General features: G+C 39.5%; 1 protein-coding gene and 1 pseudogene across 1 annotated transcript; both read left to right on the top strand.

Moving 5' to 3' along the window:
- The first annotated feature begins 36512 nt into the window (after nucleotides 1-36512).
- On the top strand, nucleotides 36513-137117 carry LOC109558301 (frizzled-3-like). Its single transcript, XM_070788570.1, has 8 exons — nucleotides 36513-36675; nucleotides 46821-47348; nucleotides 71662-72676; nucleotides 78757-78807; nucleotides 102144-102300; nucleotides 106164-106397; nucleotides 136231-136301; nucleotides 137035-137117. Exons 5-8 carry the CDS (start codon nucleotides 102194-102196, stop codon nucleotides 137115-137117), a joined length of 495 nt encoding a protein of 164 aa, XP_070644671.1. The 5' UTR covers nucleotides 36513-36675; nucleotides 46821-47348; nucleotides 71662-72676; nucleotides 78757-78807; nucleotides 102144-102193.
- On the top strand, nucleotides 100049-101201 carry LOC139182953 (tigger transposable element-derived protein 1-like; annotated as a pseudogene).
- Nucleotides 137118-144179: the final 7062 nt, after the last annotated feature.

Here is a 144179-nt window from a genome sequence, read left to right as displayed (position 1 = left end):
TCAGTCCTGGATGTTTATTGGAGGGACTGATGTTGAAGCTGAAACTCCATTACTTTGGCCACCTGATGCAAAGAGCTGACTCATTTGAAAAGACCCTGATGTTGGGAAAGATTAAAGGCAGGAAGAGAAGGGGACGACAGAGAATGAGATGGTTGGATGGCATCACTGACTCAATGGACATGAGTTTGGTAAACTCTGGGAGTTGGTGATGGACAGGGAGGCCTGGTGTGCTGTGATTCATGGGGTCACAAAGAGTTGGACACGACTGAGTGACTGAACTGAACTGAAGAATCTCTGGGAGTCTGCGTATGAAAGTTGTATGAAGGCTACAGAAACTCCAGTTGGTACATTGCTTATTTTTTTCATAATACGCTTCTGTTTTCCCTCTGTTCTTATGATTTAGCTAAATATATAAAGGGAACACAATGACTAATACTATATTCAGTTCAGTTCAGTTCGGTTCAGTCGCTCAGTCGTGTCCGACTCTTTGCGACCCCATGAATCGCAGCACGCCAGGCCTCCTTGTCCATCACCAACTCCCGGAGTTCGCTCAGACACATGCCCATCGAATCAGTGATGCCATCCAGCCATCTTATCCTCTGTCGTCCCCTTCTCCTCCTGCCCGCAGTCCCTCCCAGCATCAGAGTCTTTTCCAATGAGTCAACTCTTCGCATGAGGTTGGTGTGTTCTAAATAGCCTTTAAAATTCAATAGAGCATTAAGTATTTGTCCTGGGGACTTCCCTGGTGGTCTAGTGGCTAAGATTCTATGCTTTCAGTGCAGGGGGCAAGGGTTTGATCCCTGGTTAGGGAACTGGATTCCACATGCTGCAACTGACGCCTGGTGCAGCCAAATTAATAATTTTTTTTAAAGTATTCTGTACATTCCATTTTCATAGCATTATGGTCAATCCTACATATCCAGCAAATGGCGGAGGTGGCCCTATTATGTGTAGTAGTTTTTAAAATAATTTATTCCAGGTTTTAAATAAGTCTTAGTAGAAACTAGAATGAAGTCCATATATAAAGTTGACACTAGGCATTCCATGTCTCTTATCAAGAATTGCAGAGATGATAGCTAATTTTCACATTCATTTCATCCTTGGAAAACTGGCCTCTTTTTCAAGGTTAACTCAATAATAAATAATGTTTCAGTGCCCCCCAAAGGAGCAGAACACTCTGTAATGGAACTCGCTACCCATCCATCTGTTTATCTATCTGTCTCTCTTCCTCCCTCCTTCCATCCAATGTGTATGGAGTTTCTATTACGTTCAAGATTATTTTATGGGCTGAAGATAAGACATGTAGGGGAGAGGGAAGCAGAACGGGGCACAAGTAGGAGAAACAGTAGGTTCAGGATCTAGATGGAGGAAAAGGCTTAGAGGATCTGATACAACACTGCAGGCAGAAACAGAAATCACAACCACTTTGTGCAACCCTGAATGAAACTACACTGCTGTTAATCCTCATATGGTTCAGTTCAGTTCAGTCACTCAGTCGTGTCCGACTCTTTGCGACTCCATGAATCGCAGCACGCCAGGCCTCCCTGTCCATCACCAACTCCTGGAGTTCACTCAGACTCACGTCTATCGAGTCAGTGATGCCATCCAGCCATCTCATCCTCTGTCATCCCCTTCTCCTCCTGCCGCCAATCCCTCCCAGCATCAGAGTCTTTTCCAATGAGTCAACTCTTTGCATGAGGTGGCCAAAGTACTGGAGTTTTAGCTTTAGCATCACTCCTTCCAAAGAACACCCAGGACTGATCTCCTTTAGAATGGACTGGTTGGATCTCCTTGCAGTCCAAGGGACTCTCAAGAGTCTTCTGCAACACCACAGTTCAAAAACATCAATTCTTCGGTGCTCAGCATTCTTCACAGTCCAACTCTCACATCCATACATGACCACAGGAAAAACCATAGCCTTGACTAGACGGACCTTTGTTGGCAAAGTAATGTCTCTGCTTTTGAATATGCTATCTAGGTTGGTCATAACTTTCCTTCCAAGGAGTAAGCGTCTTTTAATTTCGTGGCTGCAGTCACCATCTGCAGTGACTTTGGAGCCCAGAAAAATAAAGTCTGACACTGTTTCCACTGTTTCCCCATCTATTTCCCATGAAGTGATGGGACTGGAGGCCATGATCTTTGTTTTCTGAATGTTGAGCTTTAAGCCAACTTTTTCACTCTCCACTTTCACTTTCATCAAGAGGCTTTTGAGTTCCTCTTCATTTTCTGCCATAAGGCTGGTGTCATCTGCATATCTGAGGTTATTGATATTTCTCCCGGCAATCTTGATTCCAGCTTGTGCTTCTTCCAGTCCAGCGTTTCTCATGATGTACTCTGCATAGAAGTTAAATAAGCAGGGTGACAATATACAGCCTTGATGTACTCCTTTTCCTATTTGGAACCAGTCTGTTGTTCCATGTCCAGTTCTAACTGTTGCTTCCTGACCTGTTAGTTAATTCAATCAAGATATGGAGTTTGGGAGGGAGGGGATGGGGAGACAGTTTTTCTCAATTGTCGCCCTTTTCTTCTTTTGACTTAGATCGGGTTTAGGCCTGGGTAGTTAAGTTGGGGTTTGCCCCCTGCACTGGGGATAGATAAAATTTTGCTTTGTTTTTTATTTTTGCTGCCTTTTGTTTGTTTAAAACTAAACAGGAATGAGGAAAGTTGAGGGTAGGTAAGCTCTTTCAAAACTGTAAGACAACCCCCACCACAATTTTAAACCACATTTTCAAAACTGTAAGACAACCCCCACCACATTTTGATGAGCTCAAAGCTCATCTTGGTGCAATGACTTTATTGTTTACTTTAAATCTAGCTGAAGAACAATTGCCTCACAGTCAGTTCTGGAAATAAAATATGATGCTGAAATCTACTAAGATTGACATATGGTACATATAGATGATAAGATTATCTATTTCATATCACATTTCCCTGGAATAATAACATTCTCACTGTGAAAATCATGGAAAATTCTGAGAAACCTGAAGAAAAACAATACCCAGAACACTGTCAATCAGAGATGACCAAACATTATCAACAAGCTGGTAGAGTTATTTTCCTTTCTGTTTTTCAGGTATATATGAAAGCAAAATTGGGAAACTGCATGCAATTTAAAATCATGCTTTCTTCATTTTACACATAATAAACATCTCTGTTTTTCCAAAACATGTTTTCTAATGACTGCCTAATAATTCATTATATGGCAGAATGATACTCTATTACTGGGCATTTAAAACACTATGTTTTTTTTTTTTTTTTTTAATTGTTTCAATTTCAGAATAATATATGTACATCAATACTAAATTCAAAGATACCAAGAGGCACACTGTAAAAAACATTAAAAAAAAAAATAAATAAAAGCCTCTCTCATCCTTGTCATCTAGCCACTCATTTCCCTCCCTGAATATAACCATTGTTACTGGCTTCTTGTGTGCCATTCCAGAAGGGCAACAAATATGGATACATTCTTTTATTCTTTCCAAAGCGGTAGTATAATTCTGCACCTTAGTTATTCTATTGATGATATATTGAGATAGTTGCAACCAGTCTGCTATTAGCAGACATTTCCATTGTTTCCAACATTTTGCTGCTACAAGCAATGATGAAATATTCTTATATAGATATAAATTTTGCATGTGTTGAAGTATACCCATAAGACAAATTCCAAGAAGTGGAACTACTGGCCAAAGGTAATCTTATTTTTTTTAATTAAAAAAATTTTTAAAGTTTTTAGCCATGTCTCATGGCATGCAGCATCTCATTTCCACGACCAGGGATCAAACTCACGCCCTTGGTAGTGAAAGCCACTGGATCACCAGGGAATGTCTAGGAATCTTTATTTAAAAATGGCTGCTGCTGCTGCTAAGTCGCTTCAGTTGTGTCCGACTCTGTGCGACCCCATAGACAGCAGCCCACCAGGCTCCCCCATCCCTGGGATTCTCCAGGCAAGAACACTGGAGTGGGTTGCCATTTCCTTCTCCAATGCATGAAAGTTAAAAGTGAAAGTGAAATCACTCAGTCGTGTCCGACTCTTAGCTACCCCATGGACTGCAGCCTACCAGGCTCCTCCGTCCATGGGATTTTCCAGGCAAAAGTACTGGAGTGGGGTGCCATTGCCTTCTCCAATTTAAAAATTGAGTACTACAAAATTGCTCTCCTTGGTGTTTGCGTCAATTTATCTATGAAGGTGCAACATATGAAGGTGCTTGTTTCCCCACACCCCAACAATATAAAGTGTTATCATTAAAAAAGAAACTAAAAAAAAAAAAAAGAAAGAAACTCAATCTATCTGAGTCACAAAATGGCATGAAAATGAGGCTAAGCATTTTATCTATTTTAGAAACATCTGCTTTTCTTTCTGTGAACTATTTGTTCACTTCCTTTGCTCATTTTTCTGCTAGGCTTTGCTTTTTTTTCTTCTTAATGTAGATTTATAGTCTTTCTTTAAAAAAATAAGAAAATCACCCCTTTGCTGGCAATATGTTTTTTCCCCCATTTATTTTAATTTTTTTGGCCACACTGCAGCAGCTTGTGGGTTCTTAGTCTCCAGGCCAGGGGTTGAACCTGAGCCCTCATCAGTGAAAGCACTGAGTCCTAACCACTACCAGGGAGTTCCCTCCTGTTTACTGTCTGTATTTATTTACAGTTTTCTTCTCTATGGAGAAAATTTTAATTTTTATAATCACAACTTAAAATCTTGCTTGCTTTATTTATAAAGCATATATAATATATATACAAATTATGTAAAATAAATAAAGCAAGATTTTAAGTTATACATTTTCTTTTGAGGCTCTGAATATTATAGATTACTCACAAAGTCTTCCTTCCCTAGATTTCCTTTAATTACATTTTTTTCCCCTTTAGTCATGCCTGATGGCTTACAGGATCTTAGTTCCCCAAACAGGGAATGAACTTCTGCCCTCAGCTGTGAAAGAACAGAGACTTAACTACTGGACCAGGGAATTCCCTCCTTTGAGTAGGGAATGGTTTCCCATAATTTCATATCAATGTTTTATCCTTCTAGAGTTTTTTTCCAGATACTGCCCGATTGTCCCAACACCAATTATTAAATATGTCATCTATCTTACTGCATTCATTTTCTTAATTTTTTTTTCATTTTCTTAATTTTAAAAACTAAAGTTACCATGTGAATGCACAGTAACAGGTAATTTCTGGTCTTTCTAGACTATGAAAAGAAATCTACAAAATGACTATCAATTTTATATCTTAAAAAATATACTTGAATACACCATGGAATTACTTGTAATAAAATAATGGTCAGATGCTTTTCCAACCTGTGAGCACACATTTGCCCACTCTGAACTCCTTTAGTCTCACATGCTTCTGTATTTATCACATTACCACCTTATTTCATGCTTTTCTATTTATGAATGGCCTGCACTCTACACTTTAAGTTTTACTATGGTCCTCTGCTGTGCAATATAAGACTATTCTGCTGATGAACCATTATATACGTGTGTATATATTTCCCCAAATGGCTAATGCTATTTTATGGACACTTAGTGATGGCTTACTTTTTCTCCCCTTTGAGCACTAAGTGTACAGCCAGACACAAAGAGATGGGGCCAATCCAAACTGTACAAATAAAACGTAGTGAGCATCTTGTCAGTGCTTGGTTTTGTATATGTGCTTTCCTTTTTTCCCTCAAGTTTCAGTGTTTTCTAGGCTGTCTTTACAAAACACCGAACGCTGCTTCTTTATCTGTACCTGTGCACAGTGACAAAGGCTTCGGGGGTCCAGGAAAGAAAAGATACATAAAGATAACACCTTTGGGAGCTTGGTAGTAAAATCTAGAGCTTCTGCTGGAATTTTCTCCTGAAGCTTTCGACAGAACTTTTGCTGTGACAGGGAGCAGTGTTCTAACAGGACTGTCAGGATTTTTCTCCTCTGAGTATCCATCCATTTGTCAAACTGGAAAAAAAAAAAAAAAAAGGCAAAGCAAAAAAAAAAAAAAGCTCCAGGTTTAGTCTGACACCAGAGACGCATTATGAAAGAGATAAAGAATTGCATAGAAAGTGTGTTTAGTAACTTATTCTTAACGAATTGCATGCATTTCTTTCCCTAACAAGTACACCCCATGTTTTGCCACCTACCTGTTCTTTCTCACATTTGTGTGTGTGAGCCAAGCAAGGCCAGTGTGGACATAGACGTGCACTTGACCTCAAAACGTGGAGTTACAGAAAAATGTGGGAGCTGGTCATAGTCATAAACTGAGACTATATACAGACTTGTAAAATATAGATCTTTAACTTCTGATGGGCCTATATACCAATTAATCCATCATATAGTTGAAAATATCATAAATTAAAAATGCACATAATACACTTAACCTACCAAACATCCTAGTTTAGCCCAGTCTACCTTAATGTGCTCAGAACGCTTACATGAACCTTGATGCTTATTGCTGTTGTTTAGTCGCTCAGTCATGTCCAACTGTTTTGCGACCCCATAGACTGTAGCTCAGCAGGCTCCTGTGTCCATGGGATTCTCCAGGCAAGAATACTGGAGTAGGTTGCCGTGCCCTCCTCCATGGGATCTTCCTGACCCAGGGATCAAACCTGGGTCTCCTGCATTGACAGGGGTATTCTTTATCACTGAGCCACCAGGGAAGGCCTCACATGAACTTACAGTTGGGCAAAATCATCTACCACAAAGCCTATTTTATAATAAAGTGTTGACTAGTTCATGTAATTTACTGACTACTACACCTGGAGAAGGGAATGGCAACCCACTCCAGTATTTTTGCCTGGAGAGTTCCATGGACAGAGGAGCCTGGTGGGCTACAGTCCATGGGGTTGCACAGAGTTGGACACGACTGACGCACCTTAGCATGTACACAAGCACACTGAACGTGAAACCAGAATGGCTGTCTGGGTACTAATGGTTTTAAGTGTATTTGGCCTGTACTCTTGTGACCGAGTGGCTGACTGGGAGCTGTGGCTTACTGGCTGCCCGGCACCATAAATGAGTATCCTACTGCACGTGGCTAGCCACTCCTCCCCAAAAAACCCAAATACAAAATTTTAAATATGGTGTCCACTGAACGTCTATCACTTTTGCATCACTGTAAAGCCAAAAAGTTGCTAAGCCAAAGCATCTTAAGCCACGGACTGTCTGTACAACCTTAAGAGAAGACACCTGGGCAGTCAGTCTCCCCCCACAGTTTCTACATCAGCTCATTAGTGATTAAAACTCCAGGACCAGAAACAAACCTTTGTGTTCACAATTAGAGACAAGGCAATACAAGCAAATATTTCTGAGAAGGGGGAATATGTAGGGTTAAAGTCCTGTGCGTGTGTGTATTCTCAGTCACTCACTTGTCTGACTCTTTGCTGAGCCCGCTAGGCTCCTCTGTCCATGGAATTTTCCAGGCAAGAGTACTGGGATGAGGTGTCATTTCCTATTCCAAGGGATCTTCCCGACCCAGGGATGAAACTTGTGTCTTTTGGGTCTCCTGCATTGGCAGGTGGATTCTTTACCACTAGCACCACCTGGGAAGCCCCAGTTAAAGTCCTGCTGCTGCTGGTGCTAAGTCTCTTCAGTCGTGTCCGACTCTGTGAGACCCCATAGATGGCAGCCCACCAGGCTCCCCCATCCCTGGGATTCTGCAGGCAAGAACACTGGAGTGGGTTGCCATTTCCTTCTCCAATGCATGAAGGTGAAAAGAGAAAGTGAAGTTGCTCAGTCATATCTGACTCTTAGTGACCCCATGGACTGCAGCCTACCAGGCTCTTTTACCAGGCTCTTTTTCCAGGTCCTCCTATCAACTTTTCCTTTCCAATCATATCAATCATTGGAAAGGAAAAGTTGATAGGAGGACCTGGAAAAAGAAAAAAAAAAAAGAGTGCCAGAGACAGAAAGTACATGCCAAAGCAATCTGGGGCATACCAAACAAACGCTTGGGTTACTTCACAATTTTCCCTAGTGATGACCCCAAACCAGTCCCAAGATTAGTGACTGATCAAAGAGGAGAGTGTGAGAGCTGGCCAAAATCAAAAGAAAGGTTCTTATGGGAACAGCTAGCAGCTGAAAAAGTTGTTATCAGAGTCTAAATCTCTGTTTTTCTTCTTTAGTCCATTAGAGAAGAGAAAACAGGAAAGTTTGGGGCTACTTGTATTTTATACACTATTGCATTTCACCAATAGATATTTTCTAGTTATTATAAAGTAATCAGAATTTCATAATACTTTAGTTTTAATCATAAAATACATTGACCACCTAAAAAGGCATATAAAATAAAAATGTATTGACAAGGCTTATGACAAGTCAACTTCTTTGTAATCATAGGATCTATTTTTTTAAATTAGTTGGAGTACTTCTTGATTAAAACCATTCACTGTGGGACTTCCTTGGACGTCCAGTGGTTAAGAATCTGCCAGTGCAGTGGACATGGGTTCCATCCCTGGTCTGGGATGATTCCACATGCTGCAAAGCAAGTAAGCCTGAGAGCCACAACCACTGAGCCCACACACCACAGCGACTGAAGCCCAAGCACCCTAGAGCCTGTGCTCTGCAACGAGAAGCCACTGCAGTAGGAAGACTGCGTACTGCAAGTAGGGAGGAGTGGTCCCATGCTCACGACAACTAGAGAAAGCCTGCACACAGCAACAAAGACCCAGCTCAGCCATAAACAAACAAATAAAAAGAATCTGCCTTCCAATGCAAGGGACTAGGGTTGATAACCTGCTCAGGGAACTAAGAGCCCACATGCCACAACTAGAGAAAGCCTGTGTGCTGCAACAAAGACCCAGAGCAGCCAAACCAAAGATTTTTAAATAAAACAAAAACTATTCACTGTTACCAGATCTTTTCAGTGCTCATCAATCTCACTTTGGACACTATCATTCATGGGGGAGGGGGGACTCTCAAATGAAAAAAAAAAAAAAAAGATCAGAAACCTTAACTTACAAATAAGTGAATAAAATCTATTCATGTATGAATGTTCCCAGATTTCCTCTCAGCCTGTTTCTGCACAGTCCATATTTCCAACTAACATGAGACTTCTTTCCTTTGGGGATGGGTTATTAGAATGATAGAGAAGCCAGACCAGAGTGGTGAGGGCCAGAGGAAGGACCAGCCCATGATGCTGCGGTGATCTATAAAACAAGGAGCCAGTGGGGGGCATATGGAGACAGGAGAGCTGCAGGGTTTTGGCTTGTAGGCAGTTTGTGGTGGTTCAGACTGTAACTGCTTTTCCAGCAGTTATACAGTGTGAGAGAACTGGGGAATGAAGAAAGGGGATCTGGTAAGTAGTGTTATGAGTACTGAATTGGATCCCTTGTGATTTTTCTTTGAGAGACAACATGAAAATTGGTATTCATCTTTAAAATTACTTTGGGCAGTGCTACGTGCTACTCGGTAGAAACTGAGCTATATGGGGATGCAGGATGATTAGGGAAGAAATTTTTATGGGATATAATTATCACTACAGTAAGCTGTGGTACATATACACAATGGAGTATTACTCAGCCATTAAAAAGAATACATTTTAATCAGTTCTAATGAGATGGATAAAACTGGAACCTATTATACAGAGTGAAGTAAGCCAGAAAGAAAAACACCAATACAGTATACTAACACATATATATGGAATTTAGAAAGATGGTAACAATAACCCTGTGTACGAGACAGCAAAAGAGACACTGATGTATAGATCAGTCTTGTGGACTCTGTGGGAGAGGGAGAGGGTGGGGAGATTTGGGAGAATGGCATTGAAACATGTATAATATCATGTATGAAACGAGTCACCAGTCCAGGTCCGATGCACGATACTGGATGCTTGGGGCTGGTGCACTGGGACGACCCAGAGGGATGGTATGGGGAGGGAGGAGGGAGGAGGGTTCAGGATGGGGAACACAGGTATACCTGTGGCGGATTCATTTCGATATTTGGCAAAACTAATACAATATTGTAAAGTTTAAAAATAAAATTAAATTAAAAAAATTTTCCAAGCAAAAAAAAAAAAACAACAAAAAAAACAGAAATAACCCCAAATGCCTCACAATAGTGAATCAGCTCAGCAACATGATAAGATAAAATATGACATTAAGGATGCATGGGGGCTTTGGGAGTGAGGCCATTCAGAGTCTCACTAAGAATCTCTTAATTTCTTCCTTTATACATTGATTGACTATATCTAAATTTAGAGTTACTGGGAAGATTAAATAAATGAAAATATGTATAAAATTTCTAAAAGAGTGTATGACTCATTGTACTCATGGTAGCTAATATTATAAACAGTAGTCCCCAAACTTTTTGGCACCAGGGACCAGTTTCATAGAAGAGAATTTTTCCACGGACTGGGGGAACAGGCAGGGAGGGATGGCTTTGGGGGTGATTCAAGTGCATTACATTTTGTGGTAGTTCAGTCGCTCAGTCATGTCCGACTCTGCAACTCCATGGGCTGCAGCATGCCAGACTTCCCTGTCCTTTGCCATCTCCTGGAGCTGGCTCAAACTCATCTCCATTGAGTCAGTGATGTTTTCCTACCATCTGGTCCTCTGTCGTCCTCTTCTCCTGCCTTTAATCTTTCTCAGCATCAGTCTTTTCTAATGAGTCGGCTCTTCGCATCCGGTGGCCAAAGTATGGAGTTTCAGCTTCAGCATCAGTCCTTCCAATGAATATTCAGGACTGACTTCCTTTAGAATTGACTGGCTTGATCTCCTTGCAGTTCAAGGGATTCTCAAGAGTCTTCTCCAACACCACAGTTCAGAAGCATCAATTCTTCATTGCTCAGCCTTCTTTATGGTTCAACTCTCACATTCATACATGACTACTGGAAAAACTACAGCATTACATTTATTGTGCACTTTATTTCTAATGTGATGCCACTGCTGATCTGATGTGAGGTACCAATGGGTCTGTGGCCCAGAGGTTGGGGACCCCTGTTATAAAATATCACAGTGATGTTAAAAATAATAAGCATGAGGGGTAAATCATTAGATATACAATAATTAAATTACAAAGCATAAAGTAACCATGTTTGTACATTAACAAGGACAGGAAGCACATTTGCAAGGATTGAGGTCAGCTCAATTATTTTCATGGATGCCCAGAAGAGAACAGGCTCAGATTGAAGAACAGTGATTTAGAATAAATATAAAAGAACATTAGGATTATAAAGTGCTGAAGAAATCTATAAAAGAAAACATTCAAACCTTTTCCTCTAGAGATAAAAAGATAATTACATTGGTTTCTCATTTATTTCCTTGATTATAACAGTCAAAGATAATTTATATTTGGCTTTGATAGGTTTCGGGAGTTTCTCCTTTCTAATTGTGTTTATCTAGGCTAATAGAAAATGAATTTGCATTCCTTGAACTTCTACCAGTTGAAGGTGGGTAGATGACTGAGAAGAATGCTTAACAGCTGGAGAAAATCCCCTTGGAATTTAAAAGGTGCTGGGAATAATCCAAAAAGTAGATAATCCATGGAAGAATTAACTGTACATGAATTTGGTAATCGCCCAGTATCTTTCTCTTTTTAAAATTTTTTTCTAAATTGAAGCATTGTTATTTTACAATGTTTTAGGTATCTAGCAAAGTGATTTACATATATATATATATACACACATACACACACACATATATATATACACATATACACACACACACATATATTGTTTTAGATTCTTTTCCACTGTATGTTATTATAAGATATTGGATATAGTTCCTTGTGCTATACAGTAGGTTCCTGGGTTGTTTTTTTTTTTTCAAATCTATTATATAGTAGTATATATATCTGTCCCACATCTCTTGCTTCAGCTCTTCAAAAAAAAAGAGCCATACCATCATAGCCAAGGATCTAATGTGTGAGACAGGGGAGCAGCTAGGACCATTTTCTTATCCTAGTACCATGTATGATACCTCATTTTACAATTAGTTCCTTTTTAATATTAATATCATATATAATTAGTATATGACATTGTGCTATATTATTTTATGCTATACTATCTTATATGACCATCACTGGTGACTCAGTGGAAAAGAATACGCCTGCCAAGCAGGAGACGTGGTCAATCCCTGGGTCAGGAAGATCCCTTGAAGAAGGAAATGGCAACTGGCTCCAGTATTCTTGCTTGGGAAATCACATGGACAGAGGAGCCTGTGAGTTTACAGTCCACGGAGTTGCAAAAGACTCAGACATGACTTAGTGACTAAACAGCAGCAATACTGTCTTATGTCATATCATAATTATATTTTATAGTTACTTTGGGATTTCTTGACAATAGGATTGTGAAAATCCCATTTTCAGAGTGATTGTTACAAGGATCTTGCTGCGCTTTCAAGATGTGAGGACCATTGCTAGGGCATCAGCGCCACTCATCTCACACCAAATGGCAAGGAAAGGAAAGTTCTCAGGCAGTGAGGTCAAAATGAAGGAAGAGGCTTGTTATTTTTTTGCTTTTTGGTTATATTAGCTTGGGCTTCACTGGTGGCTCAGCTGGTAAAGAATCTGTCTGCAATGCAGGAGACCTGGGTTTGATCCCTGGGTTGGGAAGACCCCCTGGAGAAGGAAATGGCAACCCACTCCAATATTCTTGCTTGGAAAATCCCATGGACAGCGGAACTTGGAGGGCTACAGTTCATGGGGTCGCAAAAGAGTCAGACACGACTGAGGATGCACACATGGCTAAATAGAAAATACTTTTTGGATTGTCTATCATTGAATAGGTTTCACATTACATTTTGCCCCTTACTATCCAGATTGTTTTTAGAAGTGACTTTACTTCTAATATGAGATTGAGCTTTAAAGCCAATACTTGACTCCTACAGTGAAAATCCCAAGTAATGCTAAGTTTAAAAATCAGTATCCTTGGGCTTCCCTGGTGGCTCAGTGGTAAAGAATCTACCTGCCAATGCAGGTAACATGGGTTTGATCCCTGATCTGGGAAGATCCTACATGCAATGGAGCAACTAAGCCCGTGAGCCACAACTACTGAGCCTATGTTGATCCCACATGCCACGACTTAAACAAGAAGGCTCTAGAGCCCAGTCTCTGCAACAAGAGAAGCCATGGCAATGAGAAGCTTGCACACCACAACTAGAGAAAAGCCTGTGCAGCGAGGAAGACTCAGCACAGCCATAAATAAAGGAAAAAAAAAAAAAAAAAACCTGTATGCTTACTTCTCTCCTTTCTTTTTTATTGAAAATGCATTCCTTATGCTATCCATCTGTTATGTTGTTCATAAAACACATGGACAAATAAAGCCTAAAACCTAAAATGGAGAGAGAAAACTGAATAAAAATAAACTGGAAATATCCCCTTCAGACTTAATTCCTGTGGCTTTCATGGAGGTATAAAGATTACCATATGATCTAGTGAATTTATGGAATAAGTTTGTTGGGCAAAAGAGAAAAACCAGTGAGTATCATTTATTCATTTAGAAAATATTTATTAAATGCCTGATAGCATCAAGCAATGTACAACAAGGAGCATGGTAAAACCATGCCTGATCCTGTAGTTTGGCTGATTGGAGGAGAGAGATAATTAGTGATCTTTGCAGATATCAGTGACCTTTGAAATCTATGCTTCTATTAGTTATGGTAAAAGAAAAGAATTAACAAGATCTTTTCAAAAGTTTGAAGACCTTGAATTTTATCCATGGTGATATTAAAAATGTTGGCAATGCTACCAACCAATCAAAATAGACAGAGGCTGGTCAGCCATACCAATGAATTCTGCCTGAACATTAGCCCTGGTAATATTAATTTAGGGATTTCCATTCATAGTAAGTAGAATGAAAATGCAAATATAGTCATTTTAAATATGTCCCTTTTTATTTTATCTATTTGCTTTTTTTATAAGTCTCTTTTTTAAGTTGTTGGTAACAAAGTTAGTTTAAAAACACAAATACAATATGAGAAAAACTTAGCTAGATTTTAAATTTCGGGTATTTCTCATTTTGCCATTTTTAGTGAATTTATTTTATAAAATTTTATTATTATTTTGAATAGATATTACCTTCACATGATTAAAAACATTCACATGATTAAAAATTCAAAAGACACAAAAGGCTCTCCAGGTAAGAGTCTCTTCCACCCTTTAGACAGTTTTCCTGTCTGAAGGAAATCAATATTGCCCCTTTTCTTGTAAAAGTAAAGTGAAGTTAATCAGTCATATCCAACTCTTTGTGACCCCATGGACTGTAACCTGCCAGGCTCCTCTGTCCATGGGGTTTTCCAGGCAAGAATACTGGAATGGGTTGCCATTTCTTTCTCCAGGGGATATGTAAAGTCTTCCAGAAACACTGTGTATATGACTTTTTCCCCCTTCCTTAGGTTAGTAAATATCTTTAGACTGGAGCTTGTAGACCAGCACAGAAAAGAAGTGGTGAGTAAATCAGACAAACAAGAACAGTAAGATACAGAGCTTTATGATGGATTGGATGTTTATGTCACCCCTAATTCCTAAATTGAAACCCTGACCCTGCGGTAATGACCCAGGGAGGTGGGTGGGGCCTTTGAGAGGATTAGGTCATGAGGGAGAGCATTCATATATGGGATTGCGAGCATCCATGCTCAGTCGCTCAGTTGTGTCTGACTCTTTGGGACCCCATGGATTGTAGCCCCCCAGGCTCCTCTGTTGATGGGATTTCCCAGGTAAGAATACTGGAGTGGGTTGCCACTTCCTACTCCAGGGGATCTTCCTGACCCAGAGTTTCCTGATTGGCAGGCGGATTCTTTACCACTGAGCCACCAGGGAAGCCCGCATGAATGGGTTTAATGTCCTTTATTAAAGAGACTACAGAGTGACCTGTTAGCCCTTTTGTCATGTAAAGACACATGGAGAGTTTCTGAGCCGGAAAGCAGGTTCCCACCAGACACTGAGTCTGCTAGCACCTTGATCTTGGACTTTCCAGCCTCTAGAACTATGAGAAATAAATTTTCTGCTGTTTATGAGCCCCCGCCCCCACCAGTGTTTTGTTATAGCACCTGAAATGGACTAAGACATACGGGAAAATGAATCCCAGTAACTCACAGGGTAGGATATTCTGTCTACTGCTATATTCTGGGGCAAAGATGCTCCCTTAAAAGGAAAGAAGGCTTTGACTGTATGCTTTAAACATGGACTATTTCAAGTTCATTATACACATCTAGAGTTAAAGAAATCCAAGTATAATTTTTTTTAAGGGATCCTGATTTGTTTTTTTAAATTAAGGTACAATTCATACACCACTGCTGCTGCTGCTAAGTCGCTTCAGTTGTGTCCGACCCTCAGCGACCCCATGGACTGCAGCCCACCAGGCTCCTCCATCCATAGGAGTTTTCAGGCAAGAGTACTGGAGTGGGGTGCCATTGCCTTCTCCATCATACACCACACCACCCAGCATTTTAGTATATTTACAAGGCTGTAAAGCCAGCACTATTGTCTAATTTCAGAACGTTTTCATTACCCTCCAAATAAATTCCATACTCATTACAGTCAGTCACTCCTCCCCTGCTCCCTGGCCCTTAGAAACCACTCATCTATTTTCTGTCTGTATGGATTTGTCTATTTTGAATATTTCATATAAATGGAATCATATACTAGATGGCTTTGGTGTTTGGTTTCTTTCACTCAGCATACTATGTTCAAAGTTTATCTATGTTGTAGCATATATCAGTACTTCGTTCTTTTTTCTTGCCCTTGTTTTTTAAAATTTAACCATTTTTAAGTGTACAGTTCAGTGACATGGTGCACACTCACACTGTTGTGCAACATCCCCACCATCCGTCTGCAGAACTGTTCTTAAAACTCAAGCTGAAGCTCTACCTGTTAAATAACGTCCCTATTTCTTCATAACCTCTATTTTACTTTCTTTCTCTGTGAATTTGCCTGTTCTAAGAACTTCATATAAGTGGAGTCAAACAATATTGGCCCTTTTGTGTCTGGTTTATTTCACGTAGCACAATGTCTTCAAAGTTCATTCATGAGTAGCTTGAAACAGAACTGCCTTTCATTTTAAGGCTGAATACTATTCTGTTGTTTGGCTAGACCCCATTTTGTTTATCCATTTCTCACCAAATGGACGTTTGGGTGTTTACATATTTGATGATTATGAATAATGCCACTGTGAACATTAGTGTACACATTTTTGTATGACCATGTTTCCAGTTCTCTTGGGTGGAAGAGACTCTCAGTGAGACTGTAGAGGAATTTGCTGAGTAATACAGATTAGCCAGAGATGGATAGAGTAAGTTCCCTCATACAAACATTTGAGTTTCGAACTTTCAAAGATGCGAATGTGTGTTCGCATGTTCAATCACATTAGTACATGTGTCTGGCGTGCACGGTCATGTGTGTCCATCCACTACAGGTGGCTGTGCTTTTGTGTACTTTACAGTACAGTAGAGCAGTTTTTTAATTTCAAGCCCAGGATGTCTGGAAGCAAGCTTACAAACAGCGGGGTGTAGCCAGTTATGTTAGTTGGGTTCCAAGGCTGACTTTGTTGGATTTACGATCAAATTGGACCTATGAATTCACTTTTAGAACAGAACTCATTAATACAGAGTGGACTTACGGTACTTTGGTCATGGACAATGGTCATTGAGACGGTGTTTCCTTTGAGGAAGTGTGAAAGTTACTTAGATATGGATATATAGATTTATATACATTCTTTTGTTAATGTTCTTTTTCATTACAGTTTATTCCAGGATACTAGATATAGTTCCTTGTGCTATACAGTAGGACCTCGTTGCTCAGCCATTCTAAATGTAATAGCTTGCATCAACCAGCCCCAAACTCCCGGTCCATCCTTCTCCCTCCTCTCCTCCTGCTTGGCAACCACAAGTCTGATCTCTACGTCTGTGAAACTGTTTCTGTTTTGAGGGTAGGTTCATTGGTGCCACAGTTTAGATTCCACATATAAGTGATATTCATATGGTGTTTGTCCTTCTCTTTCTGACTTAGAATCAAGTATACTTTAAATAGTTACCCATTTTCCAAGCAGAGCTCTTCTTTCTTAAAATACCTACAATCAAAAAAAAAAAAAAAAAGATGGAATGATTTAATATTTTGTGCTTCAAAATACCCATTAAGAAGACATCATTAGGACTTCCCTGATGGTCCAGTGGTTAAGTATCTGCCTGCCAATGCAGGGGACATGGACTCAATCCTTGGTTCCAAAAGATTCTACATGCCTTGGTACAACTAAGCACATGTGCTACAAGTACTGAAGCCTGCATGCCCTAGAGCCCTGCTCCCCAACAAGAGAAGCCACCATAATGAGAAGCCTGCTCACTGCAGCCAGAGAGTGGCCTCTGCTTGCCAAAACTAAAGAAAGCCCATGCACAGCAATGAAAACCCAGCACAGTCAAGAATAAAATAAATAAATTTTTAAAAAGACATCATTAAAGGATCAATCATTAAACATTGACAGTCTTTTCCATTTTATCAACTGAGTATAAAGAGACAGATTTTGTACCTGAAAGGGTAACTTTATTTATAACTTGGACAAACTTTCCTTTTTCTTAGTTTCTCCATGTGAGACAATTCATCCTAAAGAATAAATAAATCTTTTAAGGCAAGAAATAAGAAAAGAATGGAACTATAAAGTGAAATCATTTTTGGAATTTGAAAGGCGATGACAAAACTGACAAAGGAAAAATAGGAAAGCGGACAACCTCCCTCCAAATATTTCAGCATGACTAGTATTAGAACTTGTGAAATGTATGAGTGAGCAGCTCTGTTTTTTTATTTCATGAGTTCACATACCAGTGGGTGTACATTACATATATGTTTGCATATGTGCGCCTCTGGGCTTGTAGCTCAGTGTTATCTGTATAGGTTTGTTGTTATATACCATTGAGGACAGAAATTACGTCTTATTCACCTTGACTTCTCCACTGCAGAATGCTGTACGTGGCATATTACAGGTGCTCAAGCTTGCTGGAAGGAATGAATATGCTTGTGACAAATGAATATCCTTTGGATGTATCACTACCATGTGACTGTATTTACATATTAGTGGAGAGGTGTTTTCCTGAGCTTCAGTCATTTGTGTATCTATCTGAATGGGTGAAGAAGGGACAACTCGAGTGAGAAGGTTTGGCAGAGGAGGGCGAGCTGGAGCCAGGAAGCCAGAGACAGCAGGAGACAGGTGTGACTGTCTCTTGCCCACCCTGTGCTCTACCGGCTTTCAAAATTGGGCTCCACGTTTCCCCTTCCTCCTGGCACTTTCTAAATTCTCTTGCACTGTCAGAATGTTCTTATTTAGAAACTAGCTCAGGGCTATTTCTTCCCTTTTGTGGAGGAGGATGAGGAGCTGGTTTCATGCTTCCAACAGATCTGTTTTCCTTTCTTTTTTTGGACTCTCAAATTCTGCTTTCAAAGGGCAGGCAAAATGGAGACTGAAATAATTGATTCAACAACAACCTCAAGGCCTGTAAAATGCCATCTTTGCTACTTACCAGGGAATATCATATATCACAGGTAGACACTTTTTATACTTTAAAGAAGAAGGAAAAGAATACCATTTTCTCCTCCCTCCTAATTAACTGGCCCTGGGCTACTAGGACCCTCAAATAACAGTGACAGATGATCTCAGAATTTCTAGATAATAGTAGAGGGGATTTCCCGGGTGGTCCAGTGGTTAAGACTCTGTGTTTCCACTGCAGAAAGCAAGGGTTCAATCCCTGGTTGGGCAATTAAGGTCCCACAGGCCAATGGAGTGGTCAAAACAAGCAAACAAAGAAAAAGAAAATAGAAGAGAGCCTATAAAATTAAAAAAAAAAAAAAACCTATAAAATTTTTCAGAAGACTGAAAAATCAGGATTCAGGGCTTTCATGGTGGTCCAGGGGTTAAGAATCTGCCTGCCAATGCAGGACATACAGGTTCCATTCCTGGTCCGGGAAGATTCCACATGCCTTGGGGCAACTAAGCCAGTGATCCACAACTATTGATCCCGCACGTCCTAGAGTCCATGTACTGTAACTAGAGCGTAGCCCCCACTTGCTGCAATTGGAGAAAGCCCTCGTGCACCAATGAAGACTCAGTGCAGCCAAGAAAAAATAAAGAATAACAAAAAAAAAAAAGAGAAAAATTAGGATTCACACATTTCCTACACCCACAAGAGTGTCTAACAAAGTCCTATCAAGCATCTAATTCCCCTCCGAAGTCTCGGGCACCAGCAATTTTCTGGCACCCACTGGTCTCACTCTTCCCAACTCCTCCTCCACTTGCAGCCCATGCTCCACCTGGCCTTTCTAGGATTCACTACTGCCCGCCAGGTGATTCTGTTCATTTTCCCTTCCCAGGTAGATTACAGCCTCTTTCCCTTATATGATCCACAGGTTCCAGGGGAAGCTCCTAACAAAACACCTGCTGACTGAACAACAACAAGAGATTCAGATGTCATAGAATTTTAGGGCTAAAAGGAATCTTAGGATCTTTTTGTTCATTTTTTCTGTTTTAGAGAGGATAAGCAGAGGTCCAAAGGGTTACCTTTATAGATTTTAAAGAAAAATCATTGGTTGCAGACTGTATGTTCAGCTGAATAGTATACTTGGTTCCTCACTAGAAAGCCATGCGGTGCAAGTGTGCTTGCTGCTGCTAAGTCGCTTCAGTCGTGTCCAACTCTGTGTGACCCCACAGATGGCAGCCCACCAGGCTCCGCCGTCCCTGGGATTCTCCAGGCAAGAACACGTGCTTAGTCATGTCCAAGTTTTGGAGACCCCATGGACTGTAGCCCTCCAGGCTTCTCTGTCCATGGGATTTCCCAGGCAAGAATACTGGACTGGGTTGCCATTTCCTACTCTAGGGGAATCTTCCTGACCCAGGGATCAAACCCATGTCTCTTGCATATCCTGCACTGACAGGCAGATTCTTTATCACTATCACCTAGGAAACCCTGCTAGAACCATGGTCTTTCTATTCTGACCCCAACCTTGATCTTCCCTATTCTGACCTCAAGCCCTACATTCTCAATGAATTGCTGCCCATGGTTTGACCTGACAGAGGTTAAACACACACACACACACACACACACACACACACACACACACACAATTAGGTCCCAGGATGACAACCTCCTTTCAAAAGGAGGTTGGGAGGACCATCGTGGTGTCCAATGACAACAGAAGGCATCAGAAAGAAAGGGGCACTGACTTGAAGGGGTGTGGAGAGTCAGTAAGAAAGTGGCAGGGGGACTTTCCTGGTGGTCTAGTGGCTAAGACTCCAAACTCCCTATGTAGGGGCCCGAGTTCCATCTCTGGTCAGGGAACTAGATTCCACTTGCTGCAATGAAAAAGATTCCACACGCCGCATCTAGAGATCCTGCATGCCATAATGAAGATCCAGTGCAGTCAAACAAATAAATAAAATAAATATTTAAATAAATAAATAATAAATAAAGTCAGTCATTGATAATAAAATCAAATAAACAGGGTAGGAGATAGGGTCTTTAGAGGGCCAATGACCAAGTCTAAGGAGAGTCCAAGCAAATCCAGTTCTTCACCAAAAGGCAATTAGAGTCAGGTAGGAACTGATAGGCATGAGGGGCAGAAAGAGAAACACTAGACAAACTCAGATCTGCTTCTGACTCTATCCTTGACAAGAAGCATAATTTGGAACAAATTATTTAACTGTCAGGCCCGTAGGCAGACTCAGAATCTTATAGTCTCTGGTTGGGAGCACGTCTTCATTCCAAGGATTTGCAATCAGATTTTTGATCTTAAAAAGCTGGAAGAGGGTTGGAAGGATAAATCAGGAGTTTGGGATTAACACATACAAACTGCTATATATAAAATAAATAACCAAAAGGACCTACTTATAGTACATACACTACTCAATATTGTGTAATCACCCATGAGGGAAAGAATCTGAAAAAGAATAGATATGTATAACTGAATCCCTTTGCTGTACACTTGAAACTAATACAACATTGTAAATCAGCCATACTTCAGTTAAAATAAAAAAAGAGCCCAGAAACAGTATCAATTCAAGTGGAAAACATTAGAGAGAATCGTCTTTCCTTGCAGAATGCTGCAGTTTGTTTATATCACAGTTTACTTAGAGCCTGCTGTTAAGTCAAAATCCCATGGCTGTTATTTTAGTCTGTTGACAATGATTTCACCATGTGACACCATTACCATGGAGGTGTAAGACATTTGGGGGCTCCTAAATTATGACCGATGGATGGTGGTTAGATGCTTTTTCTCAGAACACCCTTTTAACTACATGTGTACTGTACTACATGTATGAACCATATTAAGAAAAAAAAGAAATGTTGATCACTTTCCATTAAAATACTAGATGGAAAAAAAAAAACCCTACACTACACAGCAAAGAAATACATACTTATAAAACATTCCTCCTCTCAACGTTTTCATAAGGCCTGAATTATCTTGTAATCTGATGATTTGAACTCAACCTCTCTGCTTAAAGGTTCTTGTGAAGTTAAACTCCTATGAGGTTTATTTTAGACTGAAACAGTTTCATATTTTTCATTTTACTACAGAATAGAAAAAAGGCAAAATTAAAACAAAAACCAGGGACTTCCCTAGTGGTACAGTGTTTAAGACTCCGCGCTTGCAATGCAGGGTGCCTGGGTTCTATCCCTAGCTAGCAAACTAAAATCCCATATGCTGTGCAGTGTGGCCAAAACAAAAAAAGTGGACCTCAAAATTACGCTGATCATTGGCAAATGCCCTGTTGTAGAAGTGTAGAAAAGCCCCTGAAGTTATCCTATGGACACCGTCTACCCAGCTGTAAACTTAGGTATCTATTTTTAACCCCTTTCACAGTGTCAGAATGTTAGACCTGGAAGGGACCTTTGAGGTCATCTGATCTAAGCCACTCAGTTTCCAAAGGCAGGTAGTAAAGATCAGAAGCAAAGGAGACTCGCTGAAGTCAAGCAGGAGATTATTTAGTATAGCTGATCTGGAACCTGTGTTTTTCAATTCTCAGCATTACTGTTCTTTGCTCGCTTTTACTTATATTTGTTTTTTAAATATCATTGCAGTGTATACGGTAAAAAACAAGAACTCTCTCCTAACAGACTTCCTTCCCACTCTTCCATGTCGTCCCAACTTTTTAGGGGAAACCACTATTGATAGTTGGGCTTCTCTGGTGGCTCAGCCAGTAAAGAACCCACCTGCCAATGCAGGAGACATAAAGAGACGTGGGTTTAATCCCTGGGATGGGAAGATTCTCTGGAGGAGGGAATGGCAACCCACTCTAATATTCTTGCCTGGAAAATTCCATGGACAGAGGAGCCTGGAGGGCTACAGTCTGTGGAGTTGCAAAGAGTTGGACAAGACTGAGCACATGTGCACACACTAACAGTTTGCTGTATACATATGCAAATTCCATGTGTGTGTCTAAGTATTGATACATTCATTCACATACATATGGGTATATACACGGGCCAAGATTTTTTTAATTTGTATTATGTTTAATTTTTATTGAATATGTATAATTGACATATAATATAATTATATGTATATTAAGTGACATATAATATAATTAGTTTCAGGTGTACAACATAGTGATTTGACAGTTTTTAAATTTTAATTATATTTTTATTGAAGGATTTTGCTTTACAGAATTTTGTTGTTTTCTGTCAAACCTCAACATGAATCAGCCATAGGTATGCATATATCCCCACCCTTTTGAACCTCCCTCCCCATCCCACCCCTCTATGTTGATACAGTGCCCCTGTGTGAGTTTCCTAAGCCATGAAGCAAATTCCCATTGCCTATCTATTTTACATATGGCAGGCTAAGATTTTTGAAAGTACTTTTACTCCAAACTAGAACCTAACTAAACCAAAATAAAAATGGGGGGGGGGGGGGGGGCGGATAAAATGGGAGTTCTGAACAACAAAATAAATATAATTTCTAATAGAAATTGTTATTTCTCTTATCATTGCTCATCTAGAAATAATCATGAAATTTTTAAACATTTTTATTTATTTGACTGCACTGGGTCTTAGTTGTGCCATGTGGGTTCTTTAGCTGCAGCATGCAAACTCTTGCAGCACGTGGGATCTAGTTTCCTGAACACAGATGGAACCCAGCCCCCTGCATTGGGAGCACAGACTCTGAGCCCCTGGGCCACCAGGGAATTCCCTAGAAATTCTCATAAAATTTGACAAAAGCTTTTCAGGCTTCCCAGGTGGAGCCAGTGTTAAAGAACTCACCTGCTGGGACTTCCCTGGTGGTCCAGGGGCTAAGACTCCATGCTCCCAATGCAGGGGGCCTGGGTTTGATTTCTGGTCAGGGAACTAGGTCCCACATGCTGCAACTAAGGGTTCACATGCTTCAACAAAAATTGCAACCATATAAATTAAAAAAAAAAAAAAAAAAAACTCACCTGCTAATGCAGGTGATATAAAGGACACTGGGTTCAATCCGTGGGTCATGAAGATCCCTTGGAGGAGGTCATGGCAACCTACTCCAGTATTCTTGCCCGGAGAATCCCACAGACAGAGGAGCCTGGCCAGCTATAGTCCATGGGGTCTCCAAGAGTCGGACATGACTCAGTGACTAACACACGTGAAGGGTCCTCAGTGCTATGCACGGGGGGTAGGGTCGAATTTATCCTTTGGAGCAGTCTGTTATCGGTTTTGCTGCATAGGATTAGTTTGGTATTTTAGAAAGATCGTTCTGAGGCCAGAATAGAGGATGGATTAGAGACAGTGAAACCAGCTGAGGGGTTACTGCAATGTGCCAGGCGAAGGAGGGTGCATGTGTGAACTGAGAACGTGGAGCTGGATGTGCACAAGTCAAAGGAGAAGAGGGGACTGGATGAAGAGACCTAGGAGGAAGACTCACAGAACCTGAAAAGCAGCTGGATATTGAGGTGAAGGGGAGCTGGTAGACACTCTGCTTTCTCATCTCCTAAATCTTTTTTAAAATGTGTATTAATTTATTTGGCTGTGTTGGGTTTTAGTTGCAGCACACAAGGTCGTTAGTTGCAGTATGTGGGACTGAATTCCCTGGCCAGTGATAGAACCTGGGCCCCAGCCCTGGGAGCAGAGAGTCTTAGCCACTGGACCACCAGGAAAGTCCCTTAGATCTTTCTTTCTAAGCAGGAACTCTGTATCTCTTGCCAACTCTGGCCATGTAACTGGGGCTCAATTAAAGTTTTCTTTCTTTTTGTTCTAAATTTATTTCAGTTTTTTTCAATTAAAAAATTTGAAGAAATCCTTCATTTTTTTTAATCCACTACACAATCCTAAGCAATTCCTGTTCATGTTTTGATTACCAAAATTTTAATGCTTTTTTCCCCTTTAAACATGATTTCAACTAATAAAATAGTTGTTATTACTCACCCGGTCATTCAAAAGCTGATGGTTTAGGGGTGTCGAGGTACTTATCTTTGTCTGCATTTTGGGACCATTTGTGTTTTTTGGAGGTGCAAATGCCATCATGAAATAACTGGATATTCTGCTGTAAGAAAAACTACTCCTGCAGAAGAAATGAATCATACAATCTTCAGAATACTAAAAATACTAATACCATATAATCTTTTTTAGTACACTGGGACAGGGACTAGGGGGAGAGTAACATTTGCTAGGAGCATTTTATATGTCAGGTACTTAACAGGTTTGCTCAATTAAAACCCATAAAAATATGGTAAGGTGGTGGGTTTTAGCTTATTTTACAGGTGAAGAAAATGAGGCTCACTGAAGTTACATGCTTTGCCCAGAGTTATACAGACAATAGGTGGTGAAACAGGGAATCAGATCCAGGTCTGTTTAACTCTGTTTGATTTTCATTGGACAAATGGGAAAAAATCAGAATCACTCTTAGCTAAGAACATACCATATTTGTCAGAAAGAAGTATTTATAAAGTCACCGTGCAATCTGAACTACTCCGTCTTTGTCCCTTGTGACCTCCTTCTTCCTCTGTTACCTTTCTGACATCTAGCTAACAAGGGCTCTAGCTTGCTACCATATTTAAGAAGTAGAATAGTACAATGGACAAGGCTAAGAATTTACATATGGACAGATTTGGGTTTATTGGGGAAAATACACTGGGGAAACACACTAAGCACGGGTGGCTGCGACCAGCGTACTAAGCGCGGCGGAGAGCAGCTACCCAATGTCCGAGGTCAGGAGCACAAGCTGGGAGGATCCCATGCCCGAAGAGCAGCGGCCAAGAGGAGTTACCCCACGTCTGAGGCCAGGGGTGGTGGCCGGGAGGAGCCACTCCACACTCAAGGCCAGGGGCAGCAGTCAGGAGGAGTAACCCCATGCCTGAGGCCAGGGGCAGCGGCGGGAGGACCAACCCCACGTCCAAGGAGCGGTAGCTATGCAGGCACAGGAGGGCCTAGAGGCGCTATCCCACGCTGAAGGTCAGGAAGGGCTGTGGTGAGGAGATACCCCTCATTCAAGGTAAGGAGCAGCAGCTGCGCTTTGCTGGAACAGCCATGAAGAGATACTCCATGCCCAAGGTAAGAGAAACCCAAGTAAGACGGTAGGTGTTGCAAGAGGGCATCAGAGGGCAGATACACTGAAACCATATTCATAGAAAACTAGTCAATCTAATCACACTAGGACCACAGCCTTGTCTAACTCAATGAAAGTAAGCCGTGCCTGTGGGGCAACCCAAGACAGGCGGGTCATGGTGGAGAGATCTGACAGAATGTGGTCCACTGGAGAAGGGAATGGCAAACCACTTCAGTATTCTTTACTTGAGAACCCCATGAACAGTATGAAAAGGCAAAATGATAGGGTACCGAAAGAGGAACTCCCCAGGTCAGTAGGTGCCCAATATGCTACTGGAAATCAGTGGAGAAATAATTCCAGAAAGAATGAAGGGATGAAGCCAAAGCAAAAACAGTACCCCACTGTGTATGTGACTGGTGATAGAAGCAAGGTCTGGTGCTGTAAAGAGCAATATTGCATAGGAACCTGGAATGTCAGGTCCATGAATCAAGGCAAATTGGAAGTGGTCAAACAGGAGATGGCAAGAGTGAACATCGACATTTTAGGAATCAGCGAACTAAAATGGACTGGAATGGGTGAATTTAACTCAGATGACCATTATATCTATTACTGCGGGCAGGAATCCCTCAGAAGAAATGGAGTAGCCATCATGGTCAGCAAAAGAGTCCGAAATGCAGTACTTGGATGCAATCTCAAAAACGACAGAATGGTCTATTCGTTTCCAAGGCAAGCCATTCAATATCACAGTAATCCAAGTCTATGCCCCAACCAGTAACGCTGAAGAAGCTGAAGTTGAACGGTTCTATGAAGACCTACAAGACCTTTTAGAACTAACACCAAAAACAGATGTCCTTTTCATCATAGGGGACTGGAATGCACAAGTAGGAAGTCAAGAAACACCTGGAGTAACAGGCAAATTTGGCCTTGGAATACGGAATGAAGCATGACAAAGACTAAGAGTTTTGCCAAGAAAATTCACTGGTCATAACAAACACTCTCTTCCAACAACACAAGAGAAGACTCTACACATGGACATCACCAGATGGTCAACACCAAAATCAGACTGATTATATTCTTTGCAGCCAAAGATGGAGAAGCTGTATACAGTCAACAAAAACAAGACCAGGAGCTGACTGTGGCTCAGATCATGAAGTCCTTATTTCCAAAATCAGACTGAAATTGAAGAAAGTAGGGAAAACCACTAGACCATTCAGGTATGACCTAAATCAAATCCCTTATGATTATACAGTGGAAGTGAGAAATAGATTTACGGGCTTAGATCTGATAGAGTGCCTGATGAACTATGGAATGAGGTTCATGACATTGTACAGGAGACAGGGATCAAGACCATTCCCATAGAAAAGAAATGCAAAAAAGCAAAATGGCTGTCTGGGGAGGCCTTACAAATAGCTGTGAAAAGAAGAGAAGTGAAAAGCAAAGAAGAAAAGGAAAGATATAAACATCTGAATGCAGAGTTCCAAAGAAAAGCAAGAAGAGATAAGTAAGCCCTCCTCAGTGATCAATGCAAAGAAATAGAGGAAAACAACAGAATGGGAAAGACTAGTGATCTCTTCAAGAAAATTAGAGATACCAAGGGAATATTTCATGCAAAGATGGGCTCGATAAAGGACAGAAATGGTATGGACCTAACAGAAGCAGAAGATATGAAGAAGAGGTGGCAAGAATACACAGAAGAACTGTACAAAAAAGATCTTCATGACCCAGATAATCACAATGGTGTGATCACTGATCTAGAGCCAGACATCCTGGAATGTGAAGTTAAGTGGGCCTTAGAAAGCATCACTACGAACAAAGCTAGTGGAAGTGATGGAATTCCAGTTGAGCTATTTCAAATCCTGAAAGACGATGCTGTGAAAGTGCTGCACTTAATATGCCAGCAAATTTGGAAAACTCAACAGTGGTCACAGGACTGGAAAAGGTCAGTTTTCATTCCAATCCCAAAGAAAGGCAATGCCAAAGAATGCCCAAACTACCGCACAATTGCACTCATCTCACATGCTAGTAAAGTAATACTCAAAATTCTCCAAGCCAGGCTTCAGCAATACGTGAACCATGAACTTCCTGATGTTCAAGCTGGTTTTAGAAAAGGCAGAGGAATCAGAGATCAAATTGCCAACATCCACTGGATCATGGAAAAAGCAGGAGAGTTCCAGAAAAACATGTATTTCTGCTTTATTGACCATGCCAAAGCCTTTGAATATGTGGATCACAATAAACTGTGGAAAATTCTGAAAGAAATGGGAATACCAGACCACCTCACCTGCCTCTTGAGAAATCTGTATGCAGGTCAGGAAGCAACAGTTACAACTGGACATGGAACAACAGACTGGTTCTAAATAGGAAAAGGAGTACGTCAAGGCTGTATATTGTCACCCTGCTTATTTAACTTCTATGCAGAGTACATCATGAGAAACGCTGGACTGGAAGAAGCACAAGCTGGAATCAAGATTGCTGAGAGAAATATCAATAACCTCAGATATGCAGATGACACCAGCCTTATGGCAGAAAGTGAAGAGGAACTATAAAGCCTCTTGATGAAAGTGAAAGAGGAGAGTGAAAAAGTTGGCTTAAAGCTCAACATCCAGAAAACGAAGATCATGGCATCTGGTCCCATCACTTCATGGGAAATAGATGGGGAACCAGTGGAAACAGTGTCAGACTTTATTTTTCTGGGCTCCAAAATCACTGCAGATGGTGACTGCAGCCATGAAATTAAAAGACGCTTACTCCTTGGAAGAAAAGTTATGTCCAACCTAGATAGCATATTCAAAAGCAGAGACATTACTTTGCCAACAAAGGTCCATCTAGTCAAGGCTATGGTTTTTCTGTGGTCATGTATGAATGTGTGAGTTGGACTGTGAAGAAGGCTGAGAGCCGAAGAATTGATGCTTTTGAACTGTGGTGTTGGAGAAGACTCTTGAGGGTCCCTTGGACTGCAAGGAGATCCAACCAGTCCATTCTGAAGGAGATCAGCCCTGGAATTTCTTTGGAGGGAATGATGCTGAAGCTGAAACTCCATTACTTTGGCCACCTCATGCAAAGGGTTGACTCACTGGAAAAGACTCTGATGCTGGGAGGGATTGGGGGCAGGAGGAGAAGGGGACGACAGAGGATGAGATGGCTGGATGGCATCACTGATTCGATGGATGTGAGTCTGAGTGAACTCCGGGAGTTGGTGATGGACAGGGAGGCCCGGTGTGCTGTGATTCATGGGGTCACAAAGAGTCGGACATAACTGAGCGACTGAACTGAACTGACACTGGGGAAAATATACCTTGCACCCAGTACTGTATATGTCTGCCTTCATTTTTGTGGCCTCACAGCATGTGGGAGGTCAGTTCTCCCCCTGGAGATGGAACTCACATCCCTTGTATGGAAACTTGAGTCTTAACCATGACTGCCGTTGTTCTGTCACTAAGTTGTGTCCAGCTCTTTGCAACTCCATGGACTGAAGTACATCAGCCTTCCCTGTCCTTCACTATCTCCCAGAGTTTGCTCAGACTCATGTCCATTGAGTTGGCGATGCCATCCAACCATCTCATCCTCTCTTGCCTTCCTTCTCATCCTGCCTTCAATCTTTCCCAGCATCAGGGTCTTTTCCAAGGAGTCGGCTTTTCATACCAGGTGGCCAAAGTTGTGGAGCTTCAGCTGTAGCATCAGTCCTTCCAATGAATATTCAGGGTTGATTTCCTTTAGAATTGACTCATTTGATCTCCTTGCTGTCCAAGGGAGTCTCAAAGGTCTTCTCCAGTACCACAATTAAAAAGCATCAATTTTTCAATGCTCAACCTTCTTTATGATCCAATTCTAACCATTGGACAGCCAGGGAAGTCCCTATGTCTGCCTTCATTGGTTTAAAGCACTCTAATTTCCATGAGGGATTACTTTTCCCTCAGTGTTTAGGGTCTTCTGGGTTGCTTAATCAAGGTGGCCTACCCCTGCCCAGTCTTGAGACTAAGCTAGGCCAGGTAACTGATGCTGGCTTATCCTTGCTTTACACCCAAGGTGATCATTCAAAGTACCGTAGATGCTCTGAGTAGACTGTTAAGCTGTTCTTAGAGTCTTCTTGTAGGGGCTTCCTAGGTGGTGCTAGTGGCAAAGAATCCGCCTGCCAATGCTGGAGACATAAGAGATGCAGGTTTGATCCCTGGCTCAGGAAGATCCTCTGGAGAAGGCCATGGCAGCCCACTCCAGTATTCTTGCCTGGAGAATCCCATGGACAGAGGAACCTGGTGGGCTACAGTCCATGGGGTTGCAAATATAAGCTGCAAATATATAAAGCACGGTCACTGAGTCTAGATCTGCTCAGTTAAAAATCACATATTTCCTTTTTTATTGCTATTTATTCATGTTTGATGTTTCTTCTATTTAAACTGATTGAAGTTTTTTGTGTGTGTGAGTGTGTGTTTTATTTTTTTTTAATCTGTTTAGGCCAAGCCACTCGGCTTGCAGAGTCTTAGTCCCCAACCAGGGACTGACCCTGGCCCTCAGCAATTAAAGTACAGAGTCCTAACCACTGGACCACCAGGGAATTCCTTAAACCAATTGTTTTTAATCTTTTATTTTTTTCAGGGCCATAAGACTCTTTGAGGATATGATGAAAACTATGAATCTTCTCCCTAGAAAAATGCATATTAACATTACATTTTGCTTATACCAGGTTAAAAACTTCTGTTGTAAGCTCAAAAACTCTCTTTTCCCAGTTTGAGTAGAAAACAATCTGACTGATTGTAAGCACGATTTCTGATTAGGACAAAGTAGCTTTTCCAGGGCCTCCCTAAGGTTTTGCATTGTTTTTTTTTTTTTTTTTTTTTCTTCCTGGTTCTTCAGAGCTAGAAATTATTTGAATTAGGTTTTTTTTTCAAATCAACTTGAATAAAGTTTGGTTTTCAGGAGATGGGCCTGGCTGAGAAAAAGAGCCCTCTTTGTAATAGTCTTACTGAAGCAGGCAAATGGAGGTATCCTGCCCTGGTTTTTGTCATTATCCTTTTACAATTTTTTCCTCTGTCCACTCTAGAAGATGGGCAGTGTGCATATCTGTATGCCCACACTGGTTCACAGTATAGACCACTCAGACACTTTCATACAACATACAAAAAAATTACAAGACAAAGCAAGTTGCCTTCCCTCCTTCTACATGCAAACCTTGCTGTTGTTTTTTCATGACCTCTTCCCCCCTTAATGGCTGTCCTTGCATGTTCCCCTTTAATTTTTCTTTGGATAAAGGGGAAGAAGAAGGGCTTATGGCCCTTACCCCCAGTGTGTGCTTCTAGTGTCATGCTTAAAGGCAAGGATAGGTCCTCTGGTAAAGTTCCAGTGTTTACATACCTCCAATCCCATCTTCAAAGCCATCCTTCATACTGTCACCATTGCACGACTTCACTAAAGACTTATTAGGTCTGTATTACAGGTATAAAGACAAGTTTTGACTATAATGGAGATTACAGTCTACTACAAGAGGGCTTTTTTTTTTTAACAAATAAAGATGTATATATTTAAGGTGATGTTTTAATATATGTACACACTGTGGAATGCTTACCACAATCAAACTATGTAACATATCCATCACCTCCCATAGTTACTGTGTGTGTGTGCACGTGTGGGTGTGTGTGCATGTGTGCACTTCTGTGTGTGTGATTACCCTTGAGATCTACTCTTCTAGCAAATTTCAAGTATATAATATATTCTTATTAACTATAATCGCCATGATCCCTGGGCAGGAAAATCCTCTGAAGAAGTAAATGGCAACCCACTCCAGTATTCTTGCCTGGAGAATCCCATGGGCAGAGGAACCTGGTGGGCTACAGTCCACGGGATTGCAAGAGTGGGACACAACTTAGCGACTAAACTACCACCACCATCACCACATAGTCACTCTGCTGTACATAAGGTCTCTAGAACTTATTCATTTTATAACTGAAGGTTTGTACCCTTTGATCAATATCTCCACATTTCCCTACTCCCCAACTTTGGCTAACCACTACTCTATTCAGGGAAGTATTTTTTAAAAGGTCTGTTAGTCATTTTTCAGCTCAAAAACCTTCAGAGACTCGATAATGGCTACAGAATCCTTAGCGTGCTAATCTAGGTACACCATGAGTTTACCTTTTTGGTTCATCCTCCTTCCTCTCCCTTCATGCACTATCTGTACAGACACACTGAACTTCAGATCAGAGAATGTGGTACAAAACTGGTGCTTCTCTGCTAATGTGGTTTTCTGAATGTGCTCACCTGAATCCTAAACTCAGTAGTACACAGTAGGTGCTCAATAAAACCTTGTCTCAATCAGCGGAATGAATGAACACAACAGTGGAGGTGAGTGGTTTAAGGATTAAAGCTAGTGGCAAAGAAGGTACAACTCAACATTAGGAACCAAGCATTGGGGTTAGACTCAGGATAATTGGGTTTTTATTTGGCGTTTACAGAGCAGAACACGGTTGAGTTTCTCCACTAATACACAGCTCACCCATTGTACACTGCAGTTTCATCAGAGAAGGAAATAGAGATTACCAGGAAATGATCAGGAAATAGGGTACTGCTGCTGCTGCTAAGTCGCTTCAGTCGTGTCCGACTCTGTGCGACCCGATGGACGGCAGCCCACCAGGCTCCCTTGTCCCTGGGATTCTCCAAGCAAGAATACTGGAGTGGGTTGCCATTTCCTTCTCTGAAATAGGGTATGGTTAGATTTAAATATGAGTTCATCTTACATTCAACTAGGTGGAAACAAAGAGAAACTATAAGACAATGCAAAGACCTAGTGCAAAGACCTAGTGCTTTGATACCCACTCCAGTGTTCTTGCCTGGAAAATCCCAGGGACGGGGGAGCCTGGTGGGCTGCCGTCTCTGGGGTTGCACAGAGTCAGACACGACTGAAGTGACTTAGCAGCAGCAGTGCTTTGATAAGCATAAAAGTAATTATTTGTTGGTTGTTAATTTCATATATATGATGCACCTGGTAATTTAACTGGTAACACAGAGCAAAAATGTAATTCCTGGGGTCACTGCCAAGGCTCGTGAGAAGCCCAGGAGGACCTGAGAGAAGAGCTCTCAAAAGAGTCTCCATCTTTTTCATGCAGTGATCACTGCTCTCACCACTTTAAATCTTTCTCTTCAAGCCTTTATCGCTGGAGTTGCCATAGCTCCTGTTTCTGTGACTCTGTCTAGCCCCCACCCCTTTCAGTAGGCCAATCACTACCTATAAATCTTTTCACTGGCATCCGGGGTCTCTTAGGCAACAATGCGTGGTCTCTTGATTGGCCGGGACATCCTAGAGGGCTGGCTTCAAAATTGGGAGCAGGGACAAAAAGGAAAATTGGGAGTGCCCAGAGGGTGGGAAAGACCACCATCTCTCAATATAATGCTAGGACGAAGATGCAGCCAGTCCTGAAACAAATAGCATGAAATGCCCCCATTCAAGCCGTAAGCATGTTTCAAATCAAGCCAACCTACTGAGCATGCCCACTTACTTCGTTCTGGTCACTCCGTTCTGGTCACTTCGTTCTGGTCACTCCAGGGTTCTGAAACATAAACTCCGTTTCTCCGGGTTTTTAGAGTGGCCAACAAGTTGCAGGAAAAACAATTCTGGAGAGGTTCAGTGAAAGAATAGCACCTGCACACACGAAGTGGAAGAACGTGGGAAAATTGCCCAACACACAAACTCAGCAATGCTTCAACATGAATTTTAATTTATTGGGTTAAGGAATTCAGGCCGACTAACAGATACACCAGGGAACCAGCAGATGGCATGCCTGAATAAGGATAACTCCAAATTTGGGAAATTTTATGATCTGGTCTAATTTAATTAATTAAATTTATGAAGCATCTACCATGTAATGAGAGGCAGAGTGAGAATGCAAGAATAAAAAAGAAATCTAATGAGGATGTGAAAATGCAATGTAGAAATAACTACTGTGATAGAACTATAAACTAATGCTGGAGAAAAACATTTCAGAAGGGACATCTGGGAAGTGTAAAACAGTTCTTATGGGCAGCAGCTAACCAAATTAAAAAAAGAAGACTTTTCTCATTATTTCACGTTCTCTAAAATACATAAAAATGTACTCTCTTCCAAGGTAAATAAATGTAAACCCTATGTTTATATTGTTTCATTGTTTTGAAATAGGCAGCATTCGTGTATCTCCCATTTAAAAAGAAAATGAAAAGTAAAGCGCATAGAGGTTGCTGCTTTCTTTAGAGTTGACAAAGGATCAAAGTGGTCAAATTGAAATTAGAACTTATGTTGTCTGAATTCCAGCCCAGTGGTTTTAAGTATGGCTGTATGTTTTATGATCAGGTTGTAAGTAAAATGAATAAACAAAGACTTTTGCAGGGGTGGAGGCCTGGGAGAGATAAGTAGATGCAATACTAAATTACCATGTATTACCAGTTAACATGGATGGTTTCAAAATGGGTTCATCCAGAAAAAGACCAGTTTTAACAACTCTCTTGGAGACTGTTGGGTCTCGGTGAAGTTCCTCCTCATTAAAGACTTTCTATTGGTGGTTATAACATTGAATGAAAGAAAGATGGGATTAAAGAGAGTCTGACACTTTATTCCTGCTAGATCTGAATATTTTTATCCCTGAAAATAAGGTCCCTTTCATTGATCCTCTCATCTAGCATCCTCTGGACCTCTCCTTGTTCAGCCCTTCATCAGTGTGACTACTGATCCCCCAATGAACACCACCATTCACATTGTGTTCGCGGTGAGCACATTGGCTCAATGTCCTTGAAAATTTAACATTACTTTCATTTAAAATTTTTAAAAATTCCTTTTAAAAATATTTATTTGGCTGCACTGGATCTTAGTTGCAGCACACAAGATATTTGATCTTTAGCTGAAGTTTGTGGGATCTAGTTCCCAGTTGTTCTTCAGTCGCTAAGTCATGTTTGACTCTGAAACCCTGCAGCACGCCAGGCTTCCCTGTCTTTCACTAGTTCCCAGACCAGGGATTAAACCTAGGTCCTCTGCATTGGGAGGGTGGAATGTTAGTTACTGGACTACCAGGGAAGCCCCTCAACATTATTTTTAAAGGAAACATTTCAACCATAAAGAAAAGTTTACAGACTTGCCTAAGAAACACCCTTTTCTCCCTGCAGAGATTTTTTTAACATGTTAACATTTTGTTTCCTGTGTGTGATTAACAGTTGAAGCCTCTTTTACATGCTGCCCAGATCTCATTTCCCACCCTGCCTGCCTAGAGGCATCCACTGTCATGAAATTAGTGTGCTGCCTACTTGTCCACTTTTTATGCTTATTATATATACATGCTTGGCCTTATAAACAGTGTGACTGTTTTAAAGAGCTATCATAATTTACGTACTTTGTAGTTTGCTTCTTTCACTCAGTGGTCTATTTCTGAGATGTGATCATGATGATACATTCAATGATAATTTCTACATCATTCCCACCTCCCACTAGGAGCCAAAATATGTTCTATGCCTGACAGTTTTCACAAGACCATGTGTAAATTGCATAAAAATGTGAGAGCAGCACATCTCTAGAGGGTCTGAAGGTACAAGGGATCTAGAAGTGCCTGAAGCAGGTCCACACTGATTTTCATAAATGCTCTTAGCTGCTTCACTCACCCTCAGTAGAGGCAGGGTTGGCTCCACAAGACACAATGACTTTATAAGAATCAGCCTAAGGATCAACCTTACTTTTTTTTTTTAAAAAAGTATTACTGCATTAGTATTTATCAATGAAATTGAAAATGTCATTTCAGATCCCTTTTATAATGCAATTCCCATAGCTCATCTTCTGATGTTAAACTATATTTATGACTGTCTAAGCTCAGTATTTATTATCATTTAGGGAGCACCTGTAAAAAAGATTGTTTCACTGGTGGCTCAAACAGTAAAGAATCTGGCTGCAATGCAGGAGATCTGGGTTCCACCCCAGGGTCGGGAAGATCCCCTGGAGAAGGGAATGGCAATCCACTCCAGTATTCTTGCCTGGAGAAGTCCATGGACAGAGGAGCCTGGTGGGCTACAGTCCATTGGATCACAAAGAGTCGGACACGACTGAGGGACTAACACTTCCACTTTTCTTTGTATAAAATAGCTGCCTATAATTAAAGATGCCACAGAGATGTGTCCCAAGGGTTTGGACAAACCACAGATTATATAGCTGTTTTTGGTCAGTCTCCTAACATGGGGTGGCAAAGATTCAGAAAGAAGATTATATTAAAATACACCATCTTAACCAAGTGTACAGTTGAATAACGTTAAGTACAGTCATACTATGCTACAAGATCAAAGTATTTCTTTAAGTCCTGTATGCTACCATAGAACAAAATGATGCCTGTGAAGTCTAGGCTGAAAAGGGAGGAAAAGGAAGAGAAAGGAAGGTAGGTAAAATGATGGAGGCAAAGGTAACAGCTTTGGCTTGGAATGAGTGAATCCAGACCCAGCTGTTAAAACGCTGCCTGGCTTTGGCTAAGTCTTTTTAACCTTTCTGGACAGTTCTTTTCCACGTCTGAATAATGAGAGGCTAGGTTTAGATGATTTCTAAGGAATATTTAAGTTCTGAAATAGCTTATGTAGAAAAAAAAATTACTTATGAAGAAAAAGAGAGAAGAAACATTTCCCAAAGAACAGAAGATGGGGAATGCCACCAATAACCTCAAGCCCCACCTGCTCACTAAAGTGGGTGTCGGTAAAGAGGGTATCTGCTCTGCTGCTTCACCCTGGAGCTCTGCAATATGAAAGCTGACTACCTCTATCTGCACCCAGTACCACTCTCAGCACCCGCCTCTTAACCAATTCCAATCCCCGGGTCCCCATGGGGCACGCTGGTTCTCGAAACAGGTTTTGGTGGTCTCGCAATAATAGCGTTCCAGGCTTGAGTGATGAGAGTCGCTGCACTGTCTCAGCAGGGAAGGGAGGGAGAGCTTTGCAAAGGGGACTGCCGGCATTTAAGAAAAGCTTCCAGAGCTTGGAACGATTCCGCCGGAGCAGGACAGGGCCAGGCATCAGCCTCGGGGCGAGGTAAAGAACAACGAAACCTGCAGACGGGTATCCAAAAGCTGGGCTCAAAATTGGAGCACTCTGTCGAGCGTGCGCAGCGCGCCTGCGCCGTACGTGCGTGCGCATGCTCCTCGCCCCCCGCGCCGGGCCGCGCGCCCCGGCGATCGCCAAAGATCGCTGTACCTCCGAGGCGCACGGCGGCGGTCCTCGCTGGCTCCCTTTACCTCATGGATCTGAGGCCGCCCCCGGCCGGCGCCTCAGCCCCCTGGGAGCCCGGCCCCGCGGTGTGAGGTGAGCCCCGGGTCGTGCAGGCCCCTTCCCGTCAGGCTCAGCGGGAAAAGGGCTCGGGAGTGGGGACTGAGGAGATGCCGCCGCGGCTGCCCGCTCCTCGGTCTAACCCTGTGCCAAAGAGCCACCAGCAGCCGCGGCACCTCCTCCTCAGGGATCGTTATTCTCGTCGCCGCCAAAACAAAAGCCTTGGGCGCCGCGCTGTGGAGGGGTGTCTCGGGGCTTTCTCGGGGTGGGCTGCGGGCCGGCGGGGGAGCCCGAGTTTGGGGCTGGGCGCTGAGGCGGACCGATGCGCGCGGACTGGATTAACCCTCTCGGTCCCGAGCCCGCGCCTGCGCTCTGCGCTAGGCGCAGCCCTGGGGCTCGGTCGGCGCCGCGGGGGCGTGTGGCGCTCCCGGGCCGCTGGGGGCTGTGGGTGGAGCACGCGACCGCTGGCCGGGAGGACAATGCACCGAGGGCTGGGTGCGGAGGCGCGGGGGGCGTCGGGGCTTCTGGACTGCTTCCCGTTTCTACTCCTGAAAATTGTCCCCTCTCCTCCCTCCCATCAGCTTTGCAAAGTCTGCATATTCCTCCTCGAGGCTTCCCCCTCTGCCCCCTTGGATGCTCCGTGTGTTTGCCCTGGGGTAACGTGGGGAGGTTCATCCATACCCTCTGAAATAAGGTGCTGTTAAACATTTCAAGACATTTTTAACATCTTCCTAGAGGCCTTTTTCAGAATTAGATGCCTTACTCAATAAGAGAAAAAGGGGTGTTTTTTTCTTTCTTTCTTAAAAGAACAAAAGCAAATGCCACTAATTTAGGCAGAGGAGTCAACTCGAAGTTGGAAAATATCTAGGAAGGACAAAATGTCTGGCTTTTGGCCCAGAATAAATGAAATTTTAAATTTTGGTTCCCTTCCGAGTGTAGGCAGACAGAGCAGCAGAGCAGACCAGCAGCTATAGAAATAAATGACTGCTCTATACGGTTGGTCAAACAAGATCTTATTTTATAGAAGTAGTTTGGAGAGACCTGTAATGTTTATGTACGGGAATTGGGTTACTTGGTAAAGTCAATACCGCAGGAGCAAGGAAACAAAGACTTGACAAGGGGGATGTTACCTCCCTCTTGAGCCGCCTTTTAGCTTTTAGTGGTGTGCTGAAAAGGGGTAGATAAATCCGTAGTTGGACTACAGCCTACCAGGCTTCTCCATCCATGGGATTTTCCAGGCAAGAATACTGGAGTGGGGTGCCATTGCCTTCTCCAAGTTCTGTTTTTAAGAACCATTTACTCCTCAAGATAATGCTTTCCATCCGTATTTTTAAGCAAATCAGTATCTTCTTTTTCCTCCATAAGAAGGAAAAAAAAAAAAAAAAGTGTTTGTTTCAAGTACCAAACCACAACATAGAGGTAATAAGATAGGAAAGTGATGTAAAAGCTTAAGTGGGCAAGCTTGCAAGGATAGAGCTGAGAATAAAAGATAATTGAGATTCTTCTTACAGTGTTGCCTTTTATTTAGTGAAATAACAGGTTCCTCCTCGACCCACCTCCCCCCAAATGCTTTGAAACTTTCAGGAAAATAAGGTAATTAGTTGTCAGGAAGCATTTAACTGGAGGCTTCCTGTGTACTGTTTTGGATCTGTCAGGAATTCGAGGAGAGGCAAGCCTCTCCTGGGGGCTGAGGAATCCAGGCATTTCCTTCATTAGTTTTTCTATACGGCTATAAGTACCCTCTTCCTTCTTGTGAACCATATGGTAAAAGTGATTGTTCACAACTCTCTCTCTCTTTAATATGGATCACCTATGTTTTGTAAGTCTGGAATTTTAATCTTTATCTTTGCTGAGAATAACTACCTTGTAAGACAATATGTATGCCAGCACCATGTTAATTAAAACACCTTTGCTCCATCAGAGCTCTGGTCCCCGTGTCTTTCTCTCTCTCTCTCTCAGGCTATTTCTTTGGATCACAGAAGCCCTCTGAGTTCACTTTCCTGCCCGGGCTTTTAAGACCCTCTCGAGAAGGCACTGTGCACCTTCACCCCATTGAGAGGGCTCCTGAGGCCTCCGTGAACATAGTGAGCCCCATGCCAGGGGCTTTATTGGCTTTCTGTGTAAACCAAGGACTGTCAGCCTCTTTCTCTCCTTTACTTTCTTATTGTCGACTCCAGACCACCACGTTCTGGTCCATTAAAGGACCTCAACAATTAGTAAAACCTGTCGTCTTACCTTCTCTTAACTCCTCCTCCGTTTTTTTTTTTTTTCTCATCCACTAATATTCCCTGGCTCTACATCTCTCCTAAATCTACCAGTGCCCTATTAATAGAGGAAGAAAGGACTATAGGTTCTTTCATCCCTTTTTTCATCTTAGGTACTGTATTCCTCTGAGCTTTATTTTGGCTTGAACATTTAGGTGGATTTTTCTAGAGAGATCCCCAGCCATGATTGAGATATTTGAAGTAGGGAGGCTTGAGGGGAAGGTAAATAGTAAAGTGCATGTTCTTTTTTTGTATAGCACAGTGTTGTGAGCACGTCATCATTGGGCAAAGAGGGGGGTTTTAAAATCACTGTAAGTCCTCTGTTGCCCACTTGACAGGCAAAAAATCTCTCTCCCCAACTTAAATTTCGTATGTGTTAGTAAAACTACGAGATTTCATACTGAAAATTTATTCTGAGCATGTTGGTTTGTTGATGTTAGACTGCTGTTGACTTTATTTTCTTCAGGAGACATGTGATAGGAAACAGTTCTTACTGCATCTTTACGTTCTTCCACAGTGAAGAGCAGTGTTAGCCTCAAGTTTTTTTTTATTTTTTAACTTTACAGTATTGTATTGGTTTTCCATCCCTCTGGGTCGTCCCAGTGCATCAGCCCCAAGCATCCAGTATCGTGCATCGAACCTGGACTGGTGACTCGTTTCATATTTGATATTATACATGTTTCAATGCCATTCTCCCAAATCGTCCCACCCTCTCCCTCTCCCACAGAGTCCAAAAGACTGTTCTATGTCTCTTTTGCTGTCTCATATACAGGGTTATTGTTACCATCTTTCTAAATTCCATATATATGCGTTAGTATACTATATTGGTGTTTTTCTTTCTGGCTTACTTCACTCTGTATAATAGGCTCCAGTTTCATCCACCTCATTAGAACTGATTCAAATGTATTCTTTTTAATGGCTGAGTAATACTCCATTGTGTATATGTACCAAAGCTTTCTTATCCATTTACCTGCTGATGGACATGTAGGTTGCTTCCATGTCCTGGCTATTATAAACCCCTAAATCTCTAGAATTAGAGACGTTTAAAGCTGCAGCTGCCCAAAAAAAGCAGTAGTGCAAATGAAAAGCAAGACTTTGAAATATGTATGAGAGGAATTGTTCAGTATAGATTTGGGAGAAGAAGGGTCACAGTATCTTGACGAAAGAAGTGAAGGTTTTTAGTAGTGGCATTTCCAGAAGGTTAGGAATGAATGTTTGAAGAGCAACAACTCCTCTTTGACTAGAAATTAGTTTTAACTGACTGTTGCATCAGAAATGATGAATCTATCTTTGAGTTACAATCTGTTATGCTGAGAACTAGCAACAGTTTTGGGGGATCCAAGGAATGTGCTGTGAATAAAGTTTAAGAAAAAACAACTAGGCTGCTGCTGCTGCTGCTAAGTTACTTCAGTCGTGTCCGACTCTGTGCGACCCCATGGACTACAGCCTACCAGGCTCCTCCACCCATGGGATTTTCCAGGCAAGAGTACTGGAGTGGGTTGCCATTGCCTTCTCCGATGAATTAAATATGGAGCTATATACACTTTAGCAACCAGAAAACAGTATCCTGAGAATGAATTTATTTTTTAAATAAGATATTGAAAACAAAAGGCCAAAACCCACATGAGTTTTAGGAAAAGGAATCTAGCACTTTGAGCAGTGATATGCTCTCAGTGTGTACTTTGCTGTCTAACAAGATGATAATTTCCTTGAGAGAAGAAGCTTCAGAGGTAGTGATTGCTAATTCTTATAATGCAGTCTTCGAAAACTCTGAAAGAAGACAAAAGAATATCCTCCTGTTCCCATTGTAGCCAGTGTGTTTGAGGCAACCTTTAATTTCTGAATTGGAAATGCAAAATGTTACGTACATGTATAGTGTGTCCAGATAAGTAAATCTAAGCTGAGAAAGATGAAAGGAATCACTTTCTGTACAGAAAGTGTGAATTGGAATAGAATTGCTAACATCTTTTGTTGCAGGGCTTTGCTGACAAGCCCCCAGGGCCCACTTTTGTCATTGTCTCTTCTGGGATTCTGCCTGCTTTCTTCCCTCTTCACAGTTGCCATCTCTTGCTTTTCCCACCTGAGTTCTTTGGGTCTGGCTTTTTAGCCAGCCTCTGAAGACAGTTCTCCAAGATTGCATCCCCTTTAGTGCTGTTCTTCAGGACAAATACTCAACTTATTTTAGGGGCTTTTACTTTTTAACATCAAAAGAGAACTGGTAAATTGGGGAATATCAGATTCCTGATGTTACACATTGATAAAAATTAAACAGAACTGGACATGGAACAACAGACTGGTTCCAAATAGGTAAAGGAGTACGTCATGGCTGTATATTGTCACCCTGCTTATTTAACTTACATGCAGAGTACATCATGAGAAACGCTGGGCTGGAAGAAGCACAAGCTGAAATCAAGATTGCAGGGACAATTATCAATAACCTCAGATATGCAGATGACACCACCCTTATGGCAGAAAGTGAAGAGGAACTCAAAAGCCTCTTGATGAAAGTGAAAGTGGAGAGTGAAAAAGTTGGCTTAAAGCTCAACATGCAGAAAACTAAGATCATGGCATCTGGTCCCATCACTTCATGGGAAATAGATGGGGAAACAGTGGAAACAGTGTCAGACTTTAATTTTCTGGGCTCCAAAATCACTGCAGATGGTGACTGCAGCCATGAAATTAAAAGACGCTTACTCCTTGGAAGGAAAGTTATGACCAATCTAGATAGCATATTCAAAAGCAGAGACATTACTTTGCCAATGAAGGTCCGTTTATTCAAGGCTATGGGTTTTTCCAGTGGTCATGTTTGGATGTGAGAGTTAGACTGTGAAGAAAGCTGAGCGCCGAAGAGTTGATGCTTTTGAACTGTAGTGTTGGAGAAGACTCTTGAGAGTCCCTTGGACTGCAAGGAGATCCAACCAGTCCATCCTAAAGGAGATCAGTCTTGGGTGTTCATTGGAAGGACTGATGCTGAAGCTGTAACTCCAATACTTTGGCTACCTCATGCGAAGAATTGACTAACTGGAAAAGACCCTGATTCTGGGAGGGATTGGGGGTAGGAGGAGGAGGGGACGACAGAGGATGAGATGGTTGGATGGCATCACCGACTCAATGGATATGAGTTTGGGTAAACTCTGGGAGTTGGTGATGGACAGGGAGGCCTGGCGTGCTGCGATTTATGGGGTTGCAAAGAGTCGGACATGACAGAGTGACTGAACTGAACTTTTTATCATCAAAAGAGAACTGGTAAATTGGGAAATATCAGATTCCTGATGTTACATATTGATAAAAATTAAAGTGTAGGGTTAAATGTATCCAGTCCTTTTTGTTTTCTGATGAAATAGTCATCAGGTCACTTAATCGGAAATTAGTTTTCCACATATCTTATATTGCTCTGTAAAGAAGTGAATGTCTCTTTTCTTAGGGTTAGGGCATGAAAAACTGTTGCCAAATCCCTTAATTTTTACTGGTCCTTGGCACCTGAGACTGTTCCCTTCAGTTACTCCAGCAATTCCCTTTATTCAGCTGAGATTCTGCAGATTCCTATAGTAAAAGATACAGTGTCAAAAAGAAAAAAATCTTTTAACCTTCATGTGATCGGTTGCTGTATTTTGTCAGTATTTCCTGGTTTCCTCAATCTTCTGTGTCCTGCTGTCTGAAACTTGCAGCTTCTTCAAGGATGGTTCTCGTAGGAAAAAGGAATGTTGCTATCCGTACTCAAGTGATCCTGATTAGAAGCATTTATTTCATTATGTCATTGAAAAGCAATTTAGAATATATATCAAAAGTTTTTTTTTTTTTTTTAACTGTGCATAATATTTGGTTCAGCTGAGAGGTGATCTGATTTTTTTCAGTATTGAAAATCAATTTTTGACCCATTCTAAGTTTATCATAATTTTTTTTTTTGCTTTTCTTGTTACCTGTAGTAGGGTATTTTTGTGTCCCTTGGCTTGTTATTTAATCAACAGCCAGGAAATCATTGATTCAAATAGTAATATTGTCAGCACACGTTTATAGATTCAGCACACTTAATTTTCCCACACACAAATAACATGCCACAGATTTTAAAATAACATTTCAGCATTTATAATACTTTACTACTCTTTTGTTTTGTTTTTGTTTTTTGGCCACACTGTGCAGCTTGTGGGACCTTAATTCCCTGACCAGCGATCAAACTCAAGCTCCCTGACAAAAAAGTGTGGAGTCCTAATCACTGGATTGCCAGGGAAGTTCCTATAATATTGTATTTTTAGACAATTCAGGTAGTTTTATTCTGTTCCATGTATGTATATTTTTGACAAAAGTGGGAGACTATATGCTGTTTTGTAAACCATTTAAAATTTTATTTTTCACTTATTGTATTGTTACTGTCTTTTCAAGTCAGTATATACAGATCCTGCTCATCATTTTTAGTGAGTGTATTATGTGTTGGTTGTACCTTAGTTTAACCAATTCCTTATTGGCAGACTTTCAGATTGTCTCTGGGTTTTTGTACTAACATTTCAGTTAAACATCATGTGTACTTGTGTTTACTTTCTTAGAATAAATTGTAGAATAGGTCTGCTGAATCAAATTATATACATTTTAAGGGCTTTTGATGTTCATAGTTATTTTTTTGAAATACCAACTAGTTTGCTTTTCCTCCAGTAGTATTTGAAAATGGAGAATTTCCTGGTGGTCTAGTGGTTAGACACTTCACTGCCCTGGCCTGGGTTCAGTCCTTGTTTGGGGAACTAAAATTCTGCAAGCCATGTGGGACAGCTAAAAAAAAAAAAAAAAAGTATTTCCAAGTGTTGGAATGTTGAATATATTCTTTTTTCTGCACCCTCTCCTATACTGTGTTCTGTTATTCTTACTTTGCTCATCTGATTGGCAAAAATGTTATATATCATGTTTGTATGCTTTTAATTAGTAAAGTTGAATATCTTTTCATATGTTTGTTGGCCATTTGTATTTCTTTTGTAAATTTATGTTTTTTTCCATTTTTCTATTAAGGTAGTATTCTTTATCTGCTTTTTAAAAAATTCATTTATATATTACTTTCACTAAGCACATAATTATGTGCAAATATCCTGTACTGTTTTAAGTTATTCTATTTTAGGGTAGCATTTCTCAAAATATGACTTACAGATCAGTACCGAGATAATTGTTAGAATGCATGTATATCATTCATTTTCCAGAGGTTTGGATTTCTTAGACCTATGGGGTTTCTATGAATCTGCTGCACATTAAAATTAGGGAACCTCTGATTTGGAAGAAATGTGAATTCCTTAATATTTTTACTGTTCCTATTTTTCTTGTCTCATGGCATTCTACTGTTTTTTCTTATTTATCTTAATAATCATAAGCTACAGTCTTAATGTTATTAAAGTTTTATGCTACCCCAACCTAACAATAATTTTACAAAAATGTTTTGATAGATGGAAATTGGAATGTTAAAGTATATAAAGGAAAGCACTTTTGTAAGTCTGTGAGAAGCATTGTTTGTAAATGAAGCAAAAAGAATAACTGAGAGAAAAATAAAATAGAGTAGACAGAAGTATAAGGGGGTTTCTCATCTAGTTTAAAAAACTCCATATTACTTTGTTTCTTCCTCAAGTTTTGTATGGTCATTTTCTTTGAACCATAAATTTGGAACCCATACTGCTTGAAAAATAGTCTAAATGAAAATTTTGAAATTTTCATTGTTATACACATATTCAGTAGGGAGCAATGTTCCCTTTAATTTTTTTTAAGTTGCAAGCAGATGAACATGCTACATAAGGAGCAAACTACAAAAATGGAACTTATATGGATGTTTGGTACTGTAGCCAAATAAAGCTTTCAGGGCTTATTTGACACATTTAATGATATGCATAATTGTTACCATGCTGCATGATAATTAAGCTTAAATATACATGACTTTGTTTAATATCTCTTTTCCATAGCCAGACATCACATTTCTGGGCCCAGCTTGAAGGAGGAAAAAATATGGCAGGCCAAGAAGCTTTAACAAATATTTCTGATTTAGAGATTTCCGTATTAGAGAGATGAAGCATTTGGGGCAGAGGTTGCTTGTAACTTTGGTGTTTCTAATTCCTAAGGTAGACTTTCCTTTTCCCTTCTTCTACTCAAGACCATATGCTTGGGGGAGAAATTGGGAAGATTGAGCCATGCTTTACTTTCTCCAAATAGTTTTTTCTGCTCAGTAATTAAAGCTTGGGATGCAGAGGTCCCTATCATTGGTAGTGCGCAAAGGACAGTTTCTTTCTCTGCTTTAGCCAGGCCGGTTCAAGTTCTCAAGGTCTAAGCTGTCACAGGCCCTAATATCTATTTGAGTTGTCCTGTTAACCTGGGTCTCTGAGAATTTCTGACCTGACTTTCTCATGTTTTCCCAGCCGAGGTTGTGTACTTCAAACAGAAATATTTGACATCCGTGAAAGAAAAACAAAAGCAGACTTAGCATTGTTACAAAACCAAATGGAAGTATGATAGTTTTAGAATATGTTTTTTTCCTACCAATCCTGCCTTCCACTCTGCCTACCCTTCCAGCCCCAAGAGAGATGCATATTTTTGTCCCTAGACAAAAAGTGAATGTGAAGGTTGCATCCAACTCTCTGCGACCTCATGGACTGTAGCCTGCCAGGCTCCTTTGTCCATACAATTCTCCAGGCAAGAATACTGGAGTGGGTTGCCGTTTCCTCCTCCAGGGAATCTTCCCAACCCAAGGATTGAACCTATGTCTCTAGCATTGCAGGCGGATTCTTTACTGTCCGAGCCACCAGGGAAGCCCCCAGGAAAGGCAGTGTCAAATCAGACTCTGAAACTTGGTAGAAACTCTTAACTGGAAATCATTCATATCCCACGCTGTAACTTTCTAGGGTTGACTCCTCTCTGCAGCCTGACTGTGTGTAATGAAGCATTTGTTGGTCAAACGTTTTCTCTATCTATGTACTAAAATTTTGTACTATCTAAAAGGATGAACATTGTTGGGAAAATGTCCTGATACTACTTTTAGAATCTTCTGTTTGCCAGTTCAGTATTGGTTGATAGAAGTAAATCTTTGTGTATGTTGTAATTCAGTAATAAAACTACCTAAAGTTTGATGTTGCTTTACCTTTTATAGAGTACATTATTTTATAATTCACTCATATACCATCTTTGGTAGGGAGGTGGAATTTTTAGAAAGGAAAATTCTGAGCTCAGAGAAGTTAAGTGATTCACATAGTTGGGAAGAGGCTTGAATCCTTATCTTTTGATTTCTTTATAGTTTACATCTTTCACAGATACCATCTGCTGAATCATGGAATGATTAAAATGTATATCATAAAATTTAAATAACTTGTTATTAAGTGTGGCAGATATTTAAATTAAATTTAGGACAACAGCATGCAAGTTTCTCAAAATGGATGAATTATATCTTGTGACAAATGAAAAACTACCATTATAGATGAGAAATTAAACTATGTTATATAAACAACTGAGGGAGGAAATAGTACCTTTAAATGCTATTTATGGATTCTCTGGTGTATCTATAGCAAGAATGATAAGGTAGAAAAACTATAGTATTTTTTTATGAAATACCCGTGTATTTTATTTGTAAGGCAGTATTGTACCTCTCATTAAAGTTTGTGTTGTTGTTGTTAGCCACACACCCGGCATTTGGAATTTTAGTTATCCACCAGGGAGTGCACTGGAGCTCCAGCAGAGGATGTGTGCAGTTTTAATCACTGGACTACCAGAAAGTCCCAAAGGCAGTATTTTAAAATTTCTCTTTCTAGTAGCTGATTGTTAGTGTGTAGAAACGCAACTGATTTTTGTATACTGATTTTGTATCCTGCAACTTTACTGAGCTAATCAAAGTTTTAATATCAAGCCTGTAATATTTTAAGAGGAAATTGCTAATTTCTCCCATTTTTAAAAAAAATTATTTTTCAGGTATTTCAGTCAAAGGAAGAAATAGCTCTTCTCCTAAGATGGAATCTGTTGTTTGGGAATGTGGTTGATCAACTTGACACATTGGCCAAATGGTGCCCGATGTAATAAAATGAAAAGAAGAGGCAAGATGATGTCATTTGCCCATATTGTGAAACCAAAAACAAATGCCTTTTGTGAGACCAAGCTAACAAACCTCTGACAGTGCAAAGAGTAATTCTGTTTGAAGAACTTAACAGTAAGATAGAAGAAGTACTTTCAAGCTGAGACCTGCAGGTGTACAAAGATCTAAAATACATATTGAGTAGGCCTGATCATCTGAATCCCATTTAATCGAGAAAGCATGGCTATGAGTTGGATCATCTTCTATCTGTGGCCCTTGACTATGTTTGTGGGCCATATAGGTGGGCACAGTTTGTTTTCTTTGAGCCTATTACCTTGAGGATGTGCCAGGATTTGCCTTATAACACTGCCTTCATGCCCAATCTTCTGAATCATTACGACCAACAGATGGCAGTTTTAGCATTGGAGGTAAGACTTCATCTATTATTTGTCATGTTGTAGAAAATTATTCTTGTATTGCCCTTTTAATCAGTCTAATGAATGTGTTTGATAAACAACAGGAAAAACTAATACGTAATTTTTAACTGCATCTTGTACATTAAAAAGTTTTTAGTATTTAGTATTTATGTATTTAGGTTCAGACTCTGATATGATTGAAGATCTCATGTTTGGGGAATGTTACTCATCTTAGTTTTCAGATACTATTCTTTTATAAAGAACTTTGAAACATTGGAACGAGGAAGTAATAGCCTTTCAGAAGTTTAAATTGTCCAAGTTATGGTTACATCCTTTCTGTTATTTGATAATAAGACTTTAAAGAGCAGACTATAATAATAATATTCATAATTCACTTTGTAAATATTGAAGGTAATGTGATTTTGAAAATGGGTTCTTTGGTTCAGCCTTTAGGCTGGTGGGTTTACAGTATTTACATTGTCTTAAATACTTAAGATGGTATCCTGGTCTTACTATCTTTACATCAGTTTAAGAACAGTAACTCCCAAGCAGTGATAAAGGTTTTGTTGTGTGAATTATCTGTTCTTGACCTCTCAGGACTTCATGAAAATCTGTTGCCTTACTTGAATTTTTCTAATGATAATTCTTTAGGCACTTTTTAATTATTTTACTTTAGAAGCTATGACAAATTAATGGATATAGTTAATAATAGGTTTAAATAATTTTGTATGTGTTTCAGTAATGGTTTTAGAATTGTAGACAAAGATATGTTTACCAGATCAGAATTAGGGGGCAATAAACTGTGACAATAAGAGGTAAAAGCTTTGGAATTGTATAAACTGCAGCAGCAGCTACCACTTTCTATCTGTATTACTTTGGGCAAGTTACTTGAGCTTTCTTACCATTGTCACTTTGTTTGTAAAATAGAGTTAACACTTTGGAAGATATAAAATGAAGCGTTTATAAAGTACTTGGCACAGTACTTTTGGAGTAAGTTCTCTTAAAGTGATAGATTTTACCATTTTCTCATATTCTAAAATTAATGTAGCTACATAGTACATAGAATTTAAAGTTTTTTTTTTTTTTTTTAATTTTAGTCTTTAATCCTTTGTTACAGTGCTTTCAGCAAATTGAATACTACTTGTTTTGGAATCTTCATTTTATAGTAAAATTCAAAGGTTTAGTACTTCCAAGTAAACTAACGTAAATCTGGGAAATTTTGTAGAAAGATGATTATTCATAGATTTTGAAACATAGAGGGCAACTTGTATAGTCCAAATACTTGAAAATATTGTAGAGGTTGAATAAAATATTTCTGCTCTTCCACTGACTACACAAAGTCTAACTGGTAAGGAGAGATTTGGTATAGACTGTTAGATTGGGTATATGAAAATGGGTATTGATTTAATATAGGAATTTGGTTCCTGGCATGGTAGTCCCTGCTGCTGCTGCTGCTAAGTCACTTCAATCATGTCTGACTCTGTGCGACCCCATAGACGGCAGCCCACCAGGCTCCCCTGTCCCTGGGATTCTCCAGGCAAGAACACTGGAGTGGGTTGCCATTTCCTTCTCCATGGTAGTCCCTGTTGGGTATTAAAACTACCCAGTTCTCTCACCAAAAAAATGAAGGAGAAATATCTTTGGTTCTGGTATCATTTTAAGTCAGTATAACTCCTTTGGAAAGCAAGTAGAGTTGTAAGAAATAAGTCATAAAGATTTATATACTGATTTGGGATTAACTTTTGCCTCTTTCACGTAGTAGCTTTCAGACTTTGAAATTAAGTCACCTAACATCTCTGTGATCTGGAGAAGGAAATGGCAGCCCACTCCAGTACTCTTGCCTGGAAAATCCCATGGACAGAGGAGCCCGGTAGGCTACAGTCCATGGGGTTGCAAAGAGTTGGACACGACTGAGTCAATTCAGTTCACTTCAACATCTTTGTGAAAATATTTGTGAAAAGGCACTAATAACAAAAATACTTTGAATGGCTTTTAGGATTAAATGAGAGATTTAAGTAGCTAGCACAATGCACGATGCAGAATAGGTGATCCACAAGTGTTAACTCTATTCCAAATTTCATTTTTAAGTGACCCTAGAGAGAAAGTACTAGAAAGACGATGTATTTGTTTCATATGAATTTGCATCTCTCATTGTGGGCTCCTGGGGCTTTCATAATGGTGGTGTGGTAAGCTGTCTCTGTCCTCTCTTCAAACATGCCCATATAGGCTAGACATTTTGTTGGCAGTGAGACTGCATTTTTTTGAATTTCACTCATTCTAGGGAGAGCACCTAGATGAGTAAGAGAAAGCTCTGGTGATGTGAAGTCATGTCGGGGATAGTTGGCTTGGTCGTCATATCAGGACACTGATGCCACTGACAGAGTCTCCTGACAGTCTCAGAGTGTAAAGTGTCTGTAATAGCAAAGGATATGGAAATTCAGCAATCAACACAACACACTTGCAAATAGAAGTAAGGATTCTTAGATCCTTACAAGGACTTGTCTGCTGATGACACCCTCCTGTCTCTGATCCAGGAACTTTGGATCAGCTTGCCAGCTTTTAGTGGGAGCAAATAATTGGAGCAGGTAACCCCACCACATTTTTGAGTGTTCTTTGTGGGACTGGATGAGTTGACAGACATTTCCTAGGTAAAGCATCTTTCAGCAGACCCAGGCTTCAAGCCTGCCTCAGGTTCATTCCTGTACTGATGTTTGGTGAAATCAAAATGAATGCTTTGAATGAAATAATATATGGTATTGAGCTAAGGATGCCAGGAGAGAAATTGCAGAATTTGGGTTACTTCAAATTTGCTTATTATTGTTCACAATCAACAAGTTGGGTGTTCTTTCGTTGTGTATAGAGAATTGTTCCTCAATACTTCGATTGAAATTGGAACATGTTCAAATAAATGGGGTGAATGTCCATTTATTAAATTGGAGAAAAGATCCTTGTTTGTATGTTAGTATGTTTATTTCTCTTACTTTACAAAACATGCATTTATACACAAACACACACATTAAATTTTTCTTAAGTTCTTAATTTGATGTCTGTCTTTTCCTCGAGTATTGTGGCTTTTGATGGAAACAAGATTGCTCATTCCTGAGTTTCCCACACCATTTTGAACTGTCTAAATTGCCAAGTACACGATACAGTACAATTGTCTCCAATGTACAGTTGACATTGCACAGGAGACAGGAATCAAGACCATCCCCAAGAAAAAGAAATGCCAAAAAACAAAGTGGCTCTCTGAGGAGTCCTTACAAATAGCTGTGAAAAGACCGGAAGCGAAAAGCAAAGGAGAAAAGGAAAGATATACCCATTTGAATACAGAGTTCCAAACAATAGCAAGGAGAGATAAGAAAGCCTTCTTCAGCGATCAATGCAAAGTAATAGAGGAAAACAATAGAATGGGAAAGACTAGAGTTCTCTTCAAGAAAATTAGAGATACCAAGGGAACATTGCATGCAAAGATGGGCTCAATAAAGGACAGATACGGTAGGGACCTAACAGAAGCAGAGGATATGAAGAAGAGGTGGCAAGAATACACACAAGAACTGTACAAAAAAGATTTTCACGACCCAGATAATCACGATGGTGTGATCACTCACCTAGAGCCAGGCATCCTGGAATGTGAAGTCAAGTGGGCCTTAGGAAGAATCACTAGGAACAAAGCTAGTAGAGGTGATGGAATTCCAGTTGAGCTATTTCAAATCCTGAAAGATGTCACTGTGAAAGTGTGGCACTCAATATCCCAGCAAATATGGAAAACTCAGCAGTGGCCACAGGACTGGAAAAGGTCAGTTTTCATTCCAATCCCAAAGAAAGGCAATGCCAAAGAATGCTCAAACTACCACACAGTTGCACTCAACTCACACTTTAGTTCACTTCAGTTCAGTTCAGTTCAGTTCAGTCGCTCAGTCACGTCCGACTCTTTGCGACCCCATGAATCACAGCAAGCCAGGCCTGCCTGTCCATCACCAACTCCCGGAGTTCACTCAAACTCATGTCCATCGAGTCGGTGATGCCATCCAGTCATCTCATCCTCTGTTGTCCCCTTCTCCTCCTGCCCCCAATCCCTCCCAGCATCAGAGTCTTATCCAATGAGTCAACTCTTCGCATGAGGTGACCAAAATATTGGAGTTTCAGCTTCAGCATCAGTCCCTCCATTGAACACTCAGGACTGATCTCCTTTAGTATGGACTGGTTGGATCTCCTTGCAGTCCAAGGGACTCTCAAGAGTCTTCTCCAACACCACAGTTCAAAAGCATCAATTCTTCGGCGTTCAGCTTTCTTCACAGTCCAACTCTCACATCCATACATAACCACTGGAAAAACCATAGCCTTGACTAGACAGACCTTTGTTGGCAAAGTAATATCTCTGCTTTTCAATATGCTATCTAGGTTATTCATAACTTTCATGTATTTGAATTTTTAAGAAACTACTCAACTATTTTCCATAGAAGTTCTACCATTTTACATTCTACCAGCAGTGTATGAGAGACGTACGTTCTCAGTATTCTTACAACCATTTGGTATTTTCACTATTTTTTATTCAGCTTTTCTGATGATGTGATATCTTACATTATTTCAATTTGCATTTCCCTTATGACTAATAATATTGAACATCTTTTCATGTACCATTCATATATCTTCTTTGATAAAATGTCTGTTCATGTCTGTTCGTGTCTGTTGTTCATTTTCAGTTGAATTGTTTTTTATTTTTGAGCTTTGAGAGTTCTTTATATATTCTAGATACAAATCCTTTGTTGGAAATGTAGTTTGTAAATAGTTTATTCTAGTCTATAGCTTGCTTTTTCATCCTTTTACAAAGTCTAGGAGAATAGAAGTCTTAAATTTTAACAAAGTCCAGTTTACCAAGTTTTTTCCTTTTAGGGACTGCATTTTTGGTGTCGTTTTGGCCACTATTTTTTCTGTTTCCTTAATATCAGCTTACAGTGTTAGCTTTGTTTACATCATGTGATTTCAGAGTTCAAAGAACTCTAGTGTATGTTTTTAAATTTTTCTTTTAATGTAAAAAGAACAGGAAAATATGAGACCAAAGTGGTATCTCTTCCTTTACCTCCCACCTCAGAATATGTACTACTGCGTATAAGGAATCCTCTTCCTCTCCTACCCTTTTCTTTCATTTTTGTCCTCCTCTCCTATTGATACATGTTAGTTGACAAAAATACAGAAATTGAAGTACATAAGAAAAAACAAAATTGAAATCTCTTGTAATCCAATTACCAAGCAGTAATCAGGTTTCTGAGCTTTTGACACATATCTTTTGTGGATTTTTCTATGTAAAATGGACTGTATTGTTATTTGTTGTTCTCAGCCAGGCCTTTTCATTAATACCACCTGTAATAATGAAAATATCCATATAGATTCAGCAGTACACCTCATACTTAACCAAATCAGAATCTCTATGGGTAGGGTGAAGAGGGTTTTGTTGAAAAAAACCAAAAATTTACCTTCAGAAAATTTTAATTGCCTTCAGAAATCTTCTGAAACAGAAAAAACAAGAATATTGCCATACTATATATGAAGAAAACTTTGACTTGTGTACAACTCTCCACCTAATGATCTGATTTGAACTTTTTCCTGGCTATTCCACCCTGTGGTGAATTTGGACTGCTCTCGGGGTTTCCGGCCATCTCTGTGCACTCCGTGCTCCTATCTGTGTGGAATACAGTCATGTCACACTTCCCTGCCTTAGGCTCTGTCAGGGGCTCACAGTGAATATTCGAAGCTCATGGAGCTGTTTGATGTTCCTTGGCCTGAAGATATGGAATGCAGTAGGTGCGAAAATCATAGATTTTTCATAGACCATTGTTTCTTTTGCAGCATATTTAAAATTATTTGTCTTCTAGTTCATCAGTTTTTAAGAACTTTTCGAAGTGTGTATATTACTTATAATTTTGAACAGAAGTTTCATGCCTCAGAGCTGTTCATTTCCTAAGGAATTTGGAATGAAATGAAAAAGGTGAAAAAAGAAAAACATTTCTATGAAGAAATTTTTAAAATAACTAAGAAAAATGTAATCAAGATATTGATATCTTTCCCTTACACTTTTTTTTTTCCTGGTTATAAAAGTAATGCCATTTATAAAAGATTAGAAGATATAGAGAACATAATCATTTGTTGCCTCATTATTAAATATCTTTAATGATTTAATGGGAGTTGAATATCTTTATGATTTCAGTGTTAATGACTATAGTAATGCTGTCCTCTCTATTTTTCGTTCTTTTTTTTTTTTCAATTTTGTTTTCTCGACCATGCAACATGTGGGATTTTAGTTCCCTGATTAGAGATAGAACCCATGGCCCCTGCACTGGAAGCATGGAATCAACCACTGGACTGCCAGGAAATTCCCTTGGTTCTGTTTTACTGTTACGTATTAACACACCCAGACCCAGAAAATGTCAGATACTTTTCAGATCACTTCCAATATATAGACTGTAAGCATTTCCTAAAGGTTTGAGGATATTTACCTGACAGTCTTATAGATTTGTGTAAGAGAACATAATTGTTAGTAATAATGTGTATGGTAGTAATACTGCATTTTTTATACTATAATATTGTGCCTTTTTGTGTTCTTAAATGTTTCAGGGATAAAGCATAGATGAATACCTATAAAACTTTTACTATCTAGCTTTGTCCAATAATATTTTGCAGTGTTTGCTTCAGATTTTTTTTTTCTTGGCCACACCCAAGATCCCACATGGCTTGCAGGATCTTAGTTCCCCCAACTAAGGATGGAACCTGGGGCCCAGACAGTGAGAATACCAAGTCCTAACCATTGGACCACCAGGGAATGCCCCAGATTTCTTTTTTAAAGAAATAAAACAGTACAGGTAGAGTTGAAGATTCCTACGTTAGTATCCATCTTGATTTCATTTCCTTCTTTTCTCCTCAGAGATGAGATAATCATTACGTTGAATTTGTTGTTAAGTCTTCTTATGTTTGTTTTTATACTTTTACTATACATTACAAGGAAATGGCCGCCCACTCCAGTGTTCTTGCCTGGAGAATCCCAGGGACGGGGGAGCCTGGTGGGCTGCCATCTATGGGGTTGCACAGAGTCGGATACGACGGAAGCAACTTAGCAGCATACATTACAAACATATCCATAAGCAACATTATATACTTTTTTACTTTTTATAAATATATAAATATATAATGTTGTTTATGTATCTGTGTTTATATCTGTATCTGTTGTTTATATTTGTTAGTCTGTTGTTTATATTTGTTCCTCTTAATTGCTGTGTAATGGCCAGTTGTGTTAATATTATCTATAGTTATTTAGTCATCTTCTACTGATGATCATTTAAGTTATTTCCAAGGGTTTGCTATTATGGGCAGTGCTGCACAGAACACTTTTTTTCTCCTTCGTGTTTAAAATTAATTTTATTTATCATCTATCAATAGTCCTTCAGTTTAGTTCAGTCGCTCAGTGGTGTCCAACTCTTTGCGACCCCATGAATCGCAGCATGCCAGGCCTCCCTGTCCATCATCAACTCCCGGAGTTCACTCAAACTCATGTCCATCGAGTCGGTGATGCCATCCAGCCATCTCATCCTCTGTCGTCCCCTTCTCCTCCTGCCCCCACCCCGTCCCAGCATCAGAGTCTTTTTTCAATGAGTCAACTGTCAATAGTCCTTGGAGATAGGTAAAAAGCCTACATTGTTACTGTCATTTGATAGATGGAGAAACTTAAACACGTATTAGTTACTTGTAGTCGGTTCACTGACAGTTTACTTTCTTTTATTTGTCTACTCTATTTTCCATCTATTTGACATACTGTCTTGTCTAGACCCATCAAACCATTCATCCACTGTCTCCCCAAAACCTTATAATATTTATAGTTCCTCTTTTAGAAATCTAAATTTATTAGTATTTATAACAACAGTTATGAATTACCTCGGCAGGAATCCTATTTTATGTTTTGTGTCTAACTCCTATTGTTTAATGGTCTTTTTATTTTAATAGATTATGTACAGTTATAGAGATGTCATTATGATCTCTGTTTTGATAGTATTAAATCTGTTTTATGTCCTCACTATTTTGCCTGGAATTGCCTAACTCTGAATTCTTACTTAAATTCTGACAAACTTTTCTTTCATAATAACCTTTCATTCTTCCACATCTCTCATATCCTTGTTCATACTGCACCTGTTCTTCAGTTTTATGGATACCCCAAAGTTGTGGGGTTTGCTGTCGCCTTTCCTAATAGCTCCCTTCCTGATCTCATTTCTTTTCTTACTTAAGTTAAGCTTTGTTGTCTGTCACATAAGATAGTACTTTTGCTAACAATTTCAACTTATTCCGTCTACTGTGCTTGTTCAGATCTCTAGCTGGACCAATTCAACTAGTTTCTTACAAATTAATTATGCTGCATATTTAATTATTTAAACCATAGCAACTCCTTGTTTTTTTTTTTTTTTTTTAACTACAGTCCAGATTCTATCATTGTTTTATTATATTTGCTTTATCACATCTGTCCATCCCTCTACTGATCCACTAATCTACATTATTCTTTGACTGTATTTAAAAATAGAGACAACAGTTATTGTCCTCACAGATACTTTATCAGGTCCTTCACCAAACATTTGTCTATAGTATTTTTTTTTCTATTTAAAACTTTACAAGGAAATGCACAAATCTAAAGATAGCACCTGAGTTTTGATAAAAACCTGCAGCTTAGAAAGCCAGATCCTTAGAAGGGTGTAGAACTGGATCATTACCATTACCTCATGCTCTCATGCTCCTTGCTAGTCAGCTCTTGTCTATACCATCCTCTGGAAGCAACTACTGTTTAGCATCTTTCCTAGATAATTACTTTGTGTATTCTAGAACTTCATACAAATGAAGTCATATGTCATATAACTCTTATTTTGCTTGAGTTAAGATTGTTCTTCTTTGCTCTGTTTTCAAGACTCATTAATGTTTTTGTGTTCATTAATAGGTCTTGCCTTTTTCTTGTCTTCCATTGTATAGATTACTGTATTTTACTTACCCATTCTCCTATTGATAGACATTTTAAACCATAGCTGTTCTAATTGCTCTTTGTCTTTAGTCAATTTCCAGTGTGGTTAACAGGAAAGTTTCTATTCATTCTCCTCAGCACTTATGCCAAATCTATGTCACTCACTTCAAACCTATATTTCATTTCACCTTTATTCCATACTAGACCCTTATTCCCCTCAACCTCAGTCTGTCCTCCTTTCCTGAAAATCACTCCAGCATTTTGTGCAGACTCTTGTGGTCTGCTACATCTCAGTCCAGTCCTTCTCAATTTCCTTTCTTGCACCTTCTTCTTCTTAGCAATCTGTTTCTGTTCTTTTTGATTCTACATGCTTCCTCTGGATAATTTCATCTCACTGATTTTAACTGTTACTCACATGCTGATGACTCCTAAATCCAAATCTATAGCCTTGGCATCTTTCTGGTAAGTTCCAAATCTGCCTAACAAGCAGCTATTGGATATCCTAACCCAAATTTGTCTCAAATACCTCAACTTCAACATGTCTAAAATTGATTTTACTCCTTGCTCTTTTTTTTTTTAAATTCCTAGAAGGCATATTCCTCCTTCATTGACCTAAGCTTCCACATCCAGTCAGTTGTAGATTCTATTGCTTTTATTTAGCTCATTTCATAGCTGTCTCATTCTCACTGCCTTATCTGGTTTTAGTTATGGCTCATCAGATATCTCTGCTCTCAATTTTGTACAGCTCAAATGTCTTCCATACTCCTTCTAGTCATCTTTCTAATTAACTTGTGTGTGGGGTGAGCGCTTAGTCATGTACAACTCTTTGAGACCCCATGGGCTATATATATAGCCCACCAGGCTCCTCTGTTCATGCATGGAATTTTCCAGGCAAGAATATTGGAGTGGGTTGCCATTTCCTTCTTTAGGGGATCTTTCCGACCCCAGGATCAAACCCATGTCTCTTGTGTCTCCTGCATTGGTGGGCAGGTTCTTTACCAGTTGAGCCACCAGGGAAGCCATTAAGTTGGGTAAGGGCTATATGAATATATTTAGTCAACAGTCATCAATTCAGCAAATATTTAGTCAACAGTCATCCATTCAGCAAATATTAATTGGATATCTTCCATGTGCTCGACCGGAGAAGGCAATGGCAACCCACTCCAGTACTCTTGCCTGGAAAATCCCATGGATGGAGGAGCCTGGTAGGCTGCAGTCCATGGGGTCACTAAGAGTCAGACACAACTGAGTGATTTCACTTTCACTTTTCACTTTCATGCATTGGTGAAAGAAACGGCAACCAACTCCAGTGTTCTTGCCTGGAAAATCCCAGGGATGGGGGTAACCCTGGTGGGCTGCCATCTATGGGATCACACAGAGTTGGACACAACTGAACACAACTGGACACAACAGTGCTAGACATTGTTCTAGATAGTGAAGATGAGTAGTGAACAAAATGTGGTCTGTTCTTATGGAGCTACAGTTCTAATGATGGTTGTAATGGTAGAATATAAATATATAATGTCAGATAGCTGTGAATGCCAGTAAGAAAGAATAGAGTTAGGTGGTAGGAGATAAATAAATAGATGTCATATGGCAATGAATGTCAATAAGAAAGAATAGTTAGGTGATATTGATGTAGTGTGGAGACATTAGGGAAGTCCTTTTTAATAAGGAGACACTGTAACAGGGACGTGAATGAAATGAGAGGACAAATGATGCAGATATCTAGGGAAGATCAGTCCAGGCAGAAGAAGCAGAGCAACAAGTACAGAGTCTCTGAAGTGGAAGTGTGCTGGTTATATTCACAGAACAACAGGGACACCACAGAGGCTAGAGCCATGTGAGTAAGGGAGAAGGGAAGGAAATACGATCACAAAGCACTGGGGTTGGGGGTGTCTTTAGAGCTCCTTTATGGAATTTGGATTTGCTTCTGAGTGAGTTAGAAGATTTTGAGCACAAGAGACATGATCATGAGCACAGGGGTGGCATGTCTTTAAAGGATCACTCTGGTTCTTGTGTACAAATGAAGATGAACTGGAAGCCACTCCAAAAATCCAAGGATGAGGTACTAATAGCTCAAACTGGGTGGACGCTGTGGAGGACGTTTAAAGTGGTCAGATTCTAGATGCGTTGCGAAGTCAAATGACAAGAAGTGCTGGTAGTTGTGAGGTGGATATGACAGAAGCCGTTTCAAGGAGGATCCCAAGGGTTTCGGCCTGAGCAACTAGAAGAGTGGGATTACCATTTGTGAAAATGGAGAAACTAAGGAGTGGAAATAAAGAGTTTGGTTTTGGAAGGATTAAAAAGTAAGGAGTATGTATGTGGTGAATTGGCAGTTGGATGTACAGATATATCCATTGATATGTTTACATCAGTGTTTATGCACACACATGCACACACATATTTCTGAAAGTGCTTACCTCTTGTGCTTACAGTTCATGCACTCTTCGTGCCCCAGCAATACTAAACACACCGTGTTTGAACCTCTGTGCCTTTGCTCGCATTTTTTGTTAGAATACTGATTGCCATACTGCCAGTACTGGCAAATACTGATTCAAAAATCTTGTGTTGAGGGACTGATATGAAGTCTTTCATAATTTTGATTGCTTCATAGATCATGCTTCTGTATCTTGTATTGTATTTACAAGTTTGTACCTTCTTTTGGACTCAAGGATAGAGTGTTTTTTAGGTGTTTTTCTCTTAAAGCCCTGGCTTACTGCAGAGTTCTAATAAATGCCTCTGTGCAGTGTTTCTGTCATATGGCTTTATAATCCAAGCCTTGTGAAGAAAATGGTTTGTATTAATCAGCTTCAGTGTAAGGTTATACATGTATTTGGCAAACTTAATATCATTGGCAGTTTCTTGGAAACTATTTGATCCATGTAACTACTTAATATCTAGTTGATGGGAGTCTGAAGGCTTAGAAACTGATGCTGCCAAGAAAACTGAAAATGCAGGAAGTTCATGAGAACAGTACTTCTGATCATGTGAGAATGTCTGCAGCATGTCCCTGTTTTTTCTGTACTGTGCGTGTGATGCTTTCTCAAGTCTGGAAAATTGTCAAAATGCAGATTTCTTGGGCTCTAACACAGGCATAATATAGCATTTGAGGCGGTGAAGAATGCCTCATCCTCTCCTACCCTCTCCCTGTGTCCATAAGTTTCTTCTCTATGTCTGTTTCTCCATTGTTGCCCTATAAATAAATTCTTCAGTACTATTTTTCTAGATTCCATATATATGCATTAGAATACAATATTTACCTTTCTCTTTCTGACTTACTTCACTCTGTATAATAGGTTCTAGGTTCATCCACCTCATCAGAACTGACTCAAATGTTTTCCTTTTGATGGCTGAGTAATATTCCATTGTGTATATGTACCACAATTTCTTTATCCATTCATCTGTCAGGGGACATCGAGGTTGCTTCCATGTTCTAGCTATTGTAAATAGTGCTGCAGTGAACAGTGGGATATATGGGTCTTTTTCAGCTTTGGTTTCGTCAGGGTATATGCCTAGAAGTGGGATTGCTGGGTCATACGGTGGTTTTATTCCTAGTTTTTTAAGGAATCTCCATACCATCTTCCATAGTGGCTGTATCAATTTACATTCCCATCAACAGTGCAAGAGCATTCCCTTTCCTCCACACCCTCTCCAGCATTTATTGTTCGTAGATTTTTTTTTTTTTTTTTTTACTTTTGCTTCATTGACTATTTTATTTTTATTTTTTTAATTTAATTTTATTTTTAAACTTTACATAATTGTATTAGTTTTGCCAACTATCAAAATGAATCCGCCACAGGTATACATGTGTTCCCCATCCTGAACCCTCTTCCCTCCTCCCTCCCCATACCATCCCTCTGGGTCGTCCCCAGTGCACTAGCCCCAAGCATCCAGTATCGTGTTTGTAGATTTTTTGATGATGGCCATTCTGACCGCTGTGAGGTGATATCTCATTGTAATTTTGATTTGCATTTCTCTAATAATGAGCATTGTTGAGCATCTTTTCATGTGTTTGTTAGCCATCAGTATGTCTTCTTTGGAGAAATGTCTGTTTAGGTCTTTTTCCTACTTTTTGGTTGGGTTGTTTGTTTTTCTGGCATTGAGTTGTATGAGCTGCTTGTATATTTTGGAAATTAATCCTTTGTCAGTTGTTTCATTTGCTATTATTTTCTCCCATTCTGAGGGCTGTCTTTTCACCTTGCTTATCGTTTCCTTTGCTGTGCAAAAGCTTTCAAATTTAATCAGGTCCCACTTGTTTACTTTTGTTTTTATTTCCATTACTCTAGGAGGTGGGTAATAGAGTATCTTACTTTGATTGATGTCATCGAGTGTTCTGCCTATGTTTTCCTCTAAGAGTTTTATAGTTTCTGATCTTACATTTAGGTCTTTAATCCATTTTGAGTTTATCTTTGTGTAGGTATTAGGAAGTGTTCTAATTTCATTCTTTTACATGTAGCTGTCCAGTTTCCCCAGCACCATTTATTGAAGAGCCTGTCTTTGCCCCATTGTAAATTCTTGACTCCTTTGTCAAAAATAAGGTACCCATAGGTGCATGGGTTTATTTATGGGCTTTCAATCTTGTTCCATCGGTCTATATTTCTGTTTTTGTGTCAGTACCGTACTATCTTGATGACTGTAGCTTTGTAGTGTAATCTGAAGTCAGGAAGGTTGATTCCTCCAACTCCATTCTTTCTCAAGACTGCTTTGGCTCTTCAGGATCTTTTGTGTTTCCATATGAATTGTGAAATTTTTTGTTCTAGTTCTGTGAAAAATGCCATTGGTAATTTGATAGGGATCACGTTGAATTTGTAGATTGCATTTGGTAGTATAGTCATTTTCATAATATTGATTCTTCGTACCTAGAAACATGGAATATCTCTCCATCTGTTTGTGTCATCTTTGATTTCTTTCATCAGTGTCTTATACTTTTCTGTGTACAGTTCTTTTGCTTCCTTAAGTAAGTTTATTCCTAGATATTTAATTTTTTTTGTTGCAATGGTGAATGGGATTGATTCCTTAATTTCTCTTTATGATTTTTCATTGTTAGTATATAGAAATGCAAATGATTTCTGTATATTGATTTTGTATCCTGCAGCTTTGCTAAATTCACTGATTAGCTCTAGTCATTTTCTGATACTGTCTTTAGGGTTTTCAATGTACAGTATCATGTCATCTTCAGACAGTGAGAGCTTTACTTCTTCTTTTCTGATCTGAATTCCTTTTATTTCTTTTTCTTCTCTGATTACTGTAGCTAGGACTTCCAGAACTATGTTGAATAATAGTGGTGAAAGTGGACACCCTTATCTTGTTCCTGATCTTAGGGGGAATGCTTTCAGTTTTTCACCACTGAGAATAATGTTTGCTGTAGACTTATCATATATGCCCTTTACTATGTTGAGGAAGGTTCCTTCTCTGCCCATTTTTTGAAGAGTTTTAATCATAAATGGGTGCTAAATTTTGTCAAAGGCTTTTTCTGCATCCATTGAGATGATATGATCTTTTTTTCAATTTGTCCATATGGTGTATCACATTGATTGGTTTGCATATATTGAAGAATCCTTGCATTCCTGATATAAACCCAACTTGATCATGGTGTATGAGCTTTTTGATGTGTTGCTGAATTCTGTTAGCTAAAATTTTGTTGAGGATTTTTGCATCTATGTTCATCAATGATATTGGCCTGGAGTTTTCTTTTTCTGTGTTGTCTTTGTCTGGTTTTGGTATCAGGTTGATGGTGGCCTTGTAGAATGAGTGTGGAAGTTCCTTCCCCTGCAATTTTTGAAAGAGTTTTAGAAGGATAGGCATTAGATGTTCTCTAAATGCTTGATAGAATTCTCCTTTGAAGCCATCTGGTCCTGGGCTTTTGTTTTTTGGGAGATTTTTGATCACAGCTTCAATTTCAGTGCTTGTAATTGGGTTGTTCATAAATTCTGTTTCTTCCTGGTTCAGTCTTGGAAGATAGAAGTTTTCTAAGAATCTGTCAATTTTTTCCAGGTTATCCATTTTATTACCATATAGTTGTTCATAATAGTTTCATAATCCTTTGTATTTCTGCATTGTCTGTTGTAACCTTTTCATTTCTAATTTTGTTGATTTCATTCTTCTCTCTTACTTTCTGGATGAATCTGGCTAAAGGTTTGTCAGTTTTGTTTATCTTCTCAAAGAACCAGCTTTTAGTTTTATTAATCTTTACTATTGTTTCTTTCATGCTTCCCTGGTGGCTCAGATGGTAAAGCATCTGCCTACACTGTGGGAGACCTGGGTTCAATCCCTGGGTTGGGAAGATCCCCTGGAGAAGGAAATGGCAACCCACTCCAGTACTCTTGCCTGGAAAATTCCATGGACTGAGGAGCCTGGTAGATTACAGTCCATGGTATCACAAAGAGTCGGACATGACTGAGCGACTTCACTTTCACTTTCCCTTGTTTCTTTCATTTCTTTTTCATTTATTTCTGCTTGGATCTTTGTGATTTCTTTCCTTCTACTAATTTTGGGGATTTTGTTCTTTTTTTTTTTCAGTTGTTTTAGGTATAAAGTTAGATTGTCTATTCCATGTTTTTCTTGTTTCTTGAGGTAGGATTGTATTGTCATAAACTTTCCTCTTAGAGTTGCTTTTGCTGCATCCCATAGGTTTTGAGTTGTTGTGTTTTCATTGTCATTTGTTTCTAGGAATTTTTTTATTTCCCTTTTAAATTCTTCAGTAACCTGTTGATCATTTAGAAACATGTTGTTTAATCTCCATGTGTTTGTGTTTCTTACAGTTTTTTTCTTGTAATTGATATCTAGTCTCATAGCGTTGTGGTCAGAGAAGATGCTTGATACGATTTCAATTCTCTTAAATTTATTGAGGTTTGTTTGTGACCTAAGATGTGGTCTAGCCTGGAGAATGTTCAGTGTGCCCTTGGGAAGAAGGTGTATTCTTCTGCATTTGGATGGAATGTCCTGAAGATATCAACGAGATCCATCTCATCTTATGTGTCATTTAAGACTTGTGTTTGCTTATTAATTTTCTGTTTTGATGATCTGTCAATTGGTGTGAGTGGGGTGTTAAAGTCTCTTACTATTATTGTGTTACTGTCAGTTTCTCCTTTTATGTCTGTTAGTGTTTGTCTTATGTATTGAGGTGCTCCTATGTTGGGTGCATAGATACTTATAATTGTTATGTCTTCCTCTTGGACTGATCCCTTGATTATTATGTAGTGTCCTTCCTTATCTCTTGTAATTTTATTTATTTAAGGTCTACTTCGTCTGATATGAGGATTGCTATCCCAGCTTTCTTTGACTTCCCATTTGCATGCAATATACTTTTCCATCCTCTCACTTTCAGTCTATATGTGTCTTTAGGTCCAAAGTGGGTTTCTTGTAGACTGTAAATATATGGGTCTTGTTTTTGTATCCATTCAGCCAGTCTGTGTCTTTTGGTTGGAGCATTTAATCCGTTTACATTTAAAGTAATTGTTGATATATATGTTCCTATTGCCATTTTCCTAATTGTTTGGGGTTGATTTTTTAGATCTTTTTTCTTCTGTTATATTTCTTGACTGTATAAGTCCCTTTAACATTTGTTGTAAAGCTGGTTTGGTGGTACTGAATTCTCTTAACTTTTGCTTGTCTGAAAAGCTTTTTATTTCTCCATCAATTTTGAATGAGATCCTTGCCAGGTACAGTAATCTTGGTTGTAGATTTTTCCCTTTTAGTACTTTAAATATATCCTGCCATTCCCTTCTGGCCTGCAGAGTTTCTGCTGAAAGATAGCTGTTAAGTATATGGGATTTCCCCTGTATGTTATTGTTGCTTCTCCCTTGTTGCTTTTAATATTCTTTCTTTGTGTTTAGTATTTGTTACTTTGATTAGTGTGTGTCTTGGCGTGTTTCTCCTTCTGTTTGTCCTGTATGGGACTCTTTGAGCCTCTTGGACTTGATTGACTATTTCCTTTTCCACGTTGGGGAAGTTTTCAACTATAATCTCTCAAAATTTTTCTCATACCCTTTCTTTTTCTCTCATTCTTCTGGGGCTCCTATAATTTGAATGTTGGTGCATTTGCTATTGTCCCAGAGGTCTCTGAGACTATCCTCAGTTCTTTTCATTCTTTTAATTCTTCTAGGTCTTTGTTAATTGATTCTTGCATTTTCTCCATTATGTTTTCAAGGTTTCTGATCATCTTTACTATCCTTATTCTGAATTGTTTTTCAGGTAGTTTGTCTATTTCCTCTTCATTTATTTGGAATTCTGTGTTTCTGGTTTGCTCCTTCATTTGTGTAGTATTTCTCTGCCTTTTCATAATTTTTTCTTAACTTGTTGTGTTTGAAATTTCCTTTTCCCAGGCTTCAAGCAAAGTCGAATTCTTTAGTTGAAGAAGGTTGAATTCTTTCTTTTGGTTTCTGCCCTCCTAAGGCTGGTCCAAATAGGAAAAGGAGTACGTCAAGGCTGTATATTGTCACCCTGCTTATTTAACTTATATGCAGAGTACATCATGAGAAATGCTGGGCTGGAAGAAGCACAAGCTGGAATCAAGATTGCCAGGAGAAATATCAATAATTTCATATATGCAGATGACACCACCCTTATGGCAGAAAGTGAAGAGGAACTCAAAAGCCTCTTGATGAAGGTAAGAGAGGAGAGTGAAAAAGTTGGCTTACAACTCAACATTCAGAAAACAAAGATTATGGCATGTGGTCCCATCACTTCATGGGAAATAGATGGGGAAACAGTGGAAACAGTGTCAGACTTTATTTTTCTGGGCTCCAAAATCTCTACAGATGGTGACTGCAGCCATGAAATTAAAAGACGCTTACTCCTTGGAAGGAAAGTTATGACCATACTAGATAGCATATTGAAAAGCAGAGACATTACTTTGCCAACAAAGGTCCATCTAGTCAAGGCTATGGTTTTTCTAGTGGTCATGTATGGATGTGAGAGTTGGACTGTGAAGAAGGCTGAGTGCTGAAGAATTGATGCTTTTGAACTGTGGTGTTGGAGAAGACTCTTGCGAGTCCCTTGGACTGCAAGGAGATCCAACCAGTCCATTCTGAAGGAGATCAGCCCTGGGATTTCTTTGGAAGGAATGATGCTAAAGCTGAAACTCCAGGACTTTGGCCACCTCATGCGAAGAGTTGACTCATTGGAAAAGACTTTGATGCTGGGAGGGATTGGGGGCAGGAGGAGAAGGGGACGACAGAGGATGAGATGGCTGGATGGCATCACTGACTCGATGAACGTGAGTCTGAGTGAACTCTGGGAATTGGTGATGGACAGGGAGACCTGTGATTCATGGGGTTGCAAAGAGCCAGACATGACTGAGCAACTGAACTGAACTGAACTGAAGGCTGGTCCAGTGGTTTGTGTAAGCTTTGTGTAGAGTGAGATTTGTGCTGATTTTTTGTTTTTCCTCTGATGGGTAAGGCTGAGTGAGATGGTAAATCCTCTCTGCTGATGATTGAGTTTGTATTTTTGTTTTGTTTGTTGTTCAGATGAGGCGTCCTGCACACGGTGCTGCTGGTGGTTGGGTGATACTGGGTCTTGTGTTCAAGTGGTTTCCTTTGTGTGAGTTCTCACTGTTTGATACTCCCTACGGTTAATTCTCTGGAGAAGGAAATGGTAACCCAATCCGGTGTTCTTGTCTAGAGAACCCCAGGGACATGGGAGCCTGGTGGGCTGCCGTCTATGGGGTCGCACAGAGTCGGACACGACTGAAGTGACTTAGCAGCTATCTAGGGTCTTGGAGTCAGTGCTCCCACTCCAAAGGTTCAGGGCTTTATCTCTGGTCAGAAACAAAGATTCCACACGTGGTTTGTTATGGCATTAAGTGAGATTAAAACAAATATCCAAAAATGAGAAACCAAAGATGAACCCCAGACAAATTGTGGTTACAAAATCAGGCAAATAATAGTTAAAATAATGGAATATATACATATACACCCATGAGCAAAGTCAAAACAGTCCAACAAAAATAAAGTGCAGTAGATTAATCTGGCAAACAAAAGAAATCAAAATTTATATTTACCAGTTAAGAACAGAAATAACTAAAGCACAAACTGGAAAATGAAACTAAAGCAATGTGCCAAGTGGGGAATAGAGCAATGAAAACAAAACTAACAAATATGTTGAGAGGAAAGTAAGGAAAGAAAAGAAAGAATGAATATGCAAATTTAAATAGAGATAGATGAAGGTGTATATGCATTAAAGATTAACTGCAAGGGGAAAAAAACAGTAGGAAAGGCAAAGAAAGGGATAAATATACCAAAAATACAATAAGTTTTAAAAAATTAAAATTATAAAGAGGAGAAAAGAAAAAAAAGAAGAAAGAAAAAAGGAAAATTCCACAGAACTGCAAAAGCCCAATATAGACGCAGAGGTTTATAACAACATTAAAACGTGTGACTGAATATACACATATACATACACACCAACAGGCAAAATCAAAAAAGTCCAACAAAAATAAAGTACAATAGATTGACCCAGTGAACAAAAGAAACCAAAAATCATATCTACCAGAACAAAACTAGCCAAAACACAAACTGGAAAACAAAACTAAAGCAAGGTGCCAGCTGGGGAATAAAGCACTGAAAGTAAAACTAGCAACTGTGTAGAGAGGAAAGGAGAGAAACAAAAGGTATGCAAAGTTAGATAAATGTAGATAAAGAAGATTTATATATGTTAAAGATTAACTGCAAGGGGAAAAGAACTGTAGGAAAAGCAAACAAAGGAATAAATATAGAAAAAATAAAAGGTTTAAAATTAAAAAAAGAGGAAAGAAAAAAAGAGGAAAACTCTGCAGAACTGCAGAAACCCAATGTAGAGGCAGAGGTTTATAACAATAAAAAATGTGACTAGAAAAAATAAAGCTCAAAAGCTTAATTGGATTTCATCAAATCAGTTCAGTTCAGTTCAGTCGCTCAGTTGTGTCCGACTCTTTGTGACCCCATGAATCGCAGCACGCCAGGCCTCCCTGTCCATCACCAACTCCAGGAGTTCACTTAGACTCACGTTCATCGAGTCAGTGATGCCATCCAGCCATCTCATCCTCTGTCGTCCCCTTCTGCTCCTGCCCCCAATCCCTCCCAGCATCAGAGTCTTTTTCCAATGAGTCAACTCTTCGCATGAGGTGGCCAAAGTCCTGGAGTTTCAGCTTCAGCATCATTCCTTCTAAAGAAATCCCAGGGCTGATCTCCTTTAGAATGGACTGGTTGGATCTTGCAGTCCAAGGGACTCTCAAGAGTCTTCTCCAACACCACAGTTCAAAAGCATCAATTCTTCGGCGCGCAGCCTTCTTCACAGTCCAACCCTCACATCCATACATGACCACTGGAAAAACCTTAGCCTTGACTAAATGGACCTTTGTTGGTAAAGTAATGTCTCTGCTTTTGAATATGCTATCTAGGTTGGTCATAACTTTCCTTCCAAGGAGTAAGCGTCTTTTAATTTCATGGCTGCAGTCACCATCTGCAGTGATTTTGGAGCCCCCAAAACTAAAGTATGACACTGTTTCCACTGTTTCCCCATCTATTTCCCATGAAGTGATGGGACTGGATGCCATGATCTTCTTTTCTGAATGTTGAGCTTTAAACCAACATTTTCATTTTCCACTTTCACTTTCACCAAGAGGCTTTTGAGTTCCTCTTCACTTTCTGCCATAAGGGTGGTGTCATCTGCATATCTGAGGTTATTGATATTTCTCCTGGCAGTCTTGATTCCAGCTTGTGCTTCTTCCAGCCCAGCTTTTCTCATGATGTACTCTGCCTATAAGTTAAATAAGCAGGGTGACAATATACAGCCTTGACGTACTCCTTTTCCTATTTGGAACCAGTCTGTTGTTTCATGTCCTGTTCTAACTGTTGCTTCCTGACCTGCATACAGATTTCTCAAGAGTCAGGTCAGGTGGTCTGGTATTCCCATCACTTTCATAATTTTCCTCAGTTTATTGTGATCCACACAGTCAGTGCCAGTAAAATCGACAGCTACAACAGAGGGGGAAAAAAGGAGAAAAAAGAAAAAAAAAAAAAGCCAAAGTATCTACAGAACAAGTCAAAAAATAATAATAAATGTTTTTCTTGAGTCATTGCTGTCAGCGTCCTTCCCCTCGCTGAGAGTCATAGTCCAATTTACCTCCCTCGAATGCCCTCCAACACTCTGCTGGTCTCTTGGGCCTGCTGTGGGGGCAGCTCAGATTCTAATCTGGTCCTACTCCTGTGTATTCTTCCCTCCAGTGTCCACAGCTATCAGTACTCATGAGTATTTCTTTTGTGGTAGCTCTCACTGACCTTTTAAATATTCCATAGACACAGAGTCTGCCTAGTTGATTGTGTGGATTTAATCTGCAGCTTGTACAGCTGGTGGTAAGGTTTTGGGTCTTCTTAGCCACACTGCCCCTGGGTTTCAATTGTGGTTTCATTTCCACCTATACATGTGGGTCATCCACTGGGGTTTGCTCCTGGGGCTGCCCTGGAGGGCTTGGGTTTGCCCCTTTGAGGGCCAGGTGTGGAGGTGGTGCAGCTGCTTGGGTCACAGGGGTTCTGGCAGCACCAGGTACTCAGGGGAATTGGCTGCTAGGGCAGCAGGAAATACAGTGCTGTAGAAGGGTATGGCAACCAGTATTGGCCAGTACGCTCCAGTATTCTTGCCTGGAGAAGTCCTCTCCTCCCTGACAGAGATGCCTGGCAGGCCACCGTTTACAGGGCAGCAAAGAGCTGCACATGACTGAAGCGACCCTGTGGGCATAGATGCAATATGTTTTTTGCCTGTGGCAGCTCTGCCCCAGTGAGAGTTGAGCATTGCGGGGAGCGAGCTCCGCCTCTGGCAAAGGTCATGAGGAAGGAGGCTTGGCATACGCAAAGGCGGGATCAAGCCTCAGGAGTCTCCCTGGAAATTCTCGAGCAATCTACCCCCAAAACCAGAGTCTGCCTACTTTCTGCTTTGTGCTTTCACCTACACCTCTGACTTTACGGGGGGCTGTCCCCCACTACCTCTCTGAAAAAAGTTAGCTTACAGCTCCAGTTAATAATTCCTGGGTGTGACAGTGTTTAACCTACAAACTCCTTTGGAAATCCTCTAGCCTGCCTGAATAGGTTTTTCCGGCCACATGTGATTGTTCAGAGCCTCCCAAATGTGAGAGGCAGGAGATGTTCTAAACTGTCTAAACACAGATTCTTTTGAGTAGTTAAAAGATTGATTAGAAATTGTATTGGTGAAGGGATTTTCACTTGTTGGGCCAATGTTTGCTGCTAAGTCTCCATATCCCTTACCTGCTGTGTCCCCGGCAGTGTATTGATTAATATAATTGGTGTAAGTAGTAGCTTTAATGTTTGTAACCTGGGACCCTTGAGTTAATTCTTTTTCTTGTTATAGCCCACCACACCTTTGCGCTGTAGGAATGCAACTTTATCTAATGCTTTTGGAGGGTGGCTCCTGACCAATCACCTTTAGAGAAAAATACCTTTTCTGAAGAAAAGGTCTTAAAATGTTAACAGGCCTCCGGGCCAGAAGATGATGCAAATCACCTAAGCTTTTGCATATGATAAGTTTGCAGGAAGAAAGCCTGGTTTGCTGCAAGACTCTACCCCTTCCCCCATTATCCTCTATGCATAACTTAAGGTATAAAAACTACTTTGGAAAATAAAGTACGGGCCTTGTTCACCGAAACTTGGTCTCACCGTGTCGTTCTTTCTCTTACCTTCTGGCTGAATTATTCAGCCTCTTTTCTCCACTGAATTTCCTCACTGAGCTATCCTTATTTCAGCCTCTTTTCTTCACTGAATTTTACTGAGCTATCCTCATTCTATTACTCTTTATATCCTTAATTAACATTTAATTAAGCAATTGTCTCCTGATCTTCGCCTACGCCGTCTGTCCTTCGAATACCCTGGTTCAGCCGGGGCTGGTCCCCGGCAGAGCATGAAGGTGGCAGAGCTGTGTGGCTTGCAGGGACCCTGGCAGTGCCAAGTGTGCAAGGACACGGACTGCCTCCGCTGCAGGAGTTATGTCCCTATCAGAGTCTTTTTTTGAGCCTCTTGCAGCTGGTGACCAAAAGGCGTATCTGTGGCTCCGTCTGTTGAGGCACTTAGAGGGCTACCTTGCCTGGGGTCCTTCTCTCCTGTTCGGTGTGTCATGCACATAGAGGGCCCCTCCTGGCTGAGATCCTAGTGTGTAGGTTGGCGCCTCTGGCATGTAAAGTGGCACCCTGGGTGGGGTCCTATTCTGTAGTGCAGTGTGTCAGGCATTTGATGGACCACCCTCTCTATTGTTCAGCTGCTGATACTGGCCTGTGGGGAGAGAGAGGCCATGGTGATGGCTCCATCCCCTACCTGTGACTCAGCAGTATCGCCTTGCTTCCATGGCTGCCTGGCTTTCCTCCCTCATATCCCCTCAACCCGTCTCTTCTCCCTCACATCCCCTCAATCCATCTCTCCGCAGTCAACAGCAGCCCTCGCCCTGGGATTGCCCCACAATCCCTAAACTCCAGCTCCCAGCTGCTGTGCCTTCCAGGGAACCTGTGTCCCTGTCTAGGGTCTGTATGGCTGCGGCAAGGACTGTCTCTCACTCCATTTAGGCTGCCACAGATCAACTGTTTCACTCAGCCTTAAATGTTTCTCCTCTGACTCAGACAGTTGCCCCGATGTGGGGATTGGACCCCTGCCTCAGTTCCCCCACCCGCCGAGGGCAGGTCCAGTCTTTCTAACACTCCTGTTTTTCCCTGTATTTCCTTCCTCCTACCGAGTTTTGTGTGGTTCTATATATTATTTTCCACTGGTCAGGTACTCTTGTCCTCTGTTAGCTGGTGTTCTGCATGTACTTCTGTCTCTGAAGGTGTATTCCTGATGAATCCTTGGAGAGAGATGTTCTCCACGTTCACTGACTCTTCCGCAGTCTTGTTCTAGGGAAGATTTTTACCTCTTATTTTTAAGAAAGTTCTGTTTGAGTCTAGGGTAAATTGAGGACTACCTTGTAATTAAATGTTAAAAAAAATAACTTTTAGCTAGTATTCTACTGGAGCTTTTTATGTATGTTTATTTTATATATATATACTTATTTATAGTTTGAAGTCTTACTGTAAACTGTCTTAATAAATAGTATTAATTACACTATTTATTAATGGCTACGCCTGTTTTAATAAAGAGTACCATTTTTGAAGCCAAAACAAAATTAAGTATACATTTTTCGTTTTTTTGTCAACTGTGGAATATCTCATTGTATGACCCACAAGCAAGATATTGCATTATTTCTTCGACATATCGTAATGTTCTCCAAGGACATAAGCATAAATAAGCCGCAACTGCTAAATGTGGAAATCCAAATCATTGGGTTCATAAGTAAATGATTCTTGTCTTGTGTTTTTAGGTTCCCAGATTGTGGTGAGCTGTATCCTCAGCTGGTGGACCTGAATTTAGCTGGTGATCCTACTGAAGGAGCCTCAGTGGCAGTGCAGAGGGACTATGGCTTTTGGTGTGCCCGAGTTGAAAAATGATCCTGATCTTGGCTATTCCTTTTTGCACATGCGTGATTGTTCACCTCCTTGTCCAAATATGTACTTTAGGAGAGAGAGCTTTCATTTGCTCTGTATTTCATAGGATTGATTTCAATCATTTGCCTCTCTGCCATGTTGTTTACTTTTTTAACTTTTTTGATTGATGTGATAAGATTCTGTTATCCTGAAAGACCCATTATATTTTATGCCGTCTGCTACATGATGGTGTCATTAATTTTGTTTATTGGGTTTTTGCTTGAGGACCGAGTCGCCTGCAATGCATCCAGCCCTGCACAGTATAAGGCTTCCATAGTGACCCAGGGATCTCATAACAAAGCCTGTATCATGCTTTTTATGATACTCTATTTTCTTTCTGTGGCTGGCAGTGTTTGGTGGGTGATTCTTACCATCACGTGGTTCTTGGCAGCTGTGCCAAAGTTGGGTAGTGAAGCTATTGAGAAGAAAGCCTTGCTGTTTCATGCCAGTGCGTGGGGCATCCCTGGAACGCTGACCATCATGCTTTTAGCAATGAATAAAATTGAAGGTGACAATATCAGTGGCGTGTGATTTGTTGGCCTCTACGATGTTGATGCCCTGAGGTATTTTGTTCTTGCACCCCTCTGCCTGTATGTGGTAGTTGGGTTTTCACTCCTTTTAGCCGGCATTATATCCCTAAACAGAGTGAGAGTTGAGATTCCTTTAGAAAAGGAGAACCAGGATAAACTGGTGAAGTTTATGATCCAGATTGGTGTTTTCAGCACTGTGTATCTCTTACCACTCATGGTTGTAATTGGATGCTACTTTTATGAGCAAGCTTACCGCGGCATCTGGGAAACAATGTGAATACAAGAACGCTGCAGAGAATATCACATTCCATGTCCATATCACGTAAGGGAAACCTTGTTCTAAATTTCAAAATACTTAACAGTGAAAAAAGCTAATCTTAGCTGGGTTTTTTTTTTTTTTTTTTAACCTCTTCATGAAAAACCTGAACATTAAAATTTTGAAGTGAGGTTAATGAACAAATTTATTGTAGTAAGAATGTCATACACACGTTTCTGTTAACATCTTCCTTTTAAAAGATCACTCTCTTGAGTCCACACCATGGGCTTTTAAGCACTTTACTTGTGTTATCACAAAATAGTTGCTTGTTGATTACTTAGAAGTCTGCAGATTTGAGGGGAAGATGTTGATTAAAAGACAGTCTGTGGAAATTTTACTGATAGTTAGAACGGGAGTTTTAACAGTTTTGAAAAAAAATTAGAATGCATTTGTACAAAGTTTCATCTTTTAGTTGGTCTTAGTTTTTCTTTCTTGCGTACTGAATATTTTGTGATTTACCTTTTAATTTAAAGAGATCAGATAATCATAGAATTTTATATCTAGAGAGGACCTTAGAGATGGTTTATTCAAGTTCCCTCTGTAATTTAGAGTTCTTAAACATCTATCTCATTTGAGGCTTAGAAATGTTAAGTGACTTGCTCACTTTATTAAAGTACTTATGCATTGTAGATAACTTCTGTTTACTTGTCTCCTTCCCCTAATAGACAGTGAACTCTTTAAACACAATAATATCTTTTTCATATTTTTTCAAAGCATGTTCTATAGGTTAGTAGATGATGGTATTGAGAATGGGAATGTGTAGATTCAGAAGAAAAGACATTTTTTTTTTTTTTTTAAATTTTTAAAATTAAAAAAATTTCAGGTATACACGTGCTCCCCATCCTGAACCCTCCTCCCTCCCCCCTCCCCATACCATCCCCCTGGGCCGTCCCAGCGCACCAGCCCCAAACATCCAGCATCGTGCACTGAACCTGGACTGGCATCTCGTTTCATACATGACATTTCACATGTTTCAATGCCATTCTCCCAAATCTTCCCACCCTCTCCCTCTCCCACAGAGTCCATAAGACTGTTCTATACATCAGTGTCTCTTTTGCTGTCTCGTATACAGGGTTATCGTTACCATCTTTCAGAAAAGACATTTTTAAGAAATGTTCCAGTTTTACTGGAAACAAGGAGTGTGTGATTAGCACATAGTCAATTGTGCTAATTGACTATGTCAATTATCGTAAATACTTGATGACTGAAAATGCCATTTCCTTTTTTATTTTGTGGTATAAATAATTCTACACAAAATTACATTTTAATTATTATAATATATATTATACATAATATATATTATTATTATATATATTATTGTAAGTACTAGCTACTGGCTTTTAAAAAACCAACCTATAATGGAGAGACCAGAAAGAAGAGTAATTGAAATTTTATTACATTTCTTGATAGAATTGCTTATTAAAAACTCTTAGTATGAGTTTTCAGGCCTGAAGCTAAGTAATCAAATTTTGCCTCTAATGGGAGAGAAAAAGATGATTGAATTACATCATGTGCTTCAATGGCATCGCACTCCAGTATTCTTGCCTGGAAAATCCCATGGACGGAGGAGGCTGGTATGCTGCAGTCCATGAGGTCGCTAAGAGTCGGACACGACTGAGCGACTTCACTTTCACTTTTCACTTTCATGCATTGGGGAAGGAAATGGCAACCCACTCCAGTGTTCTTGCCTGGAGAATCCCAGGGACGGGGGAGCCTGGTGGGCTGCCATCTATGGGGTCACACAGAGTCGGACACGACTGAAGCGACTTAGCAGCAGCAGCTTCTCCATGTAAGGTTTTTAGGATTCCAAATATATATTATCTTAGTACTATAAAAGAAATAATGTTTGGCTCTGGAATAATGACCTGAGAAAACCAGACCTTAAACATGTAAATTAGTAAATTAGAGTAGTTGGGACGCCACTATTTTCAAGACATTCTGAAGGATCTTTTAGAATCTTTAGAACCATTTGGAGCTATACAAAAATATGGGTGTGTATTCATTTCTTTACAGTCATAGGTTCTATGAGTGTTTTTTATTTCCAACTTACAGAAATAATGTTGGATTTCCAACATCCTAAAAAGAATAGAAAATGGTATAATAACTAACATAGTTAATAAGCTATAAAGTCTGGGTCAGGAATCCTGGCTTCATATCTAACTCTTATTATTTACTAGTTTTATAGTTTTAGATCAACTTCACCTCTTTCCACTTCAATTCCTCATCTGTAGAATGAGTAATGGAATCTCATAGTAATAAAAGAGTAATCGTGTTAGATAGAAATAGTAGTATAATCTGTCTCCTATGACTGTTTTTAGGCATCTACATGCAGTTAGAAGTGTGCCTTCTGTATAATAAGTGCTCAAATGTTCTGTTACTCATTTTTTCATTTATTGTTGCTTCTGTTAGTGTTATTTACACACACACATACGTACATAAACTTTTTAAAAATCATTCAGTACCAAACTTTAGCAAATGCCATGTTTAAGTTGTTGGGAATATACATGACAGTATGTGTACCACTAACTTGTTCATTTTAACTGCAGTAGAGAGATTTAATGTACAGATATACTTTAATTCATTTACTCATTATTTTGCTGATGGACATAGAGTTTCCAAGTGTTTTACTATTGTAATACCTATCTTCCTTATACATGACCAAGAATGTTCATGGGGTGTATACCCAAAAGTGTAGTCCTGGCATTTTAACATATCGGCATCTTCAACTCAAGTGGTTATTTTAATTTACACTCACAGTATAGAGTTGGAATTCCCCATTTCGCCCCATCTTGGTGTTGCCAGGCTTTTAAGTTTTTGTCAACCTTTGAAACAATATCTCAAGCCTGTCTTGATTTTTATTTTTATTTCCCTTATGCCTCGGTGTTTTCATATGTTTTTTGGCTGTTTGGGGTTTCTCTTCTGTGATTTGCCTGTTTGTTGCCTTTGTCCACTGCTCTGTCAGGTTATTTGCCTTTTGTTGTTATTCTTGTTTTAATTCTTCTTCAGTTACTTGCATTGCAGATATCTTATCTTGCTTGTCTTTTCACTTTGTGTTTTCTTTGCCTTTTGTGTTTTAAAAAATCCCTCCCTACCTCTGAAAATTATAAAAACGGTCTGTCTTCTTTTTACAGAAGTTTTTAAAATTTGATTAATTCAAGGCTCTAATCTCTTGAAATTCATTTTTATCTATGTTATGAGTAACAATTTTAGTTTTTCATATGAATGGTGCTTTTTGCACCGTTTATCAGATAGCCCATCTGAATAGTAATGCATTGCTGTAATATACAAGTTCCATTTTTAGGCTCTCTTATTTATTGCTCTGTTTGAACAACCTTGTTTCAATCCCACATTTCCTCTACTTTATGCTTCTTCAAAATTATTTTAACTGTTCCTGGCACTGTTCTGTTTGAATTTTAGAATAATTTATTCATGAAAAACAGTTTGTATTTTGTTGAAATTGTTTTAGGTTTTAAATGAATCCAGGGAAAATTTCTGTCTTTGTGATACTGAGTTTTAGTATCTTTTTGTTTCTTTATTTATGTACTCATTAACTTGTTCCTAGGTACCTTACAAATTTTGTTTCAATTGTGAATGAGATCTTTTCTCTGTTACATTTTTCAGTTGGTTATTGCTGGTCTACAAGAATGCCACTGATTTTTATATATTGACGTTATATTGAGCATCCCTGCTGAACTCTTCTGTTAGCTCTAATTGTGTGTAAATTCTCTTATATATATTCTTTGTAGAAATCCTGTTGCTGCAGGCAACGCCAAGTTCATATCTCATATTCCAGTTCTTATGTTTTATTTAAGATTTTTGTGTCTATACTCATGAGAGATATAGACTGTGATATTAATAGTTTTTCATTTCTTGCCATGTATTTTTCCTTTTTGGTGTCAAGGATGTAATAGCTTCATAAAGTGAGGTCTTTTCCTCCTGTTCTTTGAAAGAGTTTTTACAATGAATAGGGACTGTCTGCTCATTGAAAGAGTCGGTATATCATCCTGTAAAAATCCTTTGTCATGGTATCTTTGAAGTAAAGAGAGATAAATTTCATCTTTCCAAACTGAAATTCTGCAATTCTCCATTCCTCCCTGTCTCTTGGCCTTTGGCAACCATTGTTCTACTTTATTTCTCTATGAATTTGATTGCTCTGGGTACCTCATATTAATGAAACTCAAACACTAGAATTTTAATATTAGTTTTCATTCAGGATTTTACTTCAGAGGAATTTTATACAGACATGTAAACTGAGCCCTAGAGCTATTGAATTCCTATTTGAAGTGTTATCCATAAGTAATTGAATAAGATTTACTATTACTGAGCATGCCTAGAAGAATGCTTGTCAAGTTTTGATGATAATTCCTAATGAGAGGTTTTTAAAGTATACTAACGCATATATATGGAATTTAGAAAGATGGTAACAATAACCCGGTGTACGAGACAGCAAAAGAGACACTGATGTATAGAACAGTCTTATGGACTCTGTGGGAGAGGGAGAGGGTGGGAAGATTTGGGAGAATGGCAATGAAACATGTAAAATATCAAGTAGGAAACGAGTTGCCAGTCCAGGTTCGATGCATGATGCTGGATGCTTGGGGCTGGTGCACTGGGACGGCCCAGAGGGATGGTATGGGGAGGGAGGAGGGAGGAGGGTTCGGGATGGGGAACACATGTATACCTGTGGTGGATTCATTTTGATATTTGGCAAAACTAATACAATTATGTAAAGTTTAAAAATAAAATAAAATTAGGGGGAAAAAAAAATGTATTAAGCAATGATGTTATCCTTGAGGTAGCCTCCTCAGGTGTCTTGGAGAACGTAATATTTGAATATATGTTCACATGTATATCAGTATGGTTTCTTTGTAGTCATTTCTCATATTAATGAAACTTTCAAACATTTGAAAAATGTTTGAGGTAGTTGATCACATTGTTTCAAAATACCCAGTTGGGTTTAAAGTAAATTGCATATATTTAAGTCCCTGATTTGAAGAAAAGTGGGCTTGTGTAAAGTATTTTAAAATATTTAAAATGAATGTCCTTGCTGAAAACAGGTCACTGCTTGGATTTTAAAATACTTTACACCAACTGTTTTTTGCAAGAACACTTAAAAAAATGTGTGTTAAGTAATTCTTGAGAAAGTAATATTTAATGCCTGAAAAGAGTTGGTCATGAAATATAGCTTGAGTTTTCAGAATAATGTATATTTTACAGTTTAAAATTAGTAAAGTTTATTCCTAGAATATGTCTCATCTTATGTTTTACTTAAGTAACACTAATTTTCCAGGTACTTAGTTTTAATTTTTTTTTTCCTTTTAAAGTATTTCCGTCTATTTATTTAGGGGCTTCTAAGAGGCTCAAAGCATTTTATGAAAGAGTTACACATTTCAAAGTTCGTTGATATTTCTAGAAAGCCATTCACATGTAACATATTTATTAAAAACATGGGGTTTAAAGTCCTGTCTAACACTTTGAGTCTCAGTTTCCTCATATAAAATATAGGGAATAATATGTTAAATACAGTAATATCTACCTCATAGGTGGCTGTGAAGATTAAATGAGAAAATAAGGTTAAGCCTCCTACTAGAATGCCATGCACAAAGAAAAATTTCATTATTCTGCTGTTACAAATACATAATTCCTGAGGTTTAAAAAAGAATTGTTCTTATATTCTGTATTTAGAATCATTGTTTTGTCTTTTAAACATTGATTTTCAAAAGAACATGTTTCCTTTCCTAAAGTTTCCCTCTTCATTTTTTTCTCTTTCATCCATCTAATCCAATGATCCATGTCCCAAGGAATTTTGATACTAGAACCTGTGTTTCAATAATAGAAATGTCTTACCATAATAGAAGCAGCTTAGCTAAGACTGTCAAATTCACATTAAAGCTATTTGTAGAATTAAAAAAAAAATTATTTGTGTAGAAAACAAAAAAACCCATTATTTCTATTTTCAGCCACAGAAAGCAGCCCATCTGTTGCTTATCTAATCTTGATTCAGAAACATACAAAAATAGAATAATAACATATCTAACTTATGATTTTAGCTTCATTTTCTGATAAGAGTGTTTCCTCTTTACCAGACAATACCAAAAGGAATCAGCATTGTTTATGAAAGGACCATAAGGAAATGGGTATGTTTTGCTCTTCCAACATTAGTGACAGCAAATAATTCTCTATCAACATATAGTATGTACTACTAATCTTTTTTTTTTTCCTGCTACTAATCTTTAAAGTGGTAAGTATCCTGCCTGTGACTTCCTAGCACCAAACTGATTTTTCCTCAAAATTGTTCAGTGCTTGTGATAGAGGGAAAGAGGGAGAGTTACTGAAAAAATATTCTAAGTCTCTTATAGGAAAATATTTTGAAATATTATATTTTGGAAGTATAGAATATTAAATTTATTTTAAAAGTATTCATACTATTATGTACAGGCTGTAAAATGCTATCAAGGGGCACTTTTGGATAAATACTTTAAAATATACAAGTCATTTTGGCCTATGCTAAACAGACTAAATAGCCTAAGCCATGAGTTCCTTTTTAGTCTTAACTGCAGATAGATGTGGTGGTGGTGGTGTTCATTCATTAAGTCGTGTCCGACTCTTTGTGACCCCATGAACTGCAGCATGCCAGGCTTCTCTGTCCTTCACTATCTTCTGATATATACTATCTAGTGTACAAGTGGTTTATACATATTTAGGAAAAAATTCAGTGTTCTTGCCACAGTCTACAGCAGGGCACAGCAAACTTTCTCTGTAAGGTCATATAGTAGATATTTTAGGCTTTGTCAGCCATGTGGTTTTTGTTGCAACAACTCAGCTCTGCTGGTGTAGTGCAAAAGCAGCTGTCAGTCAGTTCAGTCACTCAGTTCAGTTCAGTCGAGTCGTTCAGTTATGTCCGATTCTTTGCTACCCCATGAATCGCAGCACGTCAGGCCTCCTTGTCCATCACCAACTCCCAGAGTTCACTCAAACTCATGTCCATCAAGTCGGTGATGCCATCCAGCCATCTCATCCTCTGTCGTCCCCTTCTCCTGCCCCCAATCCCTCCCAGCATCAGAGTCTTTTCCAATGAGTCAGCTCTTCACATGAGGTGGCCAAAGTATTGGAGTTTCAGCTTTAGCATCATTCCTTCCAAAGAACACCCAGGACTGATCTCCTTCAGAATGGACTGGTTGAATCTCCTTGCAGTCCAAGGGACTCTCAAGAGTCTTCTCCAACACCACAGTTCAAAAGCATCAATTCTTTGGCGCTCAGCTTTCTTCACAGTCCAACTCTCACATCGATACATGACCACTGGAAAAACCATAGCCTTGACTAGATGGACCTTTGTTGGCAAAGTAATGTCTCTGCTTTTGAATATGCTATCTAGGTTGGACATAACTTTCCTTCCAAGGAGTAAGCGTCTTTTAATTTCATGGCTGCAGTCACCATGTGCAGTGATTTTGGAGCCCAGAAAAATAAAGTCTGACACTGTTTCCACTGGTTCCCCATCTATTTCCCATGAAGTGATGGGACCAGATGCCATTATCTTCATTTTCTGAATGTTGAGCTTTAAGCCAACTTTTTCACTCTCCTTTTCACTTTCATCAAGAGGCTTTTGAGTTCCTCTTCACTTTCTGCCATAAGGGTGGTGTCATCTGCATATCTGAGGTTATTGATATTTCTCCCAGCAATCTTGATTAGAGAATCTTGGGCTTCTTCCAGCCCAGCATTTCTCATGATGTAGTCTGCGTATAAGTTAAATAAGCAGAGTGACAATATACAGCCTTGTACTCCTTTTCCTATTTGGAACCAGTCTGTTGTTCCATGTCCAGTTCTAACTGTTGCTTCCTGACCTGCATATAGGTTTCTCAAGAGGCAGGTCAGGTGGTCTGGTATACCCATCTCTTTCAGAATTTTCCACAGTTTATTGTGATCCACAAAGTCAAAGGCTTTGGCATAGTCAATAAAGTAGAAATAGATGTTTTTCTGGAACTCTCTTGCATTTTCCATGATCTAGCAGATGTTGGCAATTTTATCTCTGGTTCCTCTGCCTTCAGTAGCTCAGTCAGATCCAATTCTTTGCAACCCCATGGACTGTAGCATGCCAGGCTTCCCTGTCCTTCACCAACTCCTGGAGCTTGCTCAAACTCATGTCCATTGCGTCCGTGATGCCATCCAGCCATCTCATCCTCTGTCGTCCCCTTCTCCTCCCGCCTTCAGTCTTTCCCAGCATCACGGTCTTTTCCATTGAGTCAGTTCTTTGCATCAGGTGGCCAAAGTATTGGAGCTTCAGCTTCAGCATGAGTCCTTCCAATGAATATTCAGGACTGATTTCCTTTAGGATTAACTGGTTTGATCTCCAAGGGACTCTCAAGAGTCTTCTCCAACACCACAGTTCAAAAGCATCAATTCCTAAGCTTTCTTTATAGTCCAACTTGCACGCCATACATGACTACAGGAAAAACCATGGCTTTGAGCAGTGACCCCACAAGAGAGTTGACCCAGAGTTGCCTGTGAGTGTCCAGGAGTCTCTGGCAGAGGTGTGGGTCAGCAGTGGCCTGCTGCAGAATAGGGGTGCACTGAGTGTGCCAATGCATATACGAGATCTTTTGAAGGAGGTCTCCATTATCTTCATTCCCTCCACGTTGGTTTGGTCTCAGGTGAAATAACAGGGCGGGAATACAGCCCCACCCATCAACAGAAAATTGATTAATATTTACTGAGTATGGTCCCCCCAATCAGAACAAGACCCAGTTCCCCCCCCCCCCCCCCCCAGTCAGTCTTTCCCATCAGGAAACTTCCAGAAGCCTCTTATCCTTATCTATCAGAGGCTGGACATAATGGAAACCACAATCACAGAAAAGCAGGCATAGACAATACATAAACAACTGGAAGTGTTTCAGTAAGACTTTGTTGGCAGTGATATAATTGGGGCAGATTGGCTCTGTAGGTTGTAGTTCGCCATCTTCTGAACTATAGCAAGCATTCTCTATCACCTTTGATAATTCTTTTATTACGGTGGTTGGTGACCTATGACACTTTTCTGTCCCATGGAAGTTGTCACTGTTTCATTCTCATTACTGCTTTTGAGGATTATCATTTTACTCTTTCACATTATGGTAGTAAAAGTATTCAATAAAATAAATTCTAGTACATCACTGTAATAAAGATATGCCAATAAATCTTATTTCCAGTTGTCTTTCAAGTCATACCACACCAGTTCAAGGAAAAAGTTGAGTAGTTTATGGGAATAGTAAAATAGAAACAACATAATGTAATAGTCATAGAAGCGTCTGGTTACTAAGTATGTACTGTGCATCAGGTTCTGTATTCAGTGAATTTATACACATTATCTCCTTTAATTCTCAAAATAGCACAATAGGCTAGATTGTATTCTGCTTTACAAATGAGGAACTGAGTCTTATAATTAAATACAACTTATCTAGATTCTTACAGTAAGTGATAAAGCTAAGGTGTGAATTGTATTTATGATTCCAAAGACTACTAACCACCTGCCTGATTGTGTCGAGTATGAAATCTTCCATTTTATTTTCTCTGCCTGCTTGGCTGCTCAGTCGCTTCAGTTGTGTCTGACTCTTTGCAACCCCATGGACAGCAGCCTGCCAGGCTCCTCTGTCCATGGGAGTCTTCAGGTAAGAATGCTGGAGTGGGTTGGGGATCTTCCCAAACCAGGGATTGAACCTGGGTCTCCTGCATCTTCTGCATTGCAGGCAGATTCTTTACTGCTGAGCCACTGGGGAAACCCCTCTAGTGAATCACAAATATTTTTTCAGTGATTTTATAAAATGTGTTAAGGTGACACTAGTGGTAAAGAATCCACCTGCAGTCCAGGAGAAGCAAGAGATATGGGTTCAATCCCTGGGTCGGGAAGATTCTCTAGAGGAGGAAATGCCAACTCACTCCAGTATTCTTTCCTAAAAAATTCTACGGACAGAGGAGCCTGACAGGCTACAGTCCATGGGGTGGCAAAGAGTTTGACATGACTACATGCACTGTAGCTGGTTAAGGTCATTGAGTTCATTAATATTGTTAAGTTTGTTAAAGAGCTAAGAAGTTTGTCTTAAAGTAGAGCATTAGGAAAACAAATATGCACAGGTTTCTTCAGACAGTATGACTTCTGACAATATGTCTGAGTAGGAGCATCAGCAAAGTCTGAACCAGTTAAATCTGGAAAGAACTCACTATTTGAGATATCATAGATCTTGCATGATTGAGGGGAGATCTCCAAAGAGTCCCCCACTTCAAAAATTATTATGAATTGGGACCAGACCAATAAGGAGCTAGGGCTCATCAAGCAGGGGATATTAGGTGGATGAGATGGGAAAGGTCACACAAGTGTGGTTGCTATTGGAGAAGGGTGAGCCTTGGGCCAGTTGGTAAATGGAGAAAGGGAGCCAGGAACTCCCTTGCTAGCCTAAATCAGCAGGCCCATAGGCTGAAGTGTTTGCAGGTTAGTTGTGCCTCCTGTCAGTCAGCTAGAATAGTACTTTCTTCAGGATTCCCACTAATTGATTCACCAAAGAGCTCAAAATATAAAGCCACCAAACACATGAGAAAACAAGCCACTATGACTGAGTCACAGCATCAAACTTAAAACCGCAGATACTGAAATTGTCAAATACCGAATGATAAAATAGGTAAGTATGTAATGTTAATAGAAATAGGAAATATAGTCACAGGTTACCAATCTACAAGAAATTACTTGAAATAATAGATTTAAAAAATCTAGAAACATAAATTTTGAAATGGAAACTCATTTGATAGAATTCCTGAAATATTTATTATGAAACAGCAATTTAGGCTGCTGTTATTTAATGAACTGGTAGTAGGTGAAAATAAAACTATGCAGAATGCCATAAGAGAGACAAGGAAAATGTGAAAGTGATGTTAAGAGAAATGGAGGGCAGAATAAGAAGGTTGAATAGGAGTATATTGGGTTGGCCAAAAGATGGTATGGGTTTTCTGTATCTGAATGAACTTTTTGGCCAACCCAATAATTAGATTTCCAGGAGGGAGGGAATTGAGAGAATCTAGGAGAAACAATATTAAAAGAGATAATGACTACAGATTTTCCACAACTGCTAAACACTTGAATTCACAGACCAAGGAGGTACTGCATACCACTAGCAGGATAAGTAAAAAGAAATACACACTTCAACGAAACTGCAGAACTCCAAAGAGAGGAGTCATAAAAAACAGTCTCAGAAAAGGGGACAGATCTAAAAAAGACCATCAGTTAGAATGACAGCAGAGTCCTTAACAATAACAAACGCCAGAAAATTAAATATTTTAAATGTTGAGAGGAAAAAAATCTTTTCAACCAGAATTTTGTACCATGTAAAACTCTTGTGGGGATGCACAGCCAGATCCCCTTCACAGAAAGACGAGCCTCTCAGCTTCAGGGAGTGGGGTCAGTAGACACCCTTCAGGTGGAGAACTGCCTTATCTGAGGTGGGCCTGCAACCAGCAATTCTTAGGTGGGCCGTTGGCCCAGCATAGGACCCTCTGATGATCCTTATTTGCTCCAGACTCCCTACAAGTTTGGCTGAAGCTTTTCTGAGAAAGCATGGTAGGTCACTTTCTTCTGTCCAATTGTAGATACTGTTCCCAAGTAAATATCTCGCACCCCAAACTTCATCTCTGCACGTTCTGGAAAACGCCAATTTGTTCTCAAGAATAGAGATGAAATAAAGCCATTTACATATAAACAAAAACTGTGAATTTACCACCAAAAGATTTGTACAAACTTCTAAAGGTTATATTTCAAGAAGAATGAAAATAATCTCATAGATAGTAGGAGATGCAAGAGGAAATGATGAAGTAAAGTTGTAAACATATATGCAAAGCTAAATAAATGTTTCTATAAAATACCAACAACAGTGTGTACTTGGGGGTTTAAAAAAACATCTAAAGACCTATAGAGAAAAAAATACACCAAAAAAAAAAAAAAATATATATATATAGACCATATATATAATGCTGTTATCAGATGTATTGATGATCTAGGACCCCTGCCAAATGCCTGTCTCCTACCCTCTTTTTTTTTTTTTTTTTGCTCCTCTCATAGGCCTCTTGTTCTTAAGGGTTTAAAATTTTTTGATGGTTTTTTAAATTTAATTTTTTGAATAGGTGATTTGTACTGTTTATAATGTTAAAAATAGTAAATATATATATTGAGAAGCATTATTGCTACTCTGGGTTCTCATGTTCTCAGTTTTTGCCCGCTCTCCATATCTACCAGTAATCACCATATACATCAATAATTTCTTATATGTATTTCCAGAGTTTGTTTTTCCACATGGTTGTTTTGAAAAGTAAGTCATAATTAAAAGAGCCCATCACACACTAAGATGTCACTAAATTTAGTTCCTTTCTCTCCATAGTCTTCTTGTGACCTTAAGACCCAGAAAGAATAATTGTCCATAATTTTGCTACTGAATATCACAGTTTTTGCTTTATATTTATAAACATAAATTGGAACCATAAAACCATGTTTTGCTAAGCTAAGTCGCTTCAGTCGTGTCCGACTCTGTGTGACCCCATAGATGGCAACCAACCAGGCTCCCCCGTCCCTGGGACTCTCCAGGCAAGAACACTGGAGTGGGTTGCCATTTCCTTCTCCAGTGCATGAAAGTGAAAAGTGAAAGTGAAGTCGATCAGTCGTGTCCGACCCTCAGCGACCCCATGGACTGCAGCCTACTGGGCTCCTCTATCCATGGGATTTTCCAGGCAAGAGTACTGGAGCGGGGTGCCATTGCCTTCTCCGAAACCATGTTTTATGCATGTCATATTCTTAATAAAAAGTTTATGGAGCTTTCCTAGCCTTGACCTAGAACTAATTGAAAAGGCAAAGTATTTTTTAAAGATGTTATTATGATTAATAGAACCTTGTGTGTTTTCTGGAAAGTGATTCTGGTGTTTCAGAATATGATATCATAAAACTATAAAGTTTGGTTGTGCCTATTTTTTCCAAGATGCAAATTGTTTTTTATTTCAAGTATTCTAAAATGTGAGATTAGATTTTTTCTTTTTATGGAGGAGAAGGAAAAAGTGGCTTTATTACTTTGCCAGGCAAAGAGGGAACACAATAGGCTAATGCCCCAAGAACTATGCCCCTTTCTCTGGAGATTTGTTTTTTTTTTTTTTTTTTATTGAGGTGTACTTTACATATAACTTACTAGTTTTAGGTATGCAGCATAATGATTTGATATTTGTATATATTGCAAGTGATCACTAATAAATCTACCATCCATCACCATACATAGTTAAAAAGTTTTTCTTCTTGTGATGAGAACTTTTAAAATCTCTTAGCAACCTTCAAAACTGTAGCACAGTATTACTGACTACTGACTCCAAGCTGTACATTACATTCCTATGCCTTATTTCTTTTATGACTTGAAATATGTACCTTTTGACCACCTTCACCCATTTTATCCATTGTCCTACCTTTGCCTCTGGCAACCACCAGTCTGTTCTCTTCATAAGTTTGGTGGGTTTTTTGAGGTGGGTGGGTTTTTTTTTTTTTAAGATTCTATATATAAATGAGATCATAAGGTATTTGCTTTTCTCTGACTTAATTTCCCTTAGCACAAACCTCCAGAGTCAATCCATATTGTCACAAAATGGCAAAATGACATCTTTTATGGGTGAATAGTATTCCATTGTATATGTATACCACATTTTCTTTATCTGTTCAGCCATCAGTGGACACTTAGGTTGATTCCATCTCTTGGCTGTTTTGACTCATGCTGCAGTGAACATGAGGTACGAATATCTTTTCAAGTTTGTGTTTTTGTTTTCTTAAAATAAATACCCCAAAGTGGAATTGGTTGGCCATCAGTTCAGTTCAGTTACTCAGTCGTGTCCGACTCTTTGCTACCCCATGAATTGCAGTACGCCACGCCTCCCTATCCATCACCAATTCCCGGAGTTCACCCAAACTCATGTTCGTCAAGTCGGTGATGCCATCCAGCCATCTCATCCTCTGTCGTCCCCTTCTGCCACCAATCCCTCCCAGCATCAGAGTCTTTTCCAGTGAGTCAACTCTTCACATGAGGTGGCCAAAGTATTGAAGTTTCAGCTTTAGCATCAGTCCTTCCAGAGAACACCCAGGACTGATCTCCTTTAGAGTGGACTGGTTGGATCTCCTTGCAGTCCAAGGGACTCTCAAGAGTCTTCTCCAACACCACAGTTCAAAAGCATCAATTCTTCGGCGCTCAGCTTTCTTCACAGTCCAACTCCCACATCCATACATGACCACTGGAAAAACCATAGCCTTGACCAGATGGACCTTCGCTGGCAAAGTAATGTCTCTGCTTTTGAATATGCTATCTAGGTTGGTCATAACTTTTCTTCCAAGGAGTAAGCGTCTTTTAATTTCATGGCTGCAATCACCATCTGCAGTGATTTTGGAGCCCCCCAAAATAAAGTCTGACACTGTTTCCACTGTTTCCCCATCTATTTCCCATGAAATGACATGGTGGTTCTATTTTTTATTATTTGAGGAATCTCCATACTGTTTTTCCACAGTGGCTACACCACTCTTCATTCCCACCAGCAGTGCACAATGGTTCACTTTTCCCCACATTCTCACCAATGCTTGTTATTGCTTATCTTTTTGGTAATAGCCATTCTGTCAGTTGTGAGGTGATACTGTGTTTGTGTTTCCCTGAAGATTAGAGATACTGAGCACCTTTTCATGTATGTGTTGACCATCTGTGTGTCTTCTTTGGAAAAATGTCTGTTCATAACTTTTGCCCATGTTTTAATTGGATTTTTTGGGTTTTTTAATTGAAATTGTATGAGTTCTTTATATCTTTTGAAAGTAACTCCTTAACATATGTATGATTCACAAATATTTTCTCCCATTCAGTCGGTTGCCTTTTTATTGGGTTGATGGTTTCCTTTGCTGTGTAGAAGCTTTTTAGTTTGATGTAATCCCACTTGTTTATTTTTACTTTTGTTACCTTTACTTTTTGTATCCAAATTTTTTTTTTTTTTTAAATCATTATTAAGACTGATGTGAAGGAGTTTGCTATTTGTTTTCTTCTGGGTATTCAAGTCTTTAATCCATTTTGAATTAATTTTTGTATATGATGATCCCGTTTCATTCTTTAACACGTGGTTGTCCAATTTTTCCAACATAATCTATTGAAAAGACTGCTCTTTCCCTATTGTGTATTCTTGGCTCTTTTATCAGAAATTAATTGACCATGTATGCATGGGTTTATTTTTGGACTCTGTTCTGTTCCATTGTCTTTTTCTGTGCTACTGTCATGTTGTTTGATTATGATAGCCTTGTAATATAGTTTGAAATCAAGGAGCATGAATGATACCTCCAGCTTTGTTCTTTTTTCTCAAGATTGCTTTGGCTATTTGTATCTTTTTTGGTTCCATGTAAATTTTAGGATTTGTCCTATTTCTGTGAAAATTGCTGTTGGAATTTTGGTAACAGTGCAAAGGATCTGTAGATTGCTTTGGATAGTACAGACATTTTAACAATATTGATTTTTCCAGTCTTCAAGAATAGAATATATTTCCATTTATTTGTCTTCAGTTTTTTTCCACTAATGCCTTATTTTCTTATTGTAAATCATGAGATTATAGGACAGTTTTGTGGAGTTTCCAAGAATTCATTTCTGAACATAGTCTTCCCTCTAACATAGTCTTTCCATAGTTTTTTCAGGGCTGAGGAAGTTGATCTATTATTGTAATGCTTAGGAAAGTCTAAGCTATGTTTTCTGTTTCATTATTCTATACTTAATAACAAGCTAATTTAAATTTTTTCCTGGTTAATTTTCAGTTCATATTTAGAAGAGAGAATGGAAATTTTCAAAATTATTTACCTTCAATTTGATTTGTTTTGAGAAAATTGCAGTTTATTACTTTAATCCAAAAAAGAAAGATTATGCTTTTCACGTGATGAATAAGTATTATTATACTATGAATTCCAATTAATAGTTCTTTATGTACATCAAGATTAAGTATAAATTCTGCAGAGTTTTAAATTATTTGTTTCCCAGTTATTGTATCCATTATTGTAAAGTATATATGTATAGAATACTGTTTTATTTTCTAGCTATTTCTAGTTCATATGATTAAAGTGACATAAAAGTGATGATCATTTTCTCCACACTATAATTAGGATGAAAGTTCAAGATGTTGTCCTTTGCTTAATCAAATGTAACGTCTGAAGAAGTAATATTTTCTATTTCCTGATGTCATCAAAGCAAAGTAATAGAATTGAGGTAATTATTATTTTTGTTTTCATTTTAACTTCTTGAGTGAACTTTGGCTTTAAGCATTTACTTACCTAATTTGTGAGTTTTCCATGAGGTTCATTAAATAATAGGCACAGTATATCCAGATGTCATAATAAATCTTTGTGATGTTGATAGTCTGTGGTGAATGTTAACACTCTGAGAATGTGAGCTCTGTGCCAGTCAGTTCCTTCCTAATCAGGCATGCTCTCCTTTATTTCCCCTCGGTTTACTGAAACCATTTTCTCATCTTTTTCCCTGGCTAGTCTTTCACTTGGAAGTTGTCTATTTTTTAGATAATGGGATAAAAATTTATTCTTTAACCATTAAATTTTATCTTTTATTTATCTAAAAGTTGACATCACCCACAGTTTACAGCAGTCACTGGTAAAGTCAATTAGGATCTAAATTAAATTTCCTCATTGCCATTAGCCATTCTTGAATTTAGAAGACAGCATTCTTCTAAAGTAGTCTCAGTGCTTAGAAAAGAAAATGAGATTATTTGCAAAATATCAGTAGTGTGGAGTTTGTATTTTGTCACTTCCTCTATTGATTGAAGGAAAACTTGGGAATTGAAATCCCAGCTTACTATACCTATTTTTTACTGGGTACAAACAAATTGGTGGTCCAACGATGGGAGAAGGTAAACTTAGAAGTAAAAGGAAGATGGATTGATAGATACAGATCTGGTTGAAACAGTGAATTACTAGTTAGTTTTCTATTTACCCTACCTAGTGCTGCTTTAATTTCAAAACTACTGCCTCTCTGAAAGTAGCAAGGCATAGTGAAATTCTCTCGTTTTTGTTTTTTGTTTTTTTTTAGGTATAGTGAAATTATAGGAGCCTTAACCACCTTTTTGTCCTTTATTTTTTAAAATAAATTATAACTGTTTCTGACATACAGGTTTTATACACACACACATACATAAACATATATATGCATGTATATGTTGGATCGGTCATAAAGTTCATTTGAGTTTTCCATGAAAAGTTACAGAAAAATCTGAGCCAGATAATCATGATGGTGTGATCACCAACCTAGAGCCAGACATCCTGGAATGTGAAGTCAAGTGGGCCTTAGGAAGCATCACTATGAACAAAGCTAGTGGAGGTGAGAGAATTCCAGTTGAGCTATTTCAAATCCTGAAAGATGATGCTGTGAAAGTGTTGCGCTCAATATGCCAGCAAATATGGAAAACTCAGCAGTGGCCACAGAACTGGAAAAGTCGGTTTTCATTCCAATCCCAAAGAAAGGCAATGCCAAAGAATGCTCAAACTACAGCACAATTGCACTCATCTCACACGCTAGTAAAGTAATGCTCAAAATTCTCCAAGCCAGGCTTCAACAGTACATAAACTGAGAATTCCCAGATCTTCAAGCTGGATTTAGAAAAGGTAGAGGAACCAGAGATCAAATTGCCAGCATCCACTGGATCATCGAAAAAGCAAGAGAGTTCCAGAAAAACATCTATTTCTGCTTTATTGACTATGCCAAAGTCTTTGACTGTGTGGATCATAACAAACTCTGGAAAATTCTTAAAGAGATGGGAATACCAGATCACCTGATCTGCCTCTTGAGAAATCTGTATGCAGGTCATGAAACAACAGTTAGAACTGGACATAGAACAACAGACTGCTTCCAAATAGGAAAAGGAGTACGTCAAGGCTGTATATTGTCACCCTGCTTATTTAACTTCTATGCAGAGTACATCATGAGAAACGCTGGGCTGGAAGAAGCACAAGCTGGAATCAAGATTGCCAGGAGAAATATCAATAACCTCAGATATGCAGGTGACACCAACTTTATGGCAGAAAGTGAAGAACTAAAGAGCCTCTTGATGAAAGAGGAGAGTGAAAAAGTTTGCTCAAAACTCAACATTCAGAAAATTAAGATCACGGCATCTGGTCCTATCACTTCGTTGCAAATAGATGGGGAAACAGTGGAAAGAGTGACAGACTTTATTTTTTTGGGCTCCAAAATCACTGTGGATGGTGACTGCAGCCATGAAATTAAAAAATATTTACTCCTTGGAAGAAAAGTTATGACCAACCTAGACAGCATATTAAAAATCAGAGACATTACTTTGCCAATAGAGGTCCATCTAGTAGTCAAGGCTATGGTTTTTCCAGTAGTCATGCATGGATGTTAAGAGTTGGACTATAAAGAAAGCTAAGCATTGAAGAATTGATGCTTTTGAACTGTGGTGTAGGAGAAGACTCTTGAGAGTCCCTTGGACAGCAAGGAGATCCAACCAATCCATCCTAAAGGAAATCAGTCCTGAATATTCATTGGAAGGATTGATGCTGAAACTGAAACTCTAATATTTTAGCTACCTGATGCAAAGAACTGACTTACTGGAAAAGACCCTGATGCTGGGAAATGCTGAAGGCAGGAGGAAAAGGGGACGGCAGAGGATGAGATGGTTGGATGGCATCACCAACTCAATGGGCATGAGTTTGAGTAAACTCTGGGAGTTGGTGATGGACAGGGAGGCCTGGCATGCTGTAATCCATGGGGTCTCAAAGAGTCAGACCCAACTGAATGACTGAAGTGAACTGAAAAATCTGAATAAACTTTTTGGCCAACCCAGTATGTCATATACATGTATATTATAAAGAATAACACATTGAACAACAATAGATTTATCACTCATTTAATAAATGAAACACAAAACACCAGATCCCCCTCCCGGATTGAATCTCTGTTGTAAACTGTCATTATCCAGAACGTGGTGTTATTGTGTTTACACTCATACGTGTTGACCTAAACAATATATTGTATTAGTTGAAGTATTTTAAAATTTTGCAGTGTCAAAAGTGCATGTGTTTTTGCAGCTTGCTTTTGTCATTCATTATTTTTGTGAGATTTATTTATGGTAGTATGTACAGTGTGTGTTTATTTGCTGTCTTTACTGTTCAACTTTCTGTTGTATGAATATATCAAATTTGTTCATGTTTTTTATTGTTAATGGATATTTAGGTTACACATTGTTTTTACTCTGTTATGAATAATGCTGCTATGAATATTGTGCGTCTATTTGAGTTTCTCTAGAATATATAACTAAAAATGGAACTGTTAGATCTTGTGAATCTTCAGCATTACCAGATGTTGGCAAATTGTTTTACAAAGTTGCTGTGCAATTTAGAACCTCATATGAAAGTACAGAGTTCTCATTGTTCTACATGCTCACCATCACATGTAAAATTTTGCCAATCTTATTGACAATCTTCATTGCTATTTTAATTTGTATTTCCCTATTACTAGTGAAATTGAGCTTCCTTTTCCTTACATATATAACTTATAATAGCTAAATAGCTTATTATTTAGATTTCCTCTTCTGTGAATTGCTTGTGTATAATACACAGTATATACTGCTAAATATATTCTGGTATAATATCTTAATTAGTTTTATGCATTGCAGATAAAGTCTAACTTGGGTTTTTCATTGTTTTAATGGTGTCCTTGATGAGCAGAAGTTTAAAATTTTAATATATATTATTATTTTTGTTTTTTTTTTTAATTGTTTAAGAAATCTCTACTCAAAGATTGCAAATAATATTCTCCTTTGTTTTCTTTAAACAGTTTTAAAGTTTTGCTTCTCAGATTTGGATTTGTTTTCTATAGAGTTTATTTTTAGATCTGGAGTAAGGAGGTGATATCTTTTAAAAACTATGTAGATGTCTAGCTAGCACCATTTATGACTAGTCCATCCTTTCTCCACTGATTTGTGATGCTACCTCTGTCATGCAGTATCTAGTTTTCACTTGTGAAACTTATTTTGCTGTTCTTCTCTGCGGTCCATTTTCTATCCTTGTCTTGATCTTCTGTCATTGTACTTATTCTGATAGGTCTTTATATGTGATAGAGTGAGTAAGTGAGTTTTCAAGGCAGAATAAAAGTAAAGGCAGATAAAGCTGTGCAGTGTAGTAGGACACAAAATTTGAAGTCAGAAGACATACATTCCAGAACTGTAGTCACTTATCAACATGGATGAGCCTGATCAGAAGTTTATTTTTATGTGGGCTTTTGATGACCATAAACCAAAATTTTGAAATGAATTTTTTTTTAAAGAAAACAAATCTAATACGATGTAGGTCTCATTAGTAAAGAATAGATTCCACTTGATCGGGAAAGAAGCCAAAGACTCTGCCTACCTGATTCAAAGCCAAAGTCTCAGAAACAATAATTGGACCTAGGCCACCACAATGAAGATACATATGTCCTTGGTGTTTTCTTCTGTAAGGCTTTTTTCCCCACTTCAGCATGAATAATTTTTTCTATTTAAGTAAAAAGAATTTAAGCCCCAGGGTCTTTGGTAGATGATGGATCTAAATTGGGAAAATATTTTTCATATTGTGTTCAAATAAACTCACATTGCAAAATTCTGTTGATTGAAATTAGAGTGGTATTATTGGAGACTAGTTGTTGAAAAGATAGTAAAAGTAGGCTATTCATAGCTAGGCAGGCAGTTGTAGAAAAAGGACAATGACCAAGATATAGTGATAGTGGTGGAGGCTGATTGTCTGCCTTTTCTGCTGGGGATTCTCCATCAGTTCCCAGTAAAGAGACCAAAGAAATATATCAGATGAGGCTTTTCAACTGTTAAGATGGTATTTTTTAAATTTAACTTTATTTTATATTGGAGTAATGTTGATTTATAATATTGTGTTAATTTCAGGTGTACAGCAAGGCAATTCAGTTATGCATATACATATATCCATTCTTTTTTGTATTCTTTTCCCATATAGGTTATTACAGAATATTGAGTACAGTTCTCTATACAGTAGGTCTTTGTTGATTATCTGTTTTATATATAGTAATGTGTATATGTTAATCCCAAACCCAATTTATCCCTCCTTTTCACCTTTCCCCTTTAGTACCTGTAAGTTTATTTTCAAAGTCTATGAGTCTCTTTCTGTTTAGCTTGAGTTGCTTTCTCACTGTATCGTTATCATGGCAGGTACTGACTTGTCTTCCCTGGGGATTTGGTTTTAACCAGAACCTTGTAATACAAAATGTCCCATGTTACAACCCTCTGTCCTCCAATTCTCCTCTTTACTGTCTTGCCTAATTGAAGGTTTTGGTTGTTGCTGTTATTACTGATTTTGTTTTTAGCACTCCTTTAATTCAAGCATTTGTGATACATGGACAGTATTTCTAATTTATGAAAGATAATATGATGCAGTTTAAAAGTACTGTAGGAGTCATCAGATGTGGTTTCTCCCCCAAGTTCCCTTTTTCTCCTCTCCTCCTTTTCTGGGTAAACTTATTCAGTCCCATATTTTGGATTATATAGATCAACTTATCTTCTGAACTCTAGACATGTATCTATTTATATGACATTTCCAACTTAACATGTCTAAAATACAATTCTTAATTTTTCTTCTTAAACCCTGTTCCTGCATTTCATCCCCAATTCTTTCCATTCAGTAAATGGTATTGTCATGTGAGTAGTTGTTCATTTGCTAAGTCATGTCTGACTCTTTGCAACCCCATGGACTGCAGCTCACCAGGCTCCCCGTCCTCCACTATCTCATAGAGTTTGCTCAACTTCATGTCCATTAAGTCAGTGATGCTATCTAATCATCTCATCCTCTGCCACCTGCTTCTCCTTTTCTCTTCAGTCTTTGTCAGCATCAGGGTCTTTTCCAGTGAGTTGGTTCTTCACATCAAGTGTCCAAAGTATTGGAGCTGCAGCTTCAGCATCAATCCTTTTCCAATGAATACTCAGGATTGGCTTCCTTTAGGATTGACTGGTTTGATGTCCTTGCAGTCCAGGGGACTCTCAAGAGTCTTCTTCAACACCATAATGAACTAAAGCATCAATTCTTCGGCACTCAGACTTCTGTATGGTCCAACTCTCACAGCTGTACATGAGTACTGGAAAGATCATATCTTTGACTGTATGGACCAGTCCAGCTATAATCACGTGCCAGTTAGAGCTAAAGTGTAATAAGGGAATTTTTAAACAGAGTCTAAAAGACAAAATAAGCTAATTTGTAGAATAGAAATGCAAAATGATGACTAGAAATAAAAACATGGGCTACTAGAATCCATATCTGAAGTGGCTGGGGTGGCTAGGTATTCAGTTTCTATGGGTATACAGAAGTAAAAGTGTTACATGGGAGTCAGAGGACTAGAACTACTAGGCTTATCAGTTAAAAGTAGGAGTTAGAAAAGGGACTCTCCTGCTCCTAAAAGAAAGTTTACATAAAAGGTGCAACCAGCTCTTTCCTGAAGCTGCATTTAGCATAAAAATACTTAAAATATTTATCTAGAGATGTGAGAGGGCCAAACTTTAATGACTCAGTAGCTGAGTCTATGGTAGCTGATAATGTCTGGAGTGTGCAGTCATCAATATTAGACCTGGTTTTTAATTAGGGCCCTATACAGTAAAGTGAAGTCGCTCAGTGATATCCGACTCTGCGACCCCATGAACTGTAGCCTACCAGACTCTTCCGCCCATGGGATTTTCCAGGCAAGAGTACTGGAGTGGATTGCCATTTTCTTCTCCAGAGGATCTTCCCAACCCAGGGATCAAACCTGGGTCTACCGTCTGAGCCACCAGGGAAGTCCAGGGCTCCATGGGTAAAGACAAAAATGAATGAAACATGGTGGATAAATAGAGGGAGTGAGGAAGAGAGAACAAGAGAGAGAGAAAAACTCTGTTACTCAAGATCTGTAAACAGAAATTCCAAAGCACAATTAAAGAAAAAACTAAACCTAAAAAGTCATTCAGTAAAATCAAGTCAGGAGATGGATTCACTCCCAAATGTAATAAAAGTAATAAATAGAAAGTAATAATTTTATAAAGACATTTTAAAAATAGGTATGTTTAGGATTCTTCAATAAATAATAAAAAGCACTTTAAAAGAATAAGAACTTATGATAAATTAGCAGAAATGAAATAAGAATAGACAAACATAAAAGCCAATTTGCCTAGAAATGTAGGAATTAAGTCAATAGATGGAATGAATTCTAAAGTAGACATGATTAAAGAGAGAGCTAGTGAAGTGGAAAATTGTTCTAACTCTTTAGATCACCCAGAATGTATAATAGAGACATAAAATACTCAAAATTATCTAATTATGCCATTAAGATATATTAAAAATAGGTTGAGATGCTTCAGTATACATCTAATGGGAGTTCTAGAACAAGGGGCTGTAAGAATGACTAAGAAATGATAACTAAAGAACTACATCCTGAATTTTTCAGAACTGGAAACATGAAACCTCACATTAAAAGTATGCTCTGCATACTAAGCAGGACAAGTAAAAACCAATCACAATGAGAAACATTCTTTGCAACTATAAGCCTAGAGAAACTAGAGGCTAGAGACATTTAAAAGCTACCAGAGAGAAGAAATCTCCAAAAGATTATCAACTGTGCAGGCTTCTCAACAGCAATGATAGCAGCTAGAAGATAATGAACTAGTATCTTTAAAATGCTGAATGATGATAACTTTATTCATCTAAAGCACCACTGAAGATTGAGGACAAGAGAAAGACATTTTGGGGCAAAGACCAAAATAATTTATCTCTAGCAGACCCTATCTATAAGAATTTCTAAAGAGCATCCTTAGCAGAAAGAAAAGAGAACCCCAAGATAGGATGAGGGTGTACTTTTTGGTGAAGTCACTTAACAATGATAATAACAAGACCAATTATTTTTGTAAAGGTTATTCTGAGTCTCTGGAAAATAATAACAAGGAGTATTAGGTAGCTCAAGTGTGCTAGGAGCATAGTCTTGTTCAGGAAGATGGAAGTACTGAATACTTTTAACTATAACTTTTTCTCATAAAGCCAAGTATAAGTATATATTGTAAATGTATGTATGTATGTATTGAGCACCTGCTATGTGCCAGACACTGATCTAGGCTCTGGGAATAAGACCACTGGGGGGAAGATCTCATTGAGTTTATACTTTGATAGGAGGAAAGTATGTATTGTGTAAAAACAGTAGTATCGCACAAACAGGCTTGAAAGAAATACATTCGTAAATAGGAAAGGATACACTTGAAAAATGTGATGGTATGATGAAGAAAAAAACTGGTGTGGCAATATTAAAGTCAGATAAAATACTGTAAAATGAGCACTAAAGTATATTGGGTAGCTAGAGCATTTCTATAACACCTAACAAAGACTTAAAAGTGAAAAATGACAGGATTAGAAGGAAAACTGATGCCCACAGATTAGCATATCTCTGTTAAAACAGAAAAGTAGGGACTTACTTGGTGGTCCAGTGGTTAGGAATCGCCTTGCAGTGCAGGGAACGTGGGTTTGATCCTTGGTCAGGGATCAAACTCGATGGAGCCAAATAAATACATATCCTTAAAAACAAAAATGAATAGAAAACAGAAAATTGGTCAAGAAAACATATATAACTTGTTTTATTGCACTTCCCTTTATTGTGCTTTGCAGACACTACAGTTCAGTCACTTCAGTCGCTCAGTCGTGTCCGACTCTCTGTGACCCCATGGACTGCAGCACGCCAGGCTTCCCTGTCCATCACCAACTCCCAGAGTTTACTCAAACTCATGTCATGAAGATCTTTTTTGTATAGTTCTGTGTATTATTGCCGCCTCTTCTTAATATCTTCTGTTTCTGTTAGGTCCATACCATTTCTGTCCTTTATTGAGCCCATCTTTGCATGAAATCTTCCCTTATTATCTCTAATTTTCTTGAAGAGATCTATAGTCTTTTCTATAGTCTTTTCTATTCTGTTGTTTTCCTCTATTTCTTTGCACTGACCACTGAGGAAGGCTTTCTTATCTCTCCTTGCTATTCTTTGGAACTCTGCATTCAAATGGGTATATCTTTGCTTTTCTCCTTTGCTTTTCGCTTCTTTTTTTCACAGCTATTTATAAGGCCTCCCCAGACAACCATTTTGCTTTTTTGCATTTATTTTTCTTGGGGATGGTCTCGATCCCTGTCTCCTGAGTGTGATGAACCTCCGTCTATAGTTCATCAGGTACTCTATCATAGCTAATCCCTTGAATCTTCATCACTTCCACTGTATAATAGTGAGGGATTTGATTAGGTCATACCTGAGTGGTCTAGTGGTTTTCCCCACTTTCTTCAATTTAAGTCTGAATTGGGCAATAAGGAGTTCATGATCTGAGCCACAGTCGGCTCCTGGTCTTGTTTTTGCTGACTGTATAGAGCTTCTCCATCTTTGGCTGCAAAGAATATAATCAATTTGATTTCGGCATTGACCATCTGGTGATGTCCATGTGTAGAGTCTTCTGTTGTGTCGTTGGACAAGGGTGTTTGCTATGACCAGTGCATTCTCTTGCAAAACTCTATTAGCCTTTGCCCTGTTTCATTCTGTACTCCAAGGCCAAATTTGCCTGTTACCCCAGGTGTTTCTTGACTGGTGTTTCTTGACTTCCTACTTTGCATTCCAGTCCCCTATAATGAAAAGGACATCTTTTTTGGGTGTGAGTTCTAGAAGGTCTTGTAGGTCTTCTAGAACTGTTCAACTTCAGCTTCTTCAGTATTACTGGTCAAGGCATAGACTTGGATTACTGTGATATTGAATGGTTTGCTTGGAAATGAATAGATCATTCTGTCGTTTTTGAGATTGCATCCAGGTACTGCATTTCGGACTCTTGTTTTGTAGACACCACAGTTTTTACAAATGGAAGGTTTGTGGCAACCCTGTGTTGAGCAAATCTGTTGGAGCCTTTTTTTCCAACAGCATTTGCTCACTTCATATCCCTGTGTCCCATTTTGGTAACACTTGCATAACAGGCGTATCTCTGAGATAGTACAGTTTTGGTTCCAGACCACTACAATAAAGTAGACATCACAATAAAGCAAGTCATACAAGTTTTGGGGGTGAGTTTACATATAAAAGGCTCTCCATGGGCTTTCCTATTCACTTAGACACAACGATATTGAAATCAGGCCAACTAACCTTACAGTGGCCACTAAGGGTTCAAGTGAAAGGAGTTGCATACGTCTCACTTTAAATCCAGAGAAGGCAATGGCAACCCACTCCAGTACTCTTGCCTGGAAAATCCCATGGACGGAGAAGCCTGGTGGGCTGCAGTCCATGGGGTCATGAAGAGTAGGGCACGACTGAGCGACTTCACTTTCACTTTTCACGTTCATGCATTGGAGAAGGAAATGGCAACCCACTCCAGTGTTCTTGCCTGGAGAATCCCAGGGACAGAGGAGCCTGGTAGGAGGCCATCTATGGGGTCACACAGAGTCGGACATGACTGAAGTGACTTAGCAGCACTTTAAATCAAAAGCTAGACATGATTAAGCTTAGTGAGAAAGTCATGTTGAAAGTTGAAACAGGCCAAAAGTTAGGCCTTTTTAGCCCAACAGCCAAGTTGTGAATCCAAAGGGAAGGTTTTTAAAGTAAATTGAAAATGATACTCTAGTGAATTCATGAATGATAAGAAAACAAAACAGCCTTATTGCTGATATGGAGAAGGTTTGGGGATCTGCATAGATCAGGCAGCCATGGCGTTCCCTTAAGCCCAAGCCTAATCTAAGACAAGGCCCTAACTCTAATTCTGTGAGGGCTGAGAGAGATGAGGAAGCTGCAGAAGAAAGGTTTAAAGCTAGCAGGGGTCGATTTCGTGAAGTTTAAGGAAAGACGTCATCTCTGTAGCATCAGAGTTCATGGCAGAACAGCAAATGCTGATGTAGAAGCTGCAGCAAGTTATCCAGAAGATCTAGCTAAGATCATTCATGAAGGGGGCTGTTCTAAACGACAGATTTTCAGTGTAGACAGAACAGTCTTCTCTTGGAAGAAGATGTCACCAGGACTTTCATAGCTAGAGAGGAGAGGTCACTGCCTGGCTTGAGAGCTTCACAGGGCAGGATGACTCTCTTGTTAGGGGCTAATGCAGCTGGTCTGGTGGTTCAGTGGTAAAGAATCTACCTGTCAATGCAGGAGATGTGGGTTCAATCCCTGAGTCAGGAAAATCCCCTGGAGAAGGAAATGGTAACCCACTCCAGTATTCTTGCCTGGGAAATTCCATGGACAGACAAGCCTGGTGGGCTACAGTCCATGGGGTTTCAAAAGAGTAGGATATGACGTGGCAACTGAACAGTAACAAAATGCTCGTTTGCCATCACTGAACAGTAACAAAATGCTCGTTTGCCATCTGATTTATGCTACATCTCCTCCTCCTGTGCTCTGTAAATGGAACAGCAAAGTTATGGGTGACAGCACATGTGTTTACAACATGGTTTGCTAAGTATTTGAAGCCCACTGTTGAGACCTACTGCTCAGAAAAAAGAGAGTCCTTTGAACATATTACTGCTTATTGACAATGCATCTGGTCACCCAAGCACTCTGATGGAGATGTACAAGATTAATGTTTAATGCCTACCTTCTCAACATCCATTCTGCAGCCCACAGATCAAGGAGTAATTTGAACTTTCAAGGCTTTATTATTTAAGAAATATATTTTGGGGGTGGCACACCTCACAGCTTGCAGGATTTTAGTTTCCTGACCAGGGATTGAAACTGGGCCACCACAGTGAAAAAGTGCCAAATTCTAACCACTGGACTGCCAGAGAAGTCCCATAAGAAACATGTTTTTAGGCTATAACTACCATAGTGATTCCTCTGATGGATTTGGGTGGTTAAATGAAAACCTGGAAAGGATTCACCATTCTAGATGCCATTGAAAACATTCATGATTCAAGGGAAGAGGTCAAAATATAAATATTAGGAGTTTGAAAGAAGTTGATTCCAACCCTCATGGTGCCTTGAAGGGCTTTAAGACTTTGGTGGAGGAAATAACACCCAGTGTGGGAGAAAAATTGCAAGAGAACTAGGATTAGAAGTGGAACCTGGAGATATGACTAAATTGCTTCAATCCCATGATAAAAGGTTAATGGATGAAGAGTTGCTTCTTATGGGTGAGCATTATGAAAATGATTTCTTGACATGGAATCTATTCCTGGTGAAGATGCTGTGAGGATTGATGAAATGACAACAGAGGATTTAGAATATTACACAAACTTAGTTGATAAAGCAGAAGCAGGGTTTGAGAGGATTTGAAAGACTTTCTACTTTGGGTAAAATGTTACCAAACTAATTCATGCTACAGAGAAATTTTTCATGAAATGAGTCAATGGATGTGGCAAACTTCATTATAATCTTATTTTAAGAAATTGCCACAGTCATCCTATCCTACAGAAACCACCCCAATCAGTCAGCAGCCTTCAACATTGAGGCAAGACCCTCCAGAACAAAAAGAGTATGACTCACTTGAAGGCTCAAGTGATGGTTAGCATTTTTTAGCAATAAAATATTTTTTTAATTTAGATATGAACATTGTTATTTAGACTCTTATGAGTAGATACTACATTCTACATTATAATATACATTTTATATGTACTGGGAAACAAAATAATCCCCATTACTCACATTATTGTGGTATTGTGGTGGTATGGAACCAGACTACAATATCTTTGAGAATGCCTTTGTAGAAGATTTGAACAACACAACTAATAAAGTTGGTCTAATACATATAGAAAATTTTGTACCTAACAAATAGAGAGTGCGTGTTATTTCTGACCACAGAAGGAGTACTTTAAAAAATGGACTATGTCCTCAATCACAAAAGAAGTTTCCAAAATATAAGGTAACCAGAATCAAATAGACTACATTCTGTGACTATAATAATTTAATTTGAAATCAACAATAAAAAGAAATATTTTAAAAAACTCACCTGAATAGAAACTAAAAAATGTACTTATAAATAACTCATAGGTTAAAGAGGAAGCTTGAAAACAGCCAGCAAAGCAGACATGAAAGGAGGAGCTTATTAAAAGAACAGAAACTAATAAAATTGGGGAAATGATTAACACTTTCCTAATGGTATATTGTGATAACCAATGAAGGATGAGCAAAATTGGCCAAGAAGAATATAGGTATTATTTGCACCTCTATTCCTATTCATGGTTTATTTTCTATATTAGTAATCTTTTTCTTTAGACAATATCTAATATGGGCTAGCAAGAAAATTATAGAACTCAGGCTATAGAACACACAGTCATTGTCAAATTTTCAGCAGTATATCTTTTCCATATAATGAGAAAATTATAGGACTGTGTAAGTGCAAACATCAGACTTGTATAATTATTTTACTATTTATTTAAAAGATTTTATAGTGATCTTTAAGAGAAATTTCTATTTATATATTTAAGATATTCTTCCTTCCCTTCTTGTAGGTTACTCAAATGAGTCGTCCAGATCTGATTCTCTTTCTGATTAATACCTGATGGCTCTCATAGTGGTATTCCTTCCATTTTTTTGGGTTGGAAGCAAAAAGACTTGCTTTGAATGGGCCAGTTTTTTTTTTTTTTTTCATGGTCGTAGGAAAAAAGAGTAAGTTGAAGTAAATTATCATGGTGTTCACAGGCTTCACATTTACATAATTTTGTATGTGTGTGTTTCCTATGTTGAAACAATTTGGATTTGGAGGAAGTATTCCAACAAGATTATAACCTCAGCTGCCACCAGGTATGATTAAATCTTAAACCTAAAAACTTACTCAGAAAAGATAGCCAAGTAGAACCAGGCTTAAGGCTTGTTCCTTACTAATTCAGAATATTTGAGGGAAAGCCAATTTTTTTAAAAAAAACTCCAAATTATAATCTTCTTAAAAACAAATTAATGCTTATATATATATATTCTTATTTGATCTTTTTGACATTTCTGTGATGACTAGTATTATCATCTCTGTGTTAAAGATATGAAAACTGATGCACAGAGAGGCTTGGTGCCTTGGCTAAAGTCACACAGTATTAGACTTCCATTTCCAATTGTCCATTGTTCTTCCAGGTTACACCATAAATTATTTAAAGGGATAGCATGTTATTTTATTCTAAGTCATACACATTAAAGCCAATGGGATCTTCCCGACCCAGGAATCGAACCCTGGTCTCCCACATTGTGGGCAGACACTTTACCGTCTAAGCCACCAGGAGGGAGAAGAGGGCTGGAAATGAAAGTCCGAACCCTCCCATTCTACAGTATTAGACTTCCATTTCCAATTGTCCATTGTTCTTCCAAGTTACACCATAAATTATTTAAAGGGATAGCATGTTATTTTATTCTAAGTCATACACATTAAAACCAAAATAGTAAAATGGTATTAGCAGATAAAATGAAATTTGTTAAAGATGTTATTTTAATTCATAGTTGGCCAAATTGCATATTAGAGAGTCATGGTAAAATATAAGATTTGGCCATATTTGAGGAATCTTTCATTTTTTGACTGCTTAATTAATAGAACAAAATAAGATCCTGCAGTATTCACAAAGGAACAGATGACTTCAAACATTTTACTAAGTATAAAGCTAATATTTATACTGTACTTGAATTGTCACAAATTCTAAGTTAGTGGAATCCATATTCTTATGATTTTATTTAACCTAAGTTACATGGAAAATAAATTTTGGGAAAATGCATTTCTATAAAAGTCTTAAGATTATATGTAAAATGTTATTGTGTTTTGTATGGGTTAATGTACTTTTAAAATAGATCTTAAATTACCACATTATCAGAATCTTGTTTTCTCAATTATCACTAATTAGCAGTTTCTGTTGCACAGATTAGATTGAAATCTGTAAGAATCACAATTTTAAAACATACGTTCCTTATTACCATATCTGAGACTATTGCTAATGATATCAGACAATTGCATTTCTCCTTTAAATGCAATTTCATTGGGCAGAGAAGGAAAGAAGGGGAAAGGTTAATTCAATAATGACAAAAATGTCTTTTCTGGAATTCATCCTTTGAGAAAGACATTAGTGAGTGGTTACTATGTGCCGTCAACTATTCGATGATGCCACAGGTTCAATAGGAAACAAGCCAAATCCTTGATTTCTGTGGAACAGCCTTACTTGGGATATTTATCTGTGTATTCTTTGAAATTTTTAAATGTATTTTAATCATGCTAAAACATAATTCTATGGAGGGGGTTTAAATTAGCATTCCTGGTCACCTCTGGGCCACACACAAGCCATTCTGTCACACAGCAATTCTGTTGTGTTAGAAACTCCAGATGGGGCTAAACTAAACCAACACTGCCCTTTTGGGGACTCATCCCAGGTGTTTGGGGGATCCTGACTGGGCCAGAATCCTTTTGAAACTGGTTAGACCTCCCCCAAACCCCTTCCATTTGGTTTTCTGGAACCATGGACCACCCACTTCCCTGACTCAACAAAGTCATTGTGACCGTCCCAGCTGGGACTGTGCTCTGGGCTAGAGTCACTCCTCCAGAGTGTGAGCAGCCTACAGTCATTTCTAGCATTTGTCTGGTTGAGCCTTTGAGAAATGACTAGAGAGTAACCATAATAATGGTTTCCAATCAATTGAGCCCACTTAATACTCCAAGCACTGTTGTAAGCACTAAATCATTTAATCCTCTAGACAACCTTGTGAGGAAGATTGTCGTTTTACAGATCAGAACACAGAACCAAGGTTCAATAGCTAGTGAGTGGTAGAACTGAGATTCAAACCCAAGCAGTCTGATTCTAGCCTCTAGTCTTTACTGTTAACCCCTCTATTACACTGTGCTGTTGAAAGACTGGCTTCTAAAATTATGATGGTCAAAACAGTGAAGCCACATTTAAAATTGTTTATGCTAATAATTCTGACACTGGTTGAAATATTTTTAGAAATCTTGTTTTGGAGTTATCTGGGTCACATCACTTAATTTTTCTGGACCCCTGTTTTCTTATTTGTAAAATGAGGAGACAAACCTTCACTATTCGAAGGTAGATTAAATTTTTGGAATGACCAGAAGATAGTTTGAACCAATTTTTAAAAATAAGTTTAGAAAATAAATTCAGCAGTCCAGAGCAACTTTGGATGTATGTACATGTGCACAGGGCCATTGATGACAGAAGAATAAATGTTGTATAACTATGTTTGAGTTGTTGTTTCTTCTATCTAGTTTTTGATACTTTCAGGATATATGTAAACATTATGTTTTATCATTACTTTATGATTCACTTTGAAACATTTAAAGTTAAGTTTGATCCCCAACTGTTGTTTTGCTGTATGACTTTTGAAAAGTTCTTTAATCCCTTGTGACCTCAGTTTCTTCATCTATAAAATGGGGATCACAGTATTTACTCTTGATGGATATCTACCCCATAGAAGTGTCTATTTAGGAGTTAATCTCCATAATAAAAACATTATTAAGAAAGATTAACAGAGAATATATGTAAAACACTTGTCATTATGCAAGTACTCAACAAATACTAGTCTTTGAGTTCTTCTACCCCAGCACTAAAAATAACAATGGCGATAACAGCAGTGATTCTTTTCTAATTTGAAAACTTAGAATATATGTACTTTGTCAATTTATGATCTAATCTTCACATGTCGGAACTTTTTTTTTTTTAAATAATATTGTCTAATTTTAACTTTATGATTCTTATAGTCACTTATTTACCCAAACTGTTACACTGACCTTTGCATCTATTTAATTGGCTCTTTAATTACCATTTTGTTCATCAACATACACACCTATCTGCTTTTAGCCTCTTCATAGCAGTTAAAAACTTTAGCTCTGGACATAATTCATCCCCTTAATTCTTTTTTTCCTAAGCCTTTATTATGTCTGGGACTTCATTGTATGTTTGCTTAATTTTTCGTATGTTTTGTTCTAGTTGCGGTCATGTTTATTCAAGCACTAGACAACAGCTTCTGTCATAAAATCAACTTGTAACCTAAAAACAACTGCTCTTACAAATTAAAAAATGAGTCTATGCCATGATGAGACCTCCACTACTTCTATAAACCATGCAAGAAAATAATATTTTTACTTTATAGTAGTACCTTTGCAATATTTCAGTGTCCTCAAGAATGATAAATTTCTTTAGCCGAAAGGGGCTTTTTAAAAATGATGACATTGTATGCCTTCATTTTATAGATGAGGAACATTAAGAAAAGGGGATAGTGACTTGCCTAAGATCACATATTTATTGATAGAGTTGAAACTAAAATCCTGAGTTCTTGATTCTAATATGAACCTCTTTCCATCATACCAGTTTAGGGGACAGATTGACACAGATTTCTGTTTTAGTCTCTCTTCTGTCAATAGTGTTACCTTATATCTGTCCTAAAGACATTGTTTGGAGAGCTTTTTATTTTTGAAGAATAACATCAGTCTGTCAAAGTATTGTTTTTAGTCTGTAGGGTTGTTATCTTACACTTAGTATTTTGTTATCTAGGATAGTGAATGAGAGCCGACAGGTACTCCAGGAACCTGATTTTGCTCAGCCCCTCCTGAGGGATCCAAATACTCCTATCATAAGGAAATCAAGAGGAACTTCCACTCAAGGGACATCCACACATGCTTCTTCAACTCAGCTGGCCATGGTGGATGACCAGAGAGGCAAAGCAGGGAGTGTCCACAGCAAAGTGAGCAGCTACCACGGCAGCCTCCACAGGTCCCATGATGGCAGGTGAGTTTTATTGGCGGCTTAGTGTATATCATGTCCGGAGTTAGAGTCATCCGGCGTCTGAAGGAAGAGCAGCCAATTCTGAAACAGAAGTTGATCATTATTAACCTTTCTGAACTTTGCTAGGTTCAGTTGTCCCAGATTATGGTCAGACTTAATGCTAACCAGAGGAGGTTAGATGCGATACAGCGAGCAATGTGGAGTCATTGCTCATCAGAGAGAAGGCAGAGTAAAAGTGGTTATTTTAGTAAGATTAACTTAGCAAACAATTATTGAATACCTACTATGTCAGACATTGTTTGAGTCTGTAGGAATACAAAACTGATTTAGGCATGATCTTTGTTCTTAATAAGCTCAAGAAAAATAGGGTAGTCATTATTTGTGTTGTAGTTGAAAGCATGGGATCTATAATAATAAGCCTCAGTTTCCTCATCTGTAAAATGGAAATCATAATAATATCTGTCCCTTAGCAATGTTGTAAAAAATAAATGAGATAATATACCTAATTGCTCAGAACAGCGCCCATCTCAGTAAGTGCCTGTTACCAACTTTTATTATCAATATGATAAGGTAATAATTAAAGTAAAATGCAAATATAATGGTATAGTCCAGAGGTTGTCAAATTTTTCTATAAAGAGAAACATAACTAATATAATAAATATTGTATTATAAATGAAATAACATAATAAATAACTTTAGGCTTTGTGGGTCACATGGTCTTTGTTGCCACCATTCACTTCGGCTGTTAATACCATGAAAGCAGCCATAGACAGTATGCAGTCAAAGTAGGAGTGGCTGTGTTCCAGTAAAATTGTTCACAAAAATAGGAAGGGGCCCGAGTTGACCAGCAGGCCACAGTTGGCCAACCCCTGTTTGGTAGCATGGACAAGGGGGTGATTAAATCTGGTGGGAGGAGGTGGGAGAAAGCTTCACAGAGAATGTCTGAGAGTGGGCAGGATGTGCTTTCTTGTTATATTGGATGGTAGAGACACTAGAATTAGAAACCTCTTAGGAGCTCTTAGGAGTAATTCAGTTAAGAGATGATGGAGGTTTATGAAAGAACAGTGACAGTGCCAAGAGAGTAATAGCTGATCTGAAAGATATTTAAAAAGAAGAAATGAAATGATAGGAGTTGGTGATGCATTAAAAGCAATTGGAGAAAAGAAATGTGCCAGAAGAAATTTTTTAAAGATTTCTAAGCTTGGGAAACTGAAAGAATGAAAATTATGATCCCTGAAATTCTCTGTTCTGTGTTTCCGTGGCTGTCCTTTATTCTTCCAGGCTCATTCCAGCCTTTCTTTCAGTCTTCCCTGTCCTTGTCATGTAGGATATGATTCCTGGACGTACTCTCTTTTTAGACCTTCTTGTTTGTCCTCTCAACTTGCTTTCTTTTGCCTTCTAACTTGCTCAGCTACTCTAGGTTTTGAAAAGGAGCAGCCTTTGACATGCTTTCTATCTTGTATCCATTTCTTTTTATTTTCCTTGCCAGATTTTTGAAATATTTTGAATATTTCCTTTCTACCAATTCCATCCTTCATTCTTTGTATTTCTGGTCTTTTTCACCTTCTTACACCACTTCTAACATAACCAACGACCTGTTTTTAAACCATCAAAGATCCTTTCTCTTTCCTGCCTTTTCCTTTCATTCAGCACTCCTAAGTGAAAAGCATTCTTCTAGGTGCTAGGAACGCAGAGATGGAAGACAAAAGAGTAGTAGGTATGGTAAAATCATACACAATGTGCTTTGGGATTCCAGAGAAGAAAGCCTTTTAAGTCACAGTGGAAAGTCTCGTTCACAAACAAGGTGATACTTTAATTTGACTAGGGTACAGAGGAGGCAGTTGGAAATCTCAAACAAGGAAACAGCATGTGCAGAGTCAAGGAGGACAAAAAGGCATTTAGGTAGCAGGGCCACCATAGGAGATGAAACATGCTGAGGAGTTCGGGGTTTTTTTCCCCTAGAGCAATGAGAAACTATTAGAAGACTTTGAGCATTGGGGTGATAAAATCAGATTTGTGTTTTAGGAAGATCATTTGACAACAGTATAGGAGAGGAGGTTGTAAGTAAGCCCAGTTGGGAAGTTTCTAGAGGAAAATTAGAGCTCTTAACTTAAAACACTCATATAGAGAGAGGAAACCAGAGACTCTTTCAGAATACCTGCCTCTATGAACTGCTAGCTCCAGTTGCTGCTAGTGGTAAAGAACCCACCTGCCAATGCAGGAGATGTAAGAGACATTAGTTCAATCCCTGGGTTGAGAAGATTCCCTGGAGGAGGAAATGGCAATCCTTTCTTGCCTGGAGAATCCCATGGACAGAGGAGCCTGCCATGGGGTCACAAAGAATTGGACATGACTGACGTGACAGCATAGCATGGCTCCATGAACTGACTTTCAGCGGTATTTGATATTTGACATTATTCAGTTCAGTTCAGTCCAGTCGCTCAGTCATATCTGACTCTTTGTGACCCCATGAATTGCAGCACGCCTGGCCTCCCTGTCCATCACCAACTCCCGGAGTTCACTCAAACTCATGTCCATCGAGTCAGTGATGCCATCCAGCCATCTCATCCTCTGTCGTCCCCTTTTCCTCCTGCCTCCAATCCCTCCCAGCATCAGAGTCTTTTCCAATGAGTCAACTCTTTGCATGAGGTGGCCAAAGTACTGGAGTTTCAGCTTCAGCATCATTTCTTCCAAAGGAATCCCAGGGCTGATCTCCTTTAGAATGGACTGGTTGGATTTTGAAGTCCAAGGGACTCTCAAGAGTCTTCTCCAACACCACAGTTCAAAAGCATCAATTCTTGGGCGCTCAGCTTTCTTCACAGTCCAACTCTCATATCCGTACATGACCACTGGAAAAACCATAGCCTTGACTAGATGGACCTTTGTTGGCAAAGTAATGTCTCTGCTTTTGAATATGCTATCTAAGTCGGTCATAACTTTTCTTCCAAGGAGTAAGCGTCTTTTAATTTCATGGCTGCAGTCACCATCTGCAGTGATTTTGGAGCCCCCAAAAATAAAGTCTGACACTGTTTCCACTGTTTCCCCATCTGTATCCTGTGAAGTGATGGGACCAGATGCCATGATCTTCATTTTCTGAATGTCGAGCTTTAAGCCAACTTTTTCACTCCTCTTTCACTTTCATCAAAAGTCTTTTTAGTTCCTCTTCACTTTCTGCCACAAGGGTGGTGTCATCTGCATATCTGAGGTTATTGATATTTCTCCCAGCAATCTTGATTCCAGCTTGTGCTTCTTCCAGTCCAGCGTTTCTCATGTGACAATATACAGCCTTGACGTACTCCTTTTCCTATTTGGAACCAGTCTTTTGTTCCATGTCCAGTTCTAACTGTTGCTTCCTGATCTGCATATAGGTTTCTCAAGAGGCAGGTCAGGTGGTCTGGTATTCCCATCTCTTTCAGAATTTTCCACAGTTTATTGTGATCCACACAGTCAAAGGCTTTGGCATAATCAATAAAGCAGAAATAGATGTTTTTCTAGAACTCTCTTGCTTTTTCGATGATCTAGCAGATGTTGGCAATTTGATCTTAAAACCATCTTGAACATCTGGAAGTTCATGGTTCACGTATTGCTGAAGCCTGGCTTGGAGAATTTTGAGCATTACCTTACTAGTGTGTGAGATGAGTGCAATTTGACACTTAAAAGCTGTTAAATTGTCTTACTTTTATTTGAAAGAGCTGTGGAAGCTGTTTCTTTTCATTTAAAGTTTTTAAGAAAATGCCAACTTTGCTGATATTTTAATCTGATAGTGAATTGTGATTATCTGTATAAGTATATATGTCTACAGTTTATCATAGTTAATAGTTATTTCACTTTCTGTAATATATGATACCTGAAGCTCACATTTATTTAATGTGAGTGGGTTTTTTTTTTTTTTTTTTTTGAGCCCCTTTTTTGGTTTGTCTTTTATTTTCTTAGTATTGTACATTATTGTATATGTTATCATGGTCATCTCAGTAGAAAGCTCTTGAGTAGATGGTTTTTTGTTTTTAATCAGCCCAAGGAGATTCATATTATGTGGCCATAGCTAGGTAATATTATTCTGAGTTATGTGAAGTTGTTGGTTTTGTTGATCAAATGTTAGCAGTTTCATAATACATATTCAAGAAACAACCAAACAAAAGATCTTTTAGAAGAGATATTTCAACTTCCCAATTCAACTCTTTTAACTGACCTACCAGAGGCTTTATGAAGATTCAAACTACAGAGGCCTATCAAGAAAATTCTGCTTTGTTTTGCCATTAAATTGCCCAGTTTTCAAAGGTATTTAATCAAAATGACTTCAGTAATTGAAGCAAATATCTTTTGGAAATGCTTAAGGTATGTAAGTTTTTCATTAAATCTGTGTATAGTTTTTCAGCTTTCATTCTTGAGACATTGTCATATATCAAAGGATTATCTGTAAATATCATTTGAAGGCAAAATAACTACCCCCCGCCAATATGTAATACGGACTCAATTTTGCCAGCTATAGAATTTTGTATTTTTAGTATGCTTTCTAAAATAATAATATCATGTTTATATAGCCAACAAATTTGCCTACACATGCTGTTTTAAAGATTTTCTTTATACCTGTGTTTCAAGTTATAAGAATTAAAACCTATGAATATAAAAAAGGATATAAAAATTAGAAGCTCCTACATAGGAAATCCCCAATTTTAAATAGAACTGTGTTTTGAAAGGTTGCGAATTGGCTTGTTCCAAAGTCAGACTATATCTCCTCATATATATAATATTATGAATAATAAGGGTAGCAGATAGCCAACAAGAGCTGACCTAATGCTTTCCAACATTAACCTAGGGGTCTTGGTTTGGAATAAAGTGTTCGTGACTATAGCCCTTTCATCTGTTTTTAAAAAACAAATACATTGTTGTTAGCACAGATTACTATCAATTAGTAGAATAAATATTTAGCTTTAAAACAAAAGTGGAAATAGTTCAATCAGTGTTGGTGAAACTATTTTGAGACAAGAGATTTCATTTAGGTGACTTAAGTTGGGAATCTGCTCCTCTTTTGAAGAGCCCATGTAATGACTGAAAGTGCTGTTTGTTTTCAGTGACCTTGAGGAAGGGAGCCAGTCATTTCTTCTTAAGGGTCATAAGAAGTAGGGGCCTTGCTGATTTCATGCTTTTCAGTTCAAAACTGTGTCCGGAACATCTTAGATATCCTTCACCCACATTGTTCAAAGGCTGTCTATTTCAGGCTCAGTCTACCCTACCTTCAGCTGAGCCTGTCTTCCAGCTCTGCTGCCTCATACTAAATTTACAGGTGGGCATTCTCCATTCTTGTTTTTTTTTTTTTAAAGTCTTTACTCATTTTACTGTTATGACAAATGACCACCACCTTCTTCTTTTTTCAAGAAATATAAAGGTAGAAGAGATATTCCTTTTTCATTATTTTAAAAAGCTAAAAAGAATACATTTGAATCAGTTCTAATGAGGTGGATGAAACTGGAGCCTATTATACAGAGTGAAGTAAGCCAGAAAGAAAAATACCAATACAGTATACTAATGCGTATATATGGAATTTAGAAAGATGGTAACAATAACCCTGTGTACGAGAAAGCAAAAGAGACACTGATGTGTAGATCAGTCTTATGGACTCTGTGGGAGAGGGAGAGGGTGGGGAGATTTGGGAGAATGGCATTGAAACATGTATAATATCATGTATGAAACGAGTCACCAGTCCAGGTTCGATGCACGATACTGGATGCTTGGGGCTGGTGCACTGGGACGACCCAGAGGGTATGGGGAGGGAGGAGGGAGGAGGATTCAGGATGGGGAATACAGGTATACCTGTGGTGGATTCATTTCGATATTTGGCAAAACTAATACAATATTGTAAAGTTTAAAAATAAAATTTAAAAAAAAAGACTAAAAAAAAAAAAACCTAAAAAATAAAAAGCTATTGTTTTTGAACTGCTAGCACTTAGAAGTTTAGTTTGTAGACCCTAATCTGAATTATGTTGATGGAGGTGATCCTAAAATTGATCTAAAGTTGGAATATAGATATATCATTCTGTATCATATCTCTGGAATATAGCTACATCGTTCTGAATGCTATCCTATCTCTATTCATTATTATATCTCCATGCATATCACTACCAGGTACATAACAGGAGAAAAAGATGAATGCATTAAAGTACCTATATCAATTTCCCCAATAGGAAGCCTACCCATATAAGCAAATCAGTTGTTTTTTTTTTTTTTTTTTCCTGTACACAGGACAGCCGATTAAGACTTAAACTGGTACTAGAGTGTTTTTTGCCTAGATCATGCATTCTTTAGTTGGAAGGGACCTTAGAAATCATAAGGTTCAACTTCGAACCCAGTACCAATATCCTCCAAAACCATCTTTTATAAGCCTCTGCTTGAATGATTTCAGTAACAGTAAGCTTACTACTCTAAGGCCTTCCATTCCATTTTGAAGTCAGCCGACAACCAAAATGAGCAAAGTGAGCAAGGAAATTAACACTCCTCTAAAGTCTTCATAAAAGGCTACCCACTCCAGTATTCTGGCCTAGAGAATCCCATGGGTTATATAGTCCTTGGAGTCACAAAGAGTTGGACACTACTGAGCGACTTTCACTTTTAAAGTCTTCATAAAAGAGCTGCTGACATCTTCATTTCAGCTCCATGAGACCCATGTCAGACTTCTAACTTACAGAAGGTGATAAGTTGCTTAAGTGTTGCTTAAGCCCATAAATTGAGGGTAATTTATTAGAGCAGCAGTAGAAAACTAAAATATTCAGCCTCCCACTTGCACATCTGCAAAGCGTGGGCAATGAGCAAGCAAGGAATGGAAAATGGCCCAAGGAATCCATTAAAGATCAGAAACATTGCACAGAACTGACCTGTTGCCATGAAACAGACTGTTGAGGTGGCTTGGAGAAGTTGGAGGTACTGAGATTAATAAGAGCGCAATCAGTCTCCGGTGTCCTTCTTCCAATATTATCCTTCAGTTTTTTTCACCATTATTGTCCAGTTTTCTTTTTATTCCCACTTCTCCTTTATCTTCTCCTCCATTGTACTTTCCTCCTTTGTTAAACAATGCTCTTTATTTTTATCTGCTAATCAAGTGTATGTTTTTATCAACCTCACACTTCCACTAGCATACCCACCCAGTTTGTTGGAAGGAGATAAGGAGCAGAATATGAGAGGAGCATTGGGAGAAGGTTGAGATTTTCCAGCGTGCCAAGAATTAAAAAGGTAACGAATGTAGCTTTACCACCTGGTCTCTGAGTACTCCAGTGCAGCACACAAATTCACAAATGAGGGTTATATACAAATCCATTTATTAGAAAGAAAATAAAAACTAAGCAGGCCCTCAAAAGTATTTTGAAAATAATAAAAGGTTTTTACTAAGGTACCGATTAGTGATTGTCTCCTGTTTTGCTGCTGAAAAATTTTGTTGAGCCCTTTTCACTATCTCTAAGCTCAAAACTAAGGCCTTAAGGAGCTAAGGGAAGGTTTTCATCAAGTAACATTAGATGAGCTACTGAACAATAATAAATACAATAGAAGCATCTAAACACTTAAGTGAATTAGTGAAGCATGTACATTTTTATTTTAAGAATTGTTTGGCACCAGATTTTTTAGGAAAGCGTTTGCTGAGTATGATGACTAAGATCCATACACTAATGTCTATGTACAGGCTTTTGATTTCCCACATGTCCTGCTGGCTACAAGGGCAGAATGGACATTGTTCTCTGGCAACAGATTGGGCTTTGGTGGAGCCAATTTAGGGGCACTATTGGTAATAATCCCAAGGACACAGGTATTACCTCAGTCATCAATTTAATATATTCCAAATGAACCCTTAGCACAAAGACAAGGAGAGAAGTCTCTTTCATTTCCAATGTGATGATGAGCATTTCTGAAAATTCCAAAAATTATGTGGGCCACATGACTGTCAGAAATTGGCTTGTTTCTAGAGCCATTGCTGCAGATCTAAAATTGATGAGCAAATACAGAGGAGAAAAAAGTCATTTAACCTGAAAGTCCTTTTCTTCCTCTCTTCTGTCCTAATCATTGTTAGGAGTTCTTTTGCAGAAGCATGACATATTTAATTAGAGACTTGTTTTTGCTGTCACAGTTTTAGTTGTTTTTCCAGAACCAAAGGTTATGTTCATATTGTTTTTCTTGTCTGTTGATGAAAGTAATTTTAGAAAATGATTTTTTAAGTCTCTGACTGTTTATTAGCATTCATTCATTCATTTATTCACTACCTTATCAGGTAGTGAAGAAGAGCCTAGAATTCTAATTTGAAGAAGAAAATGTCATGATTTATACTCCTGAAAAGTTCACACTCTAGTAAGGAGATAAGCTTGTAGACACCTGAGTACTATAATGGTGGTGTGTTCAAAGTGTTATTTGAACACAAATGTGGAAGTAGTTACTTCTGCCATGAAGACTGGGTGTTCAGAGAACTATTAGAATATGAAAGATTGAATCAATAGGAATTTATTAATCACCTAATAATTGCTGAGGTTATTGTAGGGAACAAATAGACAGTTGTCCTGTTGTAGTTCTGTAATGGAAATTTTGAGTCTAAAGAGAGGAAGCAGACAGTAAGTAAAGACATTAACAGATTAGTTTCAGATAGTAATAAGTGTTATGAGATACAACTAAGCGTCCTGTAGGGAAAGACTTAAGGGTCTTGGTAAACAATACGGGTTTTATTCAAAGTGCAAAGGTGTGCCATTGAAGCATTTTAATTAAGGGATTAACATGAGTAATTTTCCTTTTTAAAAAAGTATTCTGCTGGCTCTATGGAAATGGATTATGAAAAGAATGCACACAGGGAAGCCAATAGAAAAGCAATTGCATTAGTACAGGTTAGAGATAATAATGACTAGACTCAGGTGGCAGTTGTAGAGATGGACAGGAACGGGAAAATTCAGGATGTCTTAAAAGTAGAGTCAGTACCACAGACTTAGAAAATGAACTCATGGTTGCCAGAGGGAAGGGATAGTTAAGGACTTTGGGAATGTCATGCACACACTGCTATATTTAAAATGGATAACCAACAAGGACCTACTGTATAGTGCATGGAACTCTGCTCAATGTTATGTACCAGCCTAGATGGGAGGGGGGTTTGGGGGAGAATGGATACATGTATATGTATGACTGAATCCCTTCACTGTTCGCTTGAAACTATCACAACATTGTTAATTGTCTGTATCCCAATAAAAAATGCTTTTTGTGTTAAAAATAAATAAAAATTTAGAAATAAATACTTCAAGATAAAAATAGAATCAGTAAGATTGACATACTGGATGTGATAGTTAGAGGAAGGGGGTGGATGAAAGATGACTCCTAGTTCTTTGGTTAGAGCCGCAAGGTGGAGTCAGGGCCATTCACTGTGGTGGAGAAAACTGGAGGAAGAATAGATGCTGGAGAGGAAAACCAAGAGTTCTGTTTTGGACAGGTTTAAAGTGAGCGTTACCCAAGTGAAGATGCCAAGTAAGCAGCTGGGTATAGGTAGGATATAAAGCCGTCAGGTTATAGGAGATCACCTTGGGAAGACTGGATAGAGAGAAGCTGTGTAGAAGACAAAAGGTCAAGAAAGGAGACTATGAAGGAGAGGCCAGTGATACAGGAATATCCAGGGAATGTGTTGAAGAAGCCAGGAAAGAAATGCTGTATAAAGGAAAGAGTCCTTAAACCAGTCAAATGATGCTTAAAGGTCAAATAAGATGATGACTAAGGAAGACCATTTTATTGGACAACGTGGAGGATACTGAAAAGAACAACTTAAGGGGAATTCCCTGGCCATCCAGTGGTTGGGACTCGTGTTTTCACTGCCAGGGACCCAGTTCCAATTCCTGGTCAAGGGACTAGCGTGATGTGGCAAAAACAAAAAACCACCACCACCAACAACAAATGGAGTGGGAGGGTAGGCAGCCTAGAGTGGACTGGAGAGTGAATTGGGAACTTGCATTTTTAGCAGTTGGAAGATTAAATACTTTCAATGACCCTCCCAATGTAAACAGTCAAAAATCATCTTTGTGATGGTATTGCTAAACTGGCACGATCTTAACAAAGGTTAAAAACAAAGTGAAAAAAAAAACAAAAAACAAAGTGAAAGCAAGAAACACTGGTGATAAGGTAACACCAACACCAGCTTCTCTTGAGTTTTTTGCTGAACCCTAGAGACAGTACCATATTTGGGGGGCAAGAAGTTAAGCTTAAGGTCACAATATCAATTGGAGACTGATAAATCTCTGCATAAAGCTGGGACTTCAATGGGTTATACCTTCAATGTAAAAGAGATGGAAGAAAATAAAGTCACATGGAACGAGACATCAAAGAAATCTGAATCCGAGTTTAGCACTGGTTGGCAGGAGTATGGTGGGATTTCCCTGAGAATGTGTAATGGCCCTCACAATACATTTTTTGGTCCAAATATATGCTGCATGCTACCTGTACCTTAAGCCAAGAATATAACTCAAGGTGTCCTGGATTGCTTGTTACTCCAGGCAGTTGTCAGAAGCAAATGTACATCTTTGGAGGAAAGCAGTCTAATGTTGGGAAAGACTGGGGGCAGGAGGAGAAGGGAGTGACAGAGGATGAGCTGGTCGGAAGGCACCACTGATTTGATGGACATGAATTTGAGCAAACTCCAAAAGATAGTGAAGGACAGGGAAGCCTGGTGTGCTGCAGTCTGTGGGGTTGCAAACAGTCGAACATGACTTAGTGACTGAGCAACAACAACAACTTTGATTTAGGTGCCAAGGAATTTCCCCAGAGAAATTTCCAAGGGAAAGGGGCAGTTCATAGTCAAAGCTAGCAACACAAACACTAAAGAACAGGACATCAGGAGTGAGAGTCTATTCTCCAAAGACTGAAGATTTTTAGAGTTAGCACACAATATAAAATAACAATTTAACATGTTTAAAGAAATCAAAGAAGGTATTAGATGTATAACATGATACTGTGAAAAATCACTAGGCAGGTTTGAAAAAAAAGAGGCCTAGCTGAATGTCTAGATATGAATGTTTTAGTAACTGAAATTAGAAGCAACAGATTAAACGCAACTGATGAGAGACTACTGAACTGAAATACGCATGCTCAGTCGTTCAGTCAAGTCTGACTCTTTGCAACCCTATGGACTGTGGCCCACCAGGCTCCTGTCCATGGAGAAATTTATGTGGTGATTTTTCAAAATTTATTTTTTGGCTATGCTGCATAGCATGTGGGATCTTACTTCCCCAACCAAGGGTGGAACCTCTGACTCCTGCAGTGTAAGTGTGGATTCTTAACCACTGGACTGCCAGGGAAGCCCTGAGTGGTGATTTTTAAGTGTTTAGAATTCTTCGATATTCTCCTCTTCAGGAGGTGGAGCTTCATTCTCCTTCCCTTAAGCATAGACCAGCCGCCTTGATTGGCTTCCAAGAAACTGAATAAAGTGGAACTGAAGGTGTGTGATTTGGGGACTGGGTCATAAAGGATGCTGTGGCTTCCTGCTGCTGCTTTCCCTCTCTCATACCTCAGCTTGGGGAAGCCAGCTGGTCTGTCCAGAGACTACTCAAGCAGTCCTGGGAGAGGCCCCTGTGGGGAGGAATGGAAGTGAGCCAACCTGGAAGCAGCTTTCCCTCCAGCCCTGGTCCTGCCCTCCGTTGATGACAGCCCCAGGGTCACTTGACCTTCACCTTGTGAAAGACACTGAGCCAAAACCACCAAACTAAGTCATTCCTGGATTCCTGTCCCCCAGAAACTCTGTGAAGTAATACATGTTGCTTTCAGCAGCTAGACTTGTGGGTAATTTATTATACAGCAATAAATAAGTAATACAAGATCAATTTGAAGAAATTACCCAAAGGCAGCACAGAGATAGAAAGCGATAGAAAACATTAAATGAGATTAACCAACATTCCAGAAAGAATAATGGGAACAAAGAAATATTTGAAGTATTAATTCCTAGGAAATCTCTAGAATTGTTGAAAGACAATAATCATTAGGTCCATGGAGCCTAGTGAATCCTAAGACGAACACTTTTTTTTTTTTTTTTAACAGCACTTAGACATCTTATAGGAAAACTGATGAATACCAGACGGGGAAAAGATTGTTTAACAACACAGCCAGAGAGGAGAAAGCTCAGTCTCAAAGGGATGGCAATTACAGTGAAAGATGACTTCTCTACAGCAATAATGGAAGTCAGGAGCCAGGAATATATCTTGATTTACTAACTGCAAGACAACTGTAGTTTGAGCATTCTTTGGCATTGCCTTTCTTTGGCATTGGAAGGAAAACTGACCTTTTCCAGTCTGATGGCCACTGCTGAGTTTTCCGAAGTTGCTGGCATATTGAATGCAGCACTTTCACAGCATCGTCTTTTAGGATTTGAAATAGCTCAGCTGGAATTCCATCACCTCCGTTAGCTCTGTTAGTACTGATGCTTCCTAAGGCCTACTTGACTTTGGACTCCTGGATGTCTGGCTCTAGGTGAGTGATCATGCCATTGTGGTTATCTGGGTCATTAAGATCTTTTTTGCATAGTTCTGTATATTCTTGCCACCTTAATATCGTCTGGTTTTGTTAGGTCCATACCATTTCTGTCCTTTATTGAGCCCACCTTTGCATGAAATGTTCCCTTGGTATCTCTAATTTTCTTGAAGATATCTCTAGTCTTTCCCATTCTATTATTTTCCTCTGTTTCTTTGCATTGTTCACTTAGGAAGGCTTTCTTATCTCTCCCTGCTATTCTTTGGAACTCTGCATTCAGATGGGTTATATCTTTCCTTTTCTCCTTTGCCTTTAGCTTCTGTTCTTTTCTTAGCTATTTGTAATGCCTCGTCAGATGACTATTTTGCCTTATTCCATTTCTTTTTCTTGGAGATGGTCTTGATCAGTGCCTGTATAATTTTATGAACCTCTGTGCATAGTTCTTCAGGCACTCTCTCTATCAGATCTAATCCCTTGAATCTACTTGTCATTTCCACTGTATTTTCGTAAGGGATTAGTTTAGGTCATACCTGAATGGCCTAGTGGTTTTCCCCACTTTCTTCAATTGAAGTCTGAATTTTGCAATAAGGAGTTCGTGATCTGAGCCACAGTCAGTTCCCGGTCTTGTTTCTGCTGACTGTATAGAGCTTCTCCATCTTTGGCTGCAAAGAATATTATCAATCTGATTTTGGTATTAACCATCTGGTGATGTCCACATATAGAGTCATATCTTGTGTTGTTGGAAGAAGGTGTTTGGTACGACCAGTGCATTCTCTTGGCAAAACTCTATTAGCCTTTCCCCTGCTTCAATCTGTACTCCAAGACCAAACTTGCCTGTTACTCCACGTATCTCTTGACTTCCTACTTTTGTATGTCAGTCACCTTGTAGGTCTTGATAGAACCATTCAGCTTCTTTGGCATTAGTGGTTGGGACGTAGACTTGGATTACTGTGATATTGAATGGTTTGCCTTGGAAATGAAGAGAGATCATTCTATCAATATGCCAGCAAATTTGGAAAACTCAGCAGTGGCCACAGGACTGGAAAAGGTCAGTTGTCATTCCAGTTCTAAAGAAAGACAATGCCAAAGAATGCTCAAATGGTATACTGTACAATTGCACTCATTTGACATACTAGCAAAGTAATATTCAAAATTCTTCTAGCTAGGCTTCAACAGTACATGAACTGAGAACTTCTAGATGTTCAAGCTGGATTTATAAAAGGTGGGGGAACCAGAGATCAAATTGCCAACCTGTATTGGATCATATAAAAAGCAAGAGAATTCCATAAAAACATGTACTTCTGCTTCATTGTCTACACTATAGCCTTTGACTATGTGAATCACAACAAAGTGTGGAAAATTCTTAAAGAGATGGGAATACCAGAGCATCTTACCTGTCTTCTGAGAAACCTGTGTGCAGGTCAAGAAGCAACAGTTAGAACTGGACATGGAACAACAGACTGGATCCAGATTGGGAAAGGAGTACGTTAGGCTGTATATTGTCACCCTGCTTATTTAACTTCTATGCAGAGTACATCATGAGAAATTCTGGGCTGGATGGAGCACAGCTGAAATCAACATTGCTGGGAGAAATATCAGTAACCTCAGATATGCAGATGACACCACCCCTATGGCAGAAAGTGAAGAGGAACTAAACCTCGTGATGAAAATGAAAGAAGAGAGTGAAACAGCTGGCTTGAAACTCAGCATTCAAAAAGCTAAGATCATGGCATCTGGTCCCATCACTTCATGGCAAATAGATGTGGAAACAGTGGGAAAAGTGACAGACTTTATTTTCTTAGGCTCCAGAATCACTGCAGATGGTGACTTCAGCCATGAAATTAAAAGATGCTTGCTACTTGGAAGAAAAGCTATGATAAACCTAGACAGTGTATTAAAAAGCAGACATTACTTTGCCAACAAAGGTCCATCTAGTCAAAGCTATGGTTTTTCCCGTCATGTATGGATGTGAGAGTTGGACTATAAAGAAAGCTGAGTGCTGAAGAATTGATGCTTTTGAACTGTGGTGTTGGAGAAGACTCTTGTGAGTCCCTTGGACTGCAAGGAGATCAAGATGGATTCTAGCAAAGAGGCTTCTGAGTAGGCTAACATCACCTACTAAGGGGTGGCACCCCCTCCCTTTCTGACCCTGGAGGAGCCTTTCAGTACGTGTGCAGTTGGGAAGGTCGCCTTGACTTCCAGAGTGAGATCCCTGTTCTCACTCAGGCAGGCTCAGCTCCTTCTCACTCCTTCTATTACCTTCATCTTAAAGTCTCTATCCATGGGGGGACAGACTCCAGCTCTCAGCCTGGGGCCCACTGCCTTAGAGTGGCATGCGTGGAGGGGTGTGGAAGCTCCCTGCTGTCTCTCCACACCTCGCTCTGGACATCTCACCCATCTGGCTCCTCCTGCGTTACCTTGTTTTATACTAAACCAGTGATCTGGAGGCTCCATATGAAGACAGTGACATCAGATAATGGAAGGGGACCATTGATGTGCACTTCCTTGATGATTAGTGACGTTGAACATCTGTTCAGGTACCTGTTGGCCGTCTGACTGTCTTCTTTGGAAATATGTCACTTTGGGTCCCAGATCACCCAGCACCACAGGGTGCACTCTGCCGCTGCCCAGCGTCCTCCAGTCAGATTCCCTGGATGGGCAGGAACCGAGGCCGAGTTATTTGCTTTCCTGCTGAAGTGAGGCAGAAGAATGAGCTGGTGGGGCCCGTTGACCAGAGACTCAGGTCAGATGGAACTGCCAAACAACCGTATTCCCTGGCCAGATGGGACCCCCAGCAAAGCCACTGGCTGGGATGTCTGCTCCTACACATGGTAAGTGGGAATGTGGTTCACAGAGGGCCGTAAGCAGGTTCCTGCAAGCCTGGCACCCTGTGTCTATTTGATCCTTGATGGTGGAGCCCTGCCATTCCCCCAAGTAATTTCTTTGAGGCAAGACCAAAACAGACCTCCCTAAAAGCACGTTACACAATGCTGGGAAAGCTGGGTGTCCATTTGGGGTTCTGTTTTTGCCTGCCAGAGAAACTAGGTGGGGAGCAGGGATGGGGGGAGGCTCTTCAGGCAGTGCTATGCCAGCCTGGGGGAGCAACAACGTGGTCAGACTGTGATTGCTCCTTCTACCTTTGAATGTGGTCCTCATCAGTCTCTGGTCCAGATGGGTGCTTCACCCTCACCCCTACGTCCTATGATTTTCTCTGTGGAAAGATGCTAGTTGATCCTCTTGTGAGGGGGGATGAAGTGGTTTGAGGCATGGCTCCATCCTTATGAACTTACCTTGCGGAAGATGCTGCTGCAGGCCCAGCTGAGGCACTGGGGCAAGCTCTTAATGGCCCAGAAAGTTCGGCTGGTGATGGCAGGATCTTCTAGTATTGGAGGGTCTCCTCTCAGGTGGTGGGGCAGGGCCTGTGGCTCACCATGGGGAAAAGGCCACTGGTGGCAGTAGCTGTGGGGAGCACTCACTGGCGTGAGCCGTCCTGGAGACCACCGTTTTCTCACCAAGACCTGCCCCACCCAGCAGCCTTGTTGTTGTTAAGTCACTAAGTTGTGTCTGTTTACAACTTCATGGATGCAGCACGCCAGGCTCCCCTGTCCTTCACTATCTCCCGGAATTGGCTCAAATTCATGTCCACTATTTGTTGATGCCATCCAACCATCTCATTCTCTGCTGCCCCCTTCTCCTGCCTTCAATCTTTCCCAGATCAGGGTCTTTTATAATGAGTCAGTTCTTTGCATCAGGTGGCCAAAGTATTGGAGCTTCAGCTTCAGCATCAGTCCTTCCAATGAATATTCAGGGTTGATTTCCTTTAGGATTGACTGGTTTGATCTCCTTGCAGCCCAAGGGACTCAAGAGTCTTCTCCGGCACCACAAATTGAAAGCATCAATTTTGTAGCCCCTCAGAGATGTAGACTTAGTAGGTCTGAGGTGGGGCCCAGGAATCTGAATCTGGAAGCACACTTGATTCTGATGCCTGTGGCCTGAGGACCACACTTAGAAATACATTCCTACACATCATAGATTCTTGAACCCATTAGGCAGCAAGCACATCTTCTGTATCACAGAAGCACAAATAAGCAGGTGATGATGAGTTGTTTCAAATACTTCTTGAGGTTTTTTTCCCTTTCCCCTTTGTCCCTGAATCCTTGGCTCTGCAGCAGCTTGCCTGTGCTGTGGGGTGGGCATGTGGGAAGTGTGGACACCTGCCAGCCAGCCTCATGGGTGCAGCGTTGCTCCAGGGAGGGACAGGGCCATTCTGAGTCACCTTTCCTAATGAGCATTGCTTGTTGACCGACTGGAGGGGAGGTGCTCGTTATTCATGTTTGGCCCAGGGCCTTCTCTCTTGATTGCAAAGGAACAGAGACCCCGCGGCTTCCACAGTGTTCACCTCTGTGGAAAAAAAAGTGGAAAGATCATCAAAGCAACACTTTAGTTCACCCTTCTCTTTGAAGAGTTAGATTAGCTGGAAGGAAGCTGTTTGGCAGAGAATTTTCACACTTGGTCTATTCCTTTCTTCCTCCATCCATTACCCCTTGCCCAGCCCACCTAGATCCCTTGAATAGGGACATTGTCTGCTCCAAGTAATCTAAAACAAAGCCTCTATTTTGAGCAATTCCTGTCCCACCCTACTCCAGCCCCCAGATGCTTCAGAAACATAACCCCTAAGAAAACAACATGAGGTTAAAGAATATCACGTCAGTATCGCTATTCCTGTAAAAGGGCTGGCCTAATCCAGAAACTTAATTTCTCATATTGTCCTTGTTTCAAAATCCTATAGTACCTTTTTCTTTGTCTCTTGGTAGAACTCTCAAATAAAGCCCCTAGAGCCAAACATATTTGGAGTTAAAAATTAAGTCGGGAAACAGGGTGGAATTTGTGGAGCTCAACTCCAAAGTGCCTTCCTGGACCAGCCACAGCCAACACTTCAGGGTGATGGTTTCAACATAAACAACCTTCTTTAATCATGAGACAACTCTGTACAAAGGCGTAAGGGGAGGTTCTTCCCTCCCTGGAAGAGGAGAATTCACTTCATCCTGGCCCCCGGTTCTGTAGCCCACAGGGACTGGAAAGGAGAGAAGCCTTAGCTCCTCTTCCTGCAGCCTTGACTCCAGTTCTCCATCCATGGCACCCAGGACTCCTACTGGCCCCTGGACAGCTTCTGGGCTAAACTTGTATCGATTCCAAAATGTCCATTTTCATCTGTGGGAGTCCCTTCACTAGGTCTTGAGAGGCGAGTGATTTGCTAAGGTACCACTGCTCAGGGGGGTGGCTCCCATCTGATGTCATTCTAGAATGGCTCCTATCATCAAGTCTTAAGACCACGGTGCTCCCTTTGAACGTGGGGCGTGTTTAGATGAGAGAGAAGCTGGGGTGGGGAGGGGAATGCCCATCTTCCTTTCTTTCCTTGAGGCTCTTTTTGCCCATTTCTCCATGTTTCTGCCTCATGGCATCTTTCTCTTTGCTTTTGCTCCTCTGTAGCTCTGTTTAAGGCTTCCCTGCTGGCTCAGTGTTAAAGAATCCACCTGCCAAGCAGGAGACTTGGGTTTGATCCCTGGGTTGGGAAGATCCCCAGAAGGAAATAGCCCACACTGGTATTTTTGTCTGGAAAATCTCATGGATAGAGAAACCTGGTGGACTACAGCCCATGGGATCACAAAAGAGTTGGACACAACTGAGTGACTAAGCAACAACAGTCTTGTTTAAACCAGGAGCTCTTTTTTGGCTGCACCACTCAGCTTGTGGGGTCTTAATTCCCTCAGCAGGGATTGAAAGTGGGATATGGCAGTGAAACCCAGAATCCTAACCACTCGGCCTCCAGGGAACTCCATTAAACCAGGAGTTCTGAACCTATGGTTCATGGTTCCCTTGAATATACAAGAATATGTCTATTTTATGGGGAAAAGCCCACAGTGTTCACATTGTCAAAGTGGACTGAGAAAAATGAAAAATCGTTCTAAACTTTTCCTCCCTTTTTTTCCCTCCCTTTTCTCTGACACTCTTGCTGCCCACTTAGGATTCTGACTCCTGCTCTGTTCTGACTCTTCCTCCCTGATCCATGTCTCTCCCATTTCTCCTCTCATGTGCTCATGTGCTAAGTTACTCAGTCATGTCTGACTCTTTGAGGCCCCATGGACTGTAGCCCGCCAGACTCCTCTGTCCATGGGATACTCCAGGCAAGAATACTGAAGTGGGTTGCCATGCCCTCCTTCAGGGGATGTTCCTGACGCAGGGATCAAATCCCTGTCTCTTATGTCCCCTGCTTTGGTAGGCAGGTTCTTTACCACTAGTGCAGTCTGGAAAGCCCTTCTTCTCTCCTACCTTCTCTCTTTCTCCTTCTGTCTTTGGCTTATGGCCCCATACCATCTTTTGTTTTTTCCTGAAAATAAAGTATAATAAAAAGTGAATACTAATAATTGTCACATATTGGAGAATGTTCAGTAAATGAAGGTTTAATTTCCTTAGTTATGTTCTTAATTTTAAAAGCCACTGAACTGGATATTTTTCTCTAAAAAAAAAAATTCACGAGGGGTAATTGTTGGCTACTTTTTTTTTAGATTCTTCTATTTATTTATTTATTTTTAATTTTATTTTATTTTTAAACTTTACAATATTGTATTAGTTTTGCCAAATATCGAAATGAATCCACCACAGGTATACATGTGTTCCCCATCCTGAACCCTCCTCCCTCCTCCCTCCCCATACCATCCCTCTGGGTCATCCCAGTGCACCAGCCCCAAGCATCCAGTATCGTGCATTGAACCTGGACTGGCAACTTGTTTCATACATGATATTATACATGTTTCAATGGCTACTGTTTTTAAAAGTCATCTGTGACGGTTCATTCTATCCACTGTGAGCCCTCAGCTGTGAATGAGAGCATAGCTTCCTGCCCGCGGTCTAATCAGACATCGGGAGGGCAATCACGCCCCCCTAGTGTCAGAGTTTTAGGTTGCATGTTGCGTTAGATGAGGAAGTCACCTCCAAAGGCAAGAAATCTAATCATTTAATAGAATTTGAATCCACGGACAGCATTGCTTTCAGCAGCTTGGTGGTCTATCCCAATGGGGGGCTTCATAGAGAAAGAGGCAGAGGGAACAGGGAAGGGTCTGACTCTGTCATCGGATCAATACAAGACTCTTCAACCATTAGATAGAGTGGATCTTTGTCCTTAAAGAGTACAGACGGCAATCCCACCTTCTGATGTTTCAATGTTTTGATATATTAATATTCCAGTATTTTGCTGGCATAATGCTACCATTATGGTAATGTAAAAAATCTGAAATGCATCTTGAAATACATTTAGAGTTAGACACTGCATTAATTTTTAAATGGTAAAGTTTACTCATCTGGAAAGTGTTCTTTTATACCTGTATAACATTCAAGAAGAGAAAGAAAATCAACTGACAGAGAATCTCTTGCAAAAATGAGTCTCCATTTTCAGACTTTAGAAACTTCATTTCTCATTATCCCAGAAGGAAATGGCAACCTACTCCAGTATTCTTGCCTGGGAAACCCCATGGACAGAGAAGCCTAGTGGGTCCATGGTGTGACAAAGAGTTGAATATGACCTAGTGACTATCCCTGCTTCAAAACCCCTAAAGTACCTTTTTCTTGGAACTCTTTATCTCTTGGTAGAACTCTAGAATAAAAACATAAGAGCCATGCTTATCTGTTTGGAGTTAAAAATTAAGTTGGAAGATAAGGTGGAATTTGTGGAGCTTAATTCCAGAGTACCTTCCTTGGACCAGCCCCAGATGACACCCCAAGGGAAGAAGCCTGGGGCAAAGGTCAGCATTAGACACTTCAGGTGGAAGATTTCATCACAGATATCCACCTTCTTTAACCATGAGACTGCTCTACACAAAAGTGCAAAGGGCGGTTCCTCCCTCCACAGAATTCTACAGTGTCCGATGTAAAATCATTGTTGTTCCCCGGGTGTTCATCTTGTTCCTATGTAATGTGCAAAACTGAGATCCATCTGGGGATGGGAGAAGGGTAGCATCCATGGGAGCCTCAGGGGCCAAGGGAGGAGATGGTTCTGAAGGTGAAAGACAATGATGGTGTTAGAGGCTGTTGTCAAAATGCTCCTACGTCAAAGCAGCTGCACTGAACTGTCAGGAACCTAGTAAAATACGCAGTTACCGAGGCGCCGGGAAGGAACCATGTACGGGCAGTTTATATTGATTGCAGGCCAAGCAGTGGGAAGAAATGAACTTACCATCTCATCTTTTTTAAGGGACATGGGATGAGGTGGTGTGAGATGGGAGTGGGAACCAACAATTACTGAGCACCTACTGTATGCCACTTGCGGCCTCTCATTTAACCTTCAAAACAGCTCTGGGTGGTAGGTAGTAGTATTAGCCCTCAGTTCAGTTCAATCGCTCAGTCATGTCCGACTCTTTGCGACCCCATGAATCACAGCACGCCAGGCCTCCCTGTCCATCACCAACTCCCAGAGTTCACCCAGACTCACGTCCATGGAGTCAGTGATGCCATCCAGCCATCTCATCCTCTGTCGTCCCCTTCTCCTCCTGCCCCCAATCCCTCCCAGCATCAGAGTCTTTTCCAATGAGTCAACTCTTCGCATGAGGTGGCCAAAGTACTGGAGTTTCAGCTTTAGCATCATTCTTTCCAAAGAAATCCCAGGGCTGATCTCCTTCAGAATGGACTGGTTGGATCTCCTTGGAGTCCAAGGGACTCTCAAGAGTCTTCTCCAACACCACAGTTCAAAAGCATCAATTCTTCAGCGCTCAGCCTTCTTCACAGTCCAACTCTCACATCCATACATGACCACAGGAAAAACCATAGCCTTGACTAGATGGACCTTTGTTGGCAAAGTAATGTCTCTGCTTTTGAATATGCTATCTAGGTTGGCCATAACTTTCCTTCCAAGGAGTAAGCGTCTTTTAATTTCATGGCTGCAGTCACCATCTGCAGTGATTTTGGAGCCCAGAAAAATAAAGTCTGACACTGTTTCCCCATCTATGTCCCATGAAGTGATGGGACCAGATGCCATGATCTTTGTTTTCTGAATGTTGAGCTTTAAGCCAACTTTTTCACTCTCCACTTTCACTTTCATCAAGAGGCTTTTGAGTTCCTCTTCACTTTCTGCCATAAGGGTGGTGTCATCTGCATATCTGAGGTTATTGATATTTCTCCCAGCAATCTTGATTCCAGCTTGTGCTTCTTCCAGCCCAGCGTTTCTCATGATGTAATCTGCATAGAAGTTAAATAAGCAGGGTGACTATACAGCCTTGACGTACTCCTTTTCCTATTTGGAACCAGTCTGTTGTTCCATGTCCAGTTCTAACTGTTGCTTCCTGACCTGGATACAAATTTCTCAAGAGGCAGATCAGCTGGTCTGGTATTCCCATCTCTTGAAGAATTTTCCACAGTTTATTGTGATCCACACAGTCAAAGGCTTTGGCATAGTCAATAAAGCAGAAATAGATGTTTTTCTGGAACTGTCTTGCTTTTTCCATGATCCAGCGGATGTTGGCAATTTGATCTCTGGTTCCTCTGCCTTTTCTAAAACCAGCTTGAACATCAGGAAGTTCACGGTTCATATTAGCCCTAGTTTTCAAGAATCAAGAACTTGAGAATCAGGTTAAACGGCATGATTTTTTCATGTTCCTATGATGAATTTTCTGAAATATCCCACAGTAACTCCCTGCAAAGCTGAATCAAAGGTGCGGTCAGCTGTAGTTGCCCAGACATCACTCCCTAAGGACTTTCCATCCTTGCTGGAATGTAGTAACGTGGAGAATGTTAATTCTACTCCCACCCCCACCCCCGCCCCACACTTTCTCTTAGGGAGAATATAATAAAAAGCTGTAAGAAATAGTCGATAGGCTTCTGGGGGTGAAGTGGAGTTATAACCCCTGGCTCCTAGCCGTCCTTCTGGAATGTGGAGAAAGCAGTGATTAACTCATGGCAAACAATATCAGATTTTATTTTTCTGGGCTTCAAAATCACTACAGATGGTGACTGCAGCCATTAAATTAAAAGACGCTTACTCCTTGGAAGGAAAGTTATGACCAACCTAGATAGATTATTCAAAAGCAGAGACATTACTTTGCCAACAAAAGTTCATCTAGTCAAGGCTATGGTTTTTCCTGTGGTCATGTATGGATGTGAGAGTTGGACTGTGAAGAAGGCTGAGTGCCGAAGAATTGATGCTTTGGAACTGTGGTGTTGGAGAAGACTCTTGAGAGTCCCTTAGACTGCAAGGAGATCAGCCCTGGGATTTCTTTGGAAGGAATGATGCTAAAGCTGAAACTCCAGTACTTTGGCCACCTCATGCGAAGAGTTGACTCATTGGAAAAGACTCTGATGCTGGGAGGGATTGGGGGCAGGAGGAGAAGGGGACGACAGAGGATGAGATGACTGGATAGCATCACTGACTCGATGGACATGAGTCTGAGTGAACTCCAGGAGTTGGTGATGGACAGGGAGGCCTGGCGTCCTGCGATTCATGGAGTCGCAAAGAGTTGGACACGACTGAGAGACTGATCTGATCTGATCTGGTTTGCCGAGGTGGTATGCAAGGTTAGAGAGAGCTGAAGGTTTGGGACCGCGCAGAAAAGGCAGAGCGGCTGGCTGCCTCCAGTGGGTGCCCTTCACTCCTGCCTGCACTCCAGTCCTGTCCACACCCACCGCGCAGCTCTACCCAGCCTGGTCTCCACCCGCATCTCTTTCATTTCTCCAGTCTTTTTCTTTCTCCCCGCCCTCCTTCCTCCATGCTCACCCGCGCCCACTCTTCTCTCTGAGGATCATAAGGTAGCAATGAAGGAAACCTCCTGTAACTGCTTTTCCACCGCTAGGCACTTTGTTGTCGTATCTATCCGTGGAGGTCATTTGACAATTTTATGTGACCTTTACTTTGGGTAAATCTTTTTAGTCCTTAATAACAACGTTGCTGGAAATTGTTTCACCAGGAGGAAAATAGCAAGCCCGCCATAGTAGAATTACAACAGGCCTTGCTTTTTAACTTTTATTAGAGTCACAGCTAGTTAAAAAGCCAGTTTCTGGGTGATCACGTAAATATGCGTCTAAATTAATGGGAAAGGTGTTTCATAAAACAAAATCTAGGCTTTTTCCAAATTCCTTTTAAAAACAAAATAATCCAGAATGTTGTAGAAAATAGTTGGATCTTTTCCCCATATGATAAGAGGAAAGACATAAGTGGGAAGACTGGGAAGAGAGAGGGGATCACACAGAGGGATGGGGTAGAAAAAGAAGTAGGAAGACAAGGAAAATACAGTGGGAGAGGGCACAGAGCTTGACCTGAGGAAAAGAGGGTGGAAAAGTGATGAAGAGAAAAGGGAAAGAAAAGAGGCATAATGGTTCCTGCATCGCGTGCCTGGAATGACTTAAGTGGGTAGAAATTAAAGCCTTGGTGTTAGCACCTTAAGTTTTCCTTGCCTATGAGGTGGAAGGTGAGGGGTAAATCCAGGGAAAAGAGTCCTAGAGAAACTGCTAACTCCACCATCTTTCTCAGAGCCTGTGCTCATCTTCTATACCCACAGCAGAGGAAACTGCAGAAGGAAGGTCCAAATCTGTTCCCCTTGCAAGGTGGGTGTGCTTCCATCTGCCAGGCTGTCTGCTTGCTTTTCACGTCTCCCCAAATTATATGCTAACAGCACTCATCGTCTGCCATCCTGGCACAAGCCCAAGAAGATGCAGCTAAATTAGAACGTGGGGGAAAGGAGGAGAGCACAGCTTGTTTTCTGCTCTGGAATTTGTGATAATTCATGAGTCACTGCTGCTGTTTAGTCTCTCAGTCGTGTCCAACTCTTTGAGACCCCATGGACTGGAGCCCACCAGGCTCCTCTGTTCATGGGATTCTTCAGGCAAGAATACTGGAGTGGGTTGCCCTTTCCTTCTCCAGGGGATCTTGAGGCCTTTGGAAGTCCAGACAATTGGGATCCTTTAGAAAAGGATTCAGGATTTTCTGCTGGGCTTACCCAGTCTCTCCTCATTCCCTTTGACCTGGTTGGTGCACTTCTGAACTTCAGCAGATTTTTGTGGGACAGTCTTGGGATTCAGTTGAAATGAATGCTCCTCCAAAATAAGGCTATTTAGTTCACTTTTGGTGGTCTGGAGTTCATTCCTTTTTCAATTCAAACAACAAGTATTTGTTGCATGACTTCCACATGCCAGAACAGGAAACAGGGTGGATTGAAAGATCCCTGCTGTCTCACAGAGATTCTCTTTTCACAGAGCAGGACAGGCAGTAAACAAAGAAATAAACAAGAAATCTATCAACAAGTAACATGAGCTACACAGTGAATTACAGTAAGTCTCCATAATAGTGAGTGAATGGGTGGTCTTCTGGCATGGTTCATCTGAGCTGGTGACATCACTCAGAGTACCAGAGGCCCCCGCCCTGCCAAGATATGAGGGGACACATTGCAGGCTGATGCAAAGGCCCCGGCCCAGGACTAACCTTGGAACATCTGAGGAACAGAGACAAGACTAACTTGTCCTGAGCCCAGTGAATGAACAGAGAGTTGTGGGATGAGTTGGAAAGACAGTGGGGGGTAGGGGGGATCATTGAGGCTTTTCTGACTCGAAGGAATTTGGAACTTTTTTCCGAGTGCAGTGGGAAATCATTGGAAAACTTTAAGCTTAGGGATACTTTGATCTGGTCTATATTGGCTCAGATGGTAAAGAATTTGCCTGCAGTGCAAATTTGATCCCTGGGTTGGGAAGATCCCCTGGAGGAGGGCATGCAATCCACTCCAGAATTCTTGGATGGAAATCCCATGGACAGAGGAGCCTGATGGGCTACAGTCCATAGGGTTGCAAAAGAGTTGGATGTGATTGAGTGACTAACACATGCACACACATAGGTGGGAAGATTTGGGAGAATGGCATTGAAACATGTAAAATATCATGTATGAAACGAGATGCCAGTCCAGGTTCGATGCACAATACTGGATGCTTGGGGCTAGTGCACTGGGACGACCCAGAGGGATGGTATGGGGAGGGAGGAGGGAGGAGGGTTCAGGATGGGGAACACATGTATACCTGTGGTGGATTCATTTTGATATTTGGTAAAACTAATACAATTATGTAAAGTTTAAAAATAAAAGCTTAAAAAAAAAAAAGCTTTGCAAACATCAAAAAAAATTAAAAAAAAATAAATAAAATAAAAATCCAAAAAAAAAAAAAATTCACTCAGTCACATCCAACTCTTTGCAAGTCTGGGATCAGGGTGGATACGACAATGGTAAAACAGAAATTCATGGTGGCCCAGACTTGATGGTGGTGGAGTTGTAGAGATGTGGAGAAGAGAATGGATTAAGGTGCATTGTGAATGTAGCATCGAAGACCCTGAGGAAGATGAAAGAAAGAGACCTGGGAACATCCCTAGATTTTTGGCTTAAGTAACCAAGTGGATTGTGTTGCCCTTTTCTGAGATGGGGTGCTTGAAAGATGAGCCGGTCTGGATGTGGGAAGGTAGAGTCAAGAACTCTCTTCTAAGCAAGTTCATTTGAGATGCCTGTGAAATCATTTAAGTCTTCATCTAGAGTTCCAGGCAGAGGTCAGGGCTGAAAATACCAATTTGGGGAGCCATTGGGCTGTAGGGAGAATCGCCTAGTGCTGTTTTTTAAATTGTTACTGAGTTTGTCTTCCTCTGCTTCCCTGGTGGCTCAGGTGGTAAAGAATCTGCCTTCAATGCAGGAGACCTGGGTTCAATCCCTGGCTCTGGAAGATCCCCTGAAGGAGGAAATGGCAACCACTCCAATATTCTTGCCTGGAGAATTCCATGGACAGAGGAGCCTGGCAGGCTACAGTCCATAGGGTCACAAAGAGCTGGATACGATTGAGCAACTAATTCTTACCTTCCTTTTTGTCTTCTTCTGTGCACATTCTCTTCTCCTAAGACCATGCAGACTTCTTTTCTTGATTCACTGGCTTTTTCTTTGTATGTATGATGACCTAGGCTGACCAAAGTCCTTATTGACCCTGATCATTTTACCATGTTGGAAATATGGGAGTAGTACCACGTTACCATCTATTCCCATCACCTTCCACTATCCCCAGTTATACAAACATACACACACACACACTTCTGGATCTTACAGCATATATATGTAAATACAGGTTAAGGAAAGCTCGTTGAATTGAGCAGTTGGGGAGGCTTCCAGAATATCAATATCAAAAGATAATATCAATTTTTAATGACCTTTACTGGTGGCTCAGAGGTAAAGAATCTGCCTGCAACGTGGGAGACTCAGGTTCGACCCCTGGGTAGGGAAGATCCCCTGGAGAAGGAAATGGCAACCCACTCTAGTATTCTTGCCTGAAGAACATGGACAGAGAAGCCTGATAGGCTACAGTCTATGAGGTAACAGAGTCAGACATGACTGAGCAACTAACAGACCCACACCATTTCTCTGATGAAAAAACTGAACTGCAGGTGGATCTAGGTTTTCATGTACAGCTTATCAGGGTAGAGGCAGAGACTAAGCCCCATTCTGTATCTCATTTGCTGGAGAGCAGAGCTACAGAGACATGGTAACACACCTAGGGGTCTCTTCATCCCCAGCCTGAACCTCATACCTGCAAATACTCTGCCTGTTGCTGTCATTGGGACCAGAGGAAACGGGAATGAATCACGACTCCAGAGCCCAGCACTGAGCTCTAGCTCTGACACTGAGATCCAAAAGAAAGAAAATGATTATTGAGGATTCTTATGTGGCAAAACTTGATTTTCCACTTTTCTAAGCAAGAGTTTTGAATCGTATTGTGACTTTCATCCTTTCACTGCAAGAGGGGATAATTGACCTCACTTGTGGGGTGGATTTGTTACCCTGACACCCAGGAATGAAAGGCCACTTAGACATGGAAAGGATACTGATAACAGCTTCTTTGTTCCCCTTGTTTATAGCTCTTGGTTTCTTCTTCTTTTTCTTTGTCTCTGGAAAATGCTTCTCATTTTCTAAATCCTTGTGCTTTGAAGACCAATTTTGCCAGAGAAATGTCAAAGGAGAAACGGGGTTAAATATGGAATTGATTCTGCTCACTTTAAGCTGCAGTAGCCTGACTGTCACCCCAGACCTCGTCATCCTGGTGAGAGCAGAGGCTTGGCATTCTGGGATCACCACTTCCTTTGCCAACAGCAAAGGGCAAAGGGTTCTTTCTTAATTGATGTTTGCCTGTCTGGATACTGAAGAGCATTCTGATGGTAGAAAGGAAAGGCAGCACCTGGCTGGCAGCATGATGCTTTGGTCAAAATCTATCTTCACTGCAGAAATTCTCATGGTGTTTTAATCTCATCCCTTTGGGTGGTTGTCCATTTATACCATTTATAAAACTGTGTAATCATTCATTTTTATCAGTTGGGACAGGTTGATGGTTGTCTTTACTTTCTTTACTTTCTCATACTTTAAGATTATCCTGGCTCATATATTTACTGCCTCATCCCTAATCTCCGTCATTTATTCAAAGAACTTCTGTCCTTTTATTTTTTTTAACATTGAATTATTTTTGACTATGCTGGGTCTTTGTTGCTAGATGTCTAGTTGTAGTGAGCAGAGGCTGCCCTCTAGTTGCCATGCCATGGCTTCTCATTGCAGCAGTTTCTCTGGTTGCAGAACTTGGGCTCTGGAGCATGCAAGTACTTCAGTAGTTGTACAGGGGCTTAGATGCCTCTGGGCATGTGGAATCTTCTAGCACCAGGGACTGAACCCGTGTTTCCTGCATTGGTAGGCAGATCCTTTACCACCGGACCACCAGGGACATTCCCTGTTCCCTTTCATTAGAGAATATTATGTAAAACATACATGTAGGAGCTAAAGATGCTCAGCTGATAATACTTGGAAATATATACATGTATTCCAGCTTACCTTTGAACATATTCAGTTAAAGGTAATTTGTGATGATGTCTCCATGGATCTTGGAACCTTTCCTTTTGTTTCTCTGTAACTTCCCATTCCAATGGTAAAACACCTGGCTTCCACCACTTGTCATGTATAGAATTCAGTGCTTGTCCCATGTGGTTACTGAAAAAAACTGTCAGACTGTCTTCCAAAGGGGGCTGTGCATGCGTCCCACCAGTATCCTGAGTATGTTTCTGTAGGATAGTTTACTATCAGTATACCCTCTGTGGCCAGGTATCTATTTCAATCTTTACCAATTATGAATGGGCTTGTTTGCTCTAGTATTCTTGGACAATTTGAGTACAGATTCTTTGTCAGATATGCATTTTTAAGGCAAACAATTGTATTTATTTTTGGCTGTGTTGGATCTTTGTGTGTGGGCTTTTCCCTAGTTCGGGTGAGCGTGGGCCATAACTAGTGGTGTGTGGGCTTCTCACTCCAGTGGCTCCTCTTGTTGTGGGGCACAGGCTCACGGGCTTCAGTGGTTGCAGTATGTGAGCTCGGCATTGTGTGTTCCAGGATCAAGAGCATAGGCTCGGCAGTTGTGGCACATGGGCTCCATAGCATGTGGGATCTTCCCATAGCAGGGATCACACCTGCATGTCCAGCACTGGCAGGCAGATTCTTTACCACGGAGCCACCAGGGAAGCCCTCAGGCATATTTTTTATTCTAGTTGTCCACACATGTACCTGGTGAGAGAGGCCAGGATCAAGAGGCCTGGCCGCTGGGAGTCCTCAGCCACAGTTCTGGCTGTGCCATCCAAAGCTCTGGGGCCTTTGGCGAACGCCTCAGCTTCCCTGGAACTGTTTCCTCCCCTCAGAAATGCCGTGCTGTTGGACTGTAGCCCAAACATCCCACTGAGATTGATGCTACCATTATCTCCATTTTATGGATGGAGAAACTGAGATACAGAAAGGTTAAGTGATTTGCTCCAGGACACACAGCTCAGAACTGATGAAACTGTGACACAGGCCCACACATTCTGGCTCCTGTGTAGCTACTGCCTCTCACACTAGTCCCTGAAGCATCCGGTTGTCACCAACAGCAGTATTAGCTCTCATAACCACTGGAAGATCTGTGGTCATTTACATATGTGGATATTTAAAGTGATGGCCGATGTGGAGCCCAAATAAAAAAAAAAAAATTTGTTTCCCATAAGGTAGTTTTCTGTCTTTCCCCATTTGAGTAGTTTATAAATTTGTGTGTTTATTTGAGAAAATCTGATTTAAAGCATTGATGATGTTGTGTTTGAGTGCAGAGGGAGTGGAGAGGTCAGTAACCTGCAGAGGGCAGACAGGAAATATTTTCCCTTTGTGGACTGTAAGGTGTCTGTTGTAACAACTCATCTATGCTGTATGGCAGGAAAGCAGCTGTTAACAATAAGCAGACAAAAGAGACAAAAACCAATGATGGCGGATTTACTAGGTTATTAGTAGTTAAAACAGTTGTTTTTTCTTTCCTTTTTTTTTAGTTGCAAGAAGCACAGGATCAACTTACAGAGGCTGTGCGATGTGCTGAGAAAACACAGGATCACGTCCAAAAGTACGATTTACAGATAAACAGTATAATATGAGACTAGATCAATAGTAATAATAAACACATTATCGTGAAGCTGTGTAACATATCAGCTTTGAGCTGTTTTGAGATGCATAATTTTCCCCCATTATTTCCATATCTTGCACATTATCCACAAGTGAAAAGTGAAAGTTTTAATTGCTCAGTCATGTCTGACTCTTCATAACCCCATGGACTCTAGCCTTCCAGGCTCCTTTGTCCATGGACTTCTCCAGGCAAGAATCCTGGAGTGGGTTGCCATTCCCTTCTCCAGGGGATCTTCCTGACTCAGGGATCAAACCTGGGTCTCCTGCATTGCCAGCAGATTCTTTACCATCTGAGCCACCAGGGAAGGTGATTAGTCACAAATAGAAAAACAGTACAGTGGCCAAATCATCTACTTTTCAAAATTCTAAGAACCTATGTAATTGAACCTGCAGACGTTTGTTCAAAAACAGTGTGATATTTTAAAAATCTATGTGTGAAAGAATGCCGTGACAGTCCAGGGGTTAAACTGTGCCTTCCAAGGCAGAGGGTGGGGGTTTGATCTCTGGTTGGGGAGCTAGGACCCCATGTGCCTCACAGCCAAAAAAACAAAACATATGACAAAAGCAATATTGCAGTCAATTCAATAAAGACTTTAAAAATGGTCTACATCTAAAAAAAATCTTAAAAAAAAAACCTATGTGTGAGAATAATTATTTTAAAATCTGCATTTTAGACTTGAAATTGAAAATGCCGAGTTACAAACTACAGTCAAAAAGCAAGCAGCCAGAATTGAACAGCTTCAGAAAAACCTGTTAAGTACAAGATTGGTAAGTCAACCTCTTAATTTCTGTCATACTGAGAAAGGATTTTAATTTTTTTTTGCTAGTAACATATAAGAATATTTTGGACAATGTGAAAAGTCTCATTGATTAGCTTATTGTATTTTTATTGATACTGCTTGCTACTAGTACTGTGATTCCTCTATAGAAGAAGTCGACTGAATTCATAAAATTAATGATTTTTATAGTGAGATTTTACTTTAAAAATTGTGACAGTCCAAAAGCAATATTTTATATAGACCACATTTTGTTTGTTCATTCATCTGTCAATGAAATTCCACCTTCTGATTATTGTTAATAATGCTGCTTTGAACATTGAGTCCAGAAATTTGAGTAATGATTTGATTGAGAATTTTGAGTTTCTTTTGTAATCCAGATCTTTCTGTGAGATTTTTGAGAATGAATCATTTTAAATATTATAGTTTGTTCTCTTCATTAAGAATGAATACTATGTCTGTATAGAACCATTTGTCTGAACGAATGTATTTTTCATTTGTTGGATTTTTTTTTTTTAAGAGATGGGGGTTGCATGGGAATTTTTCAAAGATTATTTTAGTAAAGTGTGACTTAACAAAACCTGGAATATCTTGAACCATTGATGAAAATTATTTTAGAGCATCTCTAGAAAGTAAAATGTAAATAGGTAGTCTTTAAAAAAACTTTCATTAACATTTAGTATTTTATGTGTAAAAGTGTCTATTTTTAACAAATAAATGTTGGCAATTTTTTTTTTTAATGTTGGCAATTTAAATTCCAGAAAAATGGTGAAATGAAAAATCATTTTAAGTTGTTTTAAGAAAAATTATCAATTTTGAAATCTGTTATTGGCATCAATCAGGTTTAAAAACTGTGTTTACTATAGATTCATATTAACTTGTGAACTCATGAGAAATAATATTTTTAAGAAAGAATAAGTCTCTCTAGGTGTTTAAAAATAATTTTCTTAAATTGTTTTTTTCTAAGTCTGAGGATGAAAAGGAACAATTAAAGAAATACATTGAATTAAAACAATCTCTGGAAAATAGCTTGGACCAAGAAAAGAAGAAAAACAGTGAGTTAGAAAAAGAGACTACTGGGTAAGATTTTAATATTTCTGATAATCTCAACTATGAATAAAAGTATAATTTTATTTTATTTAAAACCTTAGACACAAATTCATTTTTATGTGTATTTTCATAATTAAACACATTATCCTATTTCAAAGTTTACTGTGGAAAGTTAGCACAATCTGAAATGTTTTTGAGTGCAACAGTGTTATACTTATCTGTAATGATTTCTAAAACCGTGTAATGATTTCTAAAACAACCGTGCCTCTGCATATAGTAACGTCACTCTCTTCCTCATCATCTATGCTGAATTTTTACTTCTGCAAAGTATCTTTGTTCTTTTTGGTAATCCTGCCTTCTTTTAATTGTGTTCCTTCCCTTCATCATTCAAGGAATTTATTATCTAAAAACCTACCTGTATTATTGTTGAACAACATTAAAAAGTATCTTGATTTGGCTTATATTTTCTTTTTGCCCCCAAATTTTAGTTATAAAATGTACATACAAAAATCTATGTGTAACTTAAAGAATAATAAAATTAATGACCATGTTTTGATCAGTAAGATAAAAAACTGCTTCTGTTTTTTTGCTGAGTATGGTTAACCCTCATCATCTGTAGATTCAGCCAACCCAAGATCAAAAGTATTCAGGGAAAAAAAAATTTGAGAAAGTCCCCAAAAGCAAAACTTGGATTGGTCTCAAGCTGGCAACTATTTCCATAGTGTTTACACTGTATTTATAACTATGTATGAAGCATTTATGTTGTTTTAGATAATGTAAGTGATCTAGGGATGACTGAAAGTATAGGGAAGATGTGCTTAGGGAGACTTGAGCATTCGTGGATTTTGTATCCACGGAGTGTTGGGGGATTTTTGAACCAGTCCTCTGTGGATGCCAAGGGATGATTATACAAAGGGTTCTTCTCTGATTCTCATTAATATTTTTCTCTTTTAATTTTCTCTACATTGCTTTGCATTTTGTTAACAATGTGCTGGGCAAGATTTCTACATCTGTTAAAACAGTCTTGAAGAGACTGGTACACTCTCTCTCTCTTCTGATTTCCTTTCTTCTAAAACTCTCAGCCAGGGTTATTTCCCGCTTAACTCAGGCTCCAAAGATTTTTCTTGTTTTTTTCAATTTTGAGTGAGAATCTTGTTGGTTTTTTGTATCTACTTTCTTTTCTTTTTGTAGAGACTGTGGTCACTAGGAACAAATGTGTCTTGTGTCTTTTTTTTTTTTTTGCTGAATGATACAATGTCATATTTTTATTTATCTTTAATAATGGAAACCATGTATGTAGAAACAAATGTTTATGCATTTTTACATTTCTTTCAAATACTATATATCTTTTAATTATGTTTTAATACATAATTCCTTAAAGACAATTAATGTTATCTCATTTTCACATATCTTTAAAAAGATAATTGACTATTGAGGGTAAAATTAATATCAATGTGCTGTAGTGTTTATAACAGATGCAAAAGTAAAGTAACAAAGGAGCACAAAGGTCAACTTGGGGTAAATGATAAATGTGGTAACTTTCTTAGAATGTTGATAAGTATATAATATTTTAAAGTAGGTTTTTTTTTTCATTTTCTTTTTTATTTATTTATTTTATTTTATTTTTTTAACTTTACAATATTGTATTGGTTTTGCCATATATCAAAATGAATCCACCACAGGTATACATGTGTTCCCCATCCTGAACCCTCCTTCCTCCTCCCTCCCTGTACCATCCCTCTGGGTCGTCCCAGTGCACCAGCCCCAAGCATCCAGTATCATGCATTGAACCTGGACTGGCGACTCGTTTCGTATATGATATTATACATGTTTCAATGGCATTCTCCCAAATCATCCCACCCTCTCCCTTGTGTCTTTTCAAAAAACATTCATATATTATATTTCTTCATCTTCAGCTTGAATACTGATCTCTGGTTTATAATTAATATTTAATAATAAATTAATATTTCACACTAGCATACTAAAAATTGACATTAACTTATTTATAAGAACTCATATATTACATATATCACAGTATATTTAAATGTGATAAAATTTTTCTTCATAATATTTATCTAAGATTAGAATTTAGTTAATATGCTTTCAAGGAGTACTAAATTCAAACAATGAGAAAGAATTATAATTTAAAGATTTGTTTGTTTTATCTGATAGAACATATATCTGTTTAATTATTAAATATCTGCTCTTAAAGAACTTACTCATTCTATACATTTCTACAGATTTAAGAAACTCTTAAAAATGACAAGAAGGAAGTTAAATGAATATGAAAATGGAGTTTAGTTTCCATGGAGATTTAAAAACCAGTCAAACTGAAATGGATATTCAAATTAATAGGCTAAAACATAAGATAATTTTTAATCAGTTTTAGAACCCCAAAATCACTTAATTTGGGGAAATATAAATCATTCCATGCTTTGAGCAGTGAAACACAGATTTGTCTATTAATTTTTTAGGTTAGACACCAGTAAAAAAGACAGCTTTTCCCTATATCATTTTGAGATAAAAAGGGCACACTCTTGACTCTCTCTGTCTTGAACCCTGGCTGGTGATCTGAAGCTGAGCAGCACAGCATTAATGACCCCAAAGCATCCATTGTTTTTGGTGACAGGTTTGTTGAAATCTAATGAACATACCATGCAGTTCATTCATTTAAACTGTACAGTTCAGTAACTTTATTGTGTTTAAAGAGTTATACAAGCATTACCACGTTAGAACATTTTCATCACCCTCCAAAGAAGGGTGCCAGTTTTCCCTTCATGATCTTCCCAGCCTGCGGGAACCATGACTCCACTCCCTGACTGTGTAGATGTCCCTTTTCTGGACATTTCATGTCAGTGAAATCATACAATATGGGATCCTTTGTGACTGCCTTCTTTCATTTAGTGTAATATTTTCAAGGTACATCTAACATGTATCAGTATTTCCTTGCTTTTATTGCTCAATAATATCCTATTGTATGGACGTACCACATTTTATTTATCCGTTCATCATCTGATGGACCTTTGGGGTTGTTTCTACTTTTTGGCTAATGTCAGTAATGTTGCTGTGAACATTTATGTCTAAGTTTTGGTGCGAACATATTTTTTCATTTCTTTTGGGAATACAGTTATGAATAGAACTGCTATATTACATAGCAACTCTGTTTAACCTTTTGAGGACTTGCCATACTGTTTTTCAGCATGGCTGCATCATTTTATATTTTTATCCAAAGTATGTAAAATGTTCCCATTTCTATACATTCCTGTCAACACTAGTCATTGCCTGTCTCTGTGAGTATAGCCATCCTAGCAAGTAAGAAGTGGCATCTCGTGGTCTTTTATTTCTCTCTCTGAGGAGAGGACAATGAAGATTGAGTTCTAGATTAGTAACTACTCAAAGCTACCCATCTTTTTAGAATTTTAGTAAATTGAGATGAGGTCAAAAGTCTGATTTTGGTAATTAAACTATTTCTAGTTATTTCTTATAGTTCAAATCATATGTCTCATTGCTTACTAGTCTTCATTGCATTCAAACTTGAGCAGAAATTCTAAGGAGTCACACCTGCCTATTTGTAAGAAATTGTCATTGAAGGGAACCCTGAACAAACTTCTTCATGAATAGTTCTTAAGTCTTCCTTCTAGTTATATGCTTCTCATCAACATTTTCATTAAAAATCTCAACTTTTATTATATTCCAGTTTATAGGAGACCAGTTTCTACATGAATTTAAGTTATGTTTGTTTATTTTCTCTTTTTCAAAAATCCATTTTTCTGTTTTTTCCTAATCAGCTTTAAGTTTAGTGGCTTCAATAAACAACATTGGTTTTGTTCAAAATCTACACTTAGGAAAAGGTGGCCAGGACGGATGGCTTCTCGTCCCCTCGGCTTCAGGTGGGGTAGCTCGAGGGCCGGGGGCTGGAATCGGGTGAAGGTGTGTTCATTCCCATGTCTGATAGTTGGTATCTGTGGTCAGCTGGACTTTGGTGAAGGCAGACAAGTGAAACACCTACTCTGAACACCTAGGCTCTCTTTGCAGCCTGGGCTTCCTCGCAACATGGAGCCTGGTTCCCAGGTTGAGAGCCAGGCAGAAGCTCTGCTGCCTTGTCTAACCTCGCTTTGCAGTTCACACAGCATCACTTTGATCATCTTCTGTTCAATAGAAGCAAGTCACTTATACTTGGCCTATATTCTACCTGTCTTACAGAATAAAGTTTTTTAAAACTAATGGGTACATTTAAAAACTAGCACAGTTACTCACTGGCCACAATTTATATTCCTTCCAATGAAAAGTACCCTTTTCCCTACCCATTCCTTCACAAGTCTCAGTTGTTAACATTGTCAGGCCCAGGCTCAAGAAGAGGTCTGACCATCTTCATCGGGTACAGATGGCACATGGGGATGAGGTTTCTGGGTGTGATTTCTAGAGTGTGACCCTGTGAGCACAACCCTCTCAGTACTAAGACTTGAGAACTAAAGGGACAAGTTATCTGCCACCCCCACCATTCTGCTGAATGACTAGACTCTCCTGTTCAGAAATGGGAAGTGGGAGGCACCGTAGTCCATAGCAGCTCTGAGGTCCAGTTTGGTGCTGCAAGCTCTTTGATGAGGACTTGGTCCTGCCCATAGGAGTGCTTCTCCTTTGCTCTACCCTCTGGGCTCTGTGTGCTGTCCTTTTCCTAAGAAATGACCTCTGTCTGTAGCTGAGTCATGTTTCTTAAGCCAGCTTCCTCTTTATTGAACTTCTAAGAAAATCCCAAAGGCCTATTCTCATTTGTATGTCTTGGTCTCTGTTAGGCCAAGCACTGTTTTTTTTGCTGCCAAGGTTCTCTTTAAAGCTTTTAGTGTCCTGTGAACTGGATTGGGGTTCACGTCATTGGAGAAGCTACCCTCATAAATCTTTTTTGAGAGAAGCTCTGCACCTTGGGCTTCTCGTGAAGCTTTGTAGGATGATGCCTTTAAACTTCTTATGCCCTTAAGATCTTTAAAGGAATTTGAGGCACCACCTTAAGTCTTCCCATGGTCCTAATGAAGGGTTTTACAGTCTACAGGCTTCACCTTTAGACCATGTTTTCCTGGCAGCACCCTAGATTTGATCTTAGCCCAGAAGCTGTTTCTCTCTTTTAGCATCATGTGACCATTGGACATGTGGAAATGCTGTAAAGGAGATAACAGATATTGAACCCAAATATAATTGAGCCTGGTTCCTTTATATTTAGTAGTCCTTCCCCTTTTATTTTTTTGATAGCTTATCCCTCTCATTGATGTTACTTTCAGCTGGTTCGTAGGAAGAGTCTCCTTTCCCCTGTGTTTCAGTGTTGTTTTCTTCTCTTGCCTAGAAGCTGTCACCAGCAGCCTCTTTAAGGGCCATCAGGATTCAGTTTACAATGTCATGAAGCCCTTTGGGTTTTCATTTCTTTCTCTGCATCCATTCAGATCCCACTTACCTCCAGGTTGAAAGGCATTCTCACATCTTTTAGTTCTTTTTTAATGGCATTTTTAGTATCAGTATCTGTGCCAGGTATTTATTGCCAGCAAATTGTATAATAAACCACGTCAAAGCCTAGTGGCTCAAAACGGCATTTACTTTGTTCACAAATCTGTGTTGGGGCAAGGCTCATTGAGTGAGGCCAGCACATTTCTTTTCCAGTCGGCATCAGCTGGGATGTCATGAAGGTGGGGACCAGAGTCATCTGAAGATTAGTTCATGCACATGTCTGGCAGTTGGAGCTGGCTTTTGGATGGGACGTTAGTTGGGGGCAGTCAGTGAGGGCACTGACAAGGTGCTCAGTATGTGGTCTGGGCTTCTTCGCAGCGTAGTGACTGATGCTAAGGGTGGGCTTTCCCACAGAGCAAAAGTCAGTTTCCCCAGACTCTGTCAAGTAGAAATCAGTTACTGAGGCCAGAACATATTTAAGGGGAGGGAATTTCAGAGAAAAGTGTCAAAGAATTTGTAGACAGTTTCAATACCCCCACCTCCACTCACCTCGACTTACC

This window comes from Bos indicus, chromosome 5 (genome assembly GCF_029378745.1).
Source record: "Bos indicus isolate NIAB-ARS_2022 breed Sahiwal x Tharparkar chromosome 5, NIAB-ARS_B.indTharparkar_mat_pri_1.0, whole genome shotgun sequence".
In the NCBI taxonomy this organism is placed as follows: Eukaryota; Metazoa; Chordata; class Mammalia; order Artiodactyla; family Bovidae; genus Bos; species Bos indicus.
Note: the sequence above shows the minus strand (reverse complement) of the source record. Positions and strands in the feature narration are given on the sequence as shown.

Excerpts from the sequence above, each read along its gene's own strand:
- LOC109558301 (XM_070788570.1), top strand. The coding sequence starts at position 102,194 with ATGGCTCTCATAGTGGTATTCCTTCCATTTTTTTGGGTTGGAAGCAAA. Across the intron at positions 102,301-106,163 it reads CATGGTCGTAGGAAAAAAGA|GATAGTGAATGAGAGCCGAC; the intron begins GTAAGTTGAAGT and ends TTTGTTATCTAG. Across the intron at positions 106,398-136,230 it reads CACAGGTCCCATGATGGCAG|TTGCAAGAAGCACAGGATCA; the intron begins GTGAGTTTTATT and ends CTTTTTTTTTAG.